Raw genomic sequence first — 144,179 nt, 5'->3', positions numbered from 1 at the left:
GTTCGTAAAGGCGCAGAGGGCAGTAGCAATGTAGGAGATTTACAGTAATGATAAAGTGCTCAAGGTAAAAGCAAACCAGAGATTTAGAGTGGTTCGGTCAATCTTGACCTACTCCACTTTTGGCTTCCTCCTCCGACGAGGTCACCGACGTCAACTAGCTGCCTTCCTTCAATGGGCAAAGGCTAACTGCCCTTTTACAGTTTCTCTCCTTTTGACAGGCTCAGGAGACAACCTTTACAGATCCTTTCTCTCCTCTCTTTACAACTCAAGACTTGAAGAATAGAAGGAGGAGAACTTTAGGACTTTACACAAATTTGAGCTCTTTGAATCACTGAAAATATCAAGAATTCGGTGTGGATCTGTGTCCTTTCAGTGTTGAATGGGTGGGGTATTTATAGGCCCCAACCCAATTCAAATTTGGAGCTAGAAACGATCAAATCCCGGAATTCCGGGATCAGGCAGTTGCACCTCTTGACTGGAGAGGTGGCACCGCCTGGCAGAGCTCGAAGACTGAGCTCAGGCGATTGCACCTCTCTGCCAGAGCTCGAAGACTGAGCTCGGTGGTTGCACCGCCTGGCAGAGCTCGAAGACTGAGCTCGGTGGTTGCATCACCTGGCAGAGCTCGAAACTGAGCTCAAGCTGATGCACCTCTCTGCCAGAGCTCGAAACTTGAGCTCTGGCGGTGCTACCTCTTGACAGAGGAGGTTGCACCGCCCAGTCTCGCTTGGAGACTGAGCCCTGGGCGGTTGCACCTCTTGGCTGGTGCGGTTGCATCGCCCAGTCTCGCTGGGAGACATAGCCTAGGCGGTTGCACCTCTTGGCTGGGGCGGTTGCACCGCCCAGTCTCGCAGCCCTGGCGGTTGCACCTCCTGGCCTAGGCGGTTGCACCGCCTAGTGCAATCAGGGTCCGAATGGTTCGCTCCATTCGGCCCAATTTGAATCTTTTCAGGGGCCCAATTGCCCCAAGATTAAGCTAATGGGATCACCTCCCATTTTCAAGCTTAATCATCATGCTAACTATGATTAACACTAAGACAACTTCTGCAGCTATACTCCGATGCGTCAATCGCTTCTTCCGGCAAGTTTCCGGCGAACTTCCGTCGATCATCCGATTAACCCTCGGTGATCCTTCTGCGGACATCCGGCATACTCCTGGACTTTGCGACGATCCACTTGGCGAGTTCCGACGAGCTTCGCTTGGCAAGCTTCTGGACTTCTCGGATCTGTTCTCGCTGAACCTCCGACGACCGTCCGAACTTCCGTCGAACTCTCGAACTCCCAACGTGATCATGATCTTGACTCCGGCGCAACACCTGCTTGTCTTACTCTTATCGTAGTTAATCCTGCACACTTAAAACAAAACTTTGATCGAGACAATTAATCCTAAGCAATTAACCAAGTTGTCCGACATGTCATTGGTCCCTCGACGCTTCGTCCGATTCTTCGGCGCATCGTCCTCTCGTGCAGCCTATTGCCCAATCGGCCAGTTGACTCCGCAACTCCGATATCCTTGGCACAATACCCGCTCTTCGTGGCCCGATGCCCGAGACCACGGCCCAAAGCCTTCTGTCGATACGTCGACCGATCCACCGGCCCGACGTCCAATCTTCTGACATGTTCCTTCGGCACAACATGATTTTTCTGCTTTAATTGTCTCATCCTGATCGAAGCATCCTGCGTCACTCAAAACGCAGATTAAATCATAAACATATATCAAGTAGTTTCATCATCAAAATACGAGATTCAACAGATGATTCGTGAATTCTGGTAATTTGATCTTCGAGTCGTCATAGTTCTCCTAAGTGGCATCTTCTATTGGTAGGTTCACCCACTGTATTAGCACTTCATTAGTGGGTTGTCGTCGTCGAGTCACGATCCGTCGATCAATAATGACACTTGGCTGGGTCTAGAGTTCTCTTTGGGTAGTCATATTTGGTAGGTGGCTTTGGGCTATCTCCAAGCACCTATTTAAAACTTCCGTCTGGCTGTTGGTTTGTGGGTGATATGTCATACTCCTTTTCAATTTAGTACCCTTATAGCATTCTTTTGAGTCCCGATTGTAATGAGCCATGGAGCTTGGTGCTTCCTCTAATTTTTTTTTTATCTTACTGGTCTCTGAATCTTCCTGCCATTCCATCTTAATATCCTCAAGGAAGTCGTTGGTTGGAAGTAAAACGACCGAAAATTCAGCTTGCTCAGGTAGCTGCGAAAGCGCATCTACAACAACATTCTCTTTCCACCTTTTGTAAGTTATTTCATAATCAAATCCAAGAAGTTTTTTTACCCATTTTTGTTGCTCGGGGGAAGATATCTTCTGCTCTAAGAGATATTTTAGGCTTTTATGGTTGGTCTTGTTTTGAAAGTATCGCCTGATCAAGTACGATCTCCACCTCGTTGCTGCGTGCACAATGGTGAGCATCTCCTTATCATATGTTAAGAGGTTTTGATAGGGGGGAGACAATGTCTCGTTAATGTATGTGAGTGGTCGACCATCTTGCGTGAGAACGTCTCTCATTCTGTCTCCAGATGCATCGGCCTTAATGATGAAGGGTCGGTTGAAATCTGGTAGCGCTAGCACCGGCGTCGACGTTATGGCTGCCTTAAATTTGTCGAAGGCAGTGGAGGCTTTGTCCGACCATTGGAAGACATCTTTTTCTAGTAAGGAAGTAAGTGGTGCACTGATCTTTCCATAGATTTTCACGAACTTACGGTAGTAGCCTGTTAAACCCAAAAAGCCATGTAGCAATTTTATGTTCCTCGGGGTAGGCCAGTTTTGCATTGCTTCAATTTTGAAGGGGTCCACTATCACACTTTCCTCTGATATGATATGCCCAATATATTTCACCTTTTGTTGAAGAAAGTAAAAATTCGTAGTGGCCGTTGTGTGTTCGAAAGGCAGTTTTCGGTATGACTTCTTCATACACTCGTATTTGATAATACCCAGATCGAAGGTCCGGCTTTGTGAAGATTTGTACTCCCTTTCATCTAGCAATTCATCTGCTATTGGAATAAGGTATTTGTTCTTGATGGTTATGCCATTGAGAGCTCGGTAATCAACGCATATTCGCCATGTTCCGTCCTTCTTGTGTACAAGTAGCCCCGGTGAAAAGTAGAGGTTGCAACTTGGCCGAATAACTCATGTTTCAAGCATCTCTTTTAAAATCCTTTCTATTTCATCATTCTGGAGATGTGGATACCGATATGGCTGAGTATTTGCTGGAGATTTAATTGTAAAAATCATTATACAATGATCATACCGACGAGTAAGAGGTAGGTTGTGCGGCTCGTCAAATGTATCTGAAAATTCAGCAAGCAAAGGAAATAGGTTTGGATCTTCAAATTCTATTGGCTTTCCTTTAATTTGCTGCTCAAGATGTATCAAAAAGCCCTTGCATGCTTTATGCAAAACCTTCTCCCTTTGTTGTGTGCAAATTATCGTTACGTCGCCCTCACGTTTCCCATGCAGTATCACCTGTTTCTCCTTACTGTAAAATTTTATAAATAGTTGCATAAAATTCTAAGAAATATCACCTAATGTCATCAACCATTTAATTCTGAGTATGGCCTCATGATCATCAAGAGGGAGGAGAAAGAAATCTGCAATTATCTCTTGGTCCTGCAGCAACAGTTTTACCTGCGGCCTATGATCACACTTCAAAATCCATCCGTTGGTGACCTTAACGATAAACCTGCTGCAATTCTCAATAGGTAAGTTTATATAGACAGCAACCTTACTGTTTAGGAAGTTATTAGTGTTGCCCGTGTCGATGAGAACAGTGATCGGTTGTTGTTTGAGAAGGCCTCCAACTTTCAACGTTTGCGGGTTTGAGTAGCCAGCTAGTGTATGTACCGTAACTTCGGTCGGTTGTGGCTCTTCTTCTGCATCTTCTTCTTCATGTTCAAGGCTCTCTTTTAAATGTTCAAAGACCTCTTCTTCTATCGGTTCAATCATAAGAAGTCCCCCTTTACTACAGCGATTCTCACGGCTCCACGGCTCATCACAATGCCAACATAACCCCTTCGCATATAGCTCCCGAATATTTTCTCTTGTTAACCTCTTTGGTGGAGGGACTTGGTTGACAGTAGGGGGGGCTAAGGGCTTTAATGTTACTGGTTGAGGAGCGACCCTAGTCCTCCGAGCTTCATTGTTCAATTGCTCCTCTTGATGTCGTGCAAAAGAGCTGGCTGGTATAAGCGTATACGGTTGTCGCGCTTTAACTTCTCCTCGGATCTCCGGCTTCTATCTAATATCCTAAAGATCATATACCGGGCATGGTGCTGTCAGACCCATATGGTTTCTACTCGAGTCTTGCTTTAATCGGATTCTTCTGGAGAACTCTTTCTCTCTCAATCCGAATGACCCTGTCCAGGGAATTGTTTGAGCAAGAACTCATGGGATATTCCTCTCATAAAGTTGAGAGTGGATGGTCCTCTATCGACACTCAATAGCCCTCGTAAGGTCGACTATTACTCCCAATGACTGGTTATACTAGATCTGGGACATCCAAACCTATAAGTCTGGTAAAAAAGAATAGAGCACTCATACAAGATATCCTTGGTGTCTCAAGTCTAAGGGTTAGAGACATCATTGGAACTATGAAATCACCGTCTGACAATAAGGCATCATCAACCATCCAACATTCCATAAGCGGATCAATCAGTGAACTCATTCTCCAATAAGCACCAGTATTATATCCATAGTGTCCCTATACGAGTAGCTATGAGACCAGCTACATCCATCATATGGACGGGTATACAGTACATCAATCTGTCCGATTATCTCGATGTCCCTCTTAAGTAAACCTATGACCGGGATTATTTAGGATCTATGTTTAAAGGCGAATCGATCTCATTATCGTGATCTCGTCACGATCTGATTTCCATTGCATAGATCCAAGGACATCATAATATATGCATGCATATATGCAATAGTTAATATAAAGTAATAAATGCCAAAATATAATAAGTAAAAAATTCCATGTCAAGTCACACGTGCCATCACTCACGTGATTGGCTTGCTGGGCACCTATGACTAAAAAAAGTGTTGTAAAAGTGAGAAGAGTCCTCCCCTCCCTTTCTTAGCTTTGTAACCATCGAAGAAAGAGGACTGAGGCTTATAAGGGTTATCTCATAAACCCGGTAAAAGGTAGTTAGTTTTCGCCTATTGAAGGAAGACCATTAGTGGACGCTAATGACCTCGACGGAGGAGGAATCGAAAGTGGATGTAGGTCACAATGACCGAACCACTCTAAATTATGGTATACATTTCTATCTAAGCGAATTACATTACTACAATCTTCCTTAACTTTCTCTTTATACGCTTATGAACGCCTTCATGTTTAATATCTTTCTTAAACGGATTTAACCGAAATGAATATTTTTCAAAATCAATTATTTTTCTACTGCACTAATTCACCCCCCCCCCCTCATAGTGCTACTCTTGATCCTAACAATATTACCTAGGGAGATCGTATATATATGAATCCCTATAGATCTGTTGGAGATGATGAAGGAGGTCATACATCCTCCTCTCTAGCGGTGATCTACGTAGTAGGGTGATAAGACCCTAAAGTCTTATCGTAGGCTTTGATACCAAATGATAAGGCCCTAAAGTCTTATCGTCGCTCTGATACCAATTGATAAGACCCTAAGGTCTTATCGTGGAAGAAATGGGAGAAGAGGGAATGATGATGATCGCTTCGAGGGGATCGGCTTCCTAGGGTTTGTCAAAAGATAGAATAGTATTTTTCATAGATTACTGAAAAGAAGCAATTACATCCCTATTTATGAGTTCCACCCAGAGTCCATCAGGACATGAACTCTAATAATAAATAAATATTAAATAAACCTCTACTTGACTCTAACTAAACCAAACCGACTCAATAAACAACTGGACTAAACAGACTTAATAAACATTATTGAAAAGCTCAGTAAAAGGGTCCTAATAGTTCCTCCCTCTTCAAATCAGCCTTGTCCTCAAGGCTGAGCAGCATCAATCTCGGGGAGCTTATCTTTTAGCACTTCAGTCAAAGGCTATCTGCAACGCATTACAACCCGTTGATCAATTAAGTACGGTCTCCACTTTTTGACAGTGTAAGCAATAGGTCGTTCTTTTAGTGTAGTAATCGTTGTAAGAAATTTCTGGCCTTTGCTATCATAAGTTAAAATCCGTCCATCAGCTGCAAATATATCACAGCCATCAATGTGGTGGGCTAATTGGGCTGCAACTTTCTTGTCCATAAAATTATTAGTGCTATCTGTGTCAATCAAAATAGTGACAGGTTGATGCTTCAAAGTTCCTCCGATTTTCATAGTTTGTGGGTTAGCATAACTAGCCAATGCATGCACTATATGTGCGATGACTTCAATATCTTCAGTAGTTTTCATACCTTTATGATCGGAGTCCAACTATTTTACTTCTGGTTCCTCTCTAATTGGCTCAATCATCAGAAGTTTCCCTTGTTTACATCGGTGCTCCATACTCCACTTTTCATCATAGTACAAACCCTTTGCTGATCTTTCCTTAAGTTCTTCTTGGGTTAGTCTTCGGGTGTCAAGGCTTTGGTTGGGAATAGATAGGGCTGGTGGCTTACTGATCATCTGGTTATTGTCACTTCTATTTCCATGATTTTCCCTGTTGATTTTTTTCTCAAGTAGATGTGCGAATGAGATCGTAGCTATCATAGTGCGAGGTTGATGAGCCTTAACTTCACATTGGATCTCTGGAATAAGACCTTCAATAAATGTATCAAGAAGTTATCGTTCCGACCAATCTCTAGCTTGATTTGATAATCTTTCAAACCTACTCTGATATTCTAACATTGTAGAAGTCTGACAAATTTTTGAGAGCTGTACATCCACCTTCATGTATGAGTAGATTGTGTCACAATCTTGGGGCCCTTTTCTAGTATTTTCAGATTTGTGCAATGTAGAACTTGAGTTCCCACCTTGTTGAAATTTACTAAAGCTCCCCAGTAAGTCCTTTTTGAAATTATTAAGTACTTTTTGTAACCGGTTCTCAATTCTAATTTCCAATGCTCTCATTTGTGCTTTCGCCGAGTTATCAGTGGCCATTGCGAAAGACTGCAAATCTGTAATCTCAACTCCTATTTTTGGTGTCGGTCAAGGGCATCAACACTGCCCTATTCGGTGCTGCTGTTGTGACGCAGTCGGTGGCAACACTATGAGAATGAAGGGTTGCTACGAGGATGCAAGGATGTAGCTGCAATCGCCGCATGGGAAGCAGCGATGCTTATTGCGGTCATTGCGTAGAGGGATTGCTATTGCTAAGGGCTTGGAGGCAACGATGGTGGTGCAGCTAGGGCAGCACTGCCAAGGGCTCACCGCTGCAATGGCTGCGACGACGCAGATGGAAGGCAGCTTTGCTCTGTTTCTGTCACACTGCGGAAGGAGGCACTGGTGAGAGGCAACGATGCTTGTTGTAGTCACTGCGTGGAGGGATCGCTGCTGCTGAGGGCTGCGAGGCAGCGATGGTGATGTGGTTGGGGGTAGTGCCGGCAAGGACTCACCGCTGCGGTGGCTGAGATGGAGGAAGAGTTGCTGCCCTATGTTTTTGTCACTGTGTGAGATGAGAGCGCTGAGGCTGAAAGGCGACGGTTGTGACTACTGTGACCCAAGGAAGCAATCGCCAAGCAGCCGGGTTGAGGCTGCGGTGATGCCAACCGACAACTGCAGCAGCAGAGGCAGAACAAGAGGGAGGTAGCGTTGAAGCGGCCGAGGTTGAGGCTGCAGTGGTGGCAACCGGCGGTTGTGGCAAAGATGCAGAGCAAGGGGCCTGCAGCAATGGTGCAGATCGAGGGGGTTGAGGTGAAGGCTATGGTGGCTGGCAACAGTAGTCGTGGCAGGTTGGGCGACGAGCGGCGTCGTCGCTAGCTGGGCAGCAGTGGCGACGGTGGTGGCAACCGGCGTTTCCAACAGCAAGAGGATTGCCCTGTTTCTCGTTCACAAGGGGGCAGAGCAAGGGGGAGTGGCGGTAGTCATTCTCGCCCGAGCTAGGGGGTGCGGCGGTTGGGAGGCGAGCAGCGGTCGCCGCACGGTGGCTGGCAGTGGTGGTGGATCGGCTGGAAGGCGACGACGCTCGAGGCGTGGCTGCGATCGACGAGGGGCTAAATTATGCTGCCAAATTTAGCATTAATTATCTCCTCGGATGCCATAATTTATGCTGCCAAATCTATGATGTTAAGATCTCTCTTTTGTTGTTGGGTTAAAGGCATGTATTGGTTGAGAGAGGTGATGGTCGAAAGGGTTGGTCGATTGGTGGATGTAGGCTACGGTTTAGGCTTGTTTTGTGGCTATTTTAGGTGCAGTTTGAGGGTGTGGTTTGGTGGAGTTTTAGGGATGTAGATGAAAGTTTTGGATCTGTGGTAGATGGTAGCAAAGGTTTGATAGAAATAAGTGGAAGTTGCAGCAAGTATGTGCTGTCTTGTAAGAGTAGAATTGTCGTCGAAGAAACAACGGTTTCTCGATGTAATTTCCACCAAAAACATGAGAGAATTGAGGAGGGAATTGATAGAAAAATCACATTTTATATGACAGAAAGATATCTAATTTATTCAAGAAAATTTTGGCAGTGTAATAGCAAGGAAATTGGTGTAATTTTTTATTGCAAAATTCTCATCGAGAAATTTCAGCGGGTTACGACGAAAATTTGCAGCAACACAAAATCATTTTTAGAGATGAATTTCTTAATAGATCAATCTTAGATGGAAGCCAATTGATCTATGAAGTATATAAGAAATTTAATTCAAAAAAGATTGTAAATAGATAGGTTAAGGCAACAATATGCGGCTGAAATTTTCTGTAGCACAGATTTTTAAGTATAGCAGATTGGACGTAAAAGATCAGTGGTTTATATTAAGAATTATTTTATAACACCAAAGGGAATTCCACTTTTAGGAAGTGTTAAAACTATCATAAAAATTTCGTCGAGATTTGGACAGAAACAACGTAGTATCAAGATCAAACAAACAGTGCTATGCAGCTGAAATTTTACAATGCAGATTTTCAAGTATAGCAGATTAGACGTAAAATATCAAGATCAAACAAACTCCTAATAGGACTCCTACTCAAGACTCCTACTTCTAACTAACTCCTAATATGACTCCTACTCAAGACTCCTATTCCTGTACAACTCCTTTTTCTACTCTAAGAAACAAGCTCCTAACCCTAGCCGGCCTCTTTACCTCTTTAATAGGGGTCGACTTAGGTAGGTTTTACATGAATGTCCATCTCAATTAAGACTCTCCAAGCTAGAGTCCTAATAGATGCATCATTTTTCATGGAGTTCTTTACGGTTCCTTTAGGAACCCAAATCAATTTGTGTGAACTACACTTTTTAAATGGACAATGATAAACTATATGTCCAAGTTTGCAACAAAAGTTACATTTGTTTTGGTGTGAAATATGCAAGATAGGGCCTTTAACAAAGGTGGTTGGATTTTGGTGAGAGCTACTCACAAATCCGATTCCAATTCTTTTATGAACGTGACACTAACCTCAATTTTTTCTAAGGTATCTTTGAGTAGCAAGTTTTTCTTTCTAAGCATTTCTACTTCATGGCATTTCGTACATGGAGCTAAATTTTTAATTTATCAAAATTTTTAATTTATAGCATGGAGCTACTACATAGCATAAGCTCAATTTTTAATTTATCGAAATTACTAACAAGAGAATCATGCTCCTTTTTTAACAATTTATATTTTTTACTACTTGATTTACATTCATCAAATAAATCATAAAAAGCATTTAATAGTTCATCAAATAATAAATTTGCATCAATTGAACTTGTTACCTCATCTTCAATGGTCATTAGTGCATAGTGAGCAACTTGCTCGGTGTTGGTTGGCTCCTCTTCTTCGGATGCACTTGAGTTGTCCCATGTTGCTTTGAGAGCCTTCTTCTTTAGTGTCCTCTTCTTGGCATGGGGACATTCACTCTTGTAGTGTCCCGGTTTCTTGCATTCGTAGCATATTACTTAATCTTTCTTGGGTTCAAATTTACATTTAGTGTCATTTTTAAATTTATTTCTTCTTATGAATTTTTTAAATTTCCTTGTTAAAAGTGCCAAGTCTTCATCAAGGTCCTCATCACTTGAGTTTTCCTTCAAGTGGTCTTCTTGTGTTCTCAGTGTCATATCCTTCCTGTTCTTTGGAAGGGTGTCCTCAAGCTCTTCATGAGTTTTACATGTCATTTCATAGGTCATTAGTGACCCAATTAGTTCTTCAAGAGGAAAATTATTTAGATCTTTGCCTCTTGAATAGCCATTACTTTAGGGTCCCAACTCGTTGGAAGGGATCTTAAAAATTTATAAATGAGATCAAAATCTAAGAAACTTTTACCAAGTCCTTTTAGACCATTGATGACATCCGTAAATCGGGTGTACATATCTCCAATGGTCTCACTCGGTTTAATTCAAAATAATTCATACCAATGCACTAAAAGATTAATTTTTTACTCCTTCACTCTACTAGTGCCTTCATGAGTCACTTTGAGTGTGTGCCAAATATCAAAAGTCGTTTCACATATTGACACTCGATTAAACTAGTTTTTATCTAATGCATAAAACAAGGCATTCATAGCCTTGGCATATAAAGTGAAAGTCTTCTTCTCTAACTCATTCCAATCATTCATTGGAAGAGAAGACTTTTGAAAATCATTTTTGACAAAGTTCCAAAGCTTAAAATCCATTAAAATTAGGAAGATCCTCATTCTAGTCTTCCAATATGTGTAATTCGTCCCATTGAACATGAGCATATGTGTAATTGAATGACCCTCTTGGTTGCTGCCACGCCCCCACAAAGTATATCGATAATATTCTTAAATCTTCATCACAACTAACCCAGGATCCAAACACACATTTGAGGTCACTAAGAAAACATTCAGATCAAAATTTTCACTTCTATAATCTACCACTTCATAACCCTGTGCAATTCATAAACATAGCACACATCACTCGATAATTCATTCAATCTGAACTCAACTCATCAAAATAAAAACCACAGTGTAAATCCACAAGTGGGGAATTCTATGCAGTCACCATAAATAACGATTTACCATAAGTTCATATCATTACACGAATTTAATTTAACATTCCAAAACCCTATACATGAAGGATCCATTAACTTACACAAAATCCACAAGTTTAGATTCATAGTCACATTTCATTAGATGCAAGGTAGCTTATACACAACTACATGTATGCTAACAAAAGTTCTGCCCAACGTCTTCTAAACTTTCCACTACCTCAGCCCATTCTTAACATTTAAACAAGCGATACGCTATCCTGAAAAATTTATCAACAAACGGGGTGAGCATAAAGAGCTCAGCAAGTGACTAACATATCCATATCAAAAGGGTACAATTTCCAAAGAGATACAGTTTCATAACACAAAGCAGAATATACGATTTCGTAGACATAATATCATTAGGAGCAGAATCACAGTTTCTCCTTTCAATCATGCTTATTTGGTTCCTGACAGATGGGGCATAGAGTAATTGGAGCATATCAGAAACAAAGGAAACATATCGGAGCTTATCAATGGCATATAAAATGTCTCGAAGCATATCAACGGCATATGGAACATTTCAAAGCAAAATCATCAATGAATGAAGCCTTTCAGAACATATAGGTACAAATATCGTACAAGAGCTCAAACGTCATCCTTGACGTTGCAATCATATCAATCTTATCCAGAGTATGAACAGAAATAACTCACCAAAACTCTGGATGTCATATCAAATATATAGATGGTGTAGTGGGATCTCAATCAGAATGTGATTCATCCATTTCTGAATGACCACTTGACAAAAGTCTCCCACGTTTGGGAGCTACATCCACCCACGTCTAGGTGAAGTCAAAGGGGGCCGGCAGAGCATCACAGGCTCTAATCACATACCCACAAAGCGGGCAACAAGCGCATACCCTTTACCATTTCTGGCAAAGGTCCAGAATATCCCACATAACGGGACCCCACAAAGTGGGCAAATAGCGCATACCCTTTACCGCTTATGGTAAAGGTCCAGACAATCCCACACACCAGAGTACAAAAGGGCAGTTTCAACAATAAGTAGCATATATCGGAAGCACACGCGGAACAACGAAGCTTACATGTGCCTTTTTAAAAACAAATGACGCAAGGACACAAATCTCTCACAAATGTATTCATTTTAGAAAGGAAAATGGAAGCAAGAGTGTACAGGGAATCCAATTATAGTTAGCTCAATTCAAATAAGAAGGATTGATGAATTCAAGTATCCAAAGGAATGTAACAGAATATGCGAAATCGACCAAAGCTCGATTTCGGACAGAATTCTAGTGGCACATCAAACAAATATTTCAGAATAACAATTATGCTCCAATACTCATAAGAAGACTATGGTCGAACCATATATCAATCTATATTCGGGTGGAACAGATTTCATATGAAACAGGGCTCCCTACACAGTGTTACCTCAGATTTGGTAACACAAGGTCAAAATCACAATCACTGTTTTGCAGAATTTATAGGGTCGGAATCAACAGATAATAGGGTAGGCAATTGAATTCCAAAATTTCCAAACTGTATGTCAAAAGAAATATTTTCAAATCTAGTTTCAAATAAAATCAGTGTGGTACAAATCAGAATTTTCAACAGGGAGTTATAGGTATTTTAGTATCGATAGGTCAAAAATCTTGAACTCTGTTTTACAGCGTCTATAGTCTCATTTGAGAAAAATGTTTGGGTAAGTATTCGGTGTCCAAATTCTACAAAATCAGTGTCAAACGAATGAAATAATAGTCTAATTACAAACAAAATAGTTACTGCCTGAATTCACATGTTGTGCTAAATCTTATAGCCGAAACAGTGTATAGAGGTCAGTATACCAAAAATATTTCAGAATCCATGGTTTTAAGTCCAAAGAGAGACATATCAGTTTCTAAATAGAAATCTTCCAATTTATTTTGAATCAACATAAAAACAGAGGCTAATACTTCTGTAGGATGGGGTTAGAACACTTGCCTTTGAAAATTTTGACCCGAAGTGAAAAGATTAAAGCAAGAACCCCAAAAGCCCCAATTTTTTGTTTCTCTTCTTCTTCTTCTTCTTCTTCTTTCTTTCTTTCTTTCCCTGATCACCCACGAGCTGCCTTCTCTGCTTCCTTAAGAACGAAGGCAGAGAAGCTTAAGCGGTGCGATTTGTCATTTGGTGCATTTTGCAGATTAGTCCTTGTTTTTATCATATTCACGATTAGGTCCTTAGGGTTTACATATAGGTCCTCAGATTCTTTTTTTTTTTTTGAACAGATCTCCCAAATCTTAAAAATAAGTTACCTCTAATCCATACTCTATTTCTTTTGTCAATTAAAATAGATGCTTACATTATCCCCAAAAATTTATACGAACATTCGGAAATGAGGGGTGTTACACTCTCCCCCCCTTAAAAGAAAATTTTAGTCCTCTAAATTTATCGTACCTCTATTCGATGAAAAGACGATGATACACCTTTTTCATTTCCTCTTCTAGCTCCCAAGTTGTCTCCGCTCCAGAATGATGTCTCCAAATTACTTGAACCAGTGGAATGACCCGATTCCTTAGGACTTTTTCTTTCTTATCAATAATCTGAATAGGCTCTTCCACATAGGATAAATCTTTATCGATCTCCGCCAACTCATACTTAATGATGTGAGAAGTGTCATACATATACTTTCGAATCATCGAGACATGAAATATATCATGGACATGGCTTAATGCTGGTGGTAAGGCAATCCTGTAAGCGACAGAACCAACCCTCTCAAGAACTTCAAAAGGTCCAATAAATCTTGGGCTTAATTTTCCTTTCTTCCCAAACCTTATAATGCCTTTAGAAGGGGAGACTTTTAAGAATACAAAATCTCTGACTTCAAACTCAATATCTCGTCTTCTATTGTCGGCATAACTCTTTTGACGACTTTGAGCAGTTTTTAACCTTTTCCTTATAACTTGAATTTTCTCGGAAGTTTCTTGTACCTTGTCCGGTGCTAACAGCTTTCTGTCACCAACTTCCTCCCAACATATAGGTGTTATGCACTTTCGCCCATATAAAGCTTCACAAGGAGCCATCTGAATACTTGAATGATAACTATTATTATACGTGAACTCAACAAGTGAAATATCCTTATCCCATTCACCTTTCCAATCCATAACATAGGCTCTAAGCAAATCCTCAAGTGTTTGAATTGTTCTTTTTGACTGACCATCAGTCTGAGGATGATATGCAGTACTAAACTTAACTTTAGTGCCCATCGACTCCTGCAATCTTCTCCAGAATCTAGAGAGAAATCTGGAGTCTCTATCAGAGATAATCTCCTTTGGAATACCATGAAGTCTTACTATTTCATTAACATATAAATATGTAAGTCTATCAAGCGAATAAGTCATATTAATCGGTAGGAAATGTGCAGATTTTGTTAACCTATCAATGATAACCCAAATAGCATCATGCTTTTTAGAGGTTCTGGGTAGTCCTGAAACAAAATTCATAGTAATGCATTCCCATTTCCATTCAGGAATATCTAAAGGTTGTAACAACCCTCCAGGTCTTTGGTGTTCTACTTTGATTTGCTGACAAGTCAAACATTTTGAAACATACATTGCAATTTCCTTCTTCATGCCTTCCCACCAATAATGACTTTGAAGATCTCTATACATCTTAGTGCTCCCAGGATGTATGGTGTACTTTGAAGTATGACTTTCCTTTAGGATTTGATTCTTGATATCTGGTTCATTTGGTATACATACCCTCTCCCCAAATCTCAATAGACCATCCTTTGAAACTTGAAATTGTGGCTTCAATTCCTTTTCTACTTCATTCCTCAAGTAGATTAAATGTGGATCTCGTAATTGTCCTTCCTTAATTTGTTGAATAAGATCGGATTGCACTTGAATAGAGGCCATCAATATCATCGAGTCTTGCTCTTTCCTCAAAGCTTTCAAATCAAAATTTTCTTCTAATGACTTCCATTGCTTCACGACCAAACTAGCCATAAAACTTGTAGATTTCTTACTAAGTGCATCAGCTACAACATTGGCTTTGCCCGGGTGATAACGGATGGCACAATCATAATCCTTCAGAAGTTCTATCCATCTTCGCTGCCTCATGTTTAACTCCTTCTGAGTGAAAATATATTTTAAACTCTTGTGATGAGTAAAGATTTCAAACAGTCGGCCATACAAATAATGTCTCCAAATCTTTAGAGCAAAAATAATTGCTGCCAATTCCAAATCATGAGTTGGATAATTCAATTCATAACCTTTAAGTTGCCTAGAAGCATAAGGAATTACTCTCCCTTCCTGCATCAAAACATATCCTAGGCCTTTTCTTGAAGCATCAGTATAAACTACAAATCCCTCACTACAACTTGGAATAGTGAGAATAGGGGCACTAGTCAATCTTCTTTTTAACTCTTGAAAACTTTGCTCACAATCATCACCCCATACAAATTTCATATTCTTCTTAGTGAGTTTGGTGAGAGGTTGAGCGATTCGAGAAAATCCCTCCACAAATCTCCTGTAATAACCTGCCATGCCCAAAAAGCTTCGAACTTCTGTTACATTTGTTGGTACTTCCCATTCAACTACAGCTTCTATTTTCCTTGGATCAACAGATATACCCTTCCCTGAAATCACATGGCCTAAGAAAGCAACTTCGTTCAACCAAAATTCACATTTGCTAAACTTCGCATACAACTTCTTTTCTCTTAGTATGGACAACACATCTCTCAAGTGTTCCTCATGCTCCTGATTACTCTTTGAATACACCAATATGTCATCAAGAAATACAATTACACAAATATCCAAGAGCGGTTAAAATATCCTATTCATTAGTTCCATAAAAGCTGCAGGGGCATTTGTCAGACCAAAAGGCATCACTAAGAATTCATAATGACCATTTCGAGTTCTGAAAGCTGTTTTTGAAATATCCTCCTCCTTGATCTTCAACTGATAGTAACCTGACCTCATGTCAATCTTAGAGAATACTTGTGCACCCTGCAGTTGATCAAACAAATCATCAATTCTAGGTATGGGATATTTGTTTTAGATGGTCACCTGATTCAACTGTCTATAATCAATACAAAGCCTCAATGTTCCATCCTTCTTCTTCACTAATAGTACCGGAGCACCCCATGGAGATACACTGGGTCGTATGAAACCCTTATCTAATAATTCTTGTATTTGCTTCTTTAACTCTTCTAGCTCGAGTGGTGCCATTCTGTAGGGAGGCTTAGATATTGGGGTTGTATTGGGAACTAGATCAATAGCAAATTCACCCTCTCTATCTAGAGGTAAACCAGGCAAGTCATCTGGAAATACATCAGGGAATTCTTTGACCACTGAAATTTCATCTAGGTGAGTTTCCTGATTTGAATGCTCCTTTACACACACCATATAACAAAAACAACCTTTCTGCATAAGACGATAAACTTGAAGTGCTGATATCAAGCAAGGAGGCAAATCATGCTTAATGCCCTCAAAGAAAAATATAGGCTAATCTGGTATGCAGAAAGTAATTATTTTTTTGTAACAATCAATACTAGCGTGATGAGAAGATAATCAATCCATGCCAAGTATAATATCAAAACCCTGGATCTCTAGGAGAATCAAATCAGCAAGGAGTTCGTGGTCTCCAATAGAGATCAAACAAGATGGGTAGACCAAGTTTGTTGCCAATGAATCTCCAACAGCAGTTGTTACATATAACATATAATCCAGGGGTTTAGGTAGAATATCCAAGTGACAAGCAAAGTATTGTGAAACAAAAGATAAGTTGGAGCCGGGATCAAACAAAACTTTTGCATTTCTTTTAGAAACATGAAGAATACCTTCCACTACTGATTTAGAAGCTTTAGAATCTTATTCAGTGATAGCGTACACTCTAGCATGGACTGAGGGTCTAGGAGACAGTGGCTCTTTCTTCCTGTTCAGTGGGCAATCTCTTATTTGATGACCTAGCTTTCCACAACCAAAACATGCTCCAGTCACCCGAAAACACCGACTTGTTTCATGATTTAATCTGCATTTTGCACATAACTGAGTCCTCCCCAATGGTTTCCTTTTCTCAAATCCAGATGTCTTAAACCTCTTGTTACTATCTTCATATTCATTTTCTCTCCTGCTTTTGCTAGTAAATTTGCCCCTTTTGTTCTTGCCATTGATTTCTTGAATTTCCTCTATGTCTCTTTCAATTTTCAAGGCTCTATCTACCGTATCAGCATATGTTTGTAACTTTATAGCTGACATTCGGCTTCTTATTGCCGGCCGCAATCCCCTTTCAAACCTTCTTGCCTTTCTAGATTCATCATCAGTCATATGTGTGGCAAACCTGGAGAGCTCAATGAATTTAGATTCATACTTTGTAACCGTCATACTTCCCTGGATAAGATTCAAGAACTCCAATTCTTTTTGCTCTCTCATGCAATCTGAAGAATATTTGTCGTTAAACTTTTCTTGGAATAACTTCCAAGTCATTGGCTCATGTTTGATTTCAGACATCCTCTTAATCATTATCCACCAGTGTTCAGCTTCTCCTTCCAGCATAAAGGTGGCAAGAAAAACCTTTCGTTCATCAGAGTAACTTAAGGCATCAAATATTTTCTCTATCTGCATCATCCATCGTTCCGCCACCATTGGTAGACTCACCACTGAAACTGGGAGGACTAAGCTTCTTAAACTGTCCAATTCCCAACCCCGTTTGGTTTGATGTCTCTGTCCCATCATTATTTCCTTGTTGGATAGGTTGTTGTTGTTGTTGCATCACTTGTGCCATAGTCTCCAAAGTCCGCATAATACCACTCAATTAATCAGCAGTAGATGCAACAGGAGAACCAGATGATCTCGTCATCCTCGCTTCCTAAAACATCAAAAGAACATTTTCTTTGATCAATCTCTAATGACAGTCAATAAACCTCAAATAAAGATAATATTCTTAGTGATTCTCAAATCATGCTTTGATACCACCTCTATCACGCCCCCACAAAATATATCGATAATATTCTTAAATCTTCATCACAACTAACCCAGGATCCAAACACACATTTGAGGTCACTAAGAAAACATTCAGATCAAAATTTTCACTTCTATAATCTACCACTTCATAACCCTATGCAATTCATAAACATAGCACACATCACTTGATAATTCATACAATCTGAACTCAACTCATCAAAATAAAAACCACAGTGTAAATCCACAAGTGGGGAATTCTATGCAGTCACCACAAACAACGATTTACCATAAGTTCATATCATTACACGAATTTAATTTAACATTCCAAAACCCTATACATGAGGGATCCATTAACTTACACAAAATCCACAAGTTTAGATTCATAGTCACATTTCATTAGATGCAAGGTAGCTTATACACAACTACATGTATGCTAACAAAAGTTCTGCCCAACGTCTTCTAAACTTTCCACTGCCTCAGCCCATTCTTAACATTTAAGCAAGCGATACGCTATCCTGAAAAATTTATCAACAAACGGGGTGAGTATAAAGAGCTCAGCAAGTGAATAACATATCCATATCAAAAGGGTACAATTTCCAAAGAGATACAGTTTCAAAACACAAAGCAGAATATACGATTTCGTAGACATAATATCATTAGGAGCAGAATCACAGTTTGTCCTTTCAATCATGCTTATTTAGTTCCTGACAGATGGGGCATAGAGTAATTGGAGCATATCAGAAACAAAGGAAACATATCGGAGATTATCAATGGCATATAAAATGTTTCGAAACATATCAACGGCATATGGAACATTTCGAAGCAAAATCATCAGTGAATGAAGCCTTTCAGAACATATAGGTACACATATCGTACAAGAGCTCAAACGTCGTCCTTGACGTTGCAATCATATCAATCTTATCCTGAGTATGAACAGAAATAACTCACCAAAACTCTGGATGTCATATCAAACATATAGAGGGTGTAGTGGGATCTCAGTCAGAATGTGATTCATCCATTTCTGAATGACCACCTGACAAAAGTCTCCCACGTCTGGGAGCTCCATCCACCCACGTCTAGGTGAAGTCAAAGGGGGCCGACAGAGCATCGCAGGCTCTAATCACATACCCACAAAGCGGGCAACAAGCGCATACCCTTTACCATTTCTGGCAAAGGTCCAGAATATCCCACATAACGGAACCCCACAAAGCGGGCAAATAGCGCATACCCTTTACCACTTCTGGCAATGGTCCAGACAATCCCACACACTAGAGTACAAAAGGGCAGTTTCAACAATAAGTAGCATATATCGGAAGCACACGCGGAACAACGAAGCTTACATGTGCCTTTTTAAAAACAAATGACGCAAGGACACAAATCTCTCACAAATGTATTCATTTTAGAAAGGAAAATGGAAGCAAGAGTGTACAGGGAATCCAATTATAGTTAGCTCAATTCAAATAAGAAGGATTGACGAATTCAAGTATCCAAAGGAATGGAACAGAATACGCGAAATCGACCAAAGCTCGATTTCGGACAGAATTCCAGTGGCACATCAAACAAATATTTCAGAATAACAATTATACTCCAATACTCATACGAAGACTATAGTCGAACCATATATCAATCTATATTCGGGTGGAACAGATTTTATATGAAACAGGGCTCCCAACACAGAGTTACCTCAGATTTGGTAACACAAGGTCTAAATCACAATCACTGTTTTGCAGAATTTATAGGGTCGGACTCAACAGATAATAGGGTAGGCAATTGAATTCCAAAATTTCCAAACTGTATGTCAAAAGAAATATTTTCAAATCTAGTTTCAAATAAAATCAGTTTGGTACAAATCAGAATTTTCAACAGGGAGTTATAGGTATTTTAGTATCGATAGGTCAAAAATCTTGAACTCTGTTTTACAGCGTCTATAGTCTCATTTGAGAAAAATGTTTGGGTAAGTATTCGGTGTCCAAATTCTACAAAATCGGTGTCAAAAGAATGACATAAGAGTCTAATTACAAACAAAATAGTTCCTGCCTGAATTCACATGTTGTGCTAAATCTTATAGCCGAAACAGTGTATAGGGGTCAGTATACCGAAAATATTTCAGAATCCATGGTTTTAAGTCCAAAGAGAGACATATCAGTTTCTAAATAGAAATCTTCCAATTTATTTTGAATCAACATAAAAAGAGAGTCTAATACTTCTGTAGGATGGGGTTAGAACACTTGCCTTTGAAAATTTTGACCCGAAGTGAAAAGAATAAAGCAAGAACCCCAAAAGCCCCAATTTTTTGTTTCTCTTCTTCTTCTTCTTCTTCTTCTTCTTCTTTCTTTCTTTCCCTGATCACCCACGAGCTGCCTTCTCTGCTTCCTTAAGAACGAAGGCAGAGAAGCTTAAGCGGTGGGATTTGTCATTTGGTGCATTTTGCAGATTAGTCCTTGTTTTTATCATATTCACGATTAGGTCCTTAGGGTTTACATATAGGTCCTCATATTTTTTTTTTTTTTTATCAGATCTCCCAAATCTTAAAAATAAGTTACCTCTAATCCATACTCTATTTCTTTTGTCAATTAAAATAGATGCTTACATTATCCCCAAAAATTTATACGAACATTCGGAAATGAGGGGTGTTACAGTTGCTGGCAAATGTCATCTCTCTTGGGTTTTAAACCAAACGAGAGTGAACCTTGTAATACCAATTGTTAGGATCAAGAGCGGCACTAAGAGGGGGGTGAATTAGTGCAGCAAAAAACTTTCATTATTTCAAAAAACTTATTTCAATTAAAATCGATTCTGATGAGAATGGTTTCAATTCAATTTGTTTCAGAAAGAATTTGAACTTAAAAGCTTTTGTGAAAGTGCAAGAGAAGGCTAAGGTGATTTGAAGTAATGTAAACTGCATAAATGAAAAGCGTTAGTTTCGTAAATTCTTCATACGATTAAAGCCAATCTCAGAAGGTTTTTACTTAAAAGCGTATGTAAACGTAGTTAAAGCACAGTAAGGAGGAGAGGCAGTTTGCTATAAAAGAAAGTTGCTCAAAGTAAATACAAACTGGGTTTTAGAATGGTTCGGTCAATATGACCTACATCTACTTTCAGATTCCTCCTCTGATGAGGTCACCGACGTCTACTAAAGGCCTTCCTTCAATAGGCGAAGGCCAACCACCTTTTACAGCTTTTCTCCTTTTGCTGGGTTTAGGAGACATCCCTTATAAGTTTCACTCCTCTTTCTTAGATAGTTACAAGGCTAAAAGATGAAGGAGGAGAACTCTTTACTTTTACAACACTTTAAGGCTCAAGAACTTCAGATTATGCGAATAGATTTCATGCCCTTTGAAAGGGTAGGGTTATTATAGGCCCCAATGGCTTCAAAAATGGAGCTAAAAAGTGTCTAATCTCGGATTTCCGGGGTCCTGGCGGTACCACCGCTATTACTGGGCGGTACCACTGCCTGACACCTAACACTAGGTGATACTACTACTCAATCTGGGTGGTACCACTACCTGACAGAGCTCGGAGATCGAGCTCTAGCAGTACCACCGCCTGATAGGGGCGGTACTACCGCTGGCAGCAATAATTGCCGACGGTGCTACCGCTTGATAGGGGCAGTACCACTGCCCAAAATTCCTTGTGAGACCAAGTCTACCAGGCAGTGCCATTGTCGTCCGGGAATTCAGGGTCTTGGTTGGACCTTGAATCCGACCCAAATCAGCCCAACTTAGGGCCCAATTGGTCCCTAATTAAGTTAATGGGATTACCTCTCAATCTAACTTAATTTATGCTCTATCTACGATAACTAAGACATGATTACTACACTTTATATTCCGGTGCGCTAATTACTCTTCCAACTAGCTTCCGACGTACTTCCGACGAACATCCAACGAACTCTCGATAATGCTCTGGCGGACTTCCAGCAAGCTCCTAAACTTTGCGAAGATCTTCTTGGCGAGTTCCGACGAGCTTCTTTGGCAAGCTCTTGGACTTGTCGGTTGGTTCCCGTAAAACTTTCGATGAATGTCCGAACTTCCGTCGAACTCTCAAACTCCCAATGAGATGTTGATCTTGACTCCGGCACAACACCTGCTTTATGTCTTACTGTCATCATAGTTAATCCTAAACACTTTTCTCAACATATAGATTATATCAAACAAATTACAATTGACTTTATCATCAAAATTCGAGATTCAACATATGTGACCCTTTATGCTCAATATCGAGCTAACCATGAGTTATATGTTAGGACTCTAGCTAGGAGAGTCCTAATTGAGAGGGATATTCTGTTAGGACTCTAGCTAGGAGAGTCCTAATTGAGAGGGATATTCTGTTAGGACTCTAGCTAGGAGAGTCCTAATTGAGAAGGACATTCTGTTAGGACTCTAGCTAGGAGAGTCCTAATTAAGAGGGACATTCATGTAAGAGGTTTTTTCTTAGAGAAGAATTAGGAGTTGTAAGGGAAAAGGAGTCTTGAGTAGGAGTCATATTAGGAGTTGGTAAGAAGTAAGAGTTTTAAGTAGGAGTCCTATTAGGAGTTAGGGTTTAGAAGCCCTATAAATAGTCATGTATTCCTCCTCTTTTGATAAGCAATAGATGAATCTTTTCTGCAGCCTTTGAGCAGTAACTTGGAGGGAGGAACCCCTATAGAGTTCCAAGGAGGCCGATCCCCTAAAGATATCAACCCTGAAGTTTAGAATCTGCAAGGGTTCTAACACCTGGTATCAGAGCAGCGTTTTTGGCATCTCGCTGCCCTTCCACTTCCATCCATCAACCCTCTACAACCGCCCAAAGCAATTCCCACAATTGCTTAAAAGATCGTCGCCAAATTCCACCGTCATCTCCACCACCGCAGATCATCCTTTGATCTCCCTGTGAGTTGCAACAAGTTCTGGTTTCCTACCTTACTGCTGCTGCAATTTAGTTATCCCTATTCAAAAATAAAAAATAAAAAAAATTGTTCCATTATTGCTACAAATTTCATCGTAAGTTGCTGAAATTTTTCGACGAGAATTCTGCTATCGCAACTTACACCAATTTTCTTGCTGTTACTGCCGACATTTTCTTGATTAAATTGGACATCCTTGCTACCATATAAATTGAGATATTTATGTCAGTTCCCTCCTCAAATCACTCAAATTTTTTGTGGAGATTTCGTCGAGAAACCGCTGTTTCTTCGACGTTAATTATGCTCTTACAAGACAACACAATTCTGCAGCAAATTTTCACTGATTTATATCAAACCTATACATGCCTTTAACCCGTCAACAAAAGAGAGATCTTAACATAACAGATTTGGAGTCATATACTATGGCATCTGAGGAGGCAATCAATGCTAAATTTGAAGCCTTTGAGGCACGAATGGAGGATAAGATTCGGACTCTCCTTACCGAATTCGGTTTCGGCCGACCACCAAGCCCGAAGAAATCACATCAAAGAGAGAGTTCTAATCAATCAAATCATGCCCAAAGAGATGACTTCCAAGGGAGGGGAGGTTCTATGACCGACCCCAACTATTCGTGCATGAGAGTGGACTTCCCTAGATGGGAAGAAGGAGACCCAATTGGTTGGATCTCGCGCGTGGAGCGATATTTTCGTTACCATAAAACAGCGGATGCATCCATGGTGGAAATTGCAGCTATACATCTTGAAGGGGATGCCATACAATGGTTTGACTGGTTTGAACACACTTATAGATCCTTTTCATGGCGACAATTCAAAGGACTACTGATCCGCTTCGGACCAACTTATTACGAGAACATTAACGGACAACTAGCAAAGATCCGACAAACCTCCACCATTCAGGAGTACCAAACTAGGTTTGAAAAATTATCTAATCAAACTCGTGATTGGTCTGAAAAATAACTATTGGGGACCTTTATTGAGGGCTTAAAGCCGGAGATCCGGGGAGAAGTTAAGGCGCGACAACCATACACGGTTATGGCAGCCATCTCTTTCGCACTACTTCAAGAAGAGCGATTGAACCATGAAGCCCGGAGGATTAGGATCACTCCATGACCTACAATACTAAAGCTCTCAGCCCCCCCTACTATCAACCGAGTCCCTGCACCAAAAATGTTAACAAGAGAAGAACTTCGGGAGCGATATGCGAAGGGGTTATGTTGGCATTGTGACGAGCCGTGGAGCTGCGAGCATCGCTGTAAAAAAGGTAGACTTCTTATGATTGAACCAGTAGAAGAAGAGGTCATTGAACATCTAGAAGAGAGCCTTGAACATGAAGAAGAAGATATAGAAGAAGAGTCACAGCCGACCGACATTACGGTACACGCACTAACCAGTTACTCAAATCCACAAACGATGAAAGTTGGAGGCCTTCTCAAACAACAGCCGATCACTGTTCTCATCGACACGGGTAGCACTAATAACTTCCTGAATAGTAAGGTTGCTGCTCGGATGGTACTACACATTGAAAGTTGCAGCAAGTTCGATGTAAAGGTTGCCGACGGCAGAATCCTAAAGTGCGACCAAAGATGCCCGTAGGTGAAACTATTACTACAAGACCAAGAAATTATCACCGATTTCTTCCTACTACCAATCGATGACTATGAGGCAGTGCTTGGTATAGAATGGCTGACTACACTAGGTGATGTCTCTTGGAACTTTTCTAAATTAATTATGAAATTCTATTGTAAGGGCAAACAGATCATCCTACGCGGGACGCGCGGAAGCAACGTTACCACTATTTCGACCCAACGAATGGAGAAAGTTTTACACAAGGTAAATGGTGGCTTTTTGATGCACCTCTAGCCGCAACCATAGGGGAAGAAAATAGAAATTGAAGATCAAAATCTTGCCCAATTGCTTACTGAATTTGCCGACATATTTGCTGAACCGCGCGGTCTTCCTCCTTCTCGGCAACATGACCATCGAATTCCAATTCTTCCGGGCAAGCCACCAGCGAACACTCGACCGTACCGATATCCTCACCTCCAGAAAGATGAAATTGAAAAGATCGTAAAGGAGATGCTTGAAACAGGGGTGATTCGGCCAAGTTGCAGCCCCTATTCCTCACCGGTGCTACTTGTACGCAAGAAGGACGTAACTTGGCGGATGTGCATCGACTACCAAGCTTTAAATGTCATCACCATCAAGGACAAGTACCCAATACCAGTGGTGGATAAACTTCTTGATGAATTGAAAGGAGCTCGAGTCTTCACGAAGTTGGACCTTCGATCCGGTTACCACCAAATTCGGGTATGTGACGATGTCATTCCAAAAACTACATTTCGCACACATGATGGCCATTATGAATTCTTGGTAATGCCTTTTGGACTCACTAATGTTCCTTCAACCTTTCAAAGTCTCATGAACGATATTTTTCGGAGCTTTCTTCGTAAATTTGTGCTGGTATTTTTAGATGATATTCTCATTTACAGCCCTTCTCTTGAGACTCACTTTCTGCATTTACGGATATTTTTGACGATCCTTCGGGAGAATACTCTTTTTGTTAAGCAACCAAAGTGTAGCTTTCTCCAGCAAAAAGTAGAGTACCTTGGGCATATAATATCAGAAGAAGGAGTGGTGGTAGACCCAACAAAAATTGAGGCAATGCAAGGCTGGCCGAAACCTACAAACGTGAAATTACTGCGGGGGTTCCGTGGACTAACGGGCTACTACCGAAAATATGTTAAGGACTATGGGAAGATCAGTGCACCACTCACTTCTTTACTGAAAAAAGATGCTTTCAAATGGTCGGACAAAGCCTCTGTTGCCTTCGACAAACTTAAAGCAACCATGACAACGACGCGGGTGCTTGCGCTACCAGATTTCAATAGACCATTCATCATTGAGGCCGATGCATCTAGAGTCGGAATTGGAGCCGTTCTCATGCAAAATGATCGACCACTCGCATACACTAGCAAGGCATTATCTCCCTCCCATCAAAACATGTCAGTATTTGATAAGGAGATGCTTGCCATTGTACACGCAGTAACGAGGTGGAGACCCTACCTGATCGGCCGGCGATTTCAAATTAAAACTGACCTTAAAAGCCTCAAGTACTTTTTGGAGCAAAAGATATCGTCCCCTGAGCAGCAAAAATGGGTAACCAAACTTCTTGGATTTGATTATGAAATTATTTACAGAAAGGGGAAAGAAAACACTGTTGCAGATGCACTCTCACGGCTACCTGAACAAGTTAAGGATTCAGCCATCTCCCTTCCTACCACTGGTCTCCTCGAGGACATTAGGGGATAATGGAAGAAGGATCCAGAGATCAACAAGATCTTAAAAAAATTGGAGGAGGATACAAGTGCAATAGCCCACTACACTTGGGATTCGAGGGATCTACGCTACAAAGGTCGCATTGTGCTTATACCTGACTCCCCTTGCATCGCAATCATCTTGCATGAAATGCACTCCATACCTTCAGCAGGGCACTTTGGATTCCTAAGAAACTACAAAAGAGTGAAGCAAAATTTTTATTAGAGAGGGATGAAATAAATTATTGCTGAATATGTGGCACAATGTGATGTATGTCAACAGCACAAGGGTGAAACTGTGGCAAATCCAAGGAAGCTACAACCACTACCCAAACCAGACTCAGTATGGACTGACATCTCCATGGACTTCATTGAAGGGCTACCATCTTCCAAAGGTAAAAGCACGATTCTCGTGGTGGTTATCAACTTACGAAATATGCTCATTTTTGTGTTGTGAGAAATCCCTACACTGCTGCTAGTATTGCCCAGATTTTCATAGAAAATTTTGTTCAACTACATGGGATGCCAAGGTCCATCGTAAGTGATCGTGACAAGATCTTCACTAGTAAATTTTGGACCGAGTTATTTCAGTTACAAGGCACCAAACTCAAGATGAGCACAGCGTATCATCCACAAACTGACGGCCAAACAAAGGTGGTAAATAGGTGCTTAGAGACATACCTCCGGTGTTTCGCTAGCGACCGTCCAAAAGAGTGGGCGAAATGGCTTCCCTAGGCCGAATGGTGGTATAATACTACATATCATTCATCTACAAAATGTGCCCCTTATGAAGCATTGTATGGTCGACCAGCACCTGTGATTCCAAAGTATGTAATTTGCTCGGCCAAGGTAGATCAGGTTGACCAAGAATTGATTGATAGGGACAAACTCTTACAACTGTTAAAAGATAATCTCTCTACCGCTCAAGCCAGAATGAAGCAGCAAGCCGACACATGACGAAGTGAAAGAGAAATTTCAATTAGAGATTGGGTTTATCTTCGCCTACAACCATACAAGCAACTCTCTATCAATACTCGAGCCTCTAGGAAGCTATCCCCACGTTTTTATGGGCCCTATCATATCACAGAGCGTATTGGAGCCGTGGCATACATACTTAAATTACCTGAGGATGCCAAAATTCACCATGTCTTCCACGAATCATGCCTAAAGCCCAAGTTGGGAGAACACGGGTCACCCCAGATACAACTGCCCAACACAACTGAGGATGGAGTTATTCAAGCCCAACCACAAGCCATCCTCGATCGCAGGATCGTGATGCGTCGCCGACATCCCTCTACTGAAGTACTAGTGTATTGGAATAATCTACCACTTGAAGACGCCACATAGGAACCATATGAGGAGCTGAAGACACGATTCCCTGAGTTCATGAAATCCCAGCCTTGAGGACAAGGCCGATTTGAAGAGGGCGGGTATGTTAGGACTCTAGCTAGGAGAGTCCTAATTAAGAGGGACATTCTGTTAGGACTCTAGCTAGGAGAGTCCTAATTGAGAGGGAAATTCTGTTAGGACTATAGCTAGGAGAGTCCTAATTGAGAGGGATATTCTGTTAGGACTCTAGCTAGGAGAGTCCTAATTGAGAAGGACATTCTGTTAGGACTCTAGCTAGGAGAGTCCTAATTGAGAGGGACCTTCATGTAAGAGGTTTTTTCTTAGAGAAGAATTAGGAGTTGTAAGGGAATAGGAGTCTTGAGAAGGAGTCATATTAGGAGTTGGTTAGAAGTAAGAGTTTTAAGTAGGAGTCCTATTAGGAGTTAGGGTTTAGAAGCCCTATAAATAGTCATGTATTCCTCCTCTTTTGATAAGCAATAGATGAATCTTTTCTGCAGCCTTTGAGCAGCAACTTGGAGGGAGGAACCCCTATAGAGTTCCAACGAGGCCGATCCCCTAAAGAGATCAACCCTGAAGTTTAGAATCGGCAAGGGTTCTAACACCTGGTATCAGAGCAGCGTTTTTGGCATCTCGCTGCCCTTCCACTTCCATCCATCAACCCTCCACAACCGCCCAAAGCAATTCCCACAATTGCTTAAAAGATCGTCGCCAAATTCGACCGTCATCTCCACCACCGCAGATCATCCTTTGATCTCCCTGTGAATTGCAACAAGTTCTGTTTTCCTACCTTACTGCTGCTGCAATTTAGTTATCCCTATTCAAAAATCCAAAAAAAAAAAAATTATATTTGTTCTGTTTTACGACAGGCAGTAACAACAAGTTCTGTTGTTACTGCCTGTCGTAACAACAAGTTCTGTTTTCTTGCTTACGACAGGCAGTTCTGTTATTTACGACAGGCAGTAAATATAATCCAAAAAATTATATTTAGTTATCTACCTTACGACAGGCAGTAACAACAAGTTCTGTTTTCAGCAACTTACGATTTCATCGTAAGTTGCTGAAATTTTTCGACGAGAATTCTGCTATCGCAACTTACACCAATTTTCTTGCTGTTACTGCCGACATTTTCTTGATTAAATTGGACATCCTTGCTATCATATAAATTGAGATATTTCTGTCAGTTCCCTCCTCAAATCACTCAAATTTTTTATGGAGATTTCGTCGAGAAACCGCTGTTTCTTCGACGTTAATTCTGTTCTTACAAGACAACACAATTCTGCAGTAAATTTTCACTGATTTATATCAAACCTATACATGCCTATAACCCATCAACAAAAGAGAGATCTTAACATCACAGATTTGGAGTCATATACTATGGTATCTGAGGAGGCAATCAATGCTAAATTTGAAGCCTTTGAGGCACGAATGGAGGATAAGATTCGGACTCTCCTAACCGAATTCGGTTTGAGCCGACCACCAAGCCCGAAGAAATCACATCAAAGAGAGAGTTCTAATCAATCAAATCATGCCCAAAGAGATGACTTCCAAGGGAGGGGAGGTTCTATGACCGACCCCAACTATTCGCGCATGAGAGTGGACTTCCCTAGATGGGAAGAAAGAGACCCAATTGGTTGGATCTCGCGCGTGGAGCAATATTTTCATTACCATAAAACTGCGGATGCATCCATGGTGGAAATTACAGCTATACATCTTGAAGGGGATGCCATACAATGGTTTGACTAGTTTAAACACACTTATAGAGCCCTTTCATGGCGACAATTCAAAGAAGGACTACTGATCCGCTTCGGACCAACTTATTACGAGAACATTGACGGACAACTAGCAAAGATCCGACAAACCTCCACCATTCAAGAGTACCAAACTAGGTTTGAAAAATTATCTAATATAACTCGAGTTTGGTCTGAAAAATAACTATTGGGGACCTTTATTGAGGGCTTAAAGTCGGAGATCCGGGGAAAAGTTAAGGCACAACAACCATACACGCTTATGACAGCCATCTCTTTCGCCAGACTTCAAGAAGAGCGATTGAACCATGAAGCCCGGAGTATTAGGATCACTCCACGACCTACAATACTAAAGCTCTCAGCCCCCCCTACTATCAACCGAGTCCCTGCACCGAAAAGGTTAACAAGAGAAGAACTTCGGGAGCGATCTGCGAAGGGGTTATGTTGGCATTGCGACGAGCCGTGGAGCCGCGAGCATCGCTGTAAAAAAGGTAGACTTCTTTTGATTGAACCAGTAGAAGAAGAGGTCATTGAACATCTAGAAGAGAGCCTTGAACATGAAGAAGAAGATATAGAAGAAGAGTCACAGCCGACCGACATTACGGTACACGCACTAACCGGTTACTCAAATCCGCAAACGATGAAAGTTGGAGGCCTTCTAAACCAACAACCGATCACTGTTCTCATCGATACGGGTAGCACTAATAACTTCCTGAATAGTAAGGTTGCTGCTCAGATGGCACTACATATTGAAGGTTGCAGCAAGTTCGATCTAAAGGTTGCCGACGGCATAATCCTAAAGTGCGACCAAAGATGCCCGTAGGTGAAACTATTACTACAAGACCAAGAAATTATCACCGATTTCTTCCTACTACCAATTGATGACTATGAGGCAGTGCTTGGTATAGAATGGCTGACTACACTAGGTGATGTCTCTTGGAACTTTTCTAAATTAATTATGAATTTCTACTATAAGGGCAAACAGATCATCCTACGCGGGAAGCGCGGAAGCAACGTTACCACTGTTTCGACCCAACGAATGGAGAAAGTTTTACACAAGGTAAATGGTGGCTTTTTGATGCACCTCTAGCAGCAACCAGAGGGGAAGAAAATAGAAATTGAAGATCAAAATCTTTCCCAATTGCTTACTGAATTTGCCGACATATTTGCTGAACCGCGCGGTCTTCCTTCTTCTCGGCAACATGACCATCGAATTCCAATCCTTCCGGGCAAGCCACCAGCGAACGCTCGACCGTACCGATATCGTCACCTCCAGAAAGATGAAATTGAAAAGATCGTAAACAAGATGCTTGAAATAGGGTTGATTCGGCCAAGTTGCAGCCCCTATTCCTCACCGATGCTACTTGTACGCAAGAAGGACGAAACTTGGCGGATGAGCATCGACTACCGAGCTTTAAATGGCATCACCGTCAAGGACAAGTACCCAATACCAGTGGTGTATAAACTTCTTGATGAATTGAAAGAAGCTCGAGTCTTCACAAAGTTGGACCACCGATCCGGTTACCACCAAATTCTGGTATGTGACGATGTCATTCCAAAAACTGCATTTCGCACACATGATGGCCATTATGAATTCTTGGTAATGCCTTTTGGACTCACTAATGCTCCTTCAACCTTTCAAAGTCTCATGAACGATATTTTTCGGAGCTTTCTTCATAAATTTGTGCTGGTATTTTTCGATGATATTCTCATTTACAGCCCTTCTCTTGAGACTCACTTTCAGCATTTACGGATTGTTTTGACGATCCTTCGGGAGAATACTCTTTTTGTTACGCAACCAAAGTGCAGCTTTCTCCAGTAAAAAGTAGAGTATCTTGGGCATATAATATCAGAAGGAGTGGCAGTAGACCCAACAAAAATTGAGGCAATGCAAGGACTACGGGGGTTCCTTGGACTAACGGGCTACTACCGAAAATTTGTTAAGGACTATGGGAATATCAGTGCACCACACACTTCTTTACTAAAAAAAAAATGCTTTCAAATGGTCGGATATAGCCTCTATTGCCTTCGACAAACTTAAAGCAGACAGGACAACGACGCCGGTGCTTGCGCTACCAGATTTCAATAGACCATTCATCATTGAGGCCGATGCATCTAGAGTCAGAATTGGAGCCATTCTCATTCAAAATGGTCGACCACTCACATACACTAGCAAGGCATTATCTCCCTCCCATCAAAACATGTCAGTATATGATAAGGAGATGCTTGCCATTGTACACGCAGTAACGAGGTGGAGACCCTACCTGATCGGCCGGCGATTTCAAATTAAAACTAACCATAAAAGCCTCAAGTACTTTTTGGAGCAAAAGATATCATCCCCTGAGCAGCAAAAATGGGTAACCAAACTTCTTGGATTTGATTATGAAATTATTTATAAAAAGGGGAAAGAAAATGCTGTTGCAGATGCACTCTCACGGCTACCTGAACAAGTTAAGGTTTCAGCCATCTCCCTTCCTACCACCGGTCTCCTCGAGGACATTAGGGAAGAATGGAAGAAGGATCCAGAGATCAGCAAGATCATAAAAAAATTGGAGGAGGATCCAATTGGCTCGACCCTGGGCATAATGGTGGTATAATACAACATATCATTCATCTACAAAATGTGCCCCTTATGAAGCATTGTATGGTCGACCAGCACCTGTGATTCTAAAGTATCTAATTGGCTCGGCCAATGTAGATCAGGTTGACCAAGAATTGATTGATAGGGATAAACTCTTACAACTGTTAAAAGATAATCTCTCTACCGCTCAAGCCAGAATGAAGCAGCAAGCCGACACACGACGAAGTGAAAGAGAATTTTCAATTGGAGATTGGGTTTATTTTCGCCTACAACCATACAAGCAACTCTCTATCAATACTCGAGCCTCCATGAAGCTATCCCTATGTTTTTATGGGCCCTATCATATCACAGAGCATATTGGAGACGTGGCATACAGACTTAAATTACCTGAGGATGCCAAAATTCACCTTGTATTCCACGTATCATGCCTAAAGCTCAAGTTGGGAGAACACGGGTCACCCCAGATACAACTGCCCAACACAACTGAGGATGGAGTTATTCAAGCCCAACCACAAGCCATCCTCGATCGCAGGATCGTGATGCGTCGCCGACATCCCTCTACTGAAGTACTAGTGCATTGGAATAATCTACCACTTGAAGACGCCACATAGGAACCATATGAGGAGCTGAAGACCCGATTCCCTGAGTTCATGAAATCTCAGCCTTGAGGACAAGGCTGATTTGAAGAGGGCAGGTCTGTTAGGACTCTAGCTAGGAGAGTCCTAATTGAGAGGGACATTCTGTTAGGACTCTAGCTAGGAGAGTCCTAATTGAGAGGGAAATTCTTTTAGGACTCTAGCTAGGAGAGTCCTAATTGAGAGGGATATTCTGTTAGGACTCTAGCTAGGAGAGTCCTAATTGAGAAGGACATTCTGTTAGGACTCTAGCTAGGATAGTCCTAATTAAGAGGGACATTCATGTAAGAGGTTTTTTCTTAGAGAAGAATTAGGAGTTGTAAGGGAATAGGAGTCTTGAGTAGGAGTCCTATTAGGAGTTGGTTAGAAGTAAGAGTTTTATGTAGGAGTCATATTAGGAGTTAGGGTTTAGAAGCCCTATAAATAGTCATGTATTCCTCCTCCTTTGATAAGCAATAGATGAATCTTTTCTACAGCCTTTGAGGAGCAACTTGGAGGGAGGAACCCCTATAGAGTTCCAAGGAGGCCGATCCCCTAAAGAGATCAACCCCAAGTTTAGAATCTGCAAGGTTTCGAACATTATACCGGTCAGAACTCCTTATGGCTTAGTGAATTATTATCTCCATAATAGTTCACTTGACTCATCAATTACGTGTCATGCACCCCTCCCAATCGATAATATTATATTATCTCTATAATAGTTCACTTGACTCATCGATTACGTGTCACGCACCCCCCCCCCCCCCCAATCGATAATATTATAATTCAACAATAACCCATTCTAATATCCAAACACATATTTGATGACACTGAGAAAATATTCATGTCATTCACATTCATAATTTCATAATTTATAAAACCTGTGTAGTTTAAATTCATATACCACATCGCTCGATGAATTATAAATCTGAAACCAACTCACCAAGACAATAACCACCACATAAATGCATAAGTGTGGGATTCTACATAATCACAAAACCAATATTTACCATCAAACATTCCATTAGACACCAAGTGTACTTATACAACAAAAACATATCATCCACTAAAGGTTTCCCCAAAGTCTTCTAGCTTTCCATAGCCTCAGCTTAATTTAAACATTTTAGCGAGCGATAAGCTATCCTAAAAAATTTATATAGCAATGGGGTGAGCACATAGAGCTCAGCAAGTGACTAACATATCCATGGCGAAAAGGGATAGTTTCAAATAAATAAAGTACCAAATACAAGGCAGGGATACAAGAGTTCATAGATAGCCACTTATCGAATACAGATTTACAATATCATTTTGTTCGAAGCATGTTTTGTTCATAAGAATTGAGTAAAGATTAGTGGAGCAAATCATTGACATAAGGAGCATTTCAAAGCATATCAATGATGTGTGAAATGTTACAGAACATATCAACTGCATATGAAGCATTTCAGAGCATATCAAGGGCATATGAAATGTTTCGGAACATATCAATGGCATATGAAACATTTTAGAGCATATCAATAGTGAATGAAACATTTCAGAATATATCAATGGCGTATGAAATGTTTCAGAGCATATCAATAACAAATGAAACATTTCAGAATCAATGGCATCTGAAATGTTACGAGGCATATCAATGGCATATGAAGCATTTCGGAGCATATCAAGGGCGTATGAAATTTTTTGGTATATATCAACAGCATATGAAATATTTCGAAGCAAATCAATGATGTATGAAATGTTTCAGAAGCATAAGAAACATTTCAAAACATATCAAAGAATAAATATGAAACAGAAGCTCAAACGTCGCATATGACGTTGCATACATTTCATTCTTATTCAAAGCACATATAGAAGTACATAAACAAAGCTCTAGATATCATATCAAACAAATAGAAAGTGAAGTGGGATCATAACATAATATGGTCCATCCATTTTTGAATGACTACCAAACATAATCTAAAGCATTGCGGGCTCTAAGCACATACCCTTTACCATTTCTAACAAAGGTCCAAATAATCCCTTTACCATTTCTAGCAAAGTTTCATATTATCCCACAAACACCAGAGTACAAAAGGGTATTATAAATAATAAATTAAGATATATCGAAAACACATGAGAAACAACAGATTGCATGTGCCTATACGAAGCATTGCGATATAAACATGAACTTCACATAATAGATTCAGGTATACAAATAATTGAAGGGCAAGAGTATATAGAGATTCAAAGTAATAATATAAAGCTCAACTAAGGTAAAAATGTTGGCTGAAATCAATTTCCAAAGAGATGAAACAAGAATAGACAGAATCAATCAGAGCTCGATTCTGATAGAATTTGAGAGGCACATTGCATGAATTATTTGGATAATCAATTATGGTCCAATTTTCTCATATTAGATGTCATTTGAAATATGTATCATTCTAGATTTATGTTTTTTATAAATTGGAGATTCCAACATTGAGTTATCAATAGTTTAGTAAACAAAGGTCAGAGAATATTTTCTCTATTTTGCATAATTCATAGAGTTGATTTGAATAGATGATCCAAATTATTCAAATCGGGTATTTATGCTCTAAATTATTCAAATCAGATATTTACATAAATATCTATGAGTCTAGTTTCTTATAAGTTATATTTTGCAAAGACCAGAGTTTTCAACGGAGAGTTATATGCAACAAAGTACTGAAAGGTCAAAACCGACAGTCTCTGTCTTACAATTTCATAGGGTCAATTGAAATAATAGTTTGGATAGGCAAATAGAATTCAAAATTATCATTCTAGGTGTCAAAAAAAAAGATGTGTGAGTCTATTTTTAGATAAATTTAGTTTACCTGAATCCAAAATTGAAGTAGAAAGTTATGACTATAATAATACAGAAAGGTTAAATCTTCGAAAAATTTCCGATTCATAGTTTTGTTCCCAAATGAAAGAAATATTATGTATGAAGCCAAAATCTTCCAAAATTTTTAAGATTAAGCTAAAATCAGAGATCAAGATTCTATATGAAGGGGTTAGAATACTTACCTTAAATAAATTTGACTCCCGAATGTGTGGAATTTATGTAAAATCTTAAGCCAAAGCAAAGCTTTTTCTTCCTCTACTTCAATTCCTCTTCCTTCTCTTCTCAAACTTATGTTGCAACTCTTGAGTTTTCATTTAGTTTCTCCTTTAATTACATAGGTTTAGCTAACATAAGAATTTATGAGGTGGCAAGCATGCATGAAAGAAACCTATGTGTCATTCTTAGAACAAACATAAGTGGCACCCTCCTTAGGTTAGCTAGTGAGAAATGTCCTCCATTTTCTTTTTTTGTTGTTAAAACTATTGAATCTCGGATTTTGAAGATGACGTCAATTGTCATTTATTATCTAATCCATATGTTGAGATAAATGTGCAGGATTAACTACGATGAAAGTAAGACATGCAGTAGGAGTTGCGCTAGAGTCAATACTATGATCACGTTGGGAGTTCGAGAGCTCAACGGAAGTCCCGACGGTCGTCAGAGGTTCTACGAGAACAAATTCGATAAGTCTAGGAGCTTGCCAAAAGAAGCTCGTCGTAACTCGCCAAGTAGATCGTCGCAAGTCCAGGAGTTTGCCGGAAGTCCACAGGAGCTTCACCGAGGGTTCATCGGATGATCGACGGAAGCTCGCCGGAAGAAGCGATTGACGCACCCGAGCAAGTTGTAGTAAATATCTTAAGAAATTTATAGTTAGCACGATGATTAAGTTAGAAATGGGAGGTGATCCCATTAACATAATCTTGGGGCAATTGGGCCCTTGAAAGACTCAAATTGGGCCGAATGGATCAACCTATTTAGACTCAGATTACTTGGCCAGAGGTGGCACAGCCCAAGGCTCAGTCTCCGAGCTCTAGCTGGGCGGTGCAACCGCCTCTGACAAAGGTGCAACCACCTGAGCTCGGTCTCCGAGCTCTGGCAAGAGGTGCAACCGCCCCTAACAAGCGGTGGCACCACCCAGAGGCTCAGTCTTCGAGCTCTACCAGGTGGTGCAACCACCCTAGTCAGGCGGTGCAACCGCCAAACCCCGGAATTCCGAGAGATGATAGTTTTGAGCTCGGAATTCAAACTAGTTTGGGGCCTATAAATACCCCACTCTTTCAGCAATGAAAGAGTAACCAAAACCACCAAAATCCTAATCTTACTCTGTGATTTTTAGAGCTCAAAAGTGTTGTATGAGTTAAAAGTTCTTCTCCCTCTTTTCTTCCAAGTTCTGATCTTTCAAGAGCGGAGAGAAAATTTTGTAAGGGTTTTTTTTTTTTGGTAAGTAAAAGTAAATTGATCATGTGTAAAGTTTCTACAAATAGCATTATCTATACAAGTCAAAGACAAAGCCAAGTAACTCATAGAGTGCGAATGCGATAGTTATGACTACACATGCTTTAGACTATAACTACCTGTGGGTACATTATTTGGCATTATTCCCAAGATCTTTAGCTAATAGCAAAATTAAATTTGTAAGGGTTGTCTCCGAAGCCCGTCAAAAGATGTGAAACTGTAAAATGGTGGTTGGCCTTCGCCTATTGAAGGAAGGCCTCTAATGGACGTCGGTGACCTTGTCGGTGGAGGAAGCCAAAAGTGGATGTAGGTCAAGATTGACCGAACCACTCTAAAATCGCGGTGCTCTCTGGTTTGCATTTACTTTGAGCATATTATCTTTACTGCAAACCTCCTCAATAGCTTACTACCTTCTGCGAATTTACGATCGTGTTTCAAAGTTCAGTATTTTCCGAATCGGTGTTTAGATGTAAATCAGTTTTATCGTACGAACATCATATTTCAGTTTGTGCTTACATTCTGATTTCCATCATAACTGCAAACTGCCCTTATAGATTCGCTTTAACTGCATCTTGCTTGATCACAAGTTAAAGTGATTTAGGAATCGACTTTTCTACCGAAATCGCTCTTATCGTACGAACGTAGTTTTAATCATCGAAAGTTTTCCGCTGCACTAATTCCCCCCCCCCCCCCTCTTAGTGTTCTTGATCCTAACAATTGGTATCAGAGTGGGATTAACTCTCAAACGGATTAAAACCCAAGAGAGATGGCACACGCCGGAAACCAAGAGAGTCATTCTATTACACGTCCACCCATATTCAATGGGACGAACTACACCTATTGGAAAACCCGAATGAGGATCTTCCTTATTTCAATGGATTTTGAACTTTGGAATCTTGTCAAAAATGGATTTTCGGAGTCTTCTCTTCCAATGATCGTTTGGAATGAATTGGAGAAGAAGACTTTCGCTCTTAATGCAAAGGCTATGAATGCCTTATTTTGTGCGTTTGATAAAAATGAGTTTAATCGTGTTTCGGTTTGTGAAACTGCGTTTGATATTTGGCATACACTCAAAGTGACTCACGAAGGCACAAATAGAGTAAAAGATTCAAAAATCAATCTTTTGATACACTCTTTCAAACTTTTTCGAATAAAACCAAGCGAGACTATTGGCGACATGTACACCCGTTTCACGGATGTCGTCAATGGTCTAAAAGGACTCGGCAAAAGTTTTTCAGATTTTGAGCTCGTAAATAAGATTCTAAGATCCCTTCCTAAGATTTGGGACCCTAAAGTCACTGCTATTCAAGAGGCTAAAGATTTAAACAACTTCCCTCTTGAAGAACTAATCGAGCCATTAATAACCTATGAAATGACATGCAAGGCTCATGAAGAGCAAGAAGACATCCTTCCAAAGAACAGGAAGGATATGGCACTTAGAATTTTAGATGACCACTTGAGAGAAAACTCAAATGATAAGGACTGTGACGATGACTTGGCACTTCTAACAAGGAAATTCAAAAAATTCATTAAGAGAAACAAGTTTAAAAATGACACAAAAAATAAATTTGAACCCAAAAAGGACCAAGTTTTTTTTTTGGTAAGTAAAAGTAAATTGATTATGTGTAAAGTTTCTATAAATAGCTTAATCTATACAAGTCATAGACAAAGCCAAGTAACTCATAGAGTGCGAATGCGATAGTTATGACTACACATGCTGTAGACTATAACTCCTAATTATAGTCAACATAGAAAATGTTTATCCAGATATATCAAAACTACTTGTGGGTACATAATTTGGCATCATTCCCAAGATCTTTAGCTAATAGCAAAATTAAATTTGATAAAAATATCTTTTTCTCTTTGGATAAAGTGCTCCGTTTTGAGATCTTGCTCCATACAGGATCTTGAGTCTCTAATAATCTCTTTCAAGAGCTAAGCATTGTTTGTGTGTTGACATTCAAAGATTCTGTTACATCTCTCCTTCCACATCCACCAAATAGTGCATCTGAAAGTAACCTTTGCCAGTTGTGTGAGAGGCCATTTTCTTGAGAAACATTGCATGAGGTCCCAAAAAGGACAAAGTTATTTGCTACGAGTGCAAAAAGCCAGGACACTACAAAATTGATTGTCCCCAAGTCAAGAAGAGAACATCAAAGAAGAAGGTGCTCAAAGCAACATGGGATGACTCGAGCGCGTCCGAAGAAGAGGAGTCCAACACCGAGCAAATTGCTTATTACGCCTTAATGGCCATCGGAGAGGAGGTAACAAATTTAATTGATGCAGATTTATCATTTGATGAGTTATTAAATGCCTTCCATGACTTATTTGATGAATGCAAGATTATTAGTATAAAATACAAATTGCTAAAAAAGGAGCATGATAGTCTTACTTGTAATTTCGATAAGTATAAAACTGAATATCATGATAGTTTAGGTTCTTGTATAAAATGCCATGATCTAGAAACTATCCAAAAGGAAAACTTGCTACTTAAGGACACCTTGAAGAAATTCGAGGTTGGTAGTAAGTCTTTGAACATGATCCTTACAAACAAGGGTCACGTTCCCAAAAGAAGTGGAATCGGATTTATGAGAAATCCTCACCAAAATCTAACCACCTTCATAAAAGGCCACATCCTACATGTTCAACACCAAAGCAAATGCAACTTTTGTTGCAAACATGGACACAAAACGCATTATTGTCCATTCAAGAAAATTAGTCTGAACAAATTAATTTGGGTTCCTAAAGGAACCATGATAAACTCTATGCAACATGACAAACAATGTAGATCAGTTTTTGAGATACCCAAAAGTAAATGGGTACCTAAAAATGTTAGGATCGAGAGCACTAAGAGGGGGGGGGGGTGAATTAGTGCAGCGGAAATCTTTTAAAAACCAAAAGCTGCGTTCGTTCAAAAACTATTATGATGCAAAAGCAAATTCTCAGTTTGTATCTAGGTGCAGTTTGCGTCTAAGCGCAGATTGCGTTTAAGCGCAGTTTTGCGTCTAAGCGCAGTTTTGCGTCTAAACTCAGATTTACGTTTAAATGCAGATTTACGTCTAAGCGCAGATTTACGTCTAAACGCAGATTTACGTCTAAACGCAGTTTTACGTCTAAACGCAGTTTTACGTCTAAACGCAGTTTTACGTCTAAACGCAGATTTACGTCTAAACGTAGTTTTACGTCTAAACGCAGATTTACGTCTAAACGCAGATTTACGTCTAAACTTTGAAACTCGTTTGTATACTCGCAGAAGGCAGTATGCAGTTGAAATCAAGACGTAAACGTGAACTGAAATCTGACGATTGAGCGAGGAAAGCCGATTTACGTCTGAATGCAGTTTTGCGTCTAAATGTTGAAACTCGTTCGTAAAGTCAAAGAGGACAGATTGCAGTTATTAATAGGATTAAAATGTAAGCGTAAACTGCAAAGAAGCTCGTTCGTAAAAGCACGGAAAACAGTTCTGCAGAATCAAACGTAAACGTAAACTGTAATGTATGAAAATACGAATTTACGTCTGAATGCAGATTTGGAAGAACAGCACTTAGAATTCGTTCGTGAAAGCGCAGAGAGCAGTAGTGATGAGGGAGGTTTGCAGTAATGATAAAGTGCTCGAAAATAAACGCAAACCAGAGATTTAGAGTGGTTCGGTCAGCCTTGACCTACTCCACTTTTGGCTTCCTCCACCGATGAGGTTGCCGACGTCAACTAGGTGCCTTCCTTCAATGGGCGAAGGCCAAACTTCCCTCTTACAATTTCTCTCCTTTTGACAGGCTTAGGAGACAACCTTTACAGACCTTTCTCTCCTCACTTTACAATTGAAAACTTGAAGAACAGAAGGAGGAGACTTAAAGGCTTTACAACACTTTTGAGCTCTTAGAATCACAGAAAAGATCAAGATTTCGGTATTGGTCTGTATCTTTTCAGTGCTGAATGGGTGGGGTATTTATAGGCCCCAACCCAATTCAAAATTCGAGCTCAAAACGATCAAATCGATCAAATCCCAGAATTCTGGGATCAGGCGGTTGCACCTCTCAACTGGAGAGGTGGCACCGCCTGGCAGAGCTCGAAGACTGAGCTCAGCCGATTGCTCTTCTCTGCCAGAGCTCGAAGACTGAGCTCGATGGTTGCATCACCTGGCAGAGCTCGAAGACTGAGCTTGGTGGTTGCATCACCTGGCAGAGCTCGAAATCTGAGCTCGATGGTTGCATCACCTGGGAGAGCTCGAAACTGAGCTCAGGCTGATGCACCTCTCTGCCAGAGCTCGAAGACTGAGCTTGGTGAATCCATCACCTGGCAGAGCTCGAGACTTAGCTCAGGCTGATGCACCTCTCTGCCAGAGCTCGAAGACTGAGCTCGGTGGTTGCATCGCCTGGCAGAGCTCGGAACTTGAGCTCTGGCGGTGCAACCTCTTGGCTGGGGCGGTTGCACCTCCCAACCCCACAGCCCAGGCGGTTGCACCTCCTGGCTGGGGCGGTTGCACCTCCCAACCCCACAGCCCAGGCGGTTGCACCTCCTGGCTGGGGCGGTTGCACCTCCCAACCCCACAGCCCAGGCGGTTGCACCTCCTGGCTGGGGCGGTTGCACCTCCTGGTGCAATCAGGGTCCGAATGGTTCACTCCATTCGGCCCACTTTGAATCTTTTCAGGGGCCCAATTGCCCCAAGATTAAGCTAATGGGATCACCTCCCATTTTCATGCTTAATCATCATGCTAACTACGATTAACTCTAAGACAACTTCTGCAGCTTTGCTCCGATGCGTCAATCGCTTCTTCCGGCGAGTTTCCGGCCAACTTCCGTCGATCAACCGATAACCCTCGGTGATCCTTCTGCGGACATCCGGCATACTCCTGGACTTTGCGACGATCCACTTGGCGAGTTCCGACGAGCTTCGCTTGGCAAGCTTCTGGACTTCTCGGATCTGTTCTCTCTGAACCTCCGACGACCGTCCGAACTTCCGTCGAACTCTCGAACTCCCAACGTGATCCTGATCTTGACTCCGGGGCAACACCTGCTGCTTGTCTTACTCTTATCGTAGTTAATCCTGCACAACAAAAACAAAACTTCGATCGAGACAATTAATCCTAAGCAATTAACCAAGTTGTCCGACATGTCATTGGTCTCTCGACGCTTCGTCCGATTCTTCGGCGCATCGTCCTCTCCTGCAGCCTATTGCCCAATCGGCCAGTTGACTCCGCAACTCCGATATCCTTGGCACAATACCTGCTCTTCTTGGCCGAATGCCCGAGTCCACGGCCCGAAGCCTTCTGTCGATACGCCGACCGATCCACCGGCCCGACGTCCAATCTTCTGACATGTTCCTTCGGCACAACATGATTTTCCTGCTTTAATTGTCTCATCCTGATCGAAGCATCCTGCGTCACTCAAAATGCAGATTAAATCATAAACATATATCAAGTAGTTTCATCATCAAAATACGAGATTCAACAATCTCCCCCTTTTTGATGATGACAACCACTTGATGACGGAGTTAAACTTAACTCCCGAAGTTTAAACAAACTCCCCCTATCAATATGCCATATTGATAGAACTTTTAATTCAAACTGAATTTAAGTCATTGCAATATTCATCATGAATACTTGCAACACGTCAACATGAACATATGCATAAACTTTATGCATCACATGTCATGTCATCAACATACTTTCATCAACATACTTCTCCCCCTTTGTCATTAACAAAAAGGAGAAGTATCACAATCAAGTGTTTGTGATATTGGTTCAACTCATTGCATGAAAAACATAATATCAAGTTTTATCATCATGCAAGTTTGCTAATATCAACATGAAAAATTACGATGTAAGCTTTTGATATCATAACGCAAACATTTCAAGTGTTTATCAATTGTAGCATTTCATCACATGGTAAGATATCAACGCGTAAAATTACGATACAAGCTCTTGATATCTTAACGCATGATGCAAACATGGCATAATGCAAGTTTGGCAATCATAGCATCAATTCATATATTTCTCACCCTTTGTTATCAACAAAACGGAGAACGATATAAGCAAATTTTAAGCATAAGTGCTTGTAATTATTCATGTCATAACTAGGTTCATGTCATTTTCCAACAGTGAGTGATAGGATATCAATTATACAAACATCTCAAGGAAAACATGACATGGAGATAGCTTTGAAAACTTCTTCCTTTTTTTGTTATTATCTTTTTGCATGAAGGAGGAAGACTATTTGTGATACATGCTATTTGTGAGTTTACTTCGAGTGAAGTTAGAATCGATGAGAGATTAAATCATGCTTCATTTTTACAAGGACCAAGATATGTATGTGAAATAAATCCTTGCAAGTAAAAACACTTTCATCCATATTCATCAAATCCATTTCTCAAAAAAAATATTTTTCACATGATGTGTGTATGAGAGATGTATTTGCTAGTTAATTACATATGTCAAAAATCAATGAACTAAACTTGATATGACATATGCTTGTTAAGTTTGGAAGAGAGTGAACTTGATATGTTAGATTCAAGAGAATCCGAAAATGAAATTTGACTCTTTCTTCCATTCGGACAAGGTTTTGCTATAGATATTCAATTACAATCATGAAGGTAAAGCATACTTGTTATCATGGAAGTTTTGTATTCAAGCACATAATTTTCAACAAGTAATTGTGTAAAATCATTATGCCAATCAAGTGATTCGATCATTCAATCAAGAAGGTTCGAAAAATAATTTTAACACGTTCAATCATTAGGACGTGTTTTTGCCATAGTTTTTCAAATACAATCATAAAGATAAGACATACTCATCATCATGATAGTATGATAGCAGGTTTACCAAATACAAGCTGGCAAAAAATTTGTACATTTTAAGGCCCGCAAGCTAGCAATTTTGAGATGTTCAAGAAAGCAACTCTTGCTTCTTGATATATGCAAATTTGTCAAGTTTTGCTAGATGTGCAAGTTAGCATTTTGCCTCTTGAGATAGGCAAGATAGCACATTTGCTTCTTTTGAGATAGCAACTTTTTGCTTCTCTTTAGACCAACAAGCTAGCAATTTTTACGATATACAAGTTTCACAATATATAAGCTAGCAAAAATTTTGAAAGCAAATGCAAGATAGCTTTCTTGTGTAAGCTCATGATTCTTGCTTCCTATTGCAATGTGCAAATTGCAAGTTTTGCTTTTTGAGATATTCAAGATAGTGATGTTCAAGAAGACAATTTTTCTTCTTGAAATAAGCAAGTTAGCAATCTTTGCTTCTTAAAATAGGCAAGCTAGCAATCAAGTTTTTTTTTTCATCTTTTGTACAAGCTAGCTATCTCCCCCTTTGTCATTGTCAACAAGGGAAAAACCCTTTACATCAATTTCTAAATCATGACAAAGGTAAGTAATCATTCTTATTTGTGCATCATTATAGTTTCAATGCACAAATTCATTAACATTACATTTCAAAAAATTTATGCATGATACCGAAAAATCAATCATCATCATGAGCATATCAAACATGATATTCAAGCATCCATGATATATCATTTTGGCAGCATGATCATAGATATTCAAACGATGGTATCTAGAATTCATTACATCCTATTATGCATGATCATTAACTCCTCATTTGTATTTCATGCATTATTTCATTTCATCTCATAAGGAATATCAAGAAGAGTTATTGGATGATGAGATAAATATTTTATGAATACACAGAATATCATAAGTGTTTCATGTATCCATATTATCACTTTTAAGATTCATAACATGAATAACGTTATTACTATTTCATCAAAATCAGTTTCGAGATTCACATAATATCATGAAATCATTAATCTCGATAAAATGGGAAAAACATTTTCTTTTTAAGTGATTCTTTTAACACATCATAAAAAAGAAAAACTCATTCATAATTCAAGTGATTTACAAGATATCATAAATGAATTTATCACTTGTATTTCACCAAAATCGAGAACTCTTAGAGATAGAAAATGATTGAAGCATTTAATCTGATTGAAGAATGATTCATATTTAAAGTGTAGCATTTGTCAAATCTGAAATCATCAAGTATAACTTTAATATTTTCATTGCAACATTAAGCAAGGTTTCATTGAACATAATTTTGAATGATTCTTATAAATGCCTAAAACTTCTTTAGTTTTAATTTATGATTGACTTTATAATAGCATGCTCAAATTTTTATTTTTATGTCAAAACCATACATTATCTTTAATAAACAAAGACAATGAAAAATATCAAGCCTTCCAGACAAAAGCCATGTATCGTCATTGAAAAGCAACATGAAAATCATCAAAATATACATTCTGGCTTCTCAAGCACATAAATAAGATTAATCTCACTAGGTGTAAGATCATTAGATTTCTATCTTGCATTTACATAAGACATGCAATTTTCATTATCATTTTCAAGATTACAAGCATGATCATATTTTTGCATTTTCATTATTAAAAATATAATTTTCAAGAAAATTTAAAGAGAAAGAAAAATGCATCATGAAAAGCATCATGTAATTTCGAAGTAATTTAGGGGGATTTCGATTACCTCATCATTGTAGGCTATTAAGGCGTAGTTTGCCGCCTTGCTTTTGTTGACTTTCTCTTCTTCGGAGGAGCTCGATTCATCCCAATTTTTGTTCTTCTTCTTGCGTTTAAAGCAAGTAGTTCGATTGCTTTTTAATTTTCGTTTCATTTGTAGTTTAAGTTCACCATCACTTGAGCTTATGCTCAAGTGGTCTTCAAATGTTCTATGTCCCAAATCCTTCCTGTTCTTTGGAAGGTTGGTTTGTTCATCATTGTCCTCATCACTTGAGTCATTGCTCAAGTGGCATTCATTTGTCCAGGGTTCCAAATCCTTCCTGTTCTTTGGAAGGTGGTTCTCAAGTTCTTCACGTGCATTGCACGTCATTTCATATGTGATCAATGAACCAATTAGTTCTTCAAGTGGTAAGTTGTTTAGATTTTTAGCTTCTTGTATTGCAGTTACTTTTGAATCCCACCTTTTAGAAAGAGAACGCAAAATCTTGTTTACGAGTTCAAAATCCGAAAAACATTTTCCAAGAGCTCTTAAACTATTGACGACATCCGTGAAACGGGTGTACATGTCGCCTATAGTCTCGCTTGGTTGCATTTGAAAAAACTCAAAATCATGCAATAAAAAGTTAACTTTCGAGTGTTTGACTCTACTAGTTCCCTCGTGCGTGATTTCAAGAATTCGCCAAATGTCAAAAGCCGTTTCACACGTAGAAATCCGATTGAACTCATTTTTGTCCAATGCGCAAAATAAGGCATTCATAGCCTTTGCGTTTAAAGAAAAATTCTTCTTCTCCAAAACCGACCATTCGTTCATCGGTTTGGAGGGAAGTTGAAAACCGTTTTCAATGATACTCCATAAGTCTAAATTCGTAGAAATCAAGAAAACTCTCATTCGAGTTTTCCAATAAGTGTAGTCCAATCCGTTAAACAACGGTGGACGAAAGACCGAAAAGCCCTCTTGAAGAGCCATTTCTCTCGGGTGTAAATCCGAAATGAGAAATACCCAGCTCTGATACCAATTGTTAGGATCGAGAGCACTAAGAGGGGGGGGGGTGAATTAGTGCAGCGGAAATCTTTTAAAAACCAAAAGCTGCGTTCGTTCAAAAACTATTATGATGCAAAAGCAAATTCTCAGTTTGTATCTAGGTGCAGTTTGCGTCTAAGCGCAGATTGCGTTTAAGCGTAGTTTTGCGTTTAAGCGTAGTTTTGCGTCTAAGCGCAGTTTTGCGTCTAAGCGCAGTTTTGCGTCTAAACTCAGATTTACGTTTAAATGCAGATTTACGTCTAAGCGCAGATTTACGTCTAAACGCAGTTTTACGTCTAAACGCAGTTTTACGTCTAAACGCAGTTTTACGTCTAAACGCAGTTTTACGTCTAAACGCAGATTTACGTCTAAACGTAGTTTTACGTCTAAACGCAGATTTACGTCTAAACGCAGATTTACGTCTAAACTTTGAAACTCGTTTGTATACTCGCAGAAGGCAGTATGCAGTTGAAATCAAGACGTAAACGTGAACTGAAATCTGACGATTGAGCGAGGAAAGCCGATTTACGTCTGAATGCAGTTTTGCGTCTAAATGTTGAAACTCGTTCGTAAAGTCATAGAGGACAGATTGCAGTTATTAATAGGATTAAAATGTAAGCGTAAACTGCAAAGAAGCTCGTTCGTAAAAGCACGGAAAACAGTTCTGCAGAATCAAACGTAAACGTAAACTGTAATGTATGAAAATACGAATTTACGTCTGAATGCAGATTTGGAAGAACAGCACTTAGAATTCGTTCGTGAAAGCGCAGAGAGCAGTAGTGATGAGGGAGGTTTGCAGTAATGATAAAGTGCTCGAAAATAAACGCAAACCAGAGATTTAGAGTGGTTCGGTCAGCCTTGACCTACTCCACTTTTGGCTTCCTCCACCGATGAGGTTGCCGACGTCAACTAGGTGCCTTCCTTCAATGGGCGAAGGCCAAACTTCCCTCTTACAATTTCTCTCCTTTTGACAGGCTTAGGAGACAACCTTTACAGACCTTTCTCTCCTCACTTTACAATTGAAAACTTGAAGAACAGAAGGAGGAGACTTAAAGGCTTTACAACACTTTTGAGCTCTTAGAATCACAGAAAAGATCAAGATTTCGGTATTGGTCTGTATCTTTTCAGTGCTGAATGGGTGGGGTATTTATAGGCCCCAACCCAATTCAAAATTCGAGCTCAAAACGATCAAATCGATCAAATCCCAGAATTCTGGGATCAGGCGGTTGCACCTCTCAACTGGAGAGGTGGCACCGCCTAGCAGAGCTCGAAGACTGAGCTCAGCCGATTGCTCTTCTCTGCCAGAGCTCGAAGACTGAGCTCGATGGTTGCATCACCTGGCAGAGCTCGAAGACTGAGCTTGGTGGTTGCATCACCTGGCAGAGCTCGAAATCTGAGCTCGGTGGTTGCATCACCTGGGAGAGCTCGAAATTGAGCTCAGGCTAATGCACCTCTCTGCCAGAGCTCGAAGACTGAGCTTGGTGAATCCATCACCTGGCAGAGCTCGAGACTTAGCTCAGGCTGATGCACCTCTCTGCCAGAGCTCGAAGACTGAGCTCGGTGGTTGCATCGCCTGGCAGAGCTCGGAACTTGAGCTCTGGCGGTGCAACCTCTTGGCTGGGGCGGTTGCACCTCCCAACCCCACAGCCCAGGCGGTTGCACCTCCTGGCTGGGGCGGTTGCACCTCCCAACCCCACAGCCCAGGCGGTTGCACCTCCTGGCTGGGGCGGTTGCACCTCCTGGTGCAATCAGGGTCCGAATGGTTCACTCCATTCGGCCCACTTTGAATCTTTTCAGGGGCCCAATTTCCCCAAGATTAAGCTAATGGGATCACCTCCCATTTTCATGCTTAATCATCATGCTAACTACGATTAACTCTAAGACAACTTCTGCAGCTTTGCTCCGATGCGTCAATCGCTTCTTCCGGCGAGTTTCCGGCCAACTTCCGTCGATCAACCGATAACCCTCGGTGATCCTTCTGCGGACATCCGGCATACTCCTGGACTTTGCGACGATCCACTTGGCGAGTTCCGACGAGCTTCGCTTGGCAAGCTTCTGGACTTCTCGGATCTGTTCTCTCTGAACCTCCGACGACCGTCCGAACTTCCGTCGAACTCTCGAACTCCCAACGTGATCCTGATCTTGACTCCGGGGCAACACCTGCTGCTTGTCTTACTCTTATCGTAGTTAATCCTGCACAACAAAAACAAAACTTCGATCGAGACAATTAATCCTAAGCAATTAACCAAGTTGTCCGACATGTCATTGGTCTCTCGACGCTTCGTCCGATTCTTCGGCGCATCGTCCTCTCCTGCAGCCTATTGCCCAATCGGCCAGTTGACTCCGCAACTCCGATATTCTTGGCACAATACCTGCTCTTCTTGGCCGAATGCCCGAGTCCACGGCCCGAAGCCTTCTGTCGATACGCCGACCGATCCACCGGCCCGACGTCCAATCTTCTGACATGTTCCTTCGGCACAACATGATTTTCCTGCTTTAATTGTCTCATCCTGATCGAAGCATCCTGCGTCACTCAAAACGCAGATTAAATCATAAACATATATCAAGTAGTTTCATCATCAAAATACGAGATTCAACAAAAAATTATCCTGTCTTGTAGAAACGTAAACCATCCCAAGCTGGGAGCAAGAAATAATATCCTGCTCTTTGGATTCTCGATATTCATAACCCGAGATCCAAAAAAAACACGCGATGCTCCCTAGCTTAAATAACAAAAAGAGGATTAGAAAATTAAAATTACAAGTGCAATATAAACCTATTTGATCCCTCTGAATTGGAAACCCATGATTCTACCTTCACATATCCTCTGGATTTCCGAACCCATCAAATTGACTTGTTCGTTACTTTCAAATCCAACTATATCATGAACTTACGTCTTATAAGCAAAGTTTGTCATTGACTTGCAAAGCTTACCAACTTGGATAAACTGTCATAAACATGAATACGACATTTGAAGTAGAGTATGCGCGTCACTAGATCTATCTTGATTGTGTAAATTTTCTCATCTTAAAATGAAAATTCTTACGTAATTACGTAAGTAAAGTTGACTGCTCCACAAATAAAAATTCTTCTCAAGTCAAAAACATTCAAAACATACCACACAACAGTCAAAACGAGTGCTCACTACCTGCAGGCGGTGGCATCGCCCTAGTTGGTGGTAGCACCGCCGGTTGTCACGGGTTGCAAGCGGTTGCACCGCCCCAACCAACGGTGCAACCACCCACAATCTTGCCCCTTTTAAACCGAGCTAGGGCCAGCGGTGGAACCAACCCCAACTCACTCCCTTCCCCTCTTTACTCTTCCAAAGCTTCTCCACCTCCATTTCTCCCCTCTTAGCATCCCAAATACTCCTCATTTCGAAGCAAAAGATCAACAATCTCTCCTTCTCTTGAATATCTCACTTAAGGTATTCTCTAAGAAGCCTCTAAATTCTGTTTTTGATTCATTTACTCTTGCTCATTACTATCCTCTTAAATAACAGTAGTTATGGACTCTAGAAAATCCTCAAGGGACAAAGGGAAGAGGAGATTAATGGAAGACTTTGATCTTACCCTTTTCGATTCAAAATATCATGCTGAAAAATTTTCCTCTTTCGAATTTAGAAGTGTCAATAAGGGAAAACATGTAGATTTAGATGAACTAAGAGACTTAGAGACAATCCAATAGTTTGCAAACCTAGATCTACTCCCTATTTTATAAATTAGTGAACCCATCTATCCAAGACTTGTTAGACTGTTTTACAACAATCTACAAGTAGATGAAGAAGAAAGAATGTCTACCTATCTGTTAGGACAACACATCTCCATTACGGATAAATTCATTTGCGACATGATAGGCATTCCTGTAAAAACTAGGGGACTTTACTTTAGAGGATCGTGGGACAATGAAACAGTTGGGACAACATATGTTGAAGCCTTATGAACAATTTTCGGTAATCCCAACTTAGTGATAGTTCCTAAAAGCTATGAACATCTACTACCACTAAACACTAAAGTACTTCATCATATCCTAACTAGCATCATTCTCCCTAAACAATACCATCATGATGAAGTAAGTCAAATGGAATTAGGAACCATATATTGGATCATGAAAGGACATAATATCTGTTTTGGATACCTTATCCAACAAAACATGATAGAACTATCCAAGAGAGACATGATACTTCCATATGGTGGTATAATCACTAGAATACTTAAAGCCTACGATATTCCAATGCCACCCGACGAAGAAGTGATGAAAGTAGATAGGTTTAGCATAATAAACAAAAATTTACTTCATCGATTGAGATGTGTTTATAGAAACGGTAATTGGGTTAGAATGCCTAGAAGAACCGATCCCCCTCAACCAGAACCAGAACCCGAAACACCAGTCTTTAGGTGCACTCAATCTCCTCCGATCTGTCTCTTTGAGGAAACACATCCATTTGAGCAAGCTCATGCATCATCTATCAAAGACATTGGGATTCGGATGGATCGATTTGAACATAGACAAGATCGGCTTGAACATTGACAAGATCAAATCCTATCTGAACTCTACAGCAAATTCATCGACAACTTGACTCTTTATTTAGGTACTTTAATTTTTCACCTCTTGAATAAGCTTGTATATGTGGATACAATAACCTCTTGTTGTAACAATTACGTTGTTGTAAACTCTTTATATTACTCACCTTGATCACAATGCCTTGATGACTACTAATCTTTGATATGGTTACTTGATGTATTAATTGGTGAGAATATGCAGGGTTATGTTGCTCAATGTCGTTACTCATTATCGGATTTCATGTTGAAATTAAATGTTTCTATAATGCCAACTTTGAAAACCTTGTGTCTTGGTTTCCATAATAAATGTCAAAGTAATATAGCCATGAAATTGATGTGTCATTTCCATGATGTTAATGTGACATAATATTACCATGATGTTGATGTGTCAGAATGCATAAACTTGTTAAAATTATTTGGACTTTATTGATTGAATGATCAAATCACTTAATTGCCATTACATGCCTAAAATAACATGTTGGAAATTAATACAAAAATTTCCATAACAATGAGCATGTCTTCATGATTGTATAGTCTTGTCCGATTGCATGAAAGTGTTAAATTAAATTTTCAGTTCTAATCGAATTTCATGAATACATTATTCTCTTTCAAACTTTGATTCACATCATTGATTTTTGACAAATAGAATCATCTAGCAAATGCATATCTTTTAGACTTATCATGTGAAAAATACTCCCTTTGAGAAATAGATTTGATGATTCCTTCTTATAAAAAGAAGATATTTTTTTGTGCAAGGATTTGATTCACATAAATATCTTGATCCTTGTAAAGCATGCCTTAATATCCTATCAATTTGAACTACACAAATGGCTTTCCTCCTTCATGAAAAAAGATAATAACAAATAAAAAGGAAGAAGTTTTCACTCTATGTAAATAATCGCCATGTCATATTTTTCTTAAGATGTTTGTATCCTATAAATGACATGAACCTACTTATGGCATCGCACGTATATTTAAAAGTTGTTTATATCGTTCTCCTTTTTGTTGATGACAAAGGAGGAGAAGTATATGAATTGATGCTATAAATGCCATATTATGTTGAAAGAAGCCGATATATGAGTATTGATGGTATGATTATGCTATGACTGCATCATCAAAAATATATGAATTGATGATAACTATGATTGCCATATTTGCATTATGCCATGTTTGCTATGATTGCCATATTTGCATAATGTTAAGATATCAAGAACTTGCATCGTACTTTTACGTGTTGATATATTACCATGTGATAAAATGCTATGATTGCTAAAACACTTGAAATGTGTGCATCATGTTAAGATATCAAAATCTTACTTCAAAATTTTACATGTTGATATCTTACCATATGATGAATTGCTACCATTACCATCATTCACTTTTGAAATTTGAAATTGGACTTTAAGCTTTGACATCATTTTCAGAGAGATACATCATGATGAGAATCATGATGGGAGTATTGATAAGGTTAAATGATTTTAACTTATCAATATATCTCTTGAATTCAAAGGCTTGGAATTCAAGAATGACTTATCTCAATTATGGCACATAGATAGGGTGAGTTAAGGTTAACTCCATTATCAATTGATTGTCATCATCAAAAAGGGGGAGATTGTTGAATCTCGGATTTGATGATGACATAAATTGTCATTTGTTATCTAATCCATATGTTGAGATAAGTGTCTAGGATATGTAGCAGAAGTTACGCCGGAGTCAAGACTATGATCATGTTGGGAGTTCGAGAGCTCGACGAAAGTCCGTACGGTCGTCGGAGGTTCTGCGGGAACAAATCCGAGAAGTCCAAGAGCTTGCCAAAAGAAGCTCGTCGGAACTCACCAAGTGGATCGTCGCAAGTCCAGGAGTTTGCCGAAAGTCCGAAAGAGCATCACCGAGGGTTCATCGGATGATCGAAGGAAGCTTGCCGGAAGCTCGCCGGAAGAAGCGATTGACGCACCAGAGCAAGTTGCAGTAAATATCTTATGAAATTTATAGTTAGCACGATGATTAAGTTAGAAATGGGAGGTGATCTCATTAACTTAATCTTGGGGCAATTGGGCCCCTGAAAGACCCAAATTAGGTCGAATGGATCAGCCCATTCGGACCAAGATTACTTAGCCAGAGGTGGCACCGCCTAGGGCTTAGTCTCCGAGCTCTGGCTGGGCGGTGTAACCGCCTCTGACAGAGGTGCAACCACTTGAGCTCGGTCTCCGAGCTCTGGCTGGGCGGTGCAACCACCCCAATCAAGCGGTGGCACCGCTTGAGCTTAGTCTCCGAGCTCTGGCAGGAGGTGCAACTACCCCTAACAAGCGGTGGCACCGCCCATTGGCTCAATCTTCGAGCTCTGCCAGGCGGTGCAACCGCCAGACCCCGGAATTCCGGGAGATGACAGTTTTGAGCTCGGAATTCAAACTGGTTTGGGGCCTATAAATACCCTACTCTTTCAACAATGAAAGAGTAACTAAAACCACCGAAATCCTTATCTTACTCTATGATTTTTAGAGCTCAAATGTGTTGAATGAGTTAAAAGTTCTTCTCCCTCTTTTCTTCCAAATTCTTATCTTTCAAGAGAGGAGAGAAAATTCTGTAAGGGTTGTCTCCTAAGCCCGTCAAAAGGAGTGAAACTGTAAAAGGGTGGTTGGCCTTCACCTATTGAAGGAAGGCCTCTAGTGGACGTCGGTGACCTCGTCGGTGGAGGAAGCTAGAAGTGGATGTCGGTCAAGATTGACCAAACCACTCTAAACTCACGGTGCTCTCTGGTTTGCATTTACTTTGAGCATATTATATTTACTGCAAACCTCCTCAATAGCTTACTACCTTCTGTGAATTTACGATCATGTTTCATAGTTCAGTATTTTTTGAATTGGTGTTTAGACGTAAATCAGTTTTATCATATGAATATCATATTTCAGTTTATGCTTACATTCTAATTTTCATCATAACTACAAACTGCTCTTATAGATTCGCTTTAACTGCATCTTGCTTGATCACAAGTTAAAGTGATTTACAAATCGGCTTTTCTACCGAAATCGCTCTTATCGTACGAACGTAGTTTTAATCGTCAAAAGTTTTCCGCTGCACTAATTCCCCCCCCCCCCCCTCGTAGTGCTCTTGATCCTAAGAAAAACTTAATATGAATATTTCATAAATCATTTCTAATTTATAATATTAAAATTTAGGTCCCTATATTACAAATAAGACCTTACAAAATTTTAAAAAATGAGGGGTGTTACACTCTCCCCTCCTTGAAAGAAAAATTTAGTCTTCTAAATTTGTCATACCTCCTTCGACGAAAATATGAGATCAAGATTGCACCTTGATAGAGGCTATCATTGTTATTGAGTCTTGCTCTTTTCTCATAAAATTCAAATTAAAATTTTCTTCTAATAACTTCAACTATTCTACTACCATTGGATTAGGCTCATTATGCTTCTGCTATGGAACCAAATGTCCTCGTCATCCTAGATTCCTAAAATGAATCAAAGAAAATTTTAATCCATCACTATAAATTGTTAGGAACGAGTCAGTACTAAGAGGGGGTTGGGTGAATTAGTACAATGGTAAAAATTACGTCAACTCAAAATCTCATTGCGATTAAACCTGTTTCGGAAGATGTTAAGTTGAAAGCATACAGAAGAGTGTAGTAGATGTAAAGCAAGTAAAGAAGGGCAGTTTGCAGTAAATGTAAATTGCAAGAAGTAAATGCAAACCGAGTTAAAGTGGTTTGGTCGTCATGACCTACATCCACTCTATTGATTCCTCTTCCGTCGAGGTCACTAGCATCCACTAACGATCTTCCTTTAAAAGGCAAAAATTAACATCCTTCTTACAACTTTATTCTCCTTTTACAGGCTTAGGAGAGAACCTTTATACCCCTACTTACTCCTCTCTCAAACTATACTAACAATTAGATCTTTGAGAGGAGTTCACATAATATTACAATAGTGATTTTTTTCTTTTTCACTCTCAATTCTTGTGTGTGTTAACCTATGATGAGAGGGGTATTTATAGGCTTCAAATTGATTAAAACTTGGAGCCTAAAAATGTCTCAGCCTGGGTTTCCTGGGTAAAGGCGGTACCACCGCCTATAGCACTGACACTGGGCGGTACTATCGCCTGACTGTCTCTCGGGGATTGTGTTTAGGCGGTACCACTACTTGACATAATCTCGGAGATTGTGCCACGATGGTTTCACCTATTTGGTCACTGTTTGGGCCTTTCACTTGGCCTAACACATCCCAAACTTGGGTCACTGAATGAGCCTTTCTCTTAGCCCAAAATAGCCCTATTTTGGGCCTAGTTGGCCCATAATTGAGTTGGTCTAATTATAATCTAAACTATCTCAATTAGACTCTAAACTAACTCAATCTAGACATAATTGATTACAAGCGAATCCTATGTTGTCCATCATGTCATTAGTTCTTCTAAGGCTTCGTCCGATTCTTCGACGCATCGTCCTCTCCTTCGGCGTATTGCCCAATCAGCATGTTGTACTCTCGCAACATCTAATCTCTTTAGCACAATGTCCGATCTTCTTGGCCTGATGCTCAAATTCATGGCCCGAAGCCTTATGCCGATACATCAACCGTTCCTCCGGCACGATGTCCAATCTTCTAACATGTTTGCTCCGACCCAACATATGATTCCTCCTACTTTAATCAATTTGCCTCTGATTGATGTTAGCCCTACGTTACTTAAACGCACATTAGATCACAAACACTATCAATTGGTTTCATCATCAAAATCCAAGATTCAATAATCTCCCCCTTTTTTATGGTGACAACTAATTGATGACGGAATTAACCTTAACTCCCCCTACAATATGTTATATTGATAGAATTTTAAATTCAAGTTAAAGCAAATTTAATCAAGAGTATTTGTAGCATGTCATCATAAAATCATGTATAATCAAATTATTCAATACATCATTCTATGCATAATCATTATCATAACTTCTCCCCCTTTGTCATCAACAAAAAGGAGAAGGACATTTAGCAAGTTTCAAATCATTACATTATAAATATAATCTCAAGTTTTATTATCAGGCAAGCAAGTAATTGTTAGAACCCTTGCAGATTCTAAACTTGGGGTTGATCTCTTTAGGGGATCGGCTTCCTTGGAACTCTATAGGGGTTCCTCCCTCCAAGTTGCTGCTCAAAGGCTGCAGAAAAGATTCATCTATTGCTTATGAAAAGAGGTAGAATACATGACTATTTATAGGGCTTCTAAACCCTAACTCCTAATAGGACTCTTACTTAAAACTCCTACTTCTAACCAACTCTTAATAGGACTCCTACTCAAGACTCCTACTTCTAACCAACTCCTAATATGACTCCTACTCAAGACTCCTATTCCTTTACAACTCCTTATTCTTCTCTAAGAAATAACCTCCTAACCCTAGCCGACCACTTCACCTCTTTAATAGGGGTCGGCTTAGGTAGGTTTTAGATGAATGCCCCTCTCAATTAGGACTCTCCTAGCTAGAGTCCTAACAAACCCGCCCTCTTCAAATCAGCCTTGTCCTCAAGGCTAAAGATTCATGAATTTTGGGAATTTGATCTTCAAGTCATCATAGTTCTCCCAAATGGCATCTTCTATTAGTAAGTTTGCCCATTGTATTAGCAATTCAGTAGTGGATTATCGTCGTCGAGTCACGATCCGTCGATCAATAATGGTACTTGGCTGAGTCTGAATTTCTCCTTGGGTAATCATATTTGGTGGGTGGCTTTGGGCTATCTCCAAGCACCTATTTACAACTTCCGCCTAGCCGTCGGTTTGTGGGTGATATGCCATACTCCTTTTCAATTTAGTTCCCTGCATATAGAATAACTTTGTCCAAAATCTACTCGTGAAGATGCAAGTAGAATTTATCATAAGCACAATGCGTCCATTATAATGTAATTCATTTGAGTCCCAATTGTAATGAGCCATGGGGCTTGGTGCTTCTTCCAATTTTTTTATAATCTTACTAGTCTCTGAATCTTCTTGCCATTCCATCTTAATATCCTTAAGAAAGTCGCTGGTCGGAAGTGAAACGACCGAAACTTCAACTTGCTCGGGTAGCTACGAAAGCACATCTGCAAGAACATTCTCTTTCCCCCTTTTGGAAGTTATTTCATAATCAAATCCAAGAAGTTTTGTTACCCATTTTTGCTGCTCAGGGAATGATATCTTTCGCTCCAAAAAGTACTTGAGGATTTTATGGTCAGTTTTACTTTGAAATTGTCAGCCAATCAACTAGGGTCTCCACCTCGTTGCTGCGCGCACAATGGCGAGCATCTCCTTATCATATGTTGACTTATTTTGATGGGAGGGAGATAATGCATTGCTAGTGTATGTGAGTGGTCGACCATCTTGCAAGAGAATAGCTCCAATTCCGACTCCAGATGCATCGGCCTCAATAATGAAGGGTCGACGGAAATCTGGTAGTACTAGCACTGGCGTCGTCGTCATGGCTGTCTTAAGTTTGTCGAAGGCAGCGGAGGCTTTGTCCGACCATTAGAAGACATCTTTTTTCAGTAAGGAAGTAAGTGGTGCACTGATCTCTCCATAGTTTTTCACGAACTTACAATAGTAGCTTGTTAAACCCAAAAAGCCATGTAGCAATTTTATGTTCCTCGGGGTCAGCCAGTTTTGCATTGCTCCAATTTTGAAGGGGTCTTCTACCACACCTTCCTCTGATATGATATGCCCAAGATATTCCACCTTTTTTTGAAGAAAGCAAAAATTCATAGTAGTTGTTGTGTGTTCAAAAGGTGGTTTTCGGTATATCTTCTTCGCATACTCGTATTTGATGATACCCGGATCGAAGGTCCAGCTTTGTGAAGATTTGTGCTCCCTCAGCAACTCATCTACTACTGGAATAGGGTATTTATCCTTGATGGTTATGCCATTGAGAGCTCGGTAATCAACACATAATTGCCATATTCCATCCTTCTTTCTTATGAGGAGCACCGGTGAAGAGTCGGGGCTGCAACATGGCCGAATAACTCCTGTTTTGAGCATCTCTTTTATAATCATTTCTATTTCATCCTTCTGGAGATGTGGATACTGATATAACTGAGCATTTTCCGGAGACTTTCCTAGAAAAATTGTTATACAATGATCATGCCGACGGGTAAGAGGTAGGTTGTGCGGTTCATCAAATATATCTGAAAATTCAGCAAGCAAAGGAAGTAGATTTGGATCTTCAAATTTTGTTGGCTCTCCCTTAGTTTGCTGCTCAAGTTGTACCAAAAAGCCGCTGCATGCTTTATGCAAAACCTTCTCCATTTGTTGTGTGCAAATCGTCGTTACGTCGCCCTCACGTTTCCCGTGTAGTATCACCTGTTTCTCCTTACTGTAAAATTTTATAATTAGTTGCATAAAATTCCAAGAAATATCACCTAATGTCATCAACCATTTAATTCTGAGTATGGCCTCATGATCATCAAGAGGGAGGAGGAAGAAATTTGCAATTATCTCTTGGTCCTGCAGCAATAGTTTCACCTACGGGCACCTATGATCACACTTCAAAATCCATCCGTTAGCGACCTTAACGACAAATCTGCTGCAATCCTCAATAGGTAAGTTCATATGGACAGAAACCTTACTGTTTAGGAAGTTATTAGTGCTGCCCGTGTCGATGAGAACAGTGATCGGTTGTTGTTTGGGAAGTCCTCCAACTTTCATCGTTTGCGGGTTTGAGTAGCCAGCTAGTGTATGTACCATAAGTTCGGTCGGTTGTGGCTCTTCTTCTGCATCTTCTTCTTCATGTTCAAGGCTCTCTTTTGGATTTTCAATGACCTATTCTTCTATCGATTCAATCATAAGAAGTCCCCCTTTACTACAGCGATGCTCACGGCTCCACGGCTTGTCACAATGCCAACATAACCCCTTCGCAGATCGCTCTTGAAGCTCTTCTCTTGTCAACCTTTTTGGTGCAGGGACTCGGTCAACAGTAGGGGGGGCTAAGGGCTTCAGTATTACTGGTTGAGGAGCGACCCTAGTCCTTCGAGCTTCATGGTTCAATTGCTCCTCTTGATGTCGTGCGAAAGAGATGGCTACCATAAGCGTGTACGGTTGTCGCGCTTTAACTTCTCCTCGGATCTCCGGCTTCAAGCCCTCAATGAAGGTCCATGATAGTTGTTTTTGAGACCAATCATGAGTTTGATTAGATAACCTTTCAAACCTGGTTTGGTACTCCTGAATAGTGGAGGTTTGTCGGATCTTTGCTAGTTGTCCGTCAATATTCTCGTAATCTGTTGGTCTGAATCGGATCAGCAATCCTTCTTTAAATTATCGCCATGAAAGGACTCCATAAGTGTGTTCAAACTAGTCAAACCATTGTATAGCATTCCCTTCAAGATGTATAGCTATAATTTTCACCATAGATGCATCCGCGGTTTTGTGGTACCGAAAATATCGCTCCGCACGTAAGATCCAACCAATCGGGTCTCCTTCTTCCCATATAGGGAAGTCCACCCTCATGCATGGATAGTTGGGATCAATCATAGAGCCTCCCCTCCCTTGGAAGTCATCTCTTCGGGCTTGGTGAGATTGGGCAAAGCTCTCTCCTTGATGTGATTTCTTTGGGCTTAGTGGTCGGCCCAATCTGAGTTCGGTAAAGAGCATCCGAATCTTATCCTCCATTCGTGCCTCCAAGGCTTTGAATTTAGCAATGATTGCCTCATTATATACCATAGTATATGTCTTCAAATCTGTGATATTAAGATCCCTCTTTTGTTGTTAGGTTAAAGGCATGTATTGGTTGAGAGAGGTGATGGTCGAAAGGGTTGGTGGATTGGTGGATGTAGGCTACGATTTTAGGCTTGTTTTGTTGCTATTTTGGTTGCAGTTTGAGGGTATGGTTTGATGGGGTTTTAGGGCTGTGGATAAAGTTTTGGGTCTGTGGTAGATGGCAGGAAAGGTTTGATAGAAATCAGTGGAAGTTGCAGCAAGTATGTGCTATCTTGTAAGAGCAGAATTGTCATCGAAGAAACAGCGATTTCTCAACGAAATTTCCACCAAAAACTTAAGAGAATTGAGGAGGGAATTGACAGCAAAATCATAGTTTATATGATAGAAAGGATGTCTAATTTAATCAAGAAAATTTCGGCAGTTTAACAGCAAGGAAATTGGTGCAAGTTGCGATAGTAGAATTCTCGTTGAAAAATTTCAGCGGTTTACTATGAAAATTTGCAGCAACATAAAATCATTTTTATAGATGAATTCCTCAATAGATCAGTTGAACAACCTCCTAGATTTGAAAATAATAGCCTCCCTAATCATGTGTTTAGATTAAATAATAGCTCTCTATGGTTTAAAACAAGCTCCTAGGGCTTGGTATGAGAGACTTAGTTCTTTTCCTACTGAAAATAATTTCACAAAAGGCAAGGTTGATACTACATTGTTCATCAAGAATTTTGAAAATAATTTTCTCATTGTTCAGATTTATGTTGATAATATTATCTTTGGTTCTATGAATGAATCTGAATCTTTTGCTAAAACTATGAGTCTTGAATTCGAAATGCGTTTAATGGGAGAATTAATATTCTTCTTAGGCTTACAAATCAAATAACTAAGCAATGGCATCTTTATTAGTCAAACTAAATATACTATGAATTTGCTAAAAACGTTTAATATGAATAGCTCAAAAGCTATTAACACTCCTATGAGCACCTCCACTAAGTTAGAAATTGATGAAAGTGGAGAAGGCTTCGATCAAAAAACTTGTAGGGGCATGATAGGAAGTTTACTTTACCTCATTGCAACTAGACCAGATATCATGTTCAGTGTAGGACTTTGTGCTAGATTTCAATCAAACCCTAAGATATCTCATCTCAAAGTAGTTAAAAAAATACTTAGATATCTTAATGGTACCACAAATCTAGGATTATGGTACCCAAAATCAGAGAATCATGAGTTAATTGCTTATGCTGATGCGGACTTTACTAGCTGTAGACTAGATAGAAAAAGCACATCAGGAACATGTCAATTTTTAGGACATACCCTTGTTTCCTGGTCATCTAAGAAACAAAATTCGGTTGCACTATCAACAACCGAAGCTGAATATATTACAGCAAGTGCATGCTGTGCACAAGTTGTATGGATGAAAAACACCTTAGAAGATTATAAAGTTCATCTTAAAAATATTCCCATTAAATGTGATAACACAAGGGCAATATGTTTAACAAAGAATCCTAAACAACACTCACGAACAAAACATATTGATATTAGACATCACTTTATACGAGATCATGTTACTAATCATGATGTAATCATAGAGTTCATTGACACTAAACATCAACTAGCTGATATTTTTACGAAACCTCTAAGTGAAGAACAATTTGATTTCATAAGAAGAGAATTAGGAATGTTGATGTGTCCGAATACATAAACTTGTTGAAATTATTTTTCAGACTTTATTGATTGATTGATCAATTTCACTTAATTGCTATGATGATTTTACAGAGATGAATTGCACTTTTATTTCCTTAATTCCGAAAAATGCAGCGACGACACTGTAGCGGCGGCCAGATCTCCCTAGGGCGATTTGACTCCTGCAGCGGCGACGACACTGTAGCGACGACCAGATCTAGGGCGACCACTGTAGCGGTGACCAGATCTAGGGTGACCACTGTAGCGGCGACGAGATCTCCCTAGGGCGATCTAACTCCTGCAGCGTTAGCTTTCTACCATGGGCGACAATACTATTGCAACGATTTGATCTCCCTTACTGTAGTAGTGATCGGATCTCCTGCAGCGTCGGCTTCTCCCCAAGGGCGACAATACTAAACCGGTGACCAGATCTCCCTAGGGCGACGGTACTGTAGCGGCGATCTCATATATTGCGACGGTGGATTTTCCCTATGGAAACAATTCTATAGCGGCGACCAGAAGAGGGATCAAAGAAGGCAGCGACGGCCCCTAGGGCTGGCGACAGTGGCGGGAAGGTTGATATGATGGTAAGACTCCCTACCGTTACCCCTCAATTGGCTCCTCCTCCATATCCTCTCCAGAGAGAAACTCCTTCGACGAAACAGCATTGAAGTAGGTCGCGCTCTAGATCGCGGCAGCCTGCCCTCATTTCCAGTGATCCTAGGCCTTGGACTAGCCTCTTTAAGGCTCCGGTTGGAAGTCCGGATCTAAGCTTGGAATTCTTTACTCCAAAAGTTCAAGCTGATAAGAAGATTGCTGTATACGAGACTGCTGATTCAGTAGAGCTTATTGAGACATGGTCTATGGTGATTGTTGGCTATGTGGTAGGTCTCAAAACATCTTATTTTCCACTATCCTCATTTATCAAAACTCGATGGGGAATATCGTCATTTGATCTTCATATGCTGGAGAACAGATTCTTTGTCTGCAAGCTATACTCTGAAGAAAATTTACAATGGGTCCTCGAAAGATTCTGGACTATTCGCGGCCATCCAATGATTCTACGACGCTGGTCTCCTGATGTCCGTTTGGAGCTAGATAGCCTACAGTCTATTCCACTATGGGTATCCTTTCAAGGTCTTCCTCTACATCTTTGGAGTCGACGTTTTATTTCAAAGTTATGCAGCACTCTGGGACAACCACTCTACATCGACAAAGCAACAGCTGCTCAGACGAGATTAGCATTTGCACGAGCATGTGTACTGGTTTCTTCCGACGAAGATCTTCCAAATGAGGTTTTCTATCGTGATCTTGATGGGAACACTTGGAAGGTACATGTCTCATATTCTTGGAAGCCACAACGATGTCAGCATTGCTTATCTTTTGGTCATGCAAATGGAGCTTGTCAGCAAACTCCAAAACAAATCACAAAGGTCTATCGACCACGTCAAGCGCCTCAGCAACAAAGCGAGTCTTCTCTAATGGCAGTAGCACCGATGGTGGCGAAGAATATTGAGCATTCCGACTCGCAAGGACAGCACCACGAACAGAAGGACAAATCCAAAACTATATCTCTTCCTATAATGTCGAAGCCTTCCACAACAGAGATTTCACTTGGTACTAGTGGACAGGAGAAACATAAGTCAGGAACTTCATCTCTTCCAAAATTATTGGATCCGTCCACAATAACTCAACAAACTCAGGCCCAATCAAATCTCGCCAGCAAGGATATTCTTCCTCAACAAACTCAGGCCACAACAAACATCGCCAACAAGGATATTCTGTCTCAACAAATTCATGCCCCAACAAACTTTTCTAGCCAGGCTACTCCAACAAGTACTATCCAGGATATTGTGCTGCAACAATCTTATCGTGCTTCAACAAACCCTGCCAATCAAGACCACATGATTCAAGGTATTTTAAAGTGAAAAAATCTACAAGTTGTAGATGAAGTGGATAAATATAGGAATAAAGCCATAAAAGGTAAGGATATTGTGAGGGAGGAAAATACAAAACTGAAGGATAAGAAAAAGGATGGTACAGTCCATCCAAAGTCATAGGATGAATACCTTACCACCTTTTCATTTCTTAATTACTGATGAAGATAACATGTTGGAATGTTCGCGGACTTAATAAGCCGGAGAAATGTCGGGAGTTCGACAGAATAATCAAGTATGCCGCATGTGATATTGTTATCCTAGTAGAAACAAAAATTATACAATCGCGCGTTCAAGCTCAAAAATATTTAATATGGTCGGACGCAGAACTGTTTACCAATGACTCAAATAAATCTTTTGGTAGAATATGGCTCTTATGGCATCCTAACTCTATTAATGCTTGGTTTATTTCTGCTACTGATCAATTCATTCATCTTAAGGTAGAGGATAAAAAGAATTGCTGTCAATTCAATTTCACTGGTATATATGCTTCAAATAGTATGCAAGAAAGAAATACTCTTTGGTCTGACCTGACTAATATTGCAAATAGCTATCTCAATGTACCTTGGATTGTTCTTGGAGACTTTAATACTATTCGGTACACAAATGAAAAAAAGGGGGTAGACAACTTTCAGAAAGCCAGCTTCAAAGTTTTAATGATTACATTGACACTGCAACTTTGTTTGATATGAAATCTATGGGTAATTGGCTCTCCTGGAGTAATCAAGGTGCTGCTAACAGAAAAATAATGGCTCGACTTGATAGGTGTTTGATTAATCATGAATGGTTAACAGTTTACCCAGATTCACTTCTAGAGTATGGTGCTCCTTTGTTTTCTGACCATTCTTTAATATATATACACGCAGACAAAGCGACACCAAGAGGCAAGAAACCATTTAGATTCTTTAACATGTGGAGTACTCATCCTCAATTTCTTGATGTTATCAGATCTGCCTGGAATGTTAATGTGCATGGATCCCCCCCTTACATCTTATGTCGAAAGCTCAAAGCCTGTAAAACAGCACTAAAGGAGTGGAATACAAATACCTTTGGCAATATTACCACCACAGTTCAATTTTGCAGGAAGGAACTAATGTCATTGCAACATGAGCTGCAACTTCAGCCAAATGATGAGAATATTATCTACAAAGAGACAGAAGCCAGAAATAACTTCATGCAAGCCTTAAAACAGGAGGAAAGTTTTGCAAAGCAGAAGTCTCGACAGCATTGGCTTACACTATGGGATTCCAATACTAAATTTTTCTATGCTTCAATTGCTACTCAAATGGTTGTTAACCGTATCAGCAAATGCAGAGACAAAGATGATATTCTTATTGAGAATTTAGATGAGGTTAAAGCACACACAGAGCAATTTTTTTATTCCTTACTCAATCAAGCTGGGAAAACTAATAACATTCAAGTGGAGCCAACTAGAAAACTTGATTCGGAAGCTATTTCAATCCTCAATGCCCCAATTACAGACGACGAAATCGTATGTGTTGTCTTTAAGTCACCAAAGCACAAAAGCCCAGGTCCAGATGGATTTCTAGCTGAATTTTACCAAACTGCTTGGTCTATTATTGGAAATGATGTGATCAAGGCTTGCCAACATTTTTTCTCTTCAGGTCATATTCTTAGAGAGATGAATTACACTTTTATTTCTTTAATTCCGAAGAATGCAGGGGCTGATTTACTAGAGAACTATCGACCCATATCATTATGCAACTTTATTTACAAGATCATCTCCAAAGTATTGGCAAATAGAATGCAAAAGGTAATACACAAGATCATTAGCCCAAATCAAGCTGCTTTCATCAAAGGGAGAAGTATGCATCATAACATTTTGCTTGCTAATGACTTGGTCAAAGATTTGCATTCAAAGGCAAGAGGGACAAAAATCTGTTCTAAAGCTGATTTACAAAAAGCCTTTGATTCAGTTAATAGGAAGTTTATCTATAAGATGCTCCTTGATATGAACTTCCCATAGCAATGGGTTAATTGGATTCAATCTTGCCTGGAAACTCCAAAGTTTTCGATATTCATTAATGGCTCACCTATTGGTTTTTTTGGGAGCACGAATGACATCCGACAAGATGATCCACTCTCTTCGTATCTTTTTACTATTGCGATGGAAGGACTTAGCTGTATGTTGGAACAGGCAGTCTTAAATGGCAGCATAAAGGTACCTATTGCTGGTTCTGTTCATATATCACATATAACATTTGCAGATGACTTACTTATCTTTCTCCAAAATGAACCAACTTCAGTAAAGAACCTGGCTACTATTATGAATGACTTTGGTAGGGTTTCTGGACTTCAGTTAAATCATGCGAAAAGTAAAGTATATATGAGCCCTTACGTTGATGATATGGTCTTTATTGTACAAACTTTGGGGGTTAGTGAGGGAAGCTTGCCAGTTCCATATTTGGGTCTCCCGCTCATATCCACAGGCATTCACAAAACCTATTGTCCGCCTATCTTGCAAAAAATAAAGAATAGAATTTCTTCTTGGAAAAATAGGTTTCCATCAAAAGCAGGACGACTCGAACTCATCCGTTCGGTATTGCACTCCTACTCTATATATTGGTGTAATGCATTTCTTCTGCCTGCTGGACTTCTCCAAGATATTGAACGGTTATTAATGAACTTCTTCTGGAATGGCACAAATGATAAGGCAATGCATATGGTAAATTGAGACAGCATTTGCAAACCGAAAGATGAAGGGGGGCTAAACTTGAGAAATACTAGAGATTGGAATCAAGCATGTCTGGTACAGCAATTGTGGGATCTTTTGCAAAACAAATGTTCCTTATGGTCACATTGGGTTTCTGCTAGGTATCTTTCAAAGGAATCAATCTGGGAAATTTTAACAAGAACATACCACTCTGCAACTTGGAAAGTAATTTTAAAGGTAAGGAATTGGTTAATCAAACACATTTCCTTTGCAATCTCTTCTGGAACTAGTACTAATATGTGGTACGATCCTTGGGTGAATGGGAAGAGTATATTTCAATTATATGGTGACAGAATATGAAAAGATCTTGGGGCTCCCAAAGAATGGAAGGTTTCTGAGTTCATTGCTAACGGTACCTGGTGTCTCCCTAATCCTATTTCTCCCGAAATGTTATCACTTTGGCTGACTATTATAGCTATTCCAATCAGGAACAACTCTTCAGATATACTTATTTGGCCTCATGACAATGGCATATTTAGTGCCACATCCGCATGGAATCAAATTAGGCAAAGAAATAACAAGTGGGTCCCAATAAGTTGGACATGGGATCGACCGGGATCACAAAGACATTCCTTATGTACATGGCAGGCCCTTCTCAATAAACTACCTACAATAGACAATATGAAAAGAAGAGGTATCTATCATGTTAACCGATGCTCCCTTTGTATGCAACAAGAAGAAACTATTGACCACCTATATTTTGCTTGTGATTATACAAAATGGATATGGAAGGAGATTCTCCAGCGATTTGAACTCAATAGACTGCCGCAACCAAACTTGCACCAAGAACTAGGCGATCTCATGCAATGTTTCTCAAGAAAAGGGCCTCTCACACAATTAGCAAAGTTTACTTTCAGATGCGCTATTTGGTGGATGTGGAAGGAGAGATGTAATAGAATATTTGAATGTCAACACACAAACAATGCTCAGCTATCGAAAGAGATTATTAGAGACTCAAGAACCTGTATGGAGCAAGATTTCAAAATGGAGCACTTTACCCAAAGAGAAAAACATATTTTTATCAAATTTAATTGCTAAAGATCTTGGGAATGTTGCCAAATTATGTACCCACAGGTAGTTTGTTATATCTGGATAAACATTTTCTATATTGATAATAATTATTAGTTATAGTCTACAGCATGTGTAGTCATAACTATCGCATTCGCACTCTATGAGTTACATGGCTTTGTCTATGACTTGTATAGATAAAGCTATTTGTAGAAACTTTACACATAATCAATTTACTTTTACTTACAAAAAAAAAATGATGATTTTACACAATTACATGTTAGAAATTATATGTATGAATATAAAAATTTCTATGATAATAAGCATGTTTTGTCTTCATGATCATATTTGAAAATCAATAGCACAATCTCGTCCGAATGCATGAAAGTCTTAATTTCGTTTTCGGATTCTCTTAAAAATTAGAGTTTCTCGATACATTATCATCCTCCGGACTTAATAAAGCATATGTCATAACGAGTCTAATTCTCATTATTGTTGACATATGAAATACATCTCTCATACACCTATGTGAAGAATATTCTTTAAATAAATATTTTTAAAAAAATGTTTTCTGATTATATGAATGATAGTGTTTTTACTAACAAGGATTCGTTTCTAATACATATCTTGATTTTTGTGAAAATGAAGCAAGATTTAATCTCTCATCAATTTTAACTTCATTTAAAGTAAACTCACAAATAGATGGTGGAGATGCGGGGTAAAAACAGAATTGATATCTCCATGTCATGGTTGCATAATTGACTCACTATTGAAAATGACATGAACCTAGTAAAGGCATCACACTTATTGCTCAAAATTCGCTTATATTGTTCTCCTGGTATCACAATTACCATGCTTTTTGTTGATGACAAAGGGGGAGTAATATATGAGTATTAATGCCATGCTTGCATCACCAAGAGATATATGAATTGATGCTATGATTGCTATAATTTGCATTATGCCTTGTTTGTATCATGTAATGATATCAAAATCTTATTTCGTAGTTTTACATGTTGATATCTTACAATATGATGAATTGCTACTATTACCATCATTCAAACTTGTAATGTAAAATTTGAAAATGAATGTCAAGCCTTGACATCATCTTCAGAGAGAAACATCATGATGGGAATCATGATGGGAGTATTGATAAGTTTAAATAATTTTAACTTATCAATATGTCTTTTGAATTCAAAGGTTTTGAATTCAAGAATGACTTATCTCAAGTATGGCATATAGACAGGGGGAGTTAAGGTTAACTCCATTATCAATTGATTGTCATCATCAATAAGGGGGAGATTGTTGAATCTCAGATTTTGATGATGATCTCAATTGTCATTTGTTATCTAATCTATATGTTGAGATAAGTGTGCAGGATTAACTACGATGAAAACAAGATATGCAGCAGGAGTTGCGCCGGAGTCAAGACAATGATCACGTTGGGAGTTCGAGAGTTCGACGGAAGTTCGAACAGTCGTCGGAGGTTCTGCAGGAACAAATCCGAGAAGTCCATGAGCTTGCCAAAGAAGCTCATCGGAACTCGCCAATTGGATCATCGTAAGTCCAGGAGTTTGCCGGAAGTCTGCAAGAGCATCACCGAGGGTTCATCGGATGATCAATGGAAGTTCGCCAAAAGCTCGCCGGAAGAATCGATTGACGCACCAGAGCAAGTTGCAGTAAATATCTTAGGAAATATCATAGTTAGCACAATGATTAAGTTGGAAATGGGAGGTGATCCCATTAACTCAATCTTGGGGCAATTGGGCCCCTGAAAAACCCAAATTGGGCTGAATGGATCAACCCATTCGGACCCTGATTTTTGCCAGGCGGTTCAACCGCCTCAATCAGGCGGTGGCACCGCTTGAGCTAAGTCTTCGAGCTCTGGCAGGAGGTGCAACCGCCCTTGATAGAGGTGGCACCGCTTGGGCTCGGTCTCCGAGCTCTGGTTGAGTGGTGCAACCGCCTCAGTCAAGCGGTGGCATCGCCTGAGCTCGGTCTTCGAGCTCTGGCAGGAGGTCCAACCACCCTTGACAGGAGGTGGCACCGCCCAGAGGCTCAATCTTCGAGCTCTGCCAGGCGGTGCAACCGCCAAATCCCGGGATTTCGAGAATTGACAGTTTTGAGCTCCAAATTCAAACTGGGTTGGGGCCTATAAATACCCCACCCTTTCAGCACTGAAAGGGCACCCAGAAACCACCAAAATTCTGATTTTACTTTGTGATTTTTAGAGCTCAAAAGTGTTGTATAAGTTGAAAGTTCTTCTTCCTCTTTTCTTCCAAGTTCTAATCTATTAAGAGAGCAATTGGTTAATTGGATTCAATCTTGCCTGGAAACTCCAAAGTTTTTGATACTCTTTAATGGCTCACCTATTGGTTTTTTTGGGAGCACGAATGGCATCCGACAAGGTGATCCACTCTCTCCGCATCTCTTTACTATTGCGATGGAAGGACTTAGCTGTATGTTGGAACATGCAGTCTTAAATGGCAGCATTAACGTACCCAATGCTAGCTCTATTCATATATCACATATAACATTTGCAGATGATTTACTTATCTTTCTCCAAAATGATCCAACTTCAGTAAAGAACCTGGCTACTATTATGAATGACTTTGGTATGGTTTCTGGACTTCAGTTAAATCATGCTAAAAGTAAAGTATATATGAGCCCTTCCGTTGAGGATAAGGTCTTTATTGCACAATCTTTGGGGGTTAGTGAGGGAAGCCTACCAGTTCCTTATTTGGGTCTGCCACTCATATCCACAGGCATTCACAAAACCCACTGTCAGCCTATCCTGCAAAAAATAAAGAATAGAATTTCTTCTTGGAAAAATAGGCTTCTATCAAAAGCAGGACGACTCGAACTCATCCGTTCTGTATTGCACTCCTACTCTATATATTGGTGTAATGCATTTCTTCTGCCTGCTGGACTTCTCCAAGATATTGAACGGTTATTAATGAACTTCTTCTGGAATGGCACAAATGACAAGGCAATGTATATGGTAAATTGGGATAGCATTTGCAAACCGAAAGATGAAGGGGGGCTAAACTTGAGAAATACTAGAGATTGGAATCAAGCATGCCAAGTACAACAACTATGGGATCTTTTGCAAAACAAATGTTACTTATGGTCACATTTAGTGCCACATCCGCACGGAATCAAATTAGGCAAAGAAATAACAAGTGGGTCCCAAGCAGTTGGACATGGGATCGACCGGGATCACAAAGACACTCCTTATGTACATGGCAGGCCCTTCTCAATAAACTATCTACAATAGAAAATATGAAAAGAAGAGGTATCTATTATGTTAACCGATGCTCCCTTTGTTTGCAACAAGAAGAAACTGTTGACCACCTCTATTTTGCTTGTGATTATACAAAATGGATATGGAAGGAGATTCTCCAGCGATTTGAACTCAATAGACTGCCGCAACCAAACTTGCGCCAAGAACTAGGCGACCTCATGCAATGTTTCTCAAGAAAAGAGCCTCTTACACAACTGGCAAAGGTTACTTTCAGATGCGCTATTTGGTGGATGTGGAAGGAGAGATGTAATAGAATCTTTGAAGGTCAACACACAAACAATGCTCAGCTATTGAAAGAGATTATTAGAGACTCAAGATCCTGTATGGAGCATGATCTCAAAACCGAGCACTTCACCCGAAGAGAAAAATATATTTTTATCAAATTTAATTTTGCTATTAGCTAAAGATCTTGGGAATGATGCCAAATAATGTACCCACAGGTAGTTATAGTCTACAGCATGAGTAGTCATAACTATCGCATTCACACTCTATGAGTTACTTGGCTTTGTCTATGACTTGTATAGATAAAGCTATTTGTAGAAACTTTACACATAATCAATTTACTTTTACTTACCAAAAAAAAAAGAGAGGTAGTGAAATTCTGTAAGGGTTGTCTCCTAAGCTTGTCAAAAGGAGTGAAACTGTAAAAGGGTGGTTGGCCTTCGCCTATTGAAGGAAGGCCTCTAGTTGACGTCGGTGACCTCGTCGGTGGAGGAAGCCAAAAGTGGAGTAGGTCAAGATTAACCAAACCACTCTAAATCTCGGTTTGCATTTACTTTGAGCATCTTATCTTTACTGCAAACCTCCTCAATAGCTTACTGCCTTCTGTGCTTTTACGAACGTGTTTCAAAGTTCAATGCTTTCTGAATCGACGTTTAGACGCAAATCAGTTTTATCGTACGAACATCATATTTCAGTTTGCGCTTACGTTCTGATTTCCATCATAACTGCAAACTGCCTTTATATCTTTGCTTTAACTACATCTCGCTTCATCTCAAGTTAAAGTGGTTTACGAATTGGCTTTCATACCGAAATCGCTTTTATCATACGAACGTCGTATTTCTATTTGCGCTTATATTCTGATTTTCATCATAACTGCAAACTGCCTTCATAGATTTACTTTAACGTCATCTCGTTTGATCTTAAGTTAAAGTAATCTTAGAATCGGGTTTCACACCGAAATCGCTTTTATCGTTTGAACGTTTTTTTTTATCGCGAAATATTTCCGCTGCACTAATTCACCCCGCCCCCCCTCTTAGTGCTCTTGATCCTAACACAATAAGCACTTGCATTATATCCTTAGTGTCCCCACATGAGCAGCTATGCAACCAACGGCCTCCATCATACGGATAGGTATATAGCACACCAGTCTGTCCAGTTATCTCGATGTCCCTTTCGAGTAACTTATAATCAGGATTATTTATGGTCTATGTTTAATGGTAAATCGGTCTCATTATCATGATCTCATCATGATCTGATTCTCATTGCACGGATCCATGAACATCACAATATATATACATATATACAATAAGCAATATAAAGTGATAAAATATTAAAATATAATAAGCAAAAAGGAATATGTATCATGTCACACGTGTCATCACTCACGTGATTGACTTGTAGGGCACCTATAAGTATTATCGGTATCTATTTTTTTTTTGTAAGTAAAAGTAAATTGATAATGTGTAAAGTTTCTACAAATAGCTTTATCTATACAAGTCATAGATAAAGCCAAGTAACTCATAGAGTGCGAATGCGATAGTTATCAAAACTACACATGTTGTAGACTATAACTCCTAATTATAGTCAACATAGAAAATATTTATCCAGATATATCAAAACTACCCGTGGGTACCTATGTGTTATCATAAGAGTTTGAAAATATAGACTGATCATGAATATTCATGAAGATTCTCCAAACTTTTGTTTTGTCCTCTCTACAAAATGTATGACCAGAATGTTATATATCAATTTCTTCCAACGTTAATCATGTTTTCTTGTTTAACATACTTCTAGAATGGAAGCTGCAAATATTCACTACATTGATTGTTTTAGTTCTTACATGTCAAAACATAAAAAATTCAGTATGTTGATTAATTTGGTTCTTTTTTATTCTTTACATAATTAATCTGGGGATCATTTTTTTCATATACATATAAAGACCGGTCTGGTGTGACAAATTTATTAGAGTTTATCATAAGTAGATATTTATAGCACTATTTTTCTATGACTAATACAAGCTGTCTCACATTTTCTTCATATATATATAAACGTCAATCTGGTTCGTGTTTACAGCAGTGTATTGTTTTCTGTTATAAATACAAGTGTTATCCCACTTCTCTCAATGGAGCATGTTTCTTCGGATTCTTTTATATAGTATGTGATCCATAATACAAATGAGTTTATTTATGTTGGCTTGGTAATTCAGGTGCTGATTATGAGACACACACGAAAGGATTGGGAGTTGTATGATTTCGTTGATTCAACTTAAAACGATAAGAACCTTTTGGAAGTCCCCCGATAACATGAAAATAACGACAAAAGTAACCATCATGAAAATAACGCCAAAAGTAACCATCTAAGTGGATTTTAATCACGAATAAAGGGGTCTAAATTTGTTATCTAACACTTGAATGGCTCGCCTTTTAGAAACAGATATTAGTATGTTCATATCTATCTTTAAAACACTATTGCTTGACCATCTAGTTCTTTAATTATTTTGGCAGCTTCCATGGTGGGCTCTTGTTTTGCTTTGCTTTGTTTGTCAAAGAGATTCCATTCGATCTTTATTCTTCGTCTCTTTGATGACTGTTTTGCAATGACCTTGCTTCATGCTTCTCTAGCTTTGCTTCTATGTCAACAATGGCATCTGGCTTTGACCATTTGCAGGTACTTATTCTTCTTTTTAAAATCACTAAAATACTAGAGACAGTAGCAAACTAAGTTGTTTAGTTGATATGATGGCTGAGGTTTTTATTTTTCTACTTATCTTTTGATTTAAATATTACCTTAGTGTAAGCATCACAAAGTGAAGTCGAAATCCCAAATAACATAAAAGCTTTGAATTTGTTATTCCTAATGATAACACCAGTGATAGCACACACATAAATACAACATTCTTGTATTCCTCATAAATTCTTGCTTAGCCCTAATATGGCCCTTGGCTCATCCAAGTTCATAAACTTTTATGAGAGAAACTCCAACTCTCAATCGAAGCGGCTTCACTTCTAAGTTCATATAGGTGAAGTTCTTATAGTATCTTTGTCACTCTTTGATATACTTGTCCTAACTTAACTGAACTTCATTTAGAGTATAATTAACTCAACCCTCATTCGATGACAACCAGCACTTTAACATCTTTAGATGGGACTCGTAAAATATTTTATAGTGCTGAACCACTCCACATATCAATGACTTGTTCTTACCCTTTGAACTCTTTATTACTCATTTCATAATATTGAGTAGGGTTGCTATCATTGGTGGATCATTTATTCAATGAGTTTTAGCCCCATCCATTTTGATGTTAATCTTACAACTTCTCTTGTAAGAGGTTTGGTGAACGGATCAGCTAAGTTCACACTTATTTTCACAAATGTGAGTGAAATAATCCCACTCTTGATTAATTTCATCACATAAGCATGCCTAAGACTTATGTGTCTTGGCTTTCCATTATATATTTCACTATACGCACGAGCTATAGTAGCTTGACTATCACAAAGTATAGAAATTGAATTCATACTCTTAGAAGTGAATAAAATTTCTAATAGAAAGTCCCTTAATCATTCGGCCTCTTTTCCTAATTCTACTATAGCAACAAATTCTGATTCTATAGTTGAGTGACTTATACATGTTTGTTTCTTGCTCTTCCAAGAAACAACGCCACTTCCCACGGTGAACACCCAACCAGTAGTGGATTTGTTATCTCCGAAACTCAATATCCAACTTGCGTCAGTATATACTTCAAAAATAGTAGGAAATTTTGAGTATTGTAGGCCATAATCTTTTGTCCTTTTAAGGTACCTAATATTATGAACGAGTCGGCACTAAGAGGGGGGGGGGTGGGGGTGAATTAGTGCAGTGATAAAATATTGGTTTGAAAAACCTTCATACGATAAAATCTTATTTCGATGAAAACCATTTCGATTCAATCCGTTTCGCAAGATGTTAACTTGTAAGCATACGGAAGAGTGTAGTAGATGTAAAGCAAGTAAAGAAGGGTAGTTCGTAGTAAATGTAAATTGCAAGAAGTAAATACAAACCGAGTTATAGTGGTTCGGTTGTCGTGACTATTAGAAAGAAGTCGTCACCAAGAGAGGGGGGTGAATTAGTTCAGCGGTAAAATACGTCAATTTTAAAAAATTCTTTCGTACAATAAAAACCAATTTCAGAAACTTAACTTGAAATATGTGTTCGTAAATTTATTGAAGGCAGTAAGCAAGTAAAATGGTTTGTAGTAAAGTAAATGGCAACAATAGAAATGTAAACCAGAGAACACACCAATTTTATAGTGGTTCGGTCGTAGTAACCTACATCCACTCCGCCGATTCCTCTTCCGTCGAGGCCATCGGCATCCACTATTGGTATTCCTTCAATAGACGAAGACCAACCACCTTTTTCACCCTTCTTCTCCTTTTCACAAGTTTAGGAGATAACCTTTACAAGCACACACACTCCTCTCTAAATAGAATTCTAAGTTTAAGCTAGAGGAGGGATTTCTCAAGTGATTTCTACAGTGTTTTCTCACTTTTAAATGCCCTGAGCTTATGTTTGTTAACCAGGGATGAGAGGGGTATTTATAGGCCTCAGGTTGATTCAAACATAAAGCCTACAAATATCTCATTCTGGGTTTCCTAGGTTCGGGCGGTACCACTGCCAATGTCAATCTGACACTAACACTACGCTGGGCAGTACCACCGCCCAATCTGGCGGTACCACCATCTTGTCACAGACTTAGCTGGTTTTACCTAAGTCGTGCGGCACCATTGCGTGTCCATCCGCAAAGGTCAGCCTCCCTGAAGTTTCCCATGTCCCTTAGGACCCAAGAAAGAGAGAGGACGGGTTAGAGAAAATGTCTCAATCGGGATCCACAAGCAAACATCTCTGAAAAACACTTCATAGACAATGCAAATTACAAACAGACTTTACAAACTCTGAACAGTGGCACAACAAAGGGTAAAATGGTCCATTACAGACCAAAAATCTCTCGCACGTGTCCACCATGACACAACCTTTATTTACAAGCCTAAAGAGGCCACCAACCCAACTAAAATGGGACTATTAAGCCTTCGGCCGCCCCTTTACATGCTGTACAAAGCATGAACATGCCAAAAGACACGGACAAACATAAGCATTACATCAAACACCTTGTTTAGAAGTTTGTCCGTGACATTCTTTTTTTTTTTGGTAAGTAAAAGTAAATTGATTATGTGTAAAGTTTCTACAAATAGCTTTATCTATACAAGTCAAAGACAAAGCCAAGTAAGTCATAGAGTGCGAATGCGATAGTTATGACTACACATGCTGTAGACTATAACTACCTGTGGGTACATTATTTGGCATCATTCCCAAGATCTTTAGCTAATAGCAAAATTAAATTTGATAAAAATATCTTTTTCTCTTCGGGTGAAGTGCTCGGTTTTGAGATCATGCTCCATACAGGATCTTTAGTCTCTAATAATCTCTTTCAAAAGCTGAGCATTGTTTGTGTGTTAACCTTCAAAGATTCTATTACATCTCTCCTTCCACATCCACCAAATAGCGCATCTGAAAGTAACCTTTGCTAGTTGTGTAAGAGGCTCTTTTCTTGAGAAACATTGCACGAGGTCGCCTAGTTCTTGGTGCAAGTTTGGTTGCGGCAGTCTATTGAGTTCAAATCGCTGGAGAATCTCCTTCTATATCCATTTTGTATCACCACAAGCAAAATAGAGGTGGTCAACAGTTTCTTCTTGTTGCAAACAAAGGGAGCATTGGTTAACATGATAGATACCTCTTCTTTTCATATTGTCTATTATAGGTAGTTTATTGAGAAGGGCCTGCCATGTACATAAGGAGTGTCTTTGTGATCCCAGTCGATCCCATGTCCAACTGCTTGGGACCCACTTGTTATTTCTTTGCCTAATTTGATTCCATGCGGATGTGGCACTAAATTTACCATTGTCATGAGGCCAAATAAGTATATCTGAAGAGTTGTTCCTGATTGGAATAGCTATGATAGTCGGCCAAAGTGATAACATTTCGGGGGAAATAGGATTTGGGAGACACCAGGTACCGTTAGCAATGAACTCGGAAACCTTCCAATCTTTGGGAGCCCCAAGATCTTTTCGGATGTGGCACTAAATTTGCCATTGTCCGTGACATTCTCCCCCACTTATTCCTTCGACGTCCTCGTTGAAGCCTTTGTCGACACTGCAACTCCTCGCCTCTGTTGAGTCTTTAATCTTCTGCTCCAACTACAATGCGCCTCTTGGCTCCTTGCTGCTCTCCGCTGCTGTTTTTGAGTAGTCGAACCTTTGATCCGCCATGCTGCTTCAACTCGCCAATGACTCTGACTCTGGTGTGGGGTTGGTTGAGTTGTGTTGATCCTTGTTGATTCCTGTGGATCCCCCAAATGAAGGAAAATACCATCCATACTGCGCCAGTCTCTCAAATTCCTCATGCTGCTTGAACTGGGTGGATGCTTGTTGGAGCTTTAACGAGCATCGTCTCGCAAACTTCTGAAGTTTTGGGTCCTTCCTCCACAAAATTTGCTCATTGACTATTCTTACACTTAGTTGTCACATCCAAGTAGGTTCGCATCACTTCCACTTTCGATTGGCATTTCGTTGGGAAATGAAGCGGACAATCTACTCTCAGTAGCACTGATCACCATTGGTGAGGATTTGACAACTATAGTATTCCATTATCTTCGAAGGGTCTTTGAACTTGTGCAGAGCTCCTTTGCTGGATAGATAAGAGAATTAGGGTACTCGATTTCGCCCATTCTCTTAAGGGTTGAGAAGGCAAAAGTTACTTGACTTCGCCCGCCTCCTCGAGGTTGTACTTCATGCATCGAGCTGGTTACTGGCCTTCGCCTGCTCTTTGCGCACACTTCTGAAGCACTTGAAGTGTTTGCACTCCTTGCGTTGAGTTAGTTACTATGATTCACCTTCTCAATGCCATTGAACTTCTGGAATGCAGGAAGTTTTCACCCCAACTTAGAGTAATTCTCTCATAGGTTTGGTCACCTTTGGAATTGTACCGTCTTCTCCATCAACCCTGTCGCCTACTCCTATGAGTAGCAAAGGTACAACACCGCGTACTGCCTGCTTCGTTCCTTGGTTATGCACTCTTGCATGACCCGAAGTCCTTCACTTTCAGCTATCTTGGATGAGAAGCACATTGACACTGGTCTTACGAAGTTCTTCGGCCTCTGCCCTTCAGCCTTGTCTCGGTACTTGGAGATTGCCTCTGCATTCTCCACCTCCTTGGCCGCTTTCACGACCAAGCGCTCTCCCTCCATGAGAGCAAGGGATCAATGACTTTCACGGAAGTCCGCCTCTACGGTACCATGGCGCTGCCATGTCCATGGCCCTACTATCCGTCACCTCGCATCTGCATCCCTTTTCTTCACGATTAGTAGATATGTCTCCGTGGCACTCCTCTGAGTCCACCTCCATTCTAACTGATGCTTGATTTTGGGTAGCTAAGTCCCTCTGGACTCCTTGCTTCAACACCTCTGTGTTCTCCAAGCAGTTTGTTTGGTCGATGGAAAGACAGACTGCAACTCCAATGCATGGCCTCTGCCATCACGTTGTAGGGTTTGCACCGATTCTGTTTTCCTTAGCTTCCTTGGTAGCAACGTTCGCTTACTTGGCCTTGTCCTCTGACTTGCTTGGCTCCCTTAAGCGAATATAAGCTCTGGAGCAGTCCAACTCTCCAACTGCTTCGATCATACCTCTGCATGATCAAGTTCCTCCCATGGAACTCACCGGTACTTGCATTCGAACTTTTCCCTTAGTAGAACCCAGCTCCCATATGCTGATGACCAAGGTTTTCATCCGATGAAAAATTCGATGCATGCATGGAAGACTCACCTCTGCGGTACCATGACCTTCACTCTTTGAATCCATAGCCCTTCTTGCCGTCGTGTTGTTCACTGAAGTGGAGCTCCCAGTAGCTCCCGATCATGCCTCCATATGATCTAGTCCCTCCCGGGACTAAGTCATGTGTATCGCATTGCCTCGAACTGTTCCACCACGATCCGCTGCACCATGTCGCCTCCTGGTGACATCTCCATTGCATTCTGATCCTTGTGGAAAAACTCGAATTGTGAACCCTCCATGTGTGGCCTCTACCAATACATCGAAGGGTCTCCTCCACCTTCGATTTTGTTCGCTCCTTTGGCAATCGACCTTCATCCACCCACTCTTGGGTCACACCTAGATGAAGCACTGCTCTAGGACAGTCCACTGACTTCACTGTAATTTGTGCACCATTGTCTGGATCCTGGGCCTCTACCCCTACCAACACAGTCTTCGCTGCGCACTGCTTTCTTCATGGCAACTTGAATGGCAACACTATGGCATATTCTTCAAGAGTACCAGCCTATGCGTCCTCTTGCCCCGTGCTAAGGCCTTCTGAACCCAACTTCGCCTTCGCAAATTGAGTCGCCTTAGTTCCTCCATCAAATGCTCCTTCGAGATAAGGTGCATGTGCCCAGAAGCTCCCTTCGTCTTTGGAACCATGCAAGATGAGTCCGCTCCGTTAGAATGAAGGACCCATTGAACAACATGATCCTACTCTTGCCTCTGCAAGAGTTCATGTCCTTGACCTCTGTCTAAGGAAAGCACTGTGCCTCTGCTCTATGTTCCAACTTCTATGCTGGCTCCCTTCGAGCGGCTTGAATACTTCGCCAAGTTACCCCCAAGTTGCTCTGCTCCTCGTTTTTGCATTGAGTTGGTGGTGGCCCTCGTGCCCACCATTCCACGGGTCAGCCCTCCCTTGAGTCCGATCTCCATATCGACTCCAAGTGTGCCTTCATTTAAGTTGCTTTTAGGTCGCTCCCCCACTTGATCTCGCAATGCATCCACCAATGCATTCTCTCAAGCGAGATCATGCGACGACTCCTCGCCGCTTGCTCAGTCCATCGAGCTTCGTGGAGTTGTTGTTTGTTGAGGTACTCCTCCTCAACATGTGAGGTCCGTCTCACATGATTCTCCCTCTGGAGAGCCGGGACTTATCCCTCCTGGATAACTGTTCCATTGGAGCAATATCTCTCTTCGTTTCGGAGACCACCATCCCCTTGGATTACTCCGGTCTGCTGAACAAACTGTGCATTGTTCTGCCTCCTGCAAACGCACTTGCTAGATTGCACCACCTCGTCAATATAGCCCCCGCTGCGCCCCTCAAGGCCTAGCAACATGCTGAACTCATTGCACACTTTAGCCTCCTACGGACGTATCTTTCACATGCCGAAGAGAAAGTTTCAATGCTCCATGGCGCCGAGTCTCGGTCGCCTTGGGATGGCCACGAACATTCTATCGTCCGTATACAAGCCCATGCATAAGTACCAAATTCTTCGAGTTAGCAATTCCTCTCACCTCTGTGAGCTTTGCATAACTCTTTTGGTCGTTGAGCAACTCATTCCACCTTAGATGGTCTCATCCTTTACCAAGTGCCTCGCTTGCCTTGAGCACTATCACGTATAGTTGTCAACGTTGAGCCGTAGCTCAAACTCAGCCATCCCAACCTTTGTGTGCTCCACATTCATCTAAGCTTGACTATTCTCGTGGTGCTTCTTGCGCGAAGGGTTGGCCATTCCTCTGAATGCCAATCTCAAATGCCCATTCCTCTGAGCGACTCCTTTTCCCTACATCTCTATGCCCGTTTTCCCCCAAATGGTCGTGCGTGTGCTGACTGCCCTCAATGCAGCCCCGCTAGGTCCCCCACGTTTGCATGCTAAGTGTTTCTATGAGTGCTTGTCCCGCTCTGATATCATATGTCACGGACTTAGCTGGTTTTGCTTAAGTCGTGCGGCACCATTGCATGTTTATCTGCAAAGGTCAGCCTCCCCGAAGTCTCCCATGTCCCTTAGGACCCAAGAAAGAGAGAGGACGGGTTAGAGAAAACGCCTCAATCGGGATCCACAAGCAAACATCTCCGAAAAACACTTCATAGACAATGCAAATTACAAACAGACTTTACAAGCTCTAAATAGTGGCACAACAAAGGGTAAAATGGTCCATTAAAGACCGAAAATCTCTCGCACGTGTCCACATGACACAACCTTTATTTACAAGCCTAAAGAGGCTACCAACCCAACTACAATAGGACTATTAAGCCTTCGGCCGCCCCTTTACATGCTGTACAAGGCATGAACATGCCAAAAGACACAGACATACATTAGCACTATATCAAACACCTTATTTAGAAGTTTGTCCGTGACAATCTGGCACTGGGCCATTGGGAGGTACCACTGCCCAAACTGGCGGTACCCCCGCCTGGCACCCTGCCAAGGGCGGTACTATCACCCAGATTAGTGGTGCCTGACATAGTCTCGGAGACTATGCCATGACGGTGTCATCTCTTAGGTCACTGTTTGGGCCTTTCATTAGGCCCAACACGGTCCTTACATGGGCCCAACTAGCCCATAAATGGGTTGGCCTAATTTCAATCTCAATTATGTACTAACTATGAAATCTAAAGCATACTTAAGCTAAACAAGTCCCTAGGTCTTGGTTTCTTCCGATGAACTTCCGATGATCTCTCGGCAATGTTCCAACGGACTCCTGACAAGCTCCTAGACTTCACGACGATCTTCTTTGGTGAGTTCTGATGAGCTTCTCTAGCAGGCTTGGGACTTCTCCGTAGAACTTCCGACGAACATCCGGACTTCCGACGAACTCTCAAACTCCCAACAAAATCGCGTTCTTGATTCTGGGACTTCATTTTGCTTCATACCTTGCCATCATAGTTAATCCTACACATGTAAAACACACTTCGATCTAGACAATTATTACTAAGCATGAATCATGTCATCCGGCATGTCATTGGTCCATCGACGCTTCGTTCGATTCTTCGGTGTATCGTCCTATCTTTCGGCCTATTGCCCAATCGGTCAATTGACCTCGCAACTCTGATATCCTTGGCACAATATCCGCTCTTCTTGGCCTGATGCCCGAATCCATGGCCCGAAGTCTTTTGTCGATACGTCGACCGATCCTCCAGCCCGACATCTAGTCTTCTGACAAGTTTTCCTCCAGCCCAACATGATTCTTCATACTTTAATTGTCTCATCCTGATTGAAGCATCTTACGTCACTCAAAACATAGATCAAATCATAAACACTATCAATTAGTTTCATCATCAAAATATAAGATTCAACAATCTCCCCCTTTTTGATGATGATAACTAATTGATGATGGAGTTAACCTTAAATCCCCTATCAATATACCATATTGATAGAACTCTTGGATTCAAAAATCCAAGCAACATGCTATCATAAACTTATGCATAACATCATACTTCTCCCCCTTTGTCATCAACAAAAAGAAATGCAACTTTCAAATATTTGGACATACAAGTTCAAATTATTGCATAATAAACATAATATTCAATTTTATCATCATGCAAGCTAGCAATAATTTTACAACATTTCAAAACATGCAAACTAGCAATTTTGAGATATTCAAGAAAGTAACTATTGCTTCTTGAAATATACAAGTTTGTAAATTTTGCTAGATGTGCAAGTTAACATTTTTTGCTTCTTGAGATAGGTAAGATATCACTTCTTAGTGATGTTCAAGATAGCAAGTTCTACATCATGCAAGCTAGTGAATCTTACAATATTTTAGAACATGCATAATCACCAAATCATCATAAATTTTAAAGATATGCAAAATTATAAATTTTACAAGTTTGCATTTGTACGTCTTGAGATTTGCAAGATAGCACTTCTTGCTTCTCTTTCGAGATGAACAAGCTAGCAAGTTTGCTTCTTTTGCAATGTGCAAGTTTTCAAATTTTGCATCTTGAGCTAGCAATTTTTCTCCCCCTTTGTCATTGTCAAAAAAAAGGGAAGAATACAATGTTATAAGTCTTTTCCCTTTAAAACAATTTTCAAATCATGACAAAGGTAAATAATTCATTCTTATTTCAAAATGTCATAATTGAGATAAACCTTGAATTCAAATCAAAGCAATTTCAATCATCATATGCAATACATCACATACATCATCATAATAAAAAGCATAAGTATTGCATGCATCATTCTAAATCATAAATATTTCACATCATGATGATATCAATTTGTCAAATTACATCCTACCATACATGATCATAACTTTTCTCCCATTTATCATTATAAACAAGAAAGAATAAGGGAAGAATATAATAGTGTAAAATATTTCAATCATTTCAAGGCATTCGTGTCATAAATACAAAGAAATCATGTCATCAAAGATAAGACCACTTAAATACTAAAAGATATGATTCATATAGTTAATCTCTTCTTTAAATAAGATACCAAGAAGAATTGTAGGAGAACGATTAATGAAAAATCTTGATTCATAATAAATCTTAATTTATAAATATCAAAGAATCAAGATCATGATTTGGATAAAAAATTATTCAAATTTAAATCATCAAAATCAGTTTCAAAGTCCAAGAGATTCATAAAAATGATACAAATGGATTTATCAAAATCAATAAGATAAAGAAAAATATTTTTATCTTTTTAGTTGTTTCAATTAATATGATTTTATTTCATTTATGCCAAATAAAAACATATATCTGTTAGGAAAAGAGTCGGCACTAAAGGGGGAGGGGGGGGTGGTGAATTAGTGCAGTGGTAAAATACGTCGGTTTCAGAAAATTCTTTCGTACGATAAAAACTGATTTCGGAAACTTAACTTGAAACACATGTTCGTAAATATATTGAAGGCAGTAAGCAAGTAAAATGGTTTGACGTAAAGTAAATGGCAATAATAGAAATGCAAACCAGAGAACATGCCAATTTTATAGTGGTTCGGTCGTCGTGACCTATATCCACTCTATCAATTCCTATTCCGTCGAGGCCACCGGCATCCACTATCGGTCTTCCTTCAATCGGCAAAGACCAACCACCTTTTACACCCCTCTTCTCCTTTTCACAGGTTTAGGAGACAACCTTTATAAGCACTCACTCCTCCTAAACAAAATTCTAAACTTAGATTAGAGGAGGGGATTTCACAAGTGATTACAACAGCGTTTCTTCACTTTTAAACTCTCTATCCTTGTGTTTGTTAACTAGGGACGAGAGGGGTATTTATAGGCCTTAAGTTGTTTCAAACTTGGAGCCTAAAAATATCTCATCCCGGGTTTTCTAGGTTCAAGCTGCACCACTGCTTGTGCTGGGCAGTACCACCACTAGTGTTAGTCTGACACTAACACTGTATTAGACGGTACCACCGTCCAATTTGGCGGGACCACCTCCTGGCACTGGGCCACTCGGTAGTACCACCACCTAGACAGGCGGTACCACCGCCTGGCACCCTACCAGGGGCAGTACCACACTGCCTAGATTGGCAGTACCACTATTCGACATAGTCTTGAAGACTATGCCATGATGGTGCCACTTCTTGGGTTACTGTTTGGGCCTTTCATTGGGCCCAACATTGTACTTACATGGGCCCAACTGGCCCCTAATTAGGTTGGCCTAAATCCAATTCCAATTACGTGCTAACTACGAATTCTAAGACATTTCCTAAGCTAAACAAGTTTGTAAGTCTAGTTTCTTTCGGTGATCTTCTAGCGAACTTCCGACGATCTCTCGGCAATGTTCAAGTGGACTCCTAGCAAGCTCTTGGACTTCACGATGAACTTCTTGGCGAGTTCCGATGAGCTTCTCTAGCAAGCTCCGAGACTTCTCGGTAGGTTCCTGTAGAACTTCCGACGAACGTCCGGACTTCCGATGAACTCTTGAACTCCTAACAAAATCGTGTTCTTAACTCCGGGACTTCATTTTGCTTTATGTCTTGCTATCGTAGTTAAACCTGCACATGTAAAAACACACTTCGATTTAGACAATTATTACTAAGCTTGAATCATGTTGTCCGGCATGTCATTGGCCTATCGACGCTTCGTCCAATTCTTCGGTACATCGTCCTCTCTTGCGGCCTATTACCCAATCGGTTAGTTGACTTCTCCACAACTCCAATATCCTTAGCGCAATTTCCACTCTTCTTAGCCCAATGCCCGAATCCATGACCCAAAACATTTTGTCGATACGTCATCCGATCCTCCGGCTAGACGTCCAATCTTCTGACATGTTCCACCGGCCCAACATGATTTTTCTTGCTTTAATTGCCTTATCTTGATCGAAGCATCCTGTGTCATTCAAAACGTAGATTAATTCACAAACACTTAATAATTGGTTTTATCATCAACATCCGAGATTCAATAGTAAGTATCATGTTTAAAACCAAAAGTGCAAGATTTAATATGACAAAGATCAATAAGGCATAAATCACCCAAAAATCATCATTACTTCAAATCATCATACATAATTTCAAAAGATAAATTTATTAAGCACGATCATTATGCATCATTACATTATTTCATCAAGCATGATTTCATAAAGTGTTTTCAATAATACGAAAATTATTAAGATACACATTATTATTAAAACATCTAGCATGATTTAAGACTAACATATTGTTCCTTTATCATAACACATGTAATTTTCATGATTATTTTCAAAATTACTAGATAAGCATGATTCCTGATTTTTTACATTTTCATTTATTAAACATGTAATTTTTTTAAAAAAATTCTAAATTAAAAATAACTCATGAAAAGCATAATGTAATTTTAAAATAAACTAAGTGCATTTTGATTACCTCATTGTCAAAAGTCGTTAAGGCGTAGTTTACCACCTCGCCTTTGTTGATGTTCTCCTTGCCTTTGGAGGAGCTCGTTTCGTCCCAAAGTACTTTCTTTTTCTTCAATATGTTTTTATTTTTTGATTCTTGCTTCAAGTACTTTTTAAGTTTTATTGTGAGATGTTCAAGTTCATCATCACTTAAAATTTTGCTCGAGTGGTCTTCTTTTATTCGATGTACCAAATCCTTCCTATTCTTTGGAAAGTGATTCTCAAGTTCATCATGCTTAACATGTGTCATGAAACTCATTTCTGTTGAATCTCGGATTTTGATGATGAAGTTAATTGTCATTTGTTATCTAATCTATATGTTGAGATACGTGTGCAGGATTAACTACGATGAAAATAAGATATGCAGCAGGAGTTGCGCCGGAGTCAAAACAATGATCACGTTGGGAGTTCGAGAGTTCGACGGAAGTTCGAACAATCGTCGGACGTTCTGCGGGAACAAATCCGAGAAGTCTATGAGCTTGCCAAAGAAGCTCGTCGGAACTCGCCAAGTGGATCGTCACAAGTCCAGGAGTTTGCCGGAAGTCCGCAGGAGCATCACCGAGGGTTCATCGGATGATCGACGGAAGTTCGTCGGAAGCTCGCCGGAAGAAGCGATTGACGCACCGGAGCAAGTTGCAATAAATGTCTTAGGAAATATCGTAGTTAGTACAATGATTAAGTTGGAAATGGGAGGTGATCCCATTAACTTAATCTTGGGGCAATTGGGCCCCTGAAAAACCCAAATTGGGCCGAATGGATCAACCCATTCCGACCTTGATTTCTGCCAGGCGGTTCAACTGCCTCGGTCAGGCGGTGGCACCACCTGAGCTCAGTCTTCGAGCTCTAGTAGGAGGTGCAACCGCCCCTGACAGGATGTGGCACCACCTGGGCTCGGTCTCCGAGCTTTGGCCGAGCGGTGCAACCGCCTCAATCAGGCGGTGGCATCTCTTGAGCTCAGTGTTCGAGCTCTAACAGGAGGTGCAACCGCCCTTGACAGGAGGTGGCACCGCCTAGAGGCTCAGTCATCGAGCTCTGCCAGGCGGTGCAACCGCCTTAGTCAGGTGGTGCAACCGCCAGATCCCGAAATTTCGGGAATTGACAGTTTTGAGTTCCAAATTCAAATTGGGTTGGGGCCTATAAATACCCCACCCTTTCAGCACTGAAAGGGCACCCAGAAACCACCGAAATTCTGATTTTACTTTGTGATTTTTAGAGCTCAAAAGTGTTGTATGAGTTGAAAGTTCTTCTTCCTCTTTTCTTCCAAGTTCTAATCTGTTAAGAGACGAAAGGAAATTCTGTAAGGGTTGTCTCCTAAGCATGTCAAAAGGAGTGAAACTGTAAAAGGATGGTTGGCCTTCGCCTATTGAAGGAAGGCCTCTAGTTGACGTCGGTGACCTCGTCGGTGGAGGAAGCCAAAAGTAGAGTAGGTCAAGATTGATCGAACCACTCTAAATCTTGGTTTGCATTTACTTTGAGCATCTTATCTTTACTGCAAACCTCCTCAATAGCTTACTGCCTTATGTGCTTTTACGAACGTGTTTTAAAGTTCAGTGCTTTCCGAATTGGCGTTTAGACGCAAATCAGTTTTATCGTACGAACATCATATTTTAGTTTGCGCTTACGTTCTGATTTCCGTCATAACTGCAAACTGCCTTTATATCTTTGCTTTAACTGCATCTCGCTTCATCTCAAGTTAAAGTGGTTTACGAATCGGCTTTCATACCGAAATCGCTTTTATCGTATGAACGTCGTATTTCAGTTTGCGCTTATATTCTGATTTCCATCATAACTACAAACTGCCTTCATAGATTTACTTTAACGTCATCTCGCTTGATCTTAAGTTAAAGTAATCTTAGAATCAGCTTTCACACCGAAATCGCTTTTATCATACGAACGCTGTTTTAATCGTAGAAAGATTTCCGCTACACTAATTCACCCCCCCCCCTCTTAGTGCTCTTGATCCTAACAATTGGTATCAGTGCAAGGTTAACTCTCAAATGGATTAAAACCCAAGAGAGATGGCATACATCGGAAACCAAGAGGGCCATTCTATTACACGTCCACCATGTTCAATGGGATGGACTACACCTATTGGAAGACCTGAATGAGGATCTTTCTTATTTCTATGGATTTTGAACTTTGGAATCTTGTCGAAAATGGATTTTCGAAGTCTTCTCTTCCAATATGATCGATCGGAATGAATTGGAGAAGAAGGCTTTCGCTCTTAATGCAAAGGCTATGAATGCCTTATTTTGTGCACTTGATAAAAACAAGTTCAACCGTGTTTCGGTTTGTGAAACCGCATTTGATATTTTGCACACACTCGAAGTGACTAACGAAAGCACAAGTAGAGTGAAAGAGTCAAAAATAAATCTTTTGTTACATTCTTTCAAACTTTTTCGGATGAAACCGAGTGAGACTATTGGCGACATGTTTACCCGTTTCACGGATATCGTCAACGGTCTAAAAGGACTCGGAAAAAGTTTTTCAGATTTTGAGCTTCTAAATAAGATTCTAAGATCCCTTCCTAAGAGTTGGGATCCTAAAGTCATTGCTATTTAAGAGGCAAAAGATCTATACAACTTCCCTCTTAAAGAACTAATCGGGTCATTAATGACCTACGAGATGACTTGCAAAGCTCATGAAGAGCAAGAAGACATCCTTCCAAAGAACAGGAAGGATATGACACTTAGAACTTCAGAAGACCACTTGAGAGAAAACTCAAGTGATGAGGATTGTGACGATGACTTGGCACTTCTAACAAGAAAATTTAAAAAATTCATTAAAAGAAACAAGTTTAAGAATGACACAAAAAATAAACTTGAACCCAAGAAGGACCAAGTTATTTGCTACGAGTGCAAAAAACCGGGACACTACAAAAGTGATTGTCCCCAAGTCAAAAAGAGAACATCAAAGAAGAAGGCACTCAAAGCAACGTGGGATGACTCGAGCGTGTCCGAAGAAGTGGAGTTCAACACCGAGCAAGTTGCTCATTACGCCTTAATGGCCATAGGAGAGGAGGTAACGAATTTAATAGATGCAGATTTATCATTTGATGAATTATTAAATGCCTTCCATGACTTATTTGATGAATGCAAGATTATTAGTAGAAAATACAAATTACTAAAAAAGGAGCATGATAGTCTTACTTGTAATTTCGATAAATTAAAAACTGAATATCATGATAGTTTAGGTTCATGCATAAAATGCCATGATCTAAAAACTCTCCAAAACGAAAACTTGCTACTTAAGGACACCTTGAAGAAATTCGAGGTTGGTAGCAAGTCCTTGAACATGATCCTTGCAAACAAGGGTCTCGTTCCCAAAAGAAGTGGAATCGGATTTGTGAGAAGTCCTCACCAAAATCCAACCACCTTCATAAAAGGCCTCATCTTACATGTTCGACACCCAAGCAAATGCAACTTTTGTTGCAAACTTGGACACAAAATGCATTATTGTCCATTCAAGAAAATTAGTCTGAACAGATTAATTTGGGTTCCTAAAGGAACCATGATAAATTCTATGCAACATGATAAAAAATATAGATCTATTTTTGAGGCACCTAAAAGCAAATGGGTACCTAAAGATCATCCTTTCTTGTCAAAACATAAAACATCATAAGCTGGGAGCAAGAAATAATATCCTGCTCTTTGGATTCTCGATATTCATGACCCTAGATCCAAAAAGAACTCGCGATGCTCTCTAGCCGAAATGACAGAAGAGGATTAGAAAATTAAAATTACAAATGCAATATAGATACAATCCTATTTGATCCCTCAGAATTGGAAACCCATGATTCTCACTTCACATATCCTCTGGATTTTCGAACCCATTGATGTCATCCGTTCGTTACTTTCGAATCCAACTATATTATGAATTTACTAAGTTTGTTATGATCTTGCAAGGCTTACCAACTTGAACAATCTGTCACAAACATGTGCACGACATTTAGAGTATGCACGTCACAAGATCTATCTTGATCATGCAAAATTTCTTATCTTACAATGAAAATTCTTACGTAATTACGTAAGTAAAGTTTATTGCTCTAAATGAAAATTCTTCTTAAGTCAAAAACATTCAAATCAGATCACACTGCAGTCAGAACAAGTGCTCACCTCCTACAGGCGGTGGCACCACCCCAGCTGGAGGTAGCACCTCCGGTTGTCACGTGTTGCAAGCGGTTGCACCGCCCCAGCCAGCGGTGCAACCGCCGGCAATTCTACCTCTTTTTAATCCTAGCTAGGGCCGACGGTGGAACCTACCCCAACTCATTCCCTTCCCCTCTTTACTCTTCCAAAACTTTCGCCACCTCCATTTCACCCCTCATAGCATCCCAAATACTCCTCATTTTGAAGCAAAAGATCAACAATCTCTCCTTCTATTGAAGATCTCACTAAGGTATTCTCTAAGAACATCTTGAATTCTGTTTTTGATTCATTTACTCTTACTCGTTACGACCCTCTTAAATAGCAGTAGTTATGGGGTCTAGAAGATCCTCAAGGGACAAAGGGAAGAGGAGATTAGTGGAAGATTTTGATCTTACCCTTTTCGATTCAAAATATCATGCTGAAAAGTTTTCCTCTTTCGAACATAGGAGTGTCAATGAGGGAAAACATGTAGATTTAAATGAACTAAGAGACTTAGAGACTATCCAATGGTTTGCAAACTTAGATCTACACCCTATTTTACAAATTAGTGAACCTATCTATCCAAGACTTGTTAGACTGTTTTACAACAATATACAAGTAGATGAAGAAGAACGAATGTCTACCTATCTCTTAGGACAACACATCTCCATTACGGATAAATTCATTCGCGACATGATAGGCATTCCCCTAAAAAATAGAGGACTTTATTTTAGAGGATCATGGGATGATGAAACTGTTGGGACATGTTAGAACCCTTGCAGAATTCTAAACTTGGGGTTGATCTCTTTAGGGGATCGACCTCCTTGGAACTCTATAGGGGTTCCTCCCTCTAAGTTGCTGCTCAAAGGCTGCAGAAAATATTCATCTATTACTTATAAAAAGAGAAGGAATACATGGCTATTTATAGGGCTTCTAAACCCTAACTCCTAATAGGACTCCTACTTAAGACTCTTACTTCTAACCAACTCCTAATATGACTCCTACTCAAGACTCCTATTCCCTTACAACTCCTAATTCTTCTCTAAGAAAAACCTCCTAACAAATGTCCCTTTTAATTAGGACTTTCCTAGTTAGAGTCCTAACAGAGTGTCCCTCTCTATTAGGACTCTCCTAGCTAGAGTCATAATAGAATGTCCCTCTTAATTAGGACTCTCCTAGCTAGAGTCCTAACAGACCCGCCCACTTCAAATCAGCCTTGTCCTCAAGGCTAAGATTCCATGAACTCAGGGAACCGGGTCTTCAGCTCCTCATATGGTTCCCATGTGGCGTCTTCAAGTGGTAGATTATTCCAATGCACTAGTACTTCAGTAGAGGGATGTCGGCGACGCATCAGGATCCTGCGATCGAGGATGGCCTGTGGTTGGGCTTGAATAACTCCATCCTCAGTTGTGTTGGACAGTTGGATCTAGGGTGACTCATGTTCTCCCAACTTGGGCTTTAAGCACGATACGTGGAAGACAGGGTGAATTTTGGCATCCTCAAGTAATTTAAGTCTGTACGCCACGGCTCCAATACGCTCTGTGATCTGATAGGGCCCATAAAAACGTGGGGATAGCTTCATGGAGGCTCGAGTGTTGATAGAGAGTTGCTTGTATGGTTGTAGGCGAAGATAAACCTAATCTCCCACGGAAAATTCTCTTTCACTTCGTCGTGTGTCAGCTTGCTGCTTCATTCTAGCTTGAGCGGTAGAGAGATTATCTTTTAACAGTTGTAAGAGTTTGTCCCTATCAATCAATTCTTAGTCAACCTGATCTACCTTGGCCGAGCCAATTACATACTTTGGAATCACAAGTGCTAGTTGACCATACAATGCTTCATAAGGGGCACATTTTGTAGATGAATGATATGTAGTATTATACCACCATTCGGCCTAGGGAAGCCATTTCGCCCACTCTTTTGGTCGGTCGCTAGCGAAACACCGGAGGTACGTCTCTAAGCACCTATTTACCACCTCTGTTTGGCCGTTAGTTTGTGGATGATACGTTGTGCTCATCTTGAGTTTGGTGCCTTGTAACTGAAATAACTCGGTCCAAAATTTACTAGTGAAGATCCTGTCACGATCACTTACGATGGACCTTGGCATCCCATGCAGTTTAACAAAATTTTCTATGAAAATCTGGGCATTACTAGCAGCAGTGTAGGGATTTCTCACAGCACAAAAATGAGCATATTTCGTAAGTCGATCAACCACCACGAGAATCGTGCTTTTACCTTTGGAAGATGGCAGCCTTTCAATGAAGTCCATGGAGATGTCAGTCCACACTGAGTTTGGTATGGGTAGTGGTTGTAGCTTCCCTGGATTTGCCACAGTTTAACCCTTGAGCTGTTGACATATATCACATTGTGCCACATATTCAGCAATAATTTTTTTCATCCCTCTCCAATAAAAATTTTGCTTCACTCTTTTGTAGGTTCTTAGGAATCCAGAGTGCCCTGGTGAAGGTATAGAGTGCATTTCATGCAAGATGATTGCGATGCAAGGGAGTCAGGTATAAGCACAATGCGACCTTTGTAGTGTAAATCCCTCGAATCCCAGGTGTAGTGGGCTATGGCACTTGGATCCTCCTCCAATTTTTTTATGATCTTGCTGATCTCTGGATCCTTCTTCCATTCTTCCCTAATGTCCTTGAGGAGACCGGTGGTAGGAAGGGAGATAGCTGAAACCTTAGCTTGTTCAGGTAGCCGTGAGAGTGCATCTGCAACAATGTTTTCTTTCCCCTTTTTGTAAACAATTTCATAATCAAATCCAAGAAGTTTGGTTACCCATTTTTGCTGCTCAGGGGATGATATCTTTTGCTCCAAAAAGTACTTGAAATCGTCGGCCGATCAGGTAGGGTCTCCACCTCGTTACTGCGTGTACAATGGCAAGCATCTCCTTATCATATACTAACATATTTTGATGGGAGGGAGATAATGCCTTGCTAGTGTATGCGAGTGGTCGACCATTTTGCATGAGAACGTCTCCAATTCCGACTCCAGATGCGTCGGCCTCAATGATGAAGGGTCTATTGAAATCTGGTAGCGCAAGCACCGGCATCGTTGTCATGGCTACTTTAAGTTTGTCGAAGGCAGCAGAGGCTTTGTCCGACCATTGGAAAGCATCTTTTTTCAGTAAAGAAGTGAGTGGTGCACTGATCTTCCCATAGTCCTTAACAAATTTTCGGTAGTAGCCCGTTAGTCCAATGAACCCCCGCAGTAATTTCACGTTTGTAGGTTTCGGCTAGCCTTGCATTGCATCAATTTTTGTTGGGTCTACCGCCACTCCTTCTTCTGATATTATATGCCCAAGGTACTCTACTTTTTGCTGGAGAAAGCTGCACTTTGGTTGCTTAACAAAAAGAGTATTCTCCCGAAGGATCATTAAAACATTCCGTAAATGCTGAAAGTGAGTCTCAAGAGAAGGGCTGTAAACGAGAATATCATCGAAAAATACCAGCACAAATTTACGAAGAAAGCTCTGAAATATATCATTCATGAGACTTTGAAAGGTTGAAGGAGCATTAGTGAGTCCAAAAGGCATTACCAAGAATTCATAATGGCCATCATGTGTGCGAAATGCAGTTTTTGGAATGTCATCGTCACATACCCGAATTTGGTGGTAACCGGATCGGAGGTCCAACTTCGTGAAGAATTGAGCTCCTTTCAATTCATCAAGAAGTTCATCCACCACTGGTATTGGGTATTTGTCCTTGACGGTGATGCCATTTAAAGCTCGGTAGTCGATGCACATCCGCTAAGTTCCGTCCTTCTTGCGTACAAGTAGCACCGGTGAGGAATAGGGGCTGCAACTTGGTCGAATCACCCCTGTTTCAAGCATCTCCTCTACGATCTTTTCAATTTCATCTTTCTGGAGGTGAGGATATCGGTATGGTCGAGTGTTCGCTAGTGGCTTGCCCGGAAGGATTGGAATTCGATGGTCATGTTGCCGAGAAGGTGGAAGACCACGCGGTTCAGCAAATATGTCAAAAAATTCAGCAAGCAATTGGGCAAGATTTTGATCTTCAAATTATATTTTCTTCCCCTCTGGTTGCTGCTGGAGGTGCATCAAAAAGGCACCATTTACCTTATGTAAAACTTTCTCCATTCGTTGGGTCGAAACAGTGGTAACGTTGCTTTCGCGCTTCCCGCGTAGGATGATCTGTTTGCCCTTCCAGTAGAATTTCATAATTAATTTAGAAAAGTTCTAAGAGACATCACCTAGTGTAGTCAGCTATTCTATACCAAGCACTGCCTCATAGTCATCGATTGGTAGGAGGAAGAAATCGGTGATAATTTCTTGGTCTTACAGTAATAGTTTCACCTGCGGGCATCTTTGGTCGCACTTTAGGATTCTGCCGTCTGCAACTTTTACATCGAACTTGCTGCAACCTTCAATATGCAGTGCCATCCAAGCAGCAACCTTACTATTCAGGAAGTTATTAGTGCTACCCATGTCGATGAGAACAGTGATTGGCTGTTGTTTGAGAAGGCCTCCAACTTTCATCGTTTGCGGATTTGAGTAGCCGGCTAGTGCGTGTACCGTAATGTCGGTCGGCTGTGGCTCTTCTTCCATATCTTCTTCTTCATGTTCAAGGCTCTCTTCTAGATGTTCAATGACCTCTTCTTCTACTGGTTCAATCATAAGAAGTCTACCTTTTTTACAGCGATGCTCGCGGCTCCACGGCTCGTCGCAATGCCAACATAACCCCTTCGTAGATCGCTCCCGAAGTTCTTCTCTTGTTAACCTTTTCGGTGCAGGGACTCGGTTGATAGAAGGGGGGCTGAGGGCTTTAGTATTGTAGGTCGTGGAGTGATCCTAGTCCTCCGGGCTTCATGGTTCAATCGCTCCCCTTGAAGTCGTGCAAAAGAGATGGCTGCCATAAGCGTGTATGGTTGTCGCGCCTTAACTTCTCCCCGGATCTCCCGCTTTAGGCCCTCAATAAAAGTCCCCAATAACTATTTTTCAGACCAATCATGAGTTTGATTAGAGGAGGTTTGTCGGATCTTTGCTAGTTGTCCGTCAATGTTCTCGTAATAAGTTGGTCCGAATAGGATCAGTAGTCCTTCTTTGAATTGTCGCCATGAAAGGGCTCCATAAGTATGTTCAAACTAGTCAAACCATTGTATAGCATCCCCTTCAAGATGTATAGTTGCAATTTCCCATCTAGGGAAGTCCACTCTCATGCGCGAATAGTTGGGGTCGGTCATAGAGCCTCCCCTTTCTTGGAAGTCATCTCTTTGGGCATGATGTGATTGGTTAGAGCTCTCTCCTTGATGTGATTTCTTCGGGCTTAGTGGTCGGCCCAAACTGAATTCGGTAAGGAGAGTCCGAATCTTATCCTTCATTCGTGCCTCAAATGCTTCAAATTTAGCATTGATTGCCTCCTCAGATGCCATAGTATATGACTCCAAATCTGTGATGTTAAGATCTCTCTTTTGTTGATGGGTTAAAGGCATGTATAGGTTTGATAGAAATCAATGAAAGTTTGCTGCAGAATTGTGTTGTCTTATAAGAGCAGAATTATCGTCGAAGAAACAGCAGTTTCTCAACGAAATCTCCACAAAAAATTTGAGAGATTTGAGGAGAGAGTTGACAGTAATATCTCAGTTTACATGATAGCAAGGATGTCCATCAAGAAAATTTTGGCAGTAACAGCAAGAAAATTGGTGTAAGTTGCGATAGCAGAATTCTCGTCCAAAAATTTCAGCAACTTACGATGAAAATTTACAGCAATATACGAACGAAATTTTATTTTATTTTATTTTTTGGATTTTTGGATAGGGATAAATAAATTGCAGTAGCAATAAGATAGGAAACCAGAACCTGTTGCAATTCACGGGGAGATCAAAGGATGATCTGTGGTGGTGGAGATGATGGTGGAATTCGACGACGATCTTTTAAGCAATTGTGGGAATTACTTTGGATGGTTGTGGAGGGTTGATGGATGGTTGTAGAAGGGCAGCGAGATGCCAAGAACGCTGCTCTGATACCAGGTGTTAGAACCCTTGCAGAATTCTAAACTTGGGGTTGATCTCTTTAGGGGATCGGCCTCCTTGGAACTCTATAGGGGTTCCTCCCTCCAAGTTGCTGCTCAAAGGCTGCAGAAAAGATTCATCTATTGCTTATAAAAAGAGAAGGAATACATGGCTATTTATAGGGCTTCTAAACCCTAATTCCTAATAGGACTCCTACTTAAGACTCTTACTTCTAACCAACTCCTAATATGACTCCTACTCAAGACTCCTATTCCCGTACAACTCCTAATTCTTCTCTAAGAAAATCCTAATAATAGAATGTCCCTTTCAATTAGGACTCTCTTAGTTAGAGTCCTAACAGAATGTCCCTCTCTATTAGGACTCTCCTAGCTAGAGTCATAACAGAATATCCCTCTTAATTAGGACTCTCCTAGTTAGAGTCCTAATAGGACAACATATATTGAAGCCTTAGGAACAATTTTCGCCAATCCCAACTTAGCATTTGTTCCTAAAAGTTGTGAACATCTACTACCACTAAACACTAAGGTACTTCATCATATCCTAACTAGCATCATTCTCCCTAAACAATACCATAATGATGAAGTAAGCCAAATAGAATTAGGAACTATGTATTGGATCATGAAAGGACATGACATCTGTCTTGGTTATCTTATCCAACAAAACATGTTAGAACTATCTAAGAAAGACATGATGCTTCCATATGTTGGTATAATCACTAGAATACTGAAAGCATACGATATTCCAATACCACCGGAAGAAGAAGTAATAAAAGTAGATAGGTTTAGCATAATAAATAAAAATCTACTTCACCGATTAAGATGTGTTTATAGAAACGGTAACCGAGTTAGAATGCCTAGAAGAACCAACCTGAATCGGAACCGGAAACACCAGTCTTTAGGGGTACCCAATCTCCTCCGATCTGTCCCTTTAAGGAAACACATTCATTTGAGCAAGCTACTGCATCATCTGTCGAAGATATTAGGATTCGGATGGACCGATTTGAACAAAGACAAGAACGGCTTGAACATCGAAAAGATCAAATCCTATCTGAGTTACAGCAAATTCATTGACAATTTGACTCTTTATTTAGGCACTTTAATTTTCTACCTCCTGAGTGAGCTTGTATGTGAACACAATCACCTATTGTTATTGTAAACTCTTTATGTTACTCACCATTGTCACGCCCCCCACACTGAATTTAATTTCCATTCAGGAGGTGTGAACCTAACTCAAGATTGATAAAATTATAATTCAACAAACAATCCAGGATCCTATCATACATTTGAGGTCACTAAGAAAAATATTCAAGTCATTCACCTCTACAATCCACAATTCACAAAACCTGTGCAGTTTATAATCATACATCATGTCACTAGATGATTCTTTAAAATCCAAAAGCAACTTAACTAAACCATAACTATATCACAAATCCATAAGCGCGGTAATTAATGCAATCACAAAACCAACATGTACTACATGTTTATATCAGTACACAGTTTAGACTTAACATTTCCAAAATCCTGACATAAGAGGTACTTTTCAAATATTTACAAGATACATCAATCTAGATTTGTCATTGATATTTCATTACACCCAAAAAGAACTTATACAACATCAACCTATCAAGTACAAAATATTTGACCCAAAATCTTCTAGTCTTCCACTATCTCAACCCAATTTACACATTAGTGAGCGATAAGCTATCCTGAAAAATTTATATAGCAACGGGGTGAGCATATAAAGCTCAGCAAATGACTAACATATCCATAGCAAAGAGGACAGGTTTCAAACAAATAAGGTATGCAAATACAAAGCGGAGATACAAGATGAAACAGTAGCATGTTTTGTTTGAACGCAGAATTACAATGTTGTATCGTTCGAAGCACGTTTTATTCATACAATCGAGGAAAGGTAATTGGAGCATATCATTGGCATAAGGAGCATATCAATGACATATGGTAGCTTTCAAGGTATAACAAAGACTTATAACATTTCAGAAATATATCAAAGAACAAAACATGAATAGAAGCTCAAATGTCACATGACCATGCATTCATTTCATTCTTATCCAAAGCATGCATAGAAACATAGACAAAGCTTTGGATATCATATCAAACACATAGAAGGTGAAGTGGGATCATAACATAATATGGTCCATCCATTTCTGAATGACCAATAAACATAAGTCTCCCACGTTTGGGAGCTCCATCCACCCACGTCTGAGTGAAGTCATAGGGGGCCGGCAGAGCATCGCGGGCTCTAAGCATAACTCCCTTTACCATTTCTGGCAAAGGTTCACATTTATCCCACAAACACCGGAGTACAAAGGGACAGTATGAATAATGAAATTAGCATATATTGGAAGCACATGCGGAACAATGAAATATACATATGCCTTTCGAGTCAATACAATACAAACATAATCTTTCACAAATGTATTCAGATTTGAAAGGAAACAAAAGCAAGAGCATACAAGGATTTTAAGAAATCACATATAGCTCAATTGAAATAAGAAAGTTAGATGAATTCAATGTCCAAAGAAATGAAACTGGAAGAGGCATATATCGAAAGCAAATGCGGAACAATGGGATGCATGTGCCGAATCATTACGTTGCAAACATGATCTTTAGATGATAGCTGCAGATGTACAAATAAATAAAGGACAAAAGTATACAAGAATTTAAGGTAATAATGTAAAGCTTAACTGAAGTAAGAGTTTTTGTCGAAATCGATTTCCAAAGAGAAGAAACAAGGAAAGCCGAAATCGACCAAAGCTCGATTCTGGCAGAATTTTATAGGAACATTGTATGAACTATTTGGATAACCAATTATGCTCCAATTTAAACAACATAGGTGTCATTAGAAAGCTTTGTCAATCTAGTTTTAGGCAAATCAAGTTTAACAAGAATTCAAATTTACAACAGGGAGTTACAGATAATTTTGTAACGAAAGGTCTGAAAATATTAGTTCTATTTTACTGAATCCATAGGGTCGATGAAAGCAGATGTTTCAGTTAGCAATTGTACTTCAAAAATTTTAAATGAGTACCTAAAGAAAGAATTTTGAGTCTAGCTTCGAATAAATCATACTTTGTATGAATCGGAGTTCACAGCAGAAAGTTATAAACAGTTAAGCAACAAGAGGTCAGAAAGTTCAGTCCCTGTTTTGCAGAATCAGTAGGGTTAAATTAAACAGAAGTCTTAGTAGGCATTTAAACTCCAAATCATTTTATCTTAGTATCAAAATAAATATTGTTTTGTCTAATTTCAAATGGAATAGGTTTTGTCTAAATCAGAGTTTATTACAAAATGTTATGACCGAAACATTGCATAGAGGTCAGATTACCGAAAAATTACAGATTCATGGCTTTGTATCAAAACGAAAGAAGGTCTGGTTCTTAGTTGAAAACTCTCAAATTTTGCAGAATAAAAATGGAAACAGAGATTAAGGTTACTGTGGGATGGGGTTAGAACACTTGCCTTAAAATTATTTGAATCCCAAATGTGAGAAAATTGATGAAAAACCTCAAGCTCTTCTTCTTCTTCTTCTTCTTCTTCTTCCTCTTCTTCTTCTTCTCTCAAACTCACGTTGGCTGCAACTCTTCAGGTTTGTTTTCTTTAACCTTTCATCTAATTATTTAGGTTTTGGCTAATACAAAAGTTGCAAGGTGTCATGCATGCATGAAAGGGGCTAGGTGTCATCTTTAGAGCAAAGATAAGTGGCACCCTTAGGTTAACTAGTGACACTTGTCCACTATTTTTTTTTTTTTTAAACTTAAATCTGAATCTTTTATAAATTATATTAAACTTCTAATATTTACTCTTAGGTCCCTAGACATAAACTTTTAATATAATATCATTTAATATAAAATAATCATTAAATAATCCTTATTTTTACAAACAAACCTTTTACTAAATTTTCAAAAATGGGGGATGTTACACTCTCCCCTCCTTAAAGAAAAAATTAGTCCTCTAAATTTATCATACCTCATTCGATGAAAAGATGAGGATAAGCTTTCATCATTTCTTCCCAAGTGTAACTTGACTTTAGTGCCAATAGATTCCTATAACCTTCTCCAAAATCTAGATAGAAATCTGAAGTCTCAGTCAGAGATTATCTCCTTTGGAACACCATGAAGTCTTACTATTTCATTGATATATAAATCTACAAGCCTATCAAGAGAATAAGTCATATTGATCAATAGGAAATATGCAGATTTTGTTAACCTATCAATGATATCCCAAATAGCATCATGCTTTCTAGAAGTTCGGGGTAGTCCTGAAATAAAGTCCATGGTAATACATTCCCATTTCCATTCAGGAATATCTAAAGGTTGCAACAAACCTCCAGGTCTTTGGTGTTCTGCTTTGATTTGCTGACAAGTCAAACACTTTGAAACATATATTACAATCTCCTTCTTCATGCCTTCCCACCAATAATGACTTTGGAGATCTCTATATATCTTAGTGCTACTAGGATGCATGGTGTACTTTGAATTATAACCTTCTCTCAGGATTTGATTTTTGATATCTGAGTCATTTGGAACATATATTTTATCCCCTAATCTCAATAGGCCATCCTCTAAAACTCGGAAATTCAGTTTCAATCCCTTTTCTACTTCATTCCTTAAGCAGATCAAGCATCGATCTCATAGTTGTCCTTCTTTAATTTGTTGAACGAGATTAGATTGCACTTGGATGGAGGCCATTAATATCATTGAGTCTTGCCCTTTTCTCATAACATTCAAATCATAATTATCTTCTAATAACCTCCATTGCTTCACAACCAAAGTCGTCATAAAACTTGTCGATTTTCTACTAAGGGCATATGCAACAACATTAACTTTACCCGTATGATAACGAATGGTATAATCATAATCCTTTAGAAGTTCTATCCATCTTCACTACCTCATGGTTAACTCTTTTAGAGTAAAAATATACTTTATTTTTTTGGTAAGTAAAAGTAAATTTATTATGTGTAAAGTTTCTACAAATAGCTTTATCTATACAAGTCATAGACAAAGCCAAGTAACTCATAGAGTGCGAATGCGATAGTTATGACTACACATGTTGTAGACTATAACTACCTATGGGTACATTATTTGGCATCATTCCCAAGATCTTTAGCTAATAGAAAAATTAAATTTGATAAAAATATCTTTTTTTCTTCGAGTGAAGTGCTCGGTTTTGAGATCATGATCCATACAGGATCTTGAGTCTCTAATAATCTCTTTCAATAGCTGAGCATTGTTTGTGTGTTGACCTTCAAAGATTCTATTACATCTCTCCTTCCACATCCACCAAATAGCGCATCTGAAAGTAACCTTTGCTAGTTGTGTAAGAGGCTCTTTTCTTGAGAAACATTGCATGAGGTCGCCTAGTTCTTGGTGCAAGTTTGGTTGCGGCAGTCTATTGAGTTCAAATCGCTGGAGAATCTCCTTCCATATTGAATAATCACAAGCAAAATAGAGGTGGTCAATAGTTTCTTCTTGTTGCAAACAAAGGGAGCATCGGTTAACATGATAGATACCTCTTCTTTTCATATTGTCTATTGTAGGTAGTTTATTGAGAAGGGCCTGCCATTTACATAAGGAGTGTCTTTGTGATCCCGGTCGATCCCATGTCCAACTGCTTGGGACCCACTTGTTATTTCTTTGCCTAATTTGATTCCATGCGGATGTGGCACTAAATTTGCCATTGTCATGAGGCCAAATAAGTATATCTGAAGAGTTGTTCCTGATTGGAATAGCTATGAGTCGGCCAAAGTGATAACATTTCGGGAGAAATAGGATTAGGGAGACACCAGGTACCGTTAGCAATGAACTCGGAAACCTTCCAATCTTTGGGAGCCCCAAGATCTTTTCGTATTCTGTCGCCATATAATTGAAATATACTCTTCCCATTCACCCAAGGATCGTACCACATATTAGTACTAGTTCCAGAAGAGATTGCATAAGAAATGTGTTTGATTAGCCAAGATCGTACCACATATTAGTACTAGTTCTGCTTTGATTTCTGCCAAGCGATTCAACCGCCTCAGTCAGGCGATGGCACCGCCTGATTGAGGCGGTTGCACCTCCTACCAGAGCTCGAAGACCGAGCTCAGGTATTGCCACCTCCTATCAGGGGCGGTTGCACCGCCCAGTCTTGCCCCGAGACTGAGCCCAGGCGGTGCCACCGCTTGGCTGGGGCGGTTCAACCGCTTGGCAGAAATCAGGGTCCGAATGGGTTGATCCATTCTGCCCAATTTGGGTTTTTCAGGGGCCCAATTGCCCCAAGATTAAGTTAATAGGATCATCTCCCATTTTCAAATTAATCATTGTGCTAACTACGATATTTCCTAAGACCTTTACTGCAACTTGCTTCGGTGCATCAATCGCTTCTTCCGGCGATCTTCCGACGAACTTCCGTCGATCATCCGATGAACCCTCGGTGATCCTGCTGCGGACTTCCGGCAAACTCCTGGACTTGTGACGATCCACTTGGCGAGTTCCGACGAGCTTCTTTGGCAAGCTCATGGACTTCTCGGATTTTTCCCGCAGAACCTCCGACGATTGTCCAAACTTCCGTCGAACTCTCGAACTCCCAACGTGATCATTGTCTTGATTCCGGCGCAACTCCTACTGCATATCTTACTTTCATCGTAGTTAATCCTGCACACTTAAAACAAAACTTCGATTGAGACAATTAATCCTAAGCAATTAACCAAGTAATCCGGCATGTCATTGGTCCCTCGATGCTTCGTCCGATTCTTCGGCGCATCGTCCTCTCCTGCAGCCTATTGCCCAATCGGCCAGTTGACTCTGCAACTCCGATATCCTTGGCACAATACCCGCTCTTCTTGGCCCGATGCCCGAGTCCATGGCCCAAAGCCTTCTGTCGATACGTCGACCGATCCACCGACCCGACGTCCAATCTTCTGACATGTTCCTTCGGCACAACATGATTTTCCTGCTTTAATTGTCTCATCCTGATCGAAGCATCCTGCGTCACTCAAAACGCAGATTAAATCATAAACATATATCTAGTAGTTTCATCATCAAAATACGATATTCACAATCTCCCCCCTTTTTTATGATGACAACCACTTGATGATAGAGTTAAACTTAACTCCCGAAGTTTAAACAAACTCCCCCTATCAATATGCCATATTGATAAAATCTTGAATTCAAACTGAATTCAAGTCATTGCAATATTCATCATGAATACTTGCAACACGTCATCATGAACTTATGCATAAACTTATGCATAACATCATACTTCTCCCCCTTTGTCATCAACAAAAAGGAGAAGTCCAACTATTCTTGTGTTTGGAATATTAGTTTAACTTATTGTATGAAAAACATAATATCAAGTTTTATCATCATATAGTTTTGAAGCCAGAAAATTTAGCAAATGTTACATCATGCTTAGAACATTCAATTTTTTTTTGTAAGTAAAAGTAAATTGATTATGTATAAAGTTTCTACAAATAGCTTTATCTATACAAGTTATAGACAAAGCCAAGTAACTCATAGAGTGCGAATGCGATAGTTATGACTACATATACTGAAGACTATAACTACCTGTGGGTACATTATTTGGCATCATTCCCAAGATCTTTAGCTAATAGCAAAATTAAATTTGATAAAAATATCTTTTTCTCTTCGGGTGAAGTGCTCGGTTTTGAGATCATGCTCCATACAGGATCTTGAGTCTCTAATAATCTCTTTCAATAGCTGAGTATTGTTTGTGTGTTGACCTTCAAAGATTCTATTACATCTCTCCTTCCACATCCACCAAATAGCGCATCTGAAAATAACCTTTGCTAGTTGTGTAAGAGGCTCTTTTCTTGAGAAACATTGCATGAGGTCGCCTAGTTCTTGGTGCAAGTTTGGTTGCGGCAGTCTATTGAGTTCAAATCGCTGGAGAATCTCCTTCCATATCCATTTTGTATAATCACAAGCAAAATAGAGGTGGTCAACAGTTTCTTCTTGTTGCAAACAAAGGGAGCATCGGTTAACATGATAGATACCTCTTCTTTTCATATTGTCTATTGTAGGTAGTTTATTGAGAAGGGCCTGCCATGTACATAAGGAGTGTCTTTGTGATCCCGGTCGATCCCATGTCCAACTGCTTGGGACCCACTTGTTATTTCTTTGCCTAATTTGATTCCATGCGGATGTGGCACTAAATTTGCCATTGTCATGAGGCCAAATAAGTATATCTGAAGAGTTGTTCCTGATTGGAATAGCTATGATAGTCGGCCAAAGTGATAACATTTCGGGAGAAATAGGATTAGGGAGACACCAGGTACTGTTAGCAATGAACTCGGAAACCTTCCAATCTTTGGGAGCCCGAAGATCTTTTCGTATTCTGTCGCCATATAATTGAAATATACTCTTCCCATTCACCCAAGGATCGTACCACATATTAGTACTAGTTCCAGAAGAGATTGCATAAGAAATGTATTTGATTAGCCAATTCCTTGCCTTTAAAATTCCTTTCCAAGCTGCAGAGTGGTATGTTATTTTTGAAATTTCCCAGATTGATTCTTTTGAAAGATACCTAGCAGAAACCCATTGTGACCATTAGGAACATTTGTTTTGCAAAAGATCCCATAGTTGTTGTACCAGGCATGCTTGATTCCAATCTCTAGGATTTCTCAAGTTTAGCCCCCCTTCATCTTTCGGTTTGCAAATGCTATCCCAATTTACCATATGCATTGCCTTGTCATTTGTGCCATTCCAGAAGAAGTTCATTAATAACCGTTCAAAATCTTGGAGAAGTCCAGCAAGCAGAAGAAAATTAAACAATCGCGCGTTCAAGTCTGCCGCATGTGATATTGTTATCCTAGTAGAAACGAAAATTAAACAATCGCGCGTTCAAGCTCAAAAGAATTTATTATGGCCGGACGCAGAACTGTTTACCAATGACTTAAATGAATCTTTTGGTAGAATATGGGTCTTATGGCATCCTAACTCTATTAATGCTTGGTTTATTTCGGCTACTGATCAATTCATTCATCTTAAGGTAGAGGATAAAAAGAATTCCTGTCAATTCAATTTCACTGGTATGTATGCTTCAAATAGTATGCAAGAAAGAAATACTCTTTGGTTTGACCTGACTAATATTGCAAATGGCTGTCTCAATGTACCTTGGATTGTTCTTGGAGACTTTAATAATGTTCGGTACACAAATGAAAAAGAGAGAGGTAGACAACTTTCAGAAAGCCAGCTTCAAAGTTTTAATGATTACATTGACACTGCAGCTTTGTTTGATATGAAATCTGTGGGTAATTGGTTCTCCTGGAGTAATCAAGGTGCTGCTAACAGAAAAATAATGGCTCGACTTGATAGGTGTTTGATTAATCATGAATGGTTAACAATTTACCCAGATTCACTTCTAGAGTATGGTGCTCCTTTGTTTTCTGACCATTCTTTAATGTATATACACGCAGACAAAGCGACACCAAGAGGCAAGAAACCATTTAGATTTTTAACATGTGGAGTACTCATCCTCAATTTCTTGATGTTATCAGATCTGCCTGGAATGTTAATGTGCATGGATCCCCCCCTTACACCTTATGTCAAAAGCTCAAAGCCTGTAAAACAGCAGTAAAGGAGTGGAATACAAATACCTTTGGCAATATTACCACCACAGTTCAATTTTGTAGGAAGGAACTAATGTCATTGCAACATGAGCTGCAACTTTAGCCAAATGATGAGAATATTATCTACAAAGAGACAGAAGCCAGAAATGACTTCATGCAAGCCATAAAACAGGAGGAAAGCTTTGCAAAGCAGAAGTCTCGACAGCATTGGCTTACACTAGGGGATTCCAATACTAATTTTTTCTATGCTTCAATTGCTACTCGAAGGGCTGTTAACCGTATCAGCAAATGCAGAGACAAAGAGGATAATCTTATTGAGAATTTAGATGAGGTTAAAGCACACACAGAGCAAGTTTTTTTATTCCTTATTCAATCAAGCTAGGAAAACTAATAACATTCATGTGGTGCCGACTAGAAAACTTGATTCGGAAGCTATTTCAATCCTCAATGCCCCAATTATAGACGACGAAATTGTATGTGTTGTCTTTAAGTCACCAAAGCACAAAAGCCCAGGTCCAGATGGATTTCCAACTGAATTTTACCAAACTGCTTGGTCTATTATTGGAAATGATGTGATCAAGGCTTGCCAACATTTTTTCTCTTCAGGTCATATTCTTAGAGAGATGAATTGCACTTTTATTTTTTTAATTCCGAAGAATGCAGGGGCTGATTCACTATAGAACTATCTACCCATATCATTATGCAACTTTATTTACAAGATCATCTCCAAAGTATTGGCAAATAGAATGCAAAAGGTAATACACAAGATCATTAGCCCAAATCAAGCTGCTTTCATCAAAGGGAGAAGTATACATCATAACATTTTGCTTGCTAATGACTTTGTCAAAGATTTGCATTCAAAAGCAAGAGGGACATGTCTCATATTCCTGGAAGCCACAACGATGTCAGCATTGCTTATCTTTTGGTCATGCAAATGGAGCTTGTCAGCAAACTCCAAAACAAATCACAAAGGTCTATCGACCACGTCAAGCGCCTCAGCAACAAAGCGAGTCTTCTCTAATGGCAGTAGCACCGATGGTGGCGAAGAATATTGAGCATTCCGACTCGCAAGGACAGCACCACGGACAGAAGGACAAATCCGAAACTATATCTCTTCCTATAATGTCGGAGCCTTCCACAACAGTGATTTCCCTTGGTACTAGTGGACAGGAGAAACATAAGTCAGGAACTTCATCTCTTCCAAAATCATTGGATCCGTCCACAATAACTCAACAAACTCAGGCCCAATCAAATCTCGCCAGCAACGATATTCTTCCTCAACAAACTCAGGCCACAACAAACATCACCAAAAAGGATATTCTGTCTCAACAAATTCATGCCCCAATAAACTTTTCTAGCCAGGCTACTCCAACAAGTACTATCCAGGATATTGTGCTGCAACAATCTTATCGTGCTTCAACAAACCCTGCCAATCAAGACCACATTATTCAAGGTATTTTAAAGTTTAAAAATCTGTAAGCTGTAGATGAAGTGGATAAATATAGGAATAAAGCCATAAAAGGAAAGGATATTGTGAGGGAGGAAAATACAAAACCGAAGGATAAGAAAAAGGATGGTACAGTCCATCCAAAGTCATAGGATGAATACCTTACCACCTTTTCATTTCTTTATTACTGATGAAGATAACATGTTGGAATGTTCGCGGACTTAATTAGCCGGAGAAATGTCGGGAGCTCAACAGAATAATCAAGTCTGCCGCATGTGATATTGTTATCCTAGTAGAAACGAAAATTAAACAATCGCGCGTTCAAGCTCAAAAGAATTTAATATGGCCGGACGCAGAACTGTTTACCAATGACTCAAATGAATCTTTTGGTAGAATATGGGTCTTATGGCATCCTAACTCTATTAATGCTTGGTTTATTTCTGCTACTGATCAATTCATTCATCTTAAGGTAGAGGATAAAAAGAATTGCTGTCAATTCAATTTCACTGGTATATATGCTTCAAATAGTATGCAAAAAAGAAATACTCTTTGGTCTGACCTGACTAATATTGCAAATGGCTGTCTCAATGTACCTTGGATTGTTCTTAGAGACTTTAATACTGTTCGGTACACAAATGAAAAAGAGGGGGGTAGACAACTTTCAGAAAGCCAACTTCAAAGTTTTAATGATTACATTGACACTACAGCTTTGTTTGATATCAAATCTGTGGGTAATTGGCTCTCCTGGAGTAATCAAGGTGCTGCTAACAGAAAAATAATGGCTCGACTTGATAGGTGTTTGATTAATCATGAATGGTTAACAGTTTACCCAGATTCACATCTAGAGTATGGTGCTCCTTTATTTTCTGACCATTCTTTAATGTATATACACGCAGTCAAAGCGACACCAAGAGGCAAGAAACCATTTAGATTCTTTAGCATGTGGAGTACTCATCCTCAATTTCTTAATGTTATCAGATCTGCCTGGAATGTTAATGTGCATGGATCCCCCCCTTACATCTTATGTCAAAAGCTAAAAGCCTGTAAAATAGCACTAAAGGAGTGGAATACAAATACCTTTGGCAATATTACCATCACAGTTCAATTTTGCAGGAAGGAACTAATGTCATGGCAACATGAGCTGCAACTTCAGCCAAATGATGAGAATATTATCTACAAAGAGATAGAAGCCAGAAATAACTTCATGCAAGCCTTAAAACAGGAGGAAAGTTTTGCATAGCATAAGTCTCGACAGCATTGGCTTACACTAGGGGATTCTAATACTAATTTTTTCTATGCTTCAATTGCTACTCGAAGGGCTGTTAATCGTATCAGCAAATGCAGAGACAAAGAGGATAATCTTATTGAGAATTTAGATGAGGTTAAAGCACACACAGAGCAAGTTTTTTTATTCCTTACTCAATCAAGCTTGGAAAACTAATAACATTCATGTGGAGCCGACTAGAAAACTTGATTCGGAAGCTATTTCAATCCTCAATGCCCCAATTACAGACGACGAAATTGTATGTGTTGTCTTTAAGTCACCAAAGCACAAAAGCCCAGGTCCAGATGGATTTCCAGCTGAATTTTACCAAACTACTTGGTCTATTATTGGAAATGATGTGATCAAGGCTTGCCAACATTTTTTCTCTTCAGGTCTATTATTGCACTTTTATTTCTTTATTTTTTCTTGAAAATTACATGTTTAATAATGTAATGAAAATACTAAAAAATTGGGATCATGCTAGTAATTTTAAAAATGATAATGAAAATTGCATGTTTTATGATAAAGAAGTAAAATGTTAGATTTAAATCTAATGATAATCCTATGTATGTTTTTAAGAAGCATTAATATATATCATGTTGATTTCCGTATTGTTTCTCGATTTTGATTGAAGATGCTCTATGATTAATGATATCATGCCCAAAGTAATGATGTATAATGATCATGCTTAATAAGTTTATATTTTAAAATTATGCATGATGATTTTTATGATTTATGGATTATCGATCTTTGTTGTAATGAAAGTTCTTTTTTGACCTTAAATGATGATGCATGTCTTGATTTGGCATAAATGATAAAGGCATGCTTATATAATTTTATATTTAATTAAGCATGATGATTTGAAGAAACGGTGATTTGATCTTGATGATTTTCATGATGATATTTGCTCTTTCGATTTTAAACTATGATGTATGTTTTCATATGAAAAACTTGATCATGCATATATGAAATCAATCACTTAAAATGAAACACATAAAAAGGAAAATATATTATCATTGGAATTAAATTAATGAATCTATTTATGTTATGAATTTTGTGAACCATGAAATTGATTTGATGATTTAAATTTGAATAATTTTTTATCCAAATTTTGATTCCTTGATATTTACAAATTTTGATTTATTATGAATCAAGATTTTTCATTAATCATTCTCCTACGATTCTACTTGGTATTTTCTTAAGAGGAGATTTTCTAAATGATTTTTCATATGAGTTCTTGGATTTATTATTTGAGATTTTTTTTAATCAAGATCTATTCCTTGTTCTCCTATGATTTTTATTCTTGGTATTTTATTTAAAGAAGAGATTTACTCTATGAATCATGTCTTTTGGTATTCAAGTGGTCTTATCTTTCATGATATGATTTATTTATATTTATGACTTATATGCCTTGAAATGATTGAAATATTTTACACTATTATGTTCTTCCCTTATTCTTTCTTGTTTACAATGATAAAAGGGGGAGAAGTTATGATCATGTATGGTAGGATGTTGTTAGAACCCTTGCAGATTCTAAACTTGGGGTTGATCACTTTAGGGGATCGACCTCCTTGGAACTCTATAGGGGTTCCTCCCTCCAAGTTGCTGCTCAAAAGCTGCAGAAAAGATTCATCTATTGCTTATCAAAAGAGGAGGAATACATGACTATTTATAGGGTTTCTAAACCCTAACTCCTAATAGGACTCCTACTCAAGACTCCTACTTCTAACCAACTCCTAATATAACTTATACTCAAGACTCCTATTCCTTTACAACTCCCAACTCTTCTCTAAGAAACAACCTCCTAACCCTAGCCGGCCACTTCACCTCTTTAATAGGGTTCAGCTTAGGTAGGTTTTACATGAATGTCCCTCTCAATTAGGACTCTCCTAGCTAGAGTCCTAACAGACCCGCCCTCTTCAAATCAGCCTTGTCCTCGAGGCCGACGATTCATGAATTTTGGAAATTTGATCTTCAAGTCGTCATAGTTCTCCCAAGTGGCATATTCTGTTGGTAGGTTCACCCATTGTATTAGCACTTTAATAGTGGGTCGTCGTCGTCGAGTCACGATCCGTTAATCAATAATGGCACTTGGTTGGGTCTGGAGTTCTCCTTGGATAGTCATATTTGGTGGGTAGTTTTGGGCTATCTCCAAGCACCTATTTATAACTTCTGTCTAGCCGTCGATTTGCGGGTGATATGTTGTATTCATTTTCAATTTAGTACCCTGTATATGGAATAACTTTGTCCAAAATCTGCTCGTGAAGATGCAAGTAGATTATCATAAGCACAATGCATCCCTTATAGTGTAATTCTTTTGAGTCCCAATTGTAATGAGCCACGAAGCTTGGTGCTTTCTCTAATTTTTTTTATAATCTTACTAGTCTCTGAATCTTCCTACCATTCTATCTTAATATCCTTAAGGAAGTCGCTGGTGGGAAGTGAAATGGCCAAAACTTCAACTTGCTCGGGTGGCTACGAAAGCGCATCTGTAAGAACATTCTCTTTCCCCTTTTTGTAAGTTATTTCATAATCAAATCTAAGAAGTTTTGTTACCCATTTTTGCTGCTCAGGGGATGATATCTTTTGCTCCAAAAAGTACTTGAGGCTTTTATGGTCAGTTTTAATTTGAAATCGTCGACCAATCAAGTAGGGTCTCCACCTCATTGCTACGCGCACAATGACGAGCATCTCCTTATCATATGTTGACTTATTTTGATGGGAGGGAGATAATGCCTTGCTAGTGTATGCGAGTGGTCGAGCATCTTGCATGAGAATGGCTCCAATTCTGACTCCAAATGCGTCGGCCTCAATAACGAAGGGTTGGTTAAAATCTAGTAGTGTTAGCAACGACGTCGTCGTCATGGCTGCCTTAAGTTTATCGAAGGCAGCGAAGGCTCTGTCCAACCATTGGAAGACATCTTTTTCCAGTAAGGAAGTAAGTGGTGAACTGATCTTTCCATAGTTTTTCATGAACTTGCGGTAGTAGCATGTTAAACCCAGAAAGCAAGAGGGACAAAAATATGTTTTAAAGCTGATTTACGGAAAGCCTTTGATTCAGTCAATAGGAAATTTATCTATAAGATGCTCCTCGATATGAACTTCCCACAGCAATGGGTTAATTGGATTCAATCTTGCCTGGAAACTCCAAAGTTTTCGATACTCTTTAATGGCTCACCTATTGGTTTTTTTGGGAGCACGAATGGCATCCGACAAGGTGATCCACTCTCTCCGTATCTCTTTACTATTGCGATGGAAGGACTTAGCTGTATGTTGGAACATGCAGTCTTAAATGGCAGCATTAAGGTACCCAATGCTAGCTCTATTCATATATCACATATAACATTTGCAGATGATTTACTTATCTTTCTCCAAAATGATCCAACTTAAGTAAAGAACCTGGCTACTATTATGAATGACTTTGTTATGGTTTATGGACTTCAGTTAAATCATGCTAAAAGTAAAGTATATATGAGCCCTTACGTTGAGGATAAGGTCTTTATTGCACAATCTTTGGGAGTTAGCGAGGGAAGCCTGCCAGTTCCTTATTTGGGTCTCCTGCTCATATCCACAAGCATTCACAAAACCCACTATCAGCCTATCCTGCAAAAAATAAATAATATAATTTCTTCTTGGAAAAATAGGCTTCTATCAAAAGCAGGACAACTCGAACTCATCCGTTCTGTATTGCACTCATACTCTATATATTGGTGTAATGCATTTCTTCTACCTGCTGGACTTCTCCAAGATATTGAACGGTTATTAATGAACTTCTTCTGGAATGGCACAAATGACAAGGCAATGCATATGGTAAATTGGGATAGCATTTGCAAACCGAAAGATGAAGGGGGGCTAAACTTGAGAAATACTAGAGATTGGAATCAAGCATGCCTGGTACAACAACTGTGGGATATTTTGCAAAACAAATGTTACTTATGGTCACAATGGGTTTCTGCTAGGTATCTTTCAAAGGAATCAATCTGGAAAATTTCAACAAGAACATACCACTCTGCAGCTTGGAAAGGAATTTTAAAGGCAAGGAATTGGCTAATCAAACACATTTCTTATGCAATCTCTTATGGAACTAGTACTAATATGTGGTACGATCCTTGGGTGAATGGGAAGAGTATATTTCAATTATATGGCGACAGAATACGAAAAGATCTTGGGGCTCCCAAAGATTGGAAGGTTTCCGAGTTCATTGCTAACCGATGCTCCCTTTGTTTGCAACAAGAAGAAACTGTTGACCACCTCTATTTTGCTTGTGATTATACAAAATGGATATGGAAGGAGATTCTCCAGCGATTTGAACTCAATAGACTACCGCAACCAAACTTGCACCAAGAACTAGGCGACCTCATGCAATGTTTCTCAAGAAAAGAGCCTCTTACACAACTGGCAAAGGTTATTTTCAGATGCGCTATTTGGTGGATGTGGAAGGAGAGATGTAATAGACATCTTTGAAGGTCAACACACAAACAATGCTCAGCTCTTGAAAAAGATTATTAGAGACTCAAGATCCTGTATGGAGCATGATCTCAAAACCGAGCACTTCACCCAAAGAGAAAAAGATATTTTTATCAAATTTAATTTTGCTATTAGCTAAAGATCTTGGGAATGATGCCAAATAATGTACCCACAGGTGGTTATAGTCTACAGCATGTGTAGTCATAACTATCGCATTCGCACTCTATGAGTTACTTGGCTTTGTCTATGACTTGTATAGATAAAGCTATTTGTAGAAACTTTACTCTAATCAATTTACTTTTACTTACCAAAAAAAAAAAATCTGATTGTTAGGATACCAATTGTTAAGCGAATCCGAAAATGAAATTAACACTTTCATACATTCAGACAAGACTATGCTTTTGATTTTTAAATACAATCATGAAGACAAAACATGCTTATTGTTATGAAAATTTTTGTATTCAACATATAATTTCTAACATGTTATTTAGGCATGTAATGGCAATCAAGTGATTTTCATCATTCAATAAAGTTTGAAAGATAATTTTAACTAGTTTATGTACTCGGACACATCAACATTCTTAATTCTCTTCTTATGAAATCAAATTGTTCTTTAGTTAGAGGTTTTGTAAAAATATCAGCTAGTTGATGTTTAGTATCAATGAATTCTATGATTACATCATGATTAGTAACATGATCTCGTATAAAGTGATGTCTAATATCAATATGTTTTGTTCTTGAGTGTTGTATAGGATTTTTCGTTAAGCATATTGCACTTGTGTTATCACATTTAATAGGAATATTTTTAAGATGAATTTTATAATCTTCTAAGGTGTTTTTCATCCATACAACTTGTGCACAGCATGCACTTGCTGCAATATATTCAGCTTCGGTTGTTGATAGTGCAACCGAGTTTTGTTTCTTAGAAGACCAAGAAAAAAGGGCATGTCCTAAAAATTGACATGTTCCTGATGTGCTTTTTCTATCTAGCCTACAGCCAGCAAAGTCCGCATCAGCATAAGCAATTATCTCAAGATTCTCTGATTTTGGGTACCATAATCCTAGATTTGTGGTACCATTAAGATATCTAAGTATTCTTTTAACTGCTTTGAGATGAGATATCTTAGGGTTTGATTGAAATCTAGCACAAAGTCCTACACTGAACATGATATCTGGTCTAGTTGCAGTGAGGTAAAGTAAACTTCCTATCATACGCCTATAAGGTTTTTGATCGAAGCTTTCTCCACTTTCATCAATTTCTAACTTAGTGGAGGTGCTCATAGGAGTGTTAATAGCTTTTGAGTTATTCATATTAAACTTTTTTAACAAATTCATAGCATATTTAGTTTGACTAATAAAGATGCCATTGCTTAGTTGTTTGATTTGTAAGCCTAAGAAGAATGTTAATTATCCCATTAAACTCATTTCGAATTCAAGACTCATAATTTTAGCAAAGATTCACAAAAAGATTCATTCGTAGAACCAAAGATAATATTATCAACATAAATATGAACAATGAGAAAATTATTTTCAAAATTCTTGATGAACAATGTAGTATCAACCTTGCCTTTTATGAAATTATTTTTAATAAGAAAAGAACTAAGTCTCTCATACCAAGCCCTCGGAGCTTGTTTTAAACCATAGAGAGCTTTAGTTAATCTAAACACATGATTAGGGAGGCTATTATTTTCAAATCCAGGAGGTTGTTCAACATAGACTTCTTCGGAAATAAAGCCAATAAGAAAAGCGCTTTTAACATCTATTTGAAATAACTTAAAATTATTACTACTAGCGTAGGTAAGGAGCATCCGTATGGCTTCTAATCGAGCCACAAGAGCGAAGGTTTCTTCGTAATCGATACATTCTTCTTGGTTGAAACCTTTGGCCACTAATCTAGCCTTGTTTCTAACCATGATACCATATTCATCTTGCTTGTTTCTAAAAACCCATTTAGCACTAATAACTAAATGGTCATTTGGTCTAGGAACAAGCTTCCACACCTCATTTCTCTCAAATTGATTTAATTCATCTTGCATTGCGATAATCCATGAATCATCTTTCATGGCTTCGTCAACATATTTGGGTTCAATTTGGGAGAGAAAAGCGGCGTTTGAACAAAAATTTTTAAGAGAAGAACGTGTTTGAACCCCCTTTGATGTGTCTCCTAAGATTAGCTCCTTAGGATGAGCATCTACATACTTCCAATCCTTGGGTAAGGATGTTTCGAAAGTGGATGCATTCAAGTTGCTAGTTGGAGATGGGGTTTCATTTAAATTCAAGGAATCAAAATTAATATCATCATCAAAATCATTTTTCCTGATTTCGAAAATCTCATTAAAGATAACATGAATGGATTCTTCAATAATTAAAGTTCTTTTGTTGAAGATACGAAAAGCCTTAGAAACCGAAGAATAACCAAGAAAGATTCCTTCATCGGATTTAGCATCAAAATTTCCTAAGTTATCTTTTTCATTCAAGATAAAGCACTTACACCCAAAGACTTTAAAATATGAAACATTGGGTTTTTTGTTGTTCCATAACTCATAGGGAGTTTTGGTGAATAAGGGTCTTACTAGAACTCTATTCAAAATATAGCAGTAGTATTTACGGCTTCGGCCCAAAAATATTTGGGTAGGCTATGTTCATTCAACATGGTTCTTGTCATTTCTTGTAAATTTCGATTTTTTCTTTCTACTACTCCATTTTGTTGAGGATTTCTAGGAGTAGAGAAATTATGGTTGTATCCATTGAGTTCACAAAATTCTTGGAAATCATGGTTTTGAAATTCACCACCGTGATCACTTCTGATTGACAAAATCATAGAACACTTCTCATTCTGAACAAGTTTACAAAACTTGGGAAAATATCTAAAGCATTCATTTTTCTATTTTAAGAAGTAAGTCCATGTGTATCTGCTATAGTCATCCACAATGACGAAGGCGTATTTGCTACCTCCTAGGCTTGATGTAGAGATTGGTCCGAATAAGTCCATATGGATCAATTGTAAGGGCCTAGAGGTGCTTATTTATTTGATTCTTAGATTTGAAACTGCCCTTAATTTGTTTACCTAATTGGCAAGCATCACATACATTATCTTTGATGAACTTGATATGAGGAATTCCTCTTACAAGTTCTTTAGATGATATTTGAGTGATTAGTTTCATGCTAGCATGACCTAATCTTCTATGCCATAGCCAAGCATCTTCATTCAAAACCGAAAAACACATTTCATTATACAAATCATTAATGTCAATAGTGTATATGTTATTTTATTTTAATGCAATCATAGATGTGTTTTTGTGTGGTTTTCCAATGATGCAAGTATTAGATTCGAATCTGACAATATATCCTTTATCACATAATTGACTAATGCTCAAGAGGTTATGTTTTAAACCATTAACTAACAAAACATCTTCGATAAAGAAGTTGGATTTGTTACCTATGGTTCCTTTGCCAATGATTTTACCCTTGTTGTTGTCTCCGAAGGTGACATAGCCTTCGTCTATGCTAGTGAGCTTAGAGAAATGAGATGGATCTCTGGTCATATGCCTTGAGCATCCACTATCTGTTGAATCTCGGATTTTGCTGATGAAGTCAATTGTCATTTGTTATCTAATCTATGTGTTGAGATAAGTGTGCAGGATTAACTACGATGAGAGTAAGACAAGCAGCAGGTGTTACGCCGGAGTCAAGATCATGATCACGTTGGGAGTTCGAGAGTTTGACGGAAGTTCGGACGGTCGTCGGAGGTTCAGCGAGAACAGATCCGAGAAGTCCAGAAGCTTGCCAAGCGAAGCTCGTCGGAACTCGCCAAGTGGATCGTCGCAAAGTCCAGGAGTATGCCGGATGTCCGCAGAAGGATCACCGAGGGTTATCGGATGATCGACGGAAGTTCGCCGGGAACTCGCCGGAAGAAGCGATTGACGCATCGGAGCAAAGCTGCAGAAGTTGTCTTAGAGTTAATCGTAGTTAGCACGATGATTAAGCTTGAAAATGGGAGGTGATCCCATTAGCTTAATCTTGGGGCAATTGGGCCCCTGAAAAGATTCAAATTGGGCCGAATGGAGCGAACCATTCGGACCCTGATTGCACTAGGTGGTGCAACCGCCCCAGCCAGGAGGTGCAACCGCCAGGGCTGCGAGGCTGGGCGGTGCAACCGCCCCAGCCAAGAGGTGCAACCGCCCAGAGCTCAGTCTTCGAGCTAGACTGGGCGGTGCAACCTCCTCTGTCAAGAGGTAGCACCGCCAGAGCTCAAGTCTCGAGCTCTGCCAGGTGATGCAACCACCGAGCTCAGTCTTCGAGCTCTGGCAGAGAGGTGCATCAGCCTGAGCTCAGTCTCGAGCTCTGCCAGGTGATGCAACCACCGAGCTCAGTCTTCGAGCTCTGGCAGAGAGGTGCATCAGCCTGAGCTCAGTTTCGAGCTCTGCCAGGTGATGCAACCACCGAGCTCAGACTTCGAGCTCTGCCAGGCGGTGCAACCACCGAGCTCAGTCTTCGAGCTCTGCCAGGCGGTGCAACCATCAAGGTCAGTCTTCGAGCTCTGGCAGAGAGGTGCAATCGCCTGAGCTCAGTCGTCGAGCTCTGCCAGGCGGTGCCACCTCTCCAGTCAAGAGGTGCAACCGCCTGATCCCAGAATTCTGGGATTTGATCGATTTGATCGTTTTGAGCTCCAAATTTGAACTGGGTTGGGGCCTATAAATACCCCACCCATTCAGCACTGAAAAGATACAGATCCATACCGAATTCTTGATCTTTTCAGTGATTCTAAGAGCTCAAATTTGTGTAAAGTCCTAAAGTTCTCCTCCTTCTGTTCTTTAAGTCTTGAGTTGTAAAGAGAGGAGAGAAAGGATCTGTAAAGGTTGTCTCCTAAGCCTGTCAAAAGGAGATAAACTGTAAAAGGGCAGTTAGCCTTCGCCCATTGAAGGAAGGCAGCTAGTTGACGTCGGTGACCTCGTCGGAGGAGGAAGCCAAAAGTGGAGTAGGTCAAGACTGACCGAACCACTCTAAATCTCTGGTTTGCTTTTACCTTGAGCACTTTATCATTACTGCAAACCTCCTACATTGCTACTGCCCTCTGCACCTTTACGAACGAGTTTCTAAGCTCTGATCTTTCAGAATCTGCATTCAAACGTAAATCGTGTTTTCGTACGATCTTCACACTGCAGTTTACGCTTACATTCGGATTCCATTTATAACTGCAAACTGCTTTCTACGTAAAACGCTTTTTAAGGTTCAAAACTACATTTAGACGTAAAGTTACGTTTAGACGTAAAACTGCGTTTAGACGCAAAACTGCGTTTAGACGTAAAACTGCGTTTAGACGTAAAATTGCGTTTAGACGTAAAACTGCGTTTAGACGTAAAACTGCGTTTAGACGCAAAACTGCGTTTAGACGTAAAACTGCGTTTAGACGTAAAACTGCGTTTAGACGTAAAACTGTGTTTGGACGTAAAACTGAGTTTAGACGCAAACTGCGCTTAGACGCAAACTGCGCTTAGACGCAAAACTGCGCTTAGACGCAAACTGCACTGTGATTCTGCTTTTATATCAAAATCGTTTTTTATCGGACGAACGCAGCTTTCATTTTTAAATTACTGTAAGATTTTCGCTGCACTAATTCACCCCCCCCCCCTCTTAGTGCTCTCGATCCTAACAATTGGTATCAGAGCAAGGTTAACTCTCTAAAGGATTAAAACCCAAGAGAGATGGCTTACGCCGGAAACCAAGAGGGGCATTATATTACACGTCCACCCATGTTCAGTGGAACGGACTACACCTACTGGAAGACCCGAATGAGGATCTTTCTTATTTCTATGGATTTTGAACTGTGGAACCTTGTTGAAAACGGATTTTCAAAGTCTTCTCTTCCAATGATCGATTGGAATGAGTTGGAAAAGAAGGCTTTCGCTCTTAATGCAAAGGCTATGAATGCCTTATTTTGCGCACTTGATAAAAACGAGTTTAATCGTGTTTCAAATTGCGAAACTGCATTTGATATTTGGCACACACTTGAAATGACCCACGAGGGCACAAGTAGAGTGAAAGAGTCAAAAATCAATCTGTTGCTGCATTCTTTTGAACTTTTCCGAATGAAACCGAGTGAAACCATTGGCGACATGTTTACCCGTTTCACGGATGTCGTCAACGGTCTAAAAGGACTCGGAAAAAGTTTTTCGGATTTTGAACTCGTAAATAAAATACTAAGATCCCTTCCTAAAAGTTGGGATCCTAAAGTCACTGCCATTCAAGAGGCAAAAGATCTGCGCAACTTCCCTCTTGAAGAACTAATCGGGTCATTAATGACCTACGAAATGACTTGCAAAGCTCATGAAGAGCAAGAAGACATCCTTCCAAAGAACAGGAAGGATATGGCACTTAAAACTTCTGAATGCCACTTGAGAGAAAACTCAAGTGATGAGGACTGTGATGATGACTTAGCACTTTTGACAAGAAAGTTTAAGAAATTCTTCAAAAGAAACAAGTTTAAAAACGATGTGAAAAATAAACTTGAACCCAAGAAGGACCAAGTGATCTGCTACGAATGTAAAAAGCCGGGACACTACAAGAATGATTGTCCCCAAGTCAAAAGAAGAACATCAAAGAAGAAGGCTCTTCAAGCAACATGGGATGACTCGAGCGCATCTGAAGAAGAGGAGTCCATCACCGAGCAAGTTGCTCATTACGCCTTAATGGCCATCGGAGAGGAGAAAACTAAACCATCGCAAGCTAGGAGCAAGAGATGGTACCTTGACAGTGGATGCTCAAGGCATATGACCGGAGATTCATCCCAATTCTCTAAGCTCTCTAGCATAAACGAAGGATATGTCACCTTCGGAGACAACAACAAGGGTAAAATCATTGGCAAAGGAACCATAGGTAACAAATCCAACTTTTCTATTGAAGATGTTTTGCTAGTTGATGGTCTAAAACATAACCTCCTAAGCATTAGTCAATTATGTGATAAAGGATATATCATCAAATTTGAATCTAATGCTTGCGTCATTGAAAAACCTCACAAAAACATATCTATGATTGCATTAAAGCAAAATAACGTATACACTATTGACATCGATGATTTATGTAATGAAATATGTTTTTCTGCTTTAAATGAGAATGCTTGGATATGGCACAGAAGATTAGGTCATGCTAGCATGAAGCTAATCACTCAAATATCATCCAAAGAACTTGTAAGAGGAATTCCTCATATCAAGTTCATCAAAGATAATGTATGTGATGCCTGCCAATTAGGTAAACAAATTAAGAGTAGCTTCAAATCTAAAAATCAAGTAAGCACCTCTAGGCCCTTACAATTGATCCATATGGACTTGTTCGGACCCATCTCTACATCAAGCCTAGGAGGTAGCAAATACGCTTTCGTCATCATAGATAACTATAGCAGATACACATGGACTTACTTTTTAAAACAGAAAAGTGAATGCCTTAGATCTTTTACCAAGTTTTGCAAACTCGTTCAGAATGAGAAAGGTTCTATGATTTCGTCAATTAGAAGTGATCATGGTGGTGAATTTCAAAACCATGATTTCCAAGAATTTTGTGAACTCAATGGATACAACCATAATTTCTCTACTCCTAGAAACCCTCAACAAAATGGAGTTGTAGAAAGAAAAAATCGACATTTACAAGAAATGGCAAGAACCATGTTAAATGAACATAACCTTCCCAAATATTTTTGGGCCGAAGCCGTAAATACTGCATGCTATATCTTAAATAGAGTTCTAGTGAGACCTCTACTAACCAAAACTCCCTATGAGTTATGGAACAATAAAAAACCCAACGTGTCATATTTCAAAGTCTTTGGGTGTAAGTGTTTTATCTTGAATGAAAAAGACAACTTAGGAAAATTTGATGCTAAATCCGATGAAGGAATCTTTCTTGGTTATTCTACAGTTTCTAAAGCCTTTCGTATCTTTAATAAAAGAACTCTAATTATTGAAGAATCCATTCATATTGTTTTCAATGAGACTCCTGAACTCACGAAAAATGATCTTGACGATGATGTTAATTTTGATTCTTTAAATTTAAACGAGACCCCGTCTCCAACTAGCAACTTGGATACATCCACTTCTCAGATTTCCTTACCCAAGGATTGGAAGTATATAGATGCTCATCCTAAGGAGCTAATCTTAGGAGACACATCAAAGGGAGTTCAAACACGATCTTCTCTTAAAACCTTTTGTGCAAATACCGCCTTTCTCTCCCAAATTGAACCCAAATGCGTTGATGAAGCCATGAAAGATGATTCATGGATTATCGCAATGCAAGAAGAATTAAATCAATTTGAAAGAAATGGAGTGTGGAAGCTTGTTCCTAGGCCAAATGACCATCTAGTTATTGATACTAAATGGGTCTTCAGAAACAAGCAAAATGAAAATGGTATCGTGGTTAGAAACAAGGCTAGATTAGTGGCCAAAGGTTTCAACCAAGAAGAAGGTATCGATTACGAAGAAACCTTCGCTCCTGTGGCACGATTGGAAGCCATAAGGATGCTCCTTGCCTACGCTAGCAGTAATAATTTTAAGTTGTTTCAAATGGATGTTAAAAGCGCCTTTCTTAATGGCTTTATTTTCGAAGAAGTCTATGTTGAACAACCTCCTGGATTTGAAAATAATAGTCTCCCTAATCATGTGTTTAGATTAACTAAAGCTCTCTATGGTTTAAAACAAGCTCCTAGGGCTTGGTATGAGAGACTTAGTTCTTTTCTTATTGAAAATAATTTCATAAAAGGCAAGGTTGATACTACATTATTCATCAAGAACTTTGAAAATAATTTTCTCATTGTTCAAATTTATGTTGATGATATTATCTTTGGTTCTACAAATGAATCTCTTTGTGAATCCTTTGCGAAAACTATGAGTCACGTATGATTTTGATTTTGATAAGTATGAATCAATAGAAAATACAAATTGCTAAAAAAGGAGCATGATAATCTTACTTATGATTTTGATAAGTTAAAAACTAAATATCATGATAGTTTAAATTCATGTATTAAATGCCATGATCTAGAAACTCTCCAAAAAGAAAACCTGCTACTTAAGGACACCTTGAAGAAATTCGAGGTTGGTAGTAAGTCATTGAACATGATCCTTGCAAACAAGGGTCACGTTCCAAAAAGGAGTGGAATTGGATTTGTGAGAAGTCCTCACCTAAATCCAACCACCTTCATAAAAGGCCCCATCTTACATGTTCAACACCAAACCAAATGCTACTTTTGTTATAAATTTGGACACAAGACGCATTATTGTCCATTCAAGAAAATAAGTCCAAACAAACTGACTTGGGTTCCTAAAGGAACCATGATAAACTCTATGCAACATGATAAACAATGTAGATCTATCTTTGAGGCATCCAAAAGCAAATGGGTACCTAAACAATGTAGATCTATCTTTGAGGCACACAACATGATTAGCCAATTCCTTGCCTTTAAAATTCCTTTCCAAGCTGCAGAGTGGTATGTTCTTGTTGAAATTTTCCAGATTGATTTCTTTGAAAGATACCTAGCAGAAACCCATTGTGACCATAAGGAACATTTGTTTTGCAAAATATCCCACAGTTGTTGTACCAGGCATGCTTGATTCCAATCTCTAGTATTTCCCAAGTTTAGCCCCCCTTCATCTTTCGGTTTGCAAATGCTATCCCAATTTACCATATGCATTGCCTTGTCATTTGTGCCATTCCAGAAGAAGTTCATTAATAACCGTTCAATATCTTGGAGAAGTCCAGTAGGTAGAAGAAATGCATTACACCAATATATAGAGTATGAGTGCAATACAGAACGGATGAGTTCGAGTCGTCCTGCTTTTGATAGAAGCCTATTTTTCCAAGAAGAAATTATATTATTTATTTTTTGCAGGATAGGCTGATAGTGGGTTTTGTGAATGCTTGTGGATATGAGCAGGAGACCCAAATAAGGAACTGGCAGGCTTCCCTCGCTAACCCCCAAAGATTGTGCAATAAAGACCTTATCCTCAACGTAAGGGCTCATATATACTTTACTTTTAGCATGATTTAACTGAAGTCCATAAACCATAACAAAGTCATTCATAATAGTAGCCAGGTTCTTTACTTAAGTTGGATCATTTTGGAGAAAGATAAGTAAATCATCTGCAAATGTTATATGTGATATATGAATAGAGCCAGCATTGGGTACCTTAATGCTGCCATTTAAGACTGCATGTTCCAACATACAGCTAAGTCCTTCCATCGCAATAGTAAAGAGATACGGAGAGAGTGGATCACCTTGTCGGATGCCATTCGTGCTCCCAAAAAAACCAATAGGTGAGCCATTAAAGAGTATCGAAAACTTTGGAGTTTCCAGGCAAGATTGAATCCAATTAACCCATTGCTGTGGGAAGTTCATATCGAGGAGCATCTTATAGATAAATTTCCTATTGACTGAATCAAAGGCTTTCCGTAAATCAGCTTTAAAACATATTTTTGTCCCTCTTGCTTTCTGGGTTTAACATGCTACTACCGCAAGTTCATGAAAAACTATGGAAAGATCAGTTCACCACTTACTTCCTTACTGGAAAAAGATGTCTTCCAATGGTTGGACAGAGCCTTCGCTGCCTTCGATAAACTTAAGGCAGCCATGACGACGACGTCGTTGCTAACACTACTAGATTTTAACCAACCCTTCGTTATTGAGGCCGACACATTTGGAGTCAGAATTGGAGCCATTCTCATGCAAGATGCTCGACCACTCGCATACACTAGCAAGGCATTATCTCCCTCCCATCAAAATAAGTCAACATATGATAAGGAGATGCTCGTCATTGTGCGCGTAGCAATGAGGTGGAGACCCTACTTGATTGGTCGACGATTTCAAATTAAAACTGACCACAAAAGCCTCAAGTACTTTTTGGAGCAAAAGATATCATCCCCTGAGCAGCAAAAATGGGTAACAAAACTTCTTAGATTTGATTATGAAATAACTTACAAAAAGGGGAAAGAGAATGTTCTTACAGATGCGCTTTCGTAGCCACCCGAGCAAGTTGAAGTTTTGGCCATTTCACTTCCCACCAGCGACTTCCTTAAGGATATTAAGATAGAATGGTAGGAAGATTCAGAGACTAGTAAGATTATAAAAAAAATTAGAGAAAGCACCAAGCTTCGTGGCTCATTACAATTGGGACTCAAAAGAATTACACTATAAGGGATGCATTGTGCTTATGATAATCTACTTGCATCTTCACGAGCAGATTTTGGACAAAGTTATTCCATATACAGGGTACTAAATTGAAAAGGAGTACAACATATCACCCGCAAATCGACGGCTAGACAGAAGTTATAAATAGGTGCTTGGAGATAGCCCAAAACTACCCACCAAATATGACTATCCAAGGAGAACTCCAGACCCAACCAAGTGCCATTATTGATTAACGGATCGTGACTCGACGACGACGACCCACTACTAAAGTGCTAATACAATGGGTGAACCTACCAACAGAATATGCCACTTGGGAGAACTATGACGACTTGAAGATCAAATTTCCAAAATTCATGAATCGTCGGCCTCGAGGACAAGGCTGATTTGAAGAGGGCGGGTCTGTTAGGACTCTAGCTAGGAGAGTCCTAATTGAGAGGGACATTCATGTAAAACCTACCTAAGCTGAACCCTATTAAAGAGGTGAAGTGGCCGGCTAGGGTTAGGAGGTTGTTTCTTAGAGAAGAATTGGGAGTTGTAAAGGAATAGGAGTCTTGAGTATAAGTTATATTAGGAGTTGGTTAGAAGTAGGAGTCTTGAGTAGGAGTCCTATTAGGAGTTAGGGTTTAGAAACCCTATAAATAGTCATGTATTCCTCCTCTTTTGATAAGCAATAGATGAATCTTTTCTGCAGCTTTTGAGCAGCAACTTGGAGGGAGGAACCCCTATAGAGTTCCAAGGAGGTCGATCCCCTAAAGTGATCAACCCCAAGTTTAGAATCTGCAAGGGTTCTAACAACATCCTACCATACATGATCATAACTTCTCCCCCTTTTATCATTGTAAACAAGAAACAATAAGGGAAGAACATAATAGTGTAAAATATTTCAATCATTTCAAGGCATATAAGTCATAAATACAAAGAAATCATATCATGAAAGATAAGACCACTTGAATACCAAAAGACATGATTCATAGAGTAAATCTCTTCTTTAAATAAAATACCAAGAATAAAAATCATAGGAGAACAAGGAATAGATCTTGATTAAAAAAAATCTCAAATAATAAATCCAAGAACTCATATGAAAAATCATTTAGAAAATCTCCTCTTAAGAAAATACCAAGTAGAATCGTAGGAGAACGATTAATGAAAAATCTTGATTCATAATAAATCAAAATTTGTAAATATCAAGGAATCAAGATCATGATTTGGATAAAAAATTATTCAAATTTAAATCATCAAATCAATTTCATGGTTCACAAAATTCATAACATAAATAGATTCATTAATTTAATTCCAATGATAATATATTTTCCTTTTTATGTGGTTCATTTTAAGTGATTGATTTCATATATGCATGATCAAGTTTTTTATATGAAAACATACATCATACTTTAAAATCGAAAGAGCAAATATCATCATGAAAATCATCAAGATCAAATCACTGTTTCTTCAAATCATCATGCTTAATTAAATATAAAATTATATAAGCATGCCTTTATCATTTATGCCAAATCAAGACATGCATCATCATTTAAGGTCAAAAAAGAACTTTCATTACAACAAAGATCGATAATCCATAAATCAAAAAAATCATCATGCATAATTTTGAAATATAAACTTATTAAGCATGATCATTATACATCATTACTTTGGGCATGATATCATTAATCATAGAGCATCTTCAATCAAAATCGAGAAACAATACGGAAATCAACATGATATATATTAATGCTTCTTAAAAACATACATAGGATTATCATTAGATTTAAATCTAACATTTTACTTCTTTATCATAAAACATGCAATTTTCATTATCATTTTTAAAATTACTAGCATGATCCCAATTTTTTAGCATTTTCATTACATTATTAAACATGTAATTTTCAAGAAAAATAATTAAACTAAATTAAAAATAACTCATGAAAAGCATCATGTAATTTCAAAATAAACTAAGGGGATTTTGATTACCTTGTCGTTGGAAGCGGTTATGGTGTAGTTTGCTACCTCGCCTTTGTTGATTTTCTCCTCGTCTTCGGATGAGCACGATTCGTCCCAAAGTGCTTCCCTCTTCTTATGTTCATGGCAAGTAGTTGCATTCTTTTTATTTTTTAATATTTGTTTCATTAACATTTTAAATTTCATAGTGAGGAGTTCAAGTTTATCATCACTTGAACTTATGTTTGAGTGGTCTTCAATTGTTCTAAGTCTGAAATCCTTTCTGTTCTTTATAAGGTTGTTCTCAAGTTAATTTTGTGCCACATTAGTCATTTTATAGGTCATTAAAGAGCCAATTAGTTCTTCGAGTGGAAGCTTATTTAAATTCTTGGCCTCTTGAATGACCGTTACTTTCAGAACCCAACTCTTTGGAAGGGATCTTAATATCTTGTTAATAAAGTCAAAATTTGAAAAGCATTTGCTAAGAGCTTTTAAACAATTGATAACATTCATAAAGCAGGTGTACATGTCAATAATAGTTTCGTTCTACTTCATTCGAAACAACTCAAAATCATGCATCAAAAGATCAATCTTCAAAACTTTTAATCTACTAGTGCCTTTGTGTGTGGTTTAAAAAATGTGCCAAATATCGAAAGCTGTTTCGCAAGTAGAAACCCGATTGAATTCATTTTTGTCTAAGGCGTAAAACAAGGCATTCATAGCCTTTGCATTTAAAGAGAAAGTCTTCTTCTCCAACTCAATCCAATTATTTATTGGAAGAGAAGACTTTTGAAAATCAAATTTGACTATATGCCATAAATTCAAATCCAAAGAAAGCAAGAAAACACACATTCGAGTTTTTCAATATATGTAGTTTGTCCCATTGAACAAGGGAGGACGAATGAGAGAGTGACCATCTTGAAAGCCGAAAAGAGTCATTTCCCTTGGGTGATAAACCAAATGAGAAACAAACATGGCTTTGATACTAACAATTAGAAATGAGTTGGTGCTAAGAGGGGGGGGTGAATTAGTGCAGCGGTAAAAACATTGGTTTGGAAAACCTTCATATGATAAAATCTGATTTCGATGAAAACCATTTTGATTCAATCCCTTTCGGAAGATGTTAACTTGAAAGCATATGAAAGAGTGTAGTGGATGTAAAGCAAGTATAAAAGGGCAGTTTCCAGTAAATGTAAATTGCAAGAAGTAAATGCAAATCAAAATTTTATAGTGATTCGGTCGTCGTGACCTACATCCACTCCACTGATTCCTCTTCCGTCGAGGCCACTAGCATCCACTAACGATCTTTCTTTAATAGGCGAAGATCAACCTCCTTCTTACAACTTTATTCTCCTTTTGCAAGCTCAGGAGAGAACCTTTATATCACCTTTTTATAAAGCTTCCCTCAAACTCTCCCTTAGAACGATCTCTAAATTTTAGGAGTGACTCTATACTTTATAAGGGATTTCAACTGTCCCTCTATACTTTATAAGGGATTTCAACTCTAGAAACATAGAGTTTTTGTTTACTTTTCTTGCTACTCCATGTAGGAATAGCTAGGGTATTTATAGACCCCAAATGGCTTCTAAAATGGAGACAAAATTCAAATCCCCTGAAATTTCAGGGTATGGGCGGTACCACCACCCAGACTAGCGGTACCACTACCTAGAAGAGTGTGTCTGAGCGATGGTACCGCCTGCACTGGGCGGTACCACCACCTAGAAGACTGTGTCTGGGCGGTACCACCACCTAACAGGAATACTGTGCCACGATGATTTCACTTGTTTGGTCACTATTTAGGCCTTTCTCTTGGCCCAACACAAGCCCAAACTTGGGCCAAACTATCCTCTAATTGGGTTGGCCCAATTCTAATCTTAATTATATACTAACTATGAATTTTAAGACATTTACTAAGTTAAATAAGTCTGTAAGTCTATGTTTCTTTCCGGCGATCTTCCGACGAACTTTCGATGATCTCTCGACAATGTTCCAGCAGACTCCCAACAAGCTCCTAGACTTCATGATGATCTTCTTGGCGAGTTCCGATGAGCTTCTTCGAAAGCTCCTAGACTTCTCGATTAATTCTGGCAGAACTTCCAACGAACATTCGGACTTCCGACGAACGTCCGGACTTCCAACGAACTCTTGAACTCCCAACGAAATTACGTCCTTGACTCCGAGGCTTCATTTTGCTTTATGCCTTGCTATTGTAGTTAATCCTGCACACATAAAAACCTACTTCGATCTAGATAATTATTACAAAGCTTGAATTATGTTGTCCGGCATGTCATTGGTTCTTCGACGCTTCATCTGATTCTTCAGTGCATCGTCCTCTCTTACGGCCTATTGCCCAATCGACCAGTTGACTTCCGCAACTTCGATTTCCTTAGCACAATTTCCACTCTTCTTGGCCTAATGCCCGAACTCATGGCCCGAAGCTTTCTATCGATACATCGATTGATCCTTCGGTTTAACGTCCAATCTTCTAACATATTTTCTCTTCGGCCCAACATGATTCTTTCTACTTTAATTGTCTCTCCTGATCGAAGCTACCTACATCACTCAAAATGCAAATCAAATCATAAACACTATCAATTGGTTTCATCATCAAAATCTGAGATTCAACACCCAAAAACTCTTTCGATAGCCTTCTAATGCTCTATATTTGGATTGCTAATAAATCTACTCAATTTACTAACTGTAAATCATATATCAGGTCTTGTACACTGCTTTACATACATAAGACTTCCTATAGCACTTGAATATTCTAAGTGAGCCATTGTTCGTTCAACATTATTGACTAATTTGATACTTGGGTCAAACGGGGTATTTGCTTCTTTGATTTTTAATTGACTGAATTTCTTCAGTACTTTTTCTATGTAATGAGTTTGACTCAAAACATAACCCCCACTATTTCTTTTTACCTTGATATCTAATATGGTATCAACTTGCCCAAGATCTTTCATCTTAAATGTTGAAGATAGAAACATCTTTGTTTCTATAATACCTTTCATGTTGTTGCTCACTATTAGCATATCATCAACATAAAAGTAGACTATCACCATATAGTCATCATAAGTTTTAAGATAAACACATTTACTTGCAACATTATGAACAAATTTATTAGAAAGAATTATTGCATCAAATTTCTCATGCCACAATTTTGAAGCCTGCTTTAAACCATACAATGACTTAATAAATTTACACACTTTATGTTCAATTCCCCGTATAACAAAACCTTCAGTGTTGAATCTCGGATTTTGTTGATGAAGTCAATTGTCATTTGTTGTCTAATCTATGTGTTGAGATAAGTGTGCAAGATTAACTACGATAAAAGTAAGACATGCAGCAGGAGTTGCGTCGGAGTCATGACAATGATCACGTTGGGAGTTCGAGAGCTCAACGAAAGTTCGGACAGTCGTCGGAGCTTCTACGGGAACAAATCCGAGAAGTCCAGAAGCTTGCCAAAGAAGCTCGTCGGAACTTGCCAAGTGGATGTTAGAACCCTTGCATATTCTAAATTTGGTGTTGATCTCTTTAGGGGATCAGCCTCCTTGGAACTTTATAGGGGTTCCTCCCTCCAAGTTGCTACTCAAAGGCTGCAGAAAATATTCATCTATTGCTTATGAAAAGAGAAGGAATACATGGCTATTTATAGGGCTTCTAAACCCTAACTCCTAATAGGACTCCTACTTAAGACTCTTACTTCTGACCAACTCCTAATAGGACTCCTAATCAAGACTCCTATTCCCTTACAACTCCTAATTCTTCTCTAAGAAAACACCTCCTACATGAATGCCCCTCTCAATTAGGACTCTCCTAGCTAGAGTCCTAACAGAATGTCCCTCTCAATTAGGACTCTCCTAGCTAGAGTCCTAACAGTTTTACATGAATATCCCTCTCAATTAGGACTCTCTAAGCTAGAGTCCTAACAGACCCGCCCTCTTCAAATCAGCCTTGTCCTCGAGGCTGATGATTCATGAATTCTGGGAATTTGATCTTCAAGTCGTCATAGTTCTCCCAAGTGGCATCTTCTATTGGTAGGTTCGCCCACTATATTAGAACTTCATTAGTGGGTCATCGTCGTCGAGTCACGATCCGTCGATCAATAATGGCACTTCGCTAGGTCTGGAGTTCTCTTTGGGTAGTCATATTTGGTGGGTGGCTTTGGGCTGCCTCCAAGCACCTATATAGAACTGTCTCACCATCGGTTTGTGGGCGATATGCCATACACCTTTTCAATTTAGTACCCTGCATATAGAATAACTTGGTCCAAAATCTACTCGTGAAGATGCAAGTAGAATTTATCATAAGCACAATGCATCCTTTATAGTGTAATTCTTTTGAGTCCCAATTGTAATGAGCCACGGAGCTTGGTGCTTCCTCCAATTTTTTTATAATCTTACTAGTCTTTGAATCTTCCTGCCATTCCATCTTAATATCCTTAAGAAAGTTGCTGGTCGGAAGTGAAATGGCCGAAGCTTCAGCTTGCTCGGGTAGCTGCGAAAGCGCATCTACAAGAACATTCTCTTTCCCCTTTTTGTAAGTTATTTCATAATCAAATCTAAGAAGTTTTGTTACCCATTTTTGCTGCTCAGGGGATGATATCTTTCGCTCCAAAAAGTACTCGAGACTTTTATGGTCGGTTTTAATTTGAAATCGTCGACCAATCAAGTAGGGTCTCCACCTCGTTGCTGCGCGCACAATGGAAAGCATCTCCTTATCATATGTTGACTTATTTTGATGGGAGGGAGATAATGCCTTGCTAGTGTATGTGAGTGGTTGACCATCTTGCATGAGAATGACTCCAATTCTGATTCCAGATGCGTCGGCCTCAATAATGAAGAGTCGGTTGAAATCTGGTAGTGTTAGCACCGGCGTCGTCGTCATGGTTGTCTTAAGTTTGTCGAAGGTAGCGGAGGCTCTGTTCGACCATTGGAAGACATTTTTTTTCAGTAAGGAAGTAACTGGTGCACTAATCTCTCCATAGTTTTTCACGAACTTGCAGTAGTAGCCTGTTAAACCCAGAAAACCATGTAGCAATTTTATGTTCCTCGGGGTTAGCCAGTTTTGCATTGCTCCAATTTTGAAGGGGTCTACTGCCACACCTTCCTCTGATATGATATGCCCAAGATATTCCACCTTCGTTTAAAGAAAGCAAAAATTCATAGTGGTTGTTGTGTGTTCAAAAGGTGATTTTCGGTATGTCTTCTTCGCATACTCATATTTAATGATACCCGGATCGAAGGTCCAGCTTTGTGAAGATTTGTGCTCCCTTAGCAACTCATCTACTACTAGAATAGGGTATTTATCCTTGATGGTTATGCCATTGAGAGTTCGGTAATCAACACATAATCGCCATATTCCATCCTTCTTTCGTATGAGGAGCATTGGTGAAGAGTAGGGGCTGCAACATGGCCGAATAACTCCTGTTTTGAGCATCTCGTTTACAATCATTTCTATTTCATCCTTCTGGAGATGTGAATACTGATATGGCTGAGCATTTCTGGAGATTTGCCCGGAAGAATCGTTATACAATGATCATGCCGACGAGTAAGAGGTAGGTTGCGCGGTTCGTCAAATATATCTGAAAATTCAGCAAGCTATACGGTTGGAATTCTGCAATGTATCTTTCGTCGTAGAGATCAAAAATTTGTGACGAAAAGTTTATGCAGCAATATAGGAACAATTTTTTTGGGATTTTTGAATAAGGATAACTAAATTGCAGTAGCAGTAAGGTAGAAAACCAGAACCTGTTGCAATTCACGGGGAGATCAAAGGATGATCCGCGGGGGTGGTGATGACGGCGGGATTTGGCAATGATCTCTTAAGCAATTATAGGAATTGCTTTGGGCGGTTGTGGAGGGTTGATGGATGGCTGTGGAAGGGCAGCGAGACGCCAAGAACGCTGCTCTGATACCAGGTGTTAGAACCCTTGCAGATTCTAAACTTGGGGTTGATCTCTTTAGGGGATCGGCCTCCTTGGAACTCTATAGGGGTTCCTCCCTCCAAGTTGCTGCTCAAAGGCTGCAGAAAAGATTCATCTATTGCTTATGAAAAGAGAAGGAATACATGGCTATTTATAGGGCTTCTAAACCCTAACTCCTAATAGGACTCCTACTTAAGACTCTTACTTCTAACCAACTCCTAATAGGACTCCTAATCAAGACTCCTATTCCCTTACAACTCCTAATTCTTCTCTAAGAAAACACCTCCTACATGAATGCCCCTCTCAATTAGGACTCTCCTAGCTAGAGTCCTAATAGAATGTCCCTCTCAATTAGGACTCTCCTAGCTAGAGTCCTAATAGTTTTACATGAATGTCCCTCTCAATTAGGACTCTCTAAGCTAGAGTCCTAACAATGGATCATCGCAAGTCCAGGAGTTTGTCGGAAGTCCGCAGGAGAATCACGAGGGTTCATCGGATGATTGACAGAAGTTCGCCGGAAACTCACTAGAAGATGCGATTGTCGCACCGGAGCAAGCTGCAGAAATTGTCTTAGGATTTATCATAGTTAGCACTAATGATTAAGTTGAAAATGGGAGGTGATCCCATTAGCTTAATCTTGGGGCAATTGGGCCCCTAAAAAACACAAATTGGGCCGAATGGATCAACCCATTCGGACCCTGGTTGTTGTGGGAGGTGCAACCGCCCAAGCCAGGAGGTGCAACCACCTGGGCTAAGTCTCCCAGGGAGACTGGGCGGTGCAACTACCCCAGCCAGGAGGTGCAACTGCTTGGGCTCAGTCTCCGAGCGAGACTAGGCGGTGCAACCTCTCTTGACAAGAGGTGGCAACGCCTGAGCTCAAGTTTCGAGCTCTGCCAGGCGGTGCAACCACCCCAATCAGGAGGTGCAACCGCCCCAATCAGGAGGTGCAACCGCTTGATCCCGGAATTTCGGGAATTGACAGTTTTGAGCTCCAAATTTGAACTGGGTTGGGGCCTACAAATACCCCACCCATTCAGCACTGAAAGGTAACAACTTACACTCGAAATCTTGATATCTTTCTGTGATTTTTAGAGCTCAAAACTGTTGTAAAGACCAAAAGTTCTCCTCTTGTTCTTCAAAGTTTGAGTTGTAAAGAGAGGAGAGAAACCTTCTGTAAGGGTTGTCTCCTAAGCCTGTCAAAAGGAGTGAATCTGTAAAAGGGTGGTTGGCCTTCACCTATTGAAGGAAGGCCTCTAGTTGACGTCGGTGACCTCGTCGGTGGAGGAAGCCAAAAGTGGAGTAGGTCAAGATTGACCGAACCACTCTAAATCTCGGTTTGCATTTCCTTTGAGCATTTTACCTTCACTACAAACTTCTCAATAGCTTACTGCCTTCTGCGATTTTACGAACAAGTTTCTAAGTTCAGAACTTTTCGAATCTGCGTTTAGACGTAAATCGATTTTCTGTACGATCATCATATTTTAGTTTACGTTTACATTTTGATTTCAATCATAACTGTTTACTGCCACCGGCGATCTTACGAACAAGTTTCTAGGTTCAGAACTTTCCAAATCTGTGTTTAGACGTAAATCGGCTTTTATCGTACGAACGTCACTTTTCAGTTTACGCTTGTATTCTGCTTTCCATCATAAACTGCAAACTACCTTCGTAGATCTACTTTAATGTCTTCTCACTTAATTTCAAGTTAAAGTAATCTTAGAATCGGCTTTCACATCGAAATCGTTTTTATCGAACGAACGTAGCTTTCGTTTTAATCGCTGAAAATTTTCCGCTGCACTAATTCACCCCCCCCCCCCCCCCCCCCCCCCCCTCTTAGTGCTCTTGATCCTAACAATTTGTATCAGAGCTCGGTTAACTCTCAAACGGATTAAAACCCAAGAGAGATGGCTTACGCCGGAAACCAAGAGGGCCATTCTATTACACGTCCACCCATATTCAATGGGACGACGGACTACACCTATTGGAAGACCCGAATGAGGATCTTTCTTATTTCTATGGATGTTGAACTTTGGAATCTTGTCGAAAATGGTTTTTCGAAGTCTTCTCTTCCAATGATCGATTGGAATGATTTGGAGAATAAGGCTTTCGCTCTTAATGCAAAGGCTATGAATGCCTTATTTTGTGCACTTGATAAAAACGAGTTTAATCGTGTTTTGTTTATTGAAACCGCATTTGATATTTGGCACACACTCGAAGTGACTCATGAAGGCACAAGTAGAGTGAAAGAGTCAAAAATCAATCTTTTGTTACACTCTTTCGAACTTTTCCGGATGAAACCGAGTGAGGCTATTGGCGACATGTTTACCCGTTTCATGGATGTCGTCAACAGTCTAAAAGGACTCGGAAAAAGTTTTTCGGATTTTGAGCTCGTAAATAAGATTCTAAGATCCCTTCCTAAGAGTTGGGATCCTAACGTCACTGCTATTCAAGAGGCGAAAGATCTAAACAACTTCCCTCTTGAAGAACTAATTGGGTCATTAATGACCTTCGAGATGACTTGCAAAGCTCATGAAGAGCAAGAAGACATCCTTCCAAAAAACAGGAAGGATATGGCACTTAGAACTTTGGAAGACCACATGAAAGAAAACTCAAGTGATGAGGACTGTGACGATTACTTGGCACTTCTAACAAGAAAATTTTAAAAATTCATTAAAAGAAACAAGTTTAAGAATGACACTAAAAATAAACTTGAACCCAAGAAGGACCAAGTTATTTGCTATGAGTGCAGAAAGCCGGGACACTACAAGAGTGATTGTCCCCAAGTCAAAAAGAGAACAACAAAGAAGAAGGCGCTCAAAGCAACATGGGATAATTCGAGCGCGTCCGAAGAAGAGGAGTCCAACACCGAGCAAGTTGCTCATTATGCCTTAATGGCCATCGGAGACGAGGTAACGAATTTATTAGATGCTGATTTATCTTTCGATGAATTATTAAATGCCTTCCATGACTTATTTGATGAATGCAAGATTATCAATAGAAAATACAAATTGCTAAAAAAGGAGCATGATAATCTTACTTATGATTTTGATAAGTTAAAAACTAAATATCATGATAGTTTAAATTCATGTATTAAATGCCATGATCTAGAATCTCTCCAAAAAGAAAACTTGCTACTTAAAGACACCTTGAAGAAATTCGAGGTTGGTAGCAAGTCGTTAAACATGATCCTTGCAAACAAGGGTCACGTTCCAAAAAGGAGTGGAATTGGATTTGTGAGAAGTTCTCACCAAAATCCAACCACCTTCATAAAAGGCCTCATCTTACATGTTCAACACCAAACCAAATGCAACTTTTGTTGCAAACTTGGACACAATACGCACTATTGTCCATTCAAGAAAATTAGTCCAAACAAATTGATTTGGGTTCCTAAAGGAACCATGATAAATGCTATGCAACATGATAAACAATGTAGATCTATTTGTGAGGCACCCAAAAGCAAATGGGTACCTAAAAATTTATCCCTTCCTGTAAAAACATTAAAAACATAAAAATTTTACGCTGGAGCAAGAAATAATATTCTACTCCTTGATTCTCAATATTCATAACCCAAGATCTAAAAAGAAACTCGCAATACTCTCTAGCCTAGATTACAGACGATGATTATGAATCACAAATGCGACTTAGATACAACCTTATTTGACTTTTCAGAATTAGAAACATATGATTCCCAAATTCACAAATCCCCTGGATTTTCGAACCCATCAATTTCATCCATTCATAACCATCGAATCTAACTCTGTATCATGAAGTGACTAAGTCTGTCATGAACTTGCAAGACTTACCAACTTGAAGAAACTATCACAAACACGTGCACGACATTGAGAGTATGCACATAAAAAATCTATCTTGATCGTGCAAAAGTCCTTATCTTAAAATAAAATTTCTTACGTAATTACGTAAGTAAAGTTGATTGCTCTGAATGAAAATTCTCCTCAAGACAGAAAAACTCTCAGATCAGATCACACTGATCAGAACAAGTGCTCACCGCCTACAGGCGGTGGCACCGCCCCAACTGGAGGTAGCACCTCCAACTGTCACGTGTTGCGAGCGGTTGCACCGCTCCAGCCAAAGGTGCAACAGCCAGCAACTCTGCCCCTTTTTAACCCAAGCTAGGGCCGGCGGTGAAACCGACCCCAACTCACTCCCTTCCCTCCTCTGCTCTCCCAAGCCTCCTCCATCCCCATTTCTCCCATCTTAGCATCCCAAAAACCCCTCATTTCGAAGCAAAGCATCGATAATCCTTCCCTCTCTTGAAGATCTCACTAAGGTACTCTCTAAGAAGCCCTTAAACTCTGTTTTTTTATTCATTTACTCTTTGCTCATCACTATTGTTCTAAACAGCAGTAGCTATGGGATCTAGAAGATCCTCAAGGGACAAAGGAAAGAGGAGATTAGTAGAAGATTTTGATCTCACCCTTTTCGATTCAAAATACCATGCTGAAAAATTTTCCGCTTTCGAACTTAGGAGTGTCAATAAGGGAAAATACGTAGACTTAAATGAACTAAGAGATTTAGAAACAATCCAATGGTTTGCAAACTTAGATCTACTTCCAATTTTGCAAATTAACGAACTCATCTATCCAAGACTTGTTAGATTATTTTACAATAACATACAAGTAGATGAAGAAGAAAGAATTGTTGAATCTCGGATTTTGATGATGAAGTCAATTGTCAATTGTTAGTCTAATATGTGTGTTGAGATAAGTGTGCAGGATTAACTACGATAAAAGTAAGACATGCAGCAGGAGTTGCGCCGGAGTCATGACAATGATCACGTTGGGAGTTAAAGAGCTCGACGGAAGTTCGGACAGTCGTCAGAGGTTCTACGGGAACAAATCCGAGAAGTCCAGAAGCTTGCCAAAGGAGCTCGTCGGAACTTGCCAAGTGGATTGTCGCAAGTCCAGGAGTTTGCTGAAAGTCCACAGGAGGATCACCGAGGGTTCGTCGGATGATCGACGGAAGTTTGCCGAAAACTTGCCGGAAGAAGCGATTGACGCAGCGGAGCAAGTTGCAGATTATGTCTTAGGAAATAATCGTATTAGCACATTGATTAAGTTAGAAATGGGAGGTGATCCCATTAGCTTAATCTTGGGGCAATTGGGCCTCTGAAAGAATCAAATTGGGCCGAATGGATTAACCCATTCGGACCCTGATTGCTGTGGGAGGTGCAACCGCCCAAGCCAGGAGGTAGCACCGCCCAGGCTATGTCTCCCAACGAGACTGGGCGGTGCAACCGCCCCAGCCAAGAGGTGGCACCGCCCCGGGCTCAGTCTCCGAGCGAGACCGGACGGTGCAACCTCTTCTGTCAAGAGGTAGCACCGCCAGAGCTCAAGTTTCGAGCTCTGCCAGGCAGTGCAACCTCCCCAGTCAGGCGGTGCAACCGCCTGAGCTCGGTCTTCGAGCTCTGGCAGAGAGGTGCAACCGCCCCTGACAGAGGTAGCACCGCCCAAAGGCTCAGTCTTCGAGCTTTGCCAGGCGGTGCAACCGCCCTAGTCAAGAGGTGCAACCGCCTGATCCCAAAATTCCGGGAATTGACAGATTTGAGCTCCAAATTTGAACTGGGTTGGGGCCTATAAATACCCCACCCATTCAGCACTGAAAGCACAGAACACACACTCGAAATCTTGCTGTCTTTCTGTGGTTCTTAGAGCTCAAAACTACTAGTTCTCCTCTTTCTGTTCTTCAAACTTTGAGTTGTAAAAAAAGGAGAGAAAACTTTTATAAGGGTTGTCTCCTAAGCCCGTCAAAAGGAGTGAATTGGTAACAAGGTGGTTGGCCTTCGCCTATTGAAGGAAGTCCTCTAGTTGACGTCGGTGACCTCATCGGTGGAGGAAGCCAAAAGTGGAGTAGGTCAAGATTGACCGAACCACTCTAAATCTCAGTTTGCATTTCCTTTGAACATTTTACCTTCACTGCAAACTTCTCAATAGCTACTGCCCTCTGCGATTTCAAGAATAAGTTTCAACGTTTAGACGTAAATCTACGTTTTGACGTAAATCTGCTTTTTCGTATGATCATCATATTGCAGATTGCATTTATGTTTTGAGCTTTACCAATACTGCACACTGCCTTTATACTCCTACTTAAACTGCGTCTTATCTAATCAAGTGATTTACGAATCAGCATTTAGACGTAAATCAGTTTCTTCGTACGAACGTCGGATTTCAATTTGTGCCGATATTCTGGTTTTCATCATAGCAGCAAACTACCTGCTTAGTTTGACTTTAACCTTGATTAGTATCAACTTTCATACATAAGTTGTTTTTATCGTTCGAACGCAGCTTTCGATTTTAATCGCAGAAAGTTTTCCGCTGCACTAATTCACCCCCCCCCCCCCTCTTAGTGCTTTCGATCCTAACAATTGATATCAGAGCCCGGTTAACTCTCAAACGGATTAAAACCCAAGAGAGATGGCTTACGCCGGAAACCAAGAGGGCCATTCTATTACACGTCCACCCATGTTTAATGGGACGGATTACATCTATTGGAAGACCCGAATAAGGATCTTTCTTATCTCTATGGATGTTGAACTTTGGAATCTTGTCGAAAATGGTTTTTCGAAGTCTTCTCTTCCAATGATCGATTGGAATGATTTGGAGAAGAAGGCTTTCGCTCACGATGCAAAGGCTATGAATGCCTTATTTTGCGCACTTGATAAAAATGAGTTTAATCGTGTTTCGATTTGTGAAACGGCATTTGATATTTGGCACACACTCGAAGTGACTCATGAAGGCACAAGTAGAGTGAAAGAGTCAAAAATCAATCTTTTGTTACACTCTTTCGAACTTTTTCGAATGAAACCGAGTGAAACTATTGGCGACATGTTTACCCGTTTCACGGATGTCGTCAACGGTCTAAAAGGACTCGGAAAAAGTTTTTCGGATTTTGAGCTCGTAAATAAGATTCTAAGATCCCTTCCAAAGAGTTGGGATCCTAAAGTCACTGCTATTCAAGAGGCAAAAGATCTAAATAACTTTCCTCTTGAAGAACTAATTGGGTCATTAATGACATACGAGATGACTTGCAAAGCTCATGAAGAGCAAGAAGACATCCTTCCAAAGAACAGGAAGGATATGGCACTTAGAACTTTGAAAGAGCACTTGAAAGAAAACACAAGTGATTAGGACTGTGACGATGACTTGGCACTTGTAACAAGAAAATTTTAAAAAGTCATTAAAAGAAACAAGTCTAAAAATGACACTAAAAATAAACTTGAACCCAAGAAGGACCAAGTTATTTGCTATGAGTGCAAAAAGCCAGGACACTACAAGAGTAATTGTCCCCAAGCCAAAAAGAAAACAACAAAGAAGAAGGCGCTCAAAGCAACATGGGATGATTCGAGCGCATCCGAAGAAGAGGAGTCCAACACCGAGCAAGTTGCTCATTATGCCTTAATGGCCATCGGAGATGAGGTAACGAATTTATTATATGTTGATTTATCTTTCGATGAATTATTAAATGCCTTCTATGACTTATTTGATGAATGCAAGATTATCAATAGAAAATACAAATTGCTAAAAAAGGAGCATGATAATCTTACTTATGATTTTGATAAGTTAAAAACTAAATATCATGATAGTTTAAATTCATGTATTAAATGCCATGATCTAGAAACTCTCCAAAAAGAAAATCTGCTACTTAAGGACACCTTGAAGAAATTCGAGGTTGGTAGTAAGTCATTGAACATGATCCTTGCAAACAAGGGTCACGTTCCAAAAAGGAGTGGAATTGGATTTGTGAGAAGTCCTCACATAAATCCAACCACCTTCATAAAAGGCCCCATCTTACATGTTCAACACCAAACCAAATGCTACTTTTGTTATAAATTTGGACACAAGACGCATTATTGTCCATTCAAGAAAATAAGTCCAAACAAACTGACTTGGGTTCCTAAAGGAACCATGATAAACTCTATGCAACATGATAAACAATGTAGATCTATCTTTGAGGCACCCAAAAGCAAATGGGTACCTAAAAATCATCCTTTCTTGTAGAAACCCACACCATCGCAAGCTAGGAGCAAGATATGGTATCTTGATAGTGGATGCTCAAGGCATATGACCGGAGATCCATCTCAATTCTCTAAGCTCACTAGCATAGACGAAGGCTATGTCACCTTCGGAGACAACAACAAGGGTAAAATCACAAATGCGACCTAGATACAATCCTGTTCAGAATTAGAAACGTATGATTCCCAAATTCACATATCCCTGGATTTTCGAACCCATCAATTTCATCCGTTCATAACCTTCGAATTTAACTCTGTATCATGAAATGATTAACTCTGTCATGAACTTGCAAGACTTATCAACTTGTAGAAACTATCACAAACATGTGTACGACATTAAGAATGTGCACATCAAAAATCTACCTTGATCGTGCAAAAGTCCCTATCTTAAAATGAAAATTCTTACGTAATTACGTAAGTAAAAGTTGATTGCTGTGAATGAAAATTCTCCTCAAGAAAGAAAAATTCTCAGATCAGAACAAATGCTCACCAGGCGGTGGCACCGCCCCAGCTGGAGGTAGCACCTCCAGTTGTCACGTGTTGCGAGCGGTTGCACCGCTCCAGCCAGAGGTGCAACCGCCCGCAACTCTGCCTTTTTATAACTCAAGCTAGGGCCGGCGGTGAAACCAACCCCAACTCATTTCCTTCCCTCTTCTACTCTCACAAGCCTCCTCTATAATATCCCTCACTTTTGAAAATTATTAATAAGGATTTATATGTAAATTTGAGGACCTATATGTAAATATAAAAATTTCAAGGACTAAACTGCTAAGTTAAAAAATAAAAAGAAAATAAAGAAAACCAAAAATTTCGGTTTTATCCCACCGCCTCCCACACACTCTCTATTTCGAGAAACAGAGAGGACCGGTGGGGCGTGAGGAGAGAAGAAAGAAGAAGAAGAGGGAAAAGAAGAGAGGAGGAAGAGGGAGAAGAGAAGAAAAGAAGAAGAAGAAGAAGAAGAAGAAGAAGAAGAAGAGAGGGAAGATGGAGAGGAGAGGGAGAGGCAGTAGTAGCAGCTAGGGCTGCTGCACCTCTGTTTCCCACTGGTGGAAACAGAGGAAAGGAAGTGTGGGGCGTTCGAAGAGGAGAAGAAGAAGAAGAGGAAGAGAAGAAGAAGAGGAAGCAGGAGAAGAGGTTGTGATACCTCTATTTCCTGCAGAGGAAACAGAGGAGAGGGTGTGTGTGACGCCGGGGAAGAAGGGGCTGCAGCTGCGGCGATGGAAGCTGCAGCTGGAAGAGAAGAAGAAAAGGAAGATGAGCAGGGGAGGAAGAAGAGGTTGCGGCCATGGCTGCGGCCGCGACTGCAGTAGTTGCAGCGTGAGGAGAGAAGAAAGAAGAAGAAGAGGGAAAAGAAGAGAGGAGGAAGAGGGAGAAGAGAAGAAAAGAAGAAGAAGAAGAAGAGAGGGAAGATGGAGAGGAGAGGGAGAGGCAGCAGCAGCAGCTAGGGCTGCTGCACCTCTGTTTCCTGCAGGTGGAAACAGAGGAGAGGATGTGTGGGGCATTGGGGAGGAGATGGGAAGAAGAAGAAGAAGAAGAAGAAGAAGAAGAGAGGAGGATAGCAGCGGCAAGGCTGCAGCGAGGAGGTGTGTGGCGTTGGGGAGGAAAAGGGAAGAGGAGAAGAAGAGAAGGAGAAGAAGAGGGAAAAGAGAGGGACGAGAGAGAGGAGCGAGAGGTGGCAGCAGCTAGGGCTGCAACACCTCTGTTTCCTGTAGGTGGAAACAGAGGAGAGGTGTGGGGCGTTCGAAGAGGAGAAGAAGAAGAAGAGGAAGAGAAGAAGAAGAGGAAGCAGGAGAAGAGGTTGTGATACCTCTGTTTCCTACAGAGGAAACAGAGGAGAGGGTGTGTGTGACGCCGGGGAAGAAGGGGCTGCAGCTGCGGTGATGGCAGCTGCAGCTGGAAGAGAAGAAGAAGAGGAAGATGAGCAGGGGAGGAAGAAGAGGTTGCGGACGTGGCTGCGGCCGCGACTGCAGTAGTTGCAGCGGGGAGAGAAGAAGAAGAAAGGAAGGAGAAGGAAGAGGAGAAGGGAAAGAAGTGGCTGCGGTTGCGGCAGTGGCAGCTGTAGTTGTGGCAGGGAAAGAGAAAAAGGAAAGGAAGAAGAAGAGAAAGGGAAGGAGAGGAAGAAGAGAGGAAGAGGAGAAGGGGCTGCGGCTGCGGCGATGGCAGCTGCGGTTGGAAGAGAAGAAGGAGAGGAAGATGAGCAGGGGAGGAAGAAGAGGCTGCGATCGTGGCTGAGGCTGCGACTGCAGTAGTGCAGCTGGGAAAGAAAAGAAAGGAAAGGGGGAAAAAGGGGCTGCGGAAGGGATTGCGGCCACAGCGACAACGACTGCGTATGCAGCAGCTGTGTCTACGAAAGAAGAGGAGGAAGGAAGTAGTGTAGTGGAAGGGGCAGCGATTGTGGTAGCGACAGCAGTGGTGGCTGTGGCAGCTGCGTTTGGGAAAGAAAACGAAGGAATGAGAGTAAGAGAGAGTAGGTGACTATGCCTCTATGTTCTGCATGAGCTACAGTTGTGAAGAAAAAGTAGAAGGATTTGGGCTGACACCTTCTTTGGATCTTCGGATCAAAATCTTTGAAAGGCAAGTGTTCTGATCCTTTCTATTGCAAGCTTTCTAATCTTTTCTCTTGCAAGTGTTCCTATCCTTCATATTGCAAGCTTTCTAGTCTTTCCTATTGCAAGTGTCCTGATCTTTCCTTACCGTAATTTTACCGCTACATTTGTTTTGAATATGAGGAACTTTGAATTGTTCTAGCCTTTCATTTGATATATCTCCTGTTTAGACGTAACGATTCGAATCTATGCAACTTCTGATATTCTGACCCTTCTACTTTGTTATGGCTATAACTTCATGTATTGACCTCTGATTGGGACAAAACTTATTTGATCAGAATATAGACTCATAAACCTTTGTTTTGATAGCTTATTTTAAGAATTTGGAGAATGTTTGTCTACCCAAACTTCTATTTCAAATGAGCCTATAGATTCTGCAAAACAGGGATCATAATTTCTGACCTTTTGATACTGAACTGCTTATAAGTCCCTGTTGCAAACATTGATTTATTCAAAGCTTATTTCATTGGAAACTAGACTCATAGATCTTTCTTGTGATATATGGATTGAAAGATTTGGAATCCAAACACCTGCACAGTTATCTGTTAAATCTGACATTATGAATTCTGCCAAACAGAGATTTTGTTCTACGACCCTTATTTACCAAATTATTTGTAACTCTCTCTATTGGACAGTTCAATTTATATGAAGCCTGTCTTATCTGAAAGTATAATCCAATGATTATTTCTGAGTAAATTGGAGCATGATTGATAGTTTGAATCATTTGTTCAATGTGCCTCTTGTGTTCTGTCAGAAATTGAGCTTTGGTCGATTTCTCATATTCTGGTTTCATTCCTTTGGAAATTGATATCCTTTAGTATTCTTATTTGAATTGAGTTATATATGATTGTTTGGAATCCATGTATACTCTTGCTTTTATTTCATCCCAATCTGAATACATTTGTGAGAGATTATTGCTTGGATCGTATTTGACTCGTAAAGGCACATGTACGTTTGTTGTTCCACGTGTGCTTCCGATATATGCTATTTATTGTTCATACTGCCCTTTTGTACTCTAGTGTTTGTGGGATTGTCTGGACCTTTGCCAGAAATGGTAAAGGGTATGTGTTTAGAGCCTGCGATGCTCTACCGGCCCCCTCTGGCTTCACCTAGAAGTGGGTGGATGGAGCTCCCAGACGTGGGAGACTTTTGTCTGGTGGTCATTCAGAAATGGATGAATCACGTTCTGTTTGAGGTCCCACTATACCTTCTGTATGTTTGATATGATATACAGAGCTTTGGTTATGTGTTTTTGTACATGCTTTGGAAAAGAATGATATGATTGCAACGTCAAAGACGACGTTTGAGCTTCTGCACGGTATTTGTTATTGATATGCTCTGAAATGCTTCATTCAATGTTGATATGCTTCGAAATGTTCCATGTCATTGATATGCTCCGGAACATTTCATACGCCATTGATATGCTTCAAAATATTCCATATGTTATTGTTATGCTCCGAAATGTTCCATGTCATTGATATGCTCCGGAACATTTCATACGCCATTGATATGCTCCGAAATATTTCATCTGTTATTGTTATGCTTCGAAATGTCCCATATGTCATTGATATGCTCTGGAACATTTCATACGCTATTGATATGCTCCAATTACTCTGTGCTCCATTTGTTATGGATCAAATATGTTTTGAATGACATGATACATACGATTTTGTATCTAACGAGATGGTATCCTTGAGAATTCTTGTATTCTGCCTTGCAATATGATACCTTACTTGTTTAAAATCATTCCTTTTGTTCTGAATATGCTTTGTCACTTGCTGAGCTGTTTTTGGCTCACTCCGTTGTTATATAAATCTTTTAGGTCAGCTTGTCACTCTTTGAGATGTTTGATTTGGGCTGAGGCAGTGGATAGCTATTCAGAATTATGGGCAAGTCTTGTTGCTTATTATGTTATTGTTGTATAAGCATATTTTATATGTAATGAAATGTTGTTGATGAATCGAAATGGATATACTGTGTAAAAGTGTTAGAAGATCTCTCTTATTTGGAATTTTGGAATGTTAAGTCTAGTTTACGATGATATGAACTTGTGGTAAATGGTTGGAGTTCTGATTGTATAAATTACTTAGCTTGTGGATTTATAAATGTTGTTCATGTTTATTAAGTTGGCTTGGGTTGCCATAAATGTGAATTATCTAGTGATGTGATATATGATTATAAACTGCACAAGTTTTATAGATGTGAATTTGATAGAATGTTTTTTAGTGTCTTCAAATGTTAGTTTGGATCCTGGATGGATTTGTGATGAAAAATTTTAATATTATGGATATTTTGAGGGGCGTGACATCCTCCATCCCCATTTCCCCCATCTTAGCATCCTAAATACCCTTCATTTCGAAGCAAAGCATCAACATTCCTTCCCTCTCTTGAAGATCTCATTAAGGTACTCTCTAAGAAGCCCTTAAACTCTGTTTCTTGATTCATTTACTTTTGCTCATCACTATTATTCTAAACAGCTGTAGTTATGGGATCTAGAAGATCCTCAAG

The sequence above is a fragment of the Musa acuminata genome, chromosome BXJ1-7 (genome assembly GCF_036884655.1).
Source record: "Musa acuminata AAA Group cultivar baxijiao chromosome BXJ1-7, Cavendish_Baxijiao_AAA, whole genome shotgun sequence".
NCBI lineage: Eukaryota > Viridiplantae > Streptophyta > Magnoliopsida > Zingiberales > Musaceae > Musa > Musa acuminata.
The sequence above is the reverse complement of the archived record's forward strand: the minus strand, read 5'-3'. Positions refer to the sequence as shown.